Below are 144,179 nucleotides of genomic sequence, written 5' to 3'. Positions count from 1 at the left end.
AGAGAAGGGGAGAGGGAGAAGGAAGGAAGGAAGGAAGGAAGGAAGGAAGGAAGGAAGGAAGGAAGGAAGGAAGGAAGGAAGGAAGGAAATACCTGAAATTTATAAAATGTTTAATGTGTCAAGTACCACCCAAAGTCCTTTAAGGCTCTATTTTAATTCTCTTTAACACTGAGGCTATGAAAGTAATCAAAGTGACAAAAATGACAGAACACCATTTGTGCCACATAGTTATATAAACTTGAATTATAGCCCCTTTTAGTATTTTCCAGCTTATATTGGTCAGCTTTCCTTTTCTATGACAAAATACCTGACATGATTGACTTAAGAAGATTTGGATGGTTCAATACAAACCTGATTGGACTCACTTCTTTGAGCCTGTTACAGCATAAAACAGGATAGTCGGAATGTTCAGTGGGGGAAGCCCAGACCCTAAGCATAGTATAAAAGAACAAGGGAAAGGGCCAGGATTACATTCCCTTCAATGACAAACATACAGTAACAAAAAAATCCTGCCCCTAGGTTTCTTAAAGATTAAAGATTTCAATGTCCAACAATGCCACAGACCAGGGACCAAAGTCTTGGGCCCATGAGCCTTTGGCAGCTATTTGCCCAAAGAATAGCTTAGCCTGAGTTCCTGATTATGGATGAAAGAGCACCTTAGTTTCCCACTGTCTTCCGGTTGCTTGGCAGTATAGTTTAGTGCATCAAGGGCTTGGTTATCTTGCTTACAAGGTTTTGTATCTTGGTTATTGCTTGTCATTAAGTTTTCTATAGTTTTGTTTTTTTCTCTGACAGTATCCTAAACTCTGAGCATCTGGGTGTTGGGTCTGTCAATTCCAGTTTCTAAGAATGTTTTTGTCTGTCAGGGATCTGGCAATAGGTGGCTAAAATGCAATTTGTAGCTATATTATACTGAACCAAAAATACATCTTCACCATGTCTGCCAAACAGACAAACTCAGAGTACCCAGAAATCAACTGACCCTAAACTGTGAGTCAAATGGAAATTGACTCAGTCAATTTTATCAACAGTTTCAAAATGTACTACTGGGGGGAAATGTAGGTCTTGGCTATTTACAAGAGAAGGCCAAACACATGCAGAAATCTATGAATCATCATATTGACACATCCTGGAGACTCCCTTGTGAATTTGAAAGCTGGACTTATATGTTATCCAGCATTAACAGACATGAGAAATGGAGAAATACCTTATGAAGGAGAAACTAGGTATTGGGCAGGCAAGTCATTTTCACCTGCTGAGATGGGATTCCTTAAGGGGAGCCATTATAGAAATTGTAAATACACTGCCATAGGAAACATAGGAATGTATGTGTGATCAGAAGCCACCTCGGCACAAACATGGCAGGAAAAGGAAGAAGAAATGAGGAATGTGTGTATCATTGAATCGTTGTAGGAGTGGCCAGAATTCCTGAAGATTAGATATTTGGTAGAACAGAACATTGAAATTTGCTTCTGATGCCAGGCACTAGAGCTCATGCCTGTAATCCTAGCTGATCAGAAGGCTGAGATCTGAGGATCCTGGTCCAAAGCCAGGGCAGATGGATATAGCTGAGAGCGTCTTATGTCTAAATAGCCAGCAAAACACAGGAAGTGATGGTGTGGCTCAGGCAGAAAAGCCATGCAACAGTGCTAGGTTCTGTGTTTGTTCCCTGTACTAGCACAGAAATGACATTTGCACCTGGTTTCAAATCCATAAAATCTCCACATCAATAGCTTCTTGCCATTCCAAGTGCACAAAATTTTCAAAGAGGCCTTGAGGTGAGGAAAGACACAGTGGAGACAAAGTGCTAGAGAGAAAAAAGGAGGGAAGGAATTAGGAACAAGGCCTTAAAGAATTGAAGATGTTTAGTCTTTGGAGAGATGGACATACTGCTTTCCATAGTGGTGGTTGAATGAATTTACACCCCCACCAACAGTGTAGTAGTGATCCCTCTTGGCCACATCCCCGCCAGCATCTGTTGTCATTAGACTTGACCATGGTCATTCAAACTGGAGTGAAGTGGAATCTGAGTTGTTTTGATTTGCTTTTACAGCCAGAGATGTGGAGCATTTCTTCATGTGTCTATAGGCCATTCTTTTTTCCTCTTCAGAGAAGACTCTCTAAGTCTTTAGCCCACCTTTTAATGGGTTGGTTGTTTCTTTGAAGATTTGTTTTGGAGCAATTCAAATTTTTTAGTTGATATATTTTAGATCTGAGGCCTTTGTCTGTTGTATGGCTAGTGAAGATCGTCTCCCACACTGTGGGCTTTCTATTTAACTTGCTAGCTATGTCCTTTGCCATACAGAAGCTCTGCAGTTTAATGCAGTCCCATTTGTCCAAACTGTCTTTAATTTGTTGTGTTTCTGGGTCTTTATTAAGAAATTTATAACCTGTTCCAAGGAGACCTAGTGTATGTCCTATTCCTTCTTGTAAAGTTTTCAGGGTATCTGCTTTTACCTCAAGGTCTTTGATCCATTTGGAAATGAACCTGGTACAGGGTTTTATAAAAGGATCCAACTTTAGTTTTCTGCAGATGCTTCACCAATTGTGCCAGCAGCACTTGTTGAAGAGGCTGTCTTTCTTCTATTTTTTTGGCTCCCTTATCAAAGACGAGGCGGCCATAGGTCTGTGGGTTAATTTTTGGGTCTTCAGTTTATTCCATTGGTCCTCAGGCCTGTTACTAGAACTCCCCTATGACCCAGCAATTCCATTCCTTGGCATTTACCCAATTGTCCAGAAACAAGGACATACTAAAGCCACTAGCACAACGATGTTCATTGAAGCACTATTTACCATAGCAAAGATATGGAATCAACCCAGATGTCCCTTAGTTGATGAGTGGATCAACAAGATGTGTTACTTCTACACAACAGAATTCTATGCTGCCATCAGAAAGAATGATATCACCCCATTTGTAAGGAAATGGAAAGACTTAGAAAAAATCATATTAAGTGAAGTAAGCCAGACCCAAAGGAACATAGGTTCAATGGTTTCCCTCATTTGTAATAATTAGTATACACCAAGGACTCTCCTAGCAGAGGGTTACAATAATGCAAAACCTAGATACATAAGGCCATATAGGGTGAGACTAAATGAAAGGACCTCTAGGATATGAAAACAAGAGCTTTATCTCATATGATTGTTGTTCTTAATGTACTATGTTATTTCTCTTCTTTTTTGCCCTATGGTTAATCTCACATTGTTACTATATCTGACTTTGTTACCTGGTATATTGTATATATGCTTATTTGTTTATTTGAAATAGGAAGGAGGAGTGGGGAAAACAAGATGATTGAGAGGGGGGAAGGAAATGGGGACAAAACCATGAGAAGGGGTTTCAATGTGTGAGAAATAATACACCTACTACCTGGCAAATGTAACTGTAGCCCCTCTATACATTACCCCAAAAATAAAAATTTTTTTAAAAATTTTAAAAAGAAAAAGAATTGGAGATGAGGCAATGAGGATGCAGACTGTGTGTGTGTGTGTCCAAGCATACTCTAGTAAAGGTGCTTAAAGTCCGGGCACTGTCTCTGAGCTTTTTTAAATCAAGACTGGCACTTTCCCATTTAAGCCATTCCATCTTTTTACTGGTTCATCAGAGGTAAGAGTCTCAGACTTTCCTGCCTAGGCTGGCTTCAAACCATAATCCTTAAATCTCAGCCTCCTGAATAGCTAGGATTACAAGCATGAGTCACCCATAGCTAGCAACTCAGCCTTTTAAGATCAAATATTCAGCACAAGAGGCCCCCCGAATCTGATGTTATGAACCCTCATTCTCCTCCATTGTGACAGAGTTGGCAGATAATAGCAAAAGTGGAACCATATAGGTACCAGATCTAGCTCCTTAAAGAAACAACTTATGTGGAGGATTCCAGGATTTCTCAGATTGTCAAGGACACAGAAAGGTAGAGGGCCTACCCATCCACTTTTTTAATTTTTTTATTGTAATTAATAAAAGGGTTACATGATATTTGCCAGATAGAAAGTGCATTAATTCACGTACATTGATACCCTTCCACATGTCTTTTACCCATCCATTTTCATTGTGGTAAAAAGCAATATAATGGCGTGGACAGCCACTGATCTACTCTGTGACTTGCCTGCCAGCTTTCTTTGCAGAAGGTCCTCAAAGGAGGTCCAAAAGCAGGAAGGCGATCCACCCACTGTTCCTTTTTTTCCTTCAATGTGAGGGTCTGTCCATTCCGATTGCTGTAAAAATATGTTAAGGACTAGGTGGATAACAAGAGAAATTCCAGTGTCTGGTAAGGTTCTTCTTTCTTGTCTTAAAATGCACTTCTGTCATTTTGTCTTCATATGGTGGAAGAGAGTTTTCTCAGTCCACTTTTAAAAACACACGATTCCCTTTTAAGTAGACTCTATCCTTGTGACCGAATTGTCTCCCCAGAACCTCATCACTGTACCATGACCTTAGCCAAGGGCTAAAGAGTAAGGTTTCAACAAATGAATTTGGAATAAGCAGACACTTGCCATCATAACCCAGGCCCAAACATCCCAGGCTGATTGGGCAGAGCTCAGACTGAGGACAGCCCAAATGGGGTTCAGATCAATTACCAGTGCAACTGAGTTTAACTTAACTGAGTTTAACTCACAAATCCCCCAGCCCTCCAACTCCCTAAGGCTCTGACTCATCCATAGGGAATTTGCAAAAGAGCAAGGTTCAGAAGCAAGTGCAGAGGTTTTCTCACTGTTTATTAATATGCAGGCTAAGTGAGGAGTCACCTAGGAAAGTACCTTCAATCCACTACTGTTAGCCATGAAAGAACCAGGGTGAGAGATGGCCGGGCCTCAAAGTTGTTGATGAACCATCTTAGAAAGTCCAGAAGAACTAGTAAACTCCCCGAGTTCAAGCCCCAGTACTGGCAAAAATAAAATGCAGCATCTCTCTTCCCACCTACTCTGCTGCAAGAGTCATTTGAGGAATGCAGAGGGGTGGGTGAGCTGAAGGAAACAGCTGAACTCCTTTGGGTAGGAAGATAGGATTTTCTAAAGGCAGAAAGAGGCACATACATGAGTGTGAACGTCTGATAAAAAGACAGATTTTTCTAATAAGAAACTTAACTGTTCACTTCTCTCCAATTCTGCCACTCCCTAAAATACACCTTCAGTGAAAACTCACAGAAGCATAGGGAACAGGGCTTATGGGGATGTGGTGAGGAAGTTTCTGACTTAGTTGTAAAACCGCACAAGGAAGGTAGAGGCCTCTGTGCCAGCCATGTGCAGGTCAGGTGATGTAAGCAAATGGTTAGGTCCTAAAGGAAAACCACATTGTACACCTAATTCAGGCAGGTGAGACCTAGTAAGGGTCCACTTGTATTGAACAGAAATCTACCTGCATTAAAAACTGGGAAGGGGCCTGGAGTTTGGCCTAGTGGTAGAGTGCTTGCCTAACATGCTCGAGGATCCAGGCTCAGTTCCTTGGCATCACCTACATAGAAAAAAGCCAGAAATGGTGCTGTGGCTCAAATGGTAGAGCTCTAGATTTGAGAAAACCCAAGGACAGTGCCCAGGCCCTGAGTTCAAGGCCCAGGACTGGCAAAAAAAAATTTTTTTTAAACCAGGAAGATAACATAGTACCTTAAGGACAACAAGCATTCATTATATGGCATATGTTTCTATATCCTAGAGATCCTTTCATTTAGCATCATCCTATATGGCCTTGAAAGGGTATCAATGTATGTGAATTAATGCACCTTCTATCTGGCAAATATCATGTAACCCTTTTATTAATTACAATAAAAAATATCAAAAAAAAAAAAACAGGAAGACTCAGTAGTGATTTACCAATTACTGTATAACTACTATGCCTAAAATTTAACAACTTAAAATGGCCTTTACTATTACTTTTCATAAGGGGAGAGGTCTTTGGACAAGGTTTGGCTGGTCATTTCTTAGGTACCACCGGGGAGACTTTCTGGGATCACACAGCTGGTTGACTGGCTCTGGGTCTGACTCTGGGTCCAGTTCGACTGGTTCAAATGTCTACACTCAGTTGCCTGTGGCTGGGGCCTGGAAAGCTGGGTGCAGCTGGGCCCCTCTACTCACCCATCATCTCAGAACCTCTCCTTGGGATCATCCAGCAAGACAGACTGTACCTGGTGGCCCAGGCTCCTAGAGCCTGTTCCAAAAGCAATCAGCAGGTACTGCAGCCCCCTAGTGGCTATGTTCAGTACTGACACAACATCCCTTTACAGAGCCATCAGCAGATCAGGCCAGATTGGGGGAAGGTAGACCAACTCTCAATGAGGGCATCTTCAGAAGCAAATAATCTTAGAACAGTTACTTGTTTCCCAAAGGAAAGGATGACTTAATACATGGGTAGATGCTATTCTGGGCCTACCTGAATAGGCTGTTACTTTTTTTTTTTGGGGGGGGGGAGGTGGGAGGCAGGGAAGAGGGGATAAAAATGGGAATAAGAAGAATGTCATGGAACTGGATTTGTAGGCAGTTGTACCTACTCAAATGCAGTCGAATGTTACTCATAAAGCAATGACTTATCTCTAATCAGCAGGAGACAGGAGATGTTCCTATATTTACACAGCAGTGTGGATTCCAAGATGAATGCAGGTAATCTTCACTAGACAAATGCCTCCTGCTACCCCAGGCCCACAGACTCATTATGTTACATCTCAGCAGTGTGACCACACTCTGGGCACACTGCTGAGAGTCAGCATGAAAATAAGAGTCTTTTTGATGAGAAGTGGGTGGATAGAATGAGGGAAGAAACTCAGGAACACAATGCAGCCTCCATACTTCCATGATTTTCCAGCCTGTGATAAAAACAAAACTTTTTTCTTGATGGTCATTATTTTGTCTTTGTGCCAGGACTGGGATTTGAACTCAGGACCTGGGTACTATCCCTGAGCTTTAATCACTCAAGGCTAACCCTCTACTACTTGAACTACAGCTTCAATTTTGGCTTTTTTTTTTTTAAGATGGCTAATTGGAGGTAAGAATTTCACAGGCTTTCTTGAGCTGGCTCCTAATCTCAGCCTCCTGAGTAGCTAGAATTACAGGCATGAGCCACTAGTGTCTAGCTTGAACACTGTTGTCAGACAGTAATTCGTTTAACTCTGTAACACTAACTCTATGATGTGCCCCATTTCAGTACAGTTGATGGAAATGCAAACCAAATCAGCAAAAGCAAAGCCAAGAAATTACTGGATCAAACAAATGGACATTTTTAAAATGATACCTCAAAGAGAACAAGACACAGTGGTGCCGTGGCTCAAGTGTTGGAGTGCTAGCCTCAAGGAAGCCCAAGGACTGTGCCCAGGCCCTGAGTTCAAACCCTGGGACTGGCAAAAAAAATTATTTCCTCTCCATTTCAGTTGTTTATGTGAGCTCACCACTGTACGCTGCCTATCTTTTCCCATTGTCTATTACTTCGTTCTTTCCTGTGCAAAGCTTAGAGATTATTCTCCCAAAGGAAAAAGAATAATTCTCACTCCTAGTCCTCTATTTAAAATCTTACAGGGCTCAGCTCCATGACTGATGCCTATAATTCTGCTCTGAAGGTGGAGATGAAGAATACTGGAGTTCAATGGCAGCCTGAGCAAAAAGTTAGCAACATCTGATTTCAATAAATAAGTGTAATAGATCACATCTATAATTCCAGCTCGGTAGGAGGCATTGGTAACAGGAATGCAGAGCAAAGCCAGGCCAGCAAAATTTATAAGACCGTATCTGACAAATAATCCAAGATAAAAAGAAAAGGGTTGGGAATGTGGCTCAAATGATAGAGTGCAAGTGTGAGGCATGAGTTCAAATCTCAGTATAGAAGGGTAGGGTAATTCTGTCTTCTTCTATCTCATGTGCACTTCTAGACACAGCAGAGTGGTAAGAACTAGCCTGGCCTGGCTGTGTCCTAGGCTCACACAGGACTATTATAACTCCCAGGCTAAACAAGAGGGATTTCCCCAGTACTGTTAAAGGGCCCAGTAAACAGCAGAGGATGGCAGGCTCTGACAGGAAGATGACAGTTGAAATTTGGCAGGAATCGGTAATGAGCCTTGTATGACAGGGGTGGCTACAATGAACAGGTTGCACTTTGGAGCCAGTGTTTCAAAGGCCTACATACACTAAACTTGATCATTTCCAGTTAGCTGTGAAAATTCATACTGAGTGGTAATTCTTCATTTATGACTAAAGGTTAAGAGTATTTTTGTTACTTATTTGCAACCTAAAAGTTGCCTCAAAAATTTCTAGCTTCATTTTATTTTCTCATCTTCTTTCATACTTCATGTGAACTTTCAAACACTTTTCAAACTAAGAACTGCTAAACAAAATAGATGGCCTCAGCTGTCACAAATGGATCATAACAAAGTAATGAGGTCACCGGTGTGGTAACACAGGCCTGATTACAACTTTTCCTGGGGCTACCCAGCAAATGGGAGGCTGAGACCAGGGGAGCCACAAGTTCGAGGACAGCTTAGGCTATGGAAAAGCATCTTCTTATTTATGACAGACATATAGACAGATAAAAGCTCTTTAAAATCAAGAGCCCAACCCTAAGATGCCCGAGTTCAAAAATCTTGGCCATTCTTGTTGGGGTAAGGTGGCAATGACAGTTGCTGGTGGGGTTGTGGAGATAAAGGAACCCTACTACACTGCTGGTGGGATTGTAAACTAGTTCAGCCACTCTGGAAAGCAGTGTAGAGGTTTCTTAAAGACCTGAAAATTGACCTTCCCTATGATCCCGCCATACCACTTCTGGGCATCTACCCTGAACATCATAACCCAGGATATTACAAGGACACCTGCTCAGCTATGTTCATCTCTGCACTATTCACAATAGCCAGGCGATGGAAACAATCCAGATGCCCTACTGCAGATGAGTGGATACAGAAATTGTGGCATATATATATATACAATGGAATTCTACATAGCCAACAGACAAGATAAAATAATGTCATTTGCAGGGAAGTGGATGAATCTAGAGCGAATCATGTTGAGTGAGACAAGTCAAGACCTAAGGAACAAAAGGTGCATGGTGTCGGGGTCCTTTGTCCCCAGTCCCTCCTGAGGAAGGATGGGGAAAAGCACACCTCAACCAGTCCAAGCCGCAAGAGGAGAGGGCCCACTGTCCTCCCGCACTCAGCCTTGCTTCTCCGGAGCACGAACAGAGACGCCACGCAGCTTCATCAAGGCAGGAATCTCCCTCTCTCTAAAACTCCCCTCCTTATATTGGGTGCGGGAGCCTCTCAGCACAACAGGTGGGCAGGATAAAGGTCTACTTGTTTACCCCTAGTACAGGTCTCAGCAGAAAGTTATTAAACATGGTGTTACTCGGCCCCCAAAATCTCCCCCGTTTTCATCTTAAAAAAGACAAAACTTAGGATATGTGTGGCTACCACCATATTAGATCGGCTGTGCCTGTCTTAGGTGTCTCCAAGCTCATTAGTCTTCTTACTCGTCATGGGATCACCAAGTCCTTTTTACTTGGCTAGGTTGATAGGTACTTGGCTCCTGTCTTAGGTTGATAGGCTAATAGCTGGGACTTTCCTGTCTTTGACTACCAGCCGTCTAAGCAAATCAGACCTGAGGGGATGCATCTATTTCCATGGGAGCAGATGCCCGTCTCATTTTCTGCGTTGACTTACAATTATAGTGCATAACAAATCCAAACTGATCAATCCCAAAATAGTGTCAAGATAATCACCCAAAGCATTCTCTGTAGGAACCACAGTGGCAAGGACAATACTCGCAGCAGTAAGGGCAGGAAAACACCAAAGTCTCTTTTACTGATGAGCGGGAAAGCATTCTCCTCCGCCTATACAGGCACTAGTATATACTGAGTGGCTCTGACTACAAGAGAAAATAGGGAAACATTCACACAAGCCATAGGGAATAGCAGGGCAATGAAAGAATTAGAGGAGTCTTCCAATCCCCCCCTTTTTGTTTTAAACTACTGTCCAAAAATGACTCTGGTCCCTTCATTTTAAGGGGGTTATGGGCGAAGATCCATTTTCTGTAACTTCTTCAAGCTGACTCAGGGGCGTCATCTCTATATTTCATCAGGGACTTTAAAAAGCTTTAGCCTGTTTTCAACTATTCTGAACCCAAACACAGGCTTTCTAAATCTCAAGTCTGCGCTTTTCACCTGTTCTTAAACTGTTTACTCCCGTACTGACTTAGATTTAGATTTAACATTCACACACACATTCGCGGTTGTTCCAGTCTGAACCCATTTGGTTCTATTCTAAAATCTCTTGAAAAATAGAAATTAGGCCTCGCCCTACTGCCTGGCCAGACACTCCCTCGAGGTTCCTCCCTTCGGGGGACATTGCCTCGCCCTCCGCGAGGCTCCTCCCAAAGTGACCCGCGCTTCTGAGGTGATCTGGGAAAGATTAAAATCCCTTTCACACACACACACATTCACTGGTTTAGTCTTTGAGGAGTTTTCTTTCTCTTTCTCCCTGTGTCTTTCTCTTTGTCTTTTTTCTCTTTCCCTGTGAGCAATTTCAGCCTGTATTTTTCCTTCAGGTTTCCCTGGCCTTTCAGTCCCTTTTTCCTTTCACGTTTCTCTGGTTTTTCAGTCTGAGTTTTTCTTCTTTGACTTTTGCAGGTAGTTGCTTCCCTTTCTCCTGTTTATCACCTTTTTTTCTTTCTCTTTCTCCCTCTCTTTCTCCTTGTCTTCCTGTCTTTTTCCCTGTGAGCGACTTTAGCCTGCATTTTCCCTCCAGGTTTCCCTGGTTGTTCAGTCTTTTTGTGCCTTTCAGGTTTTCTCTGGTTTTTCAGTTCTCACTTGGCTCAACTCACAGTCATGCCCCTTCATGCCCCATTTCGTGCCCCACGTTGGGCGCAAATATGTCGGGGTCCTTCATCCCCAGTCCCTCTTGAGGAGGGATGGGAAAAGCACACCCCAACCAGTCCAAGCCGCGAGAGGAGAGGGCCCACTGTCCTCCCGCACTCAGCCTTGCTTCTCCAGAGCACGAACAGAGACGCCACGCAGCTTCATCGAGGCAGGAATCTCCCTCTCTCTCTCTCTCTCTAAAACTCCCCTCCTTATATTGGGTGCGGGAGCCTCTCAGCACAACAGGTGGGCAGGATAGAGGTCCACTTGTTTACCCCTACTGCAGGTCTCAGCAGAAAGTTATTAAACATGGCGTTACTCGGCCCCCAACACATGGTATCCTTAATATGTGGCTATTAGATCCAAACAGTACAAGAGCAAGGACTCAATATTTGCATAGCCAATGCTATGGACATGGTATTGGAAATATAAACATAACTACATAGATATTAAAATCTATGATTCTATAGACATAATGTTTTATTTCATAAATTAATATGTATCTATGATATACAAACCCTTAGTCTAATTTTGATTATGTTCTAAAAACTAAGTGCCAGTGATTGTATATAGAGATTCCCCTCTTGAACACTTGTTTGTTAAACATGTCATTTGAAATATGATGTAAAAATCGATGTTAATAAATTCTTTAATAATAAAAAGTGGGGAAGGAAGAAGGTAGCAAGAAAAAAAAAATCTCGAGAGCCCTTCACAGTAAAGTGGCCTTTAGAATTCCTGCCAAATTCACGGTCATGGGCTCTGCTCCCATCATCCCTGAAGAGCTGGTAAGTAGATATGCTGGGTTGGTATTCTTTTTTTTGTTAGTCGTGAGGCTACAAACTGTCCCTGAGCTCTTCAGCTTAAGGTTACTGCCCTACTCCAGGGCCTGGGTGTTGTCCCTGAGCTCTTCAGCTCAAGGCTACCTCCCTATCCTTAAGCTACAGCCCCACTTCCAGTTTTCTAGTGGTTAATAGGAGATAAGAGTCTCTTGGTCTTTAGTGCCTGGGCTGGCTTTGAACCATGATCCTCAGATTTAGGATTTGAGGATCCTAGATCCTCCTAGATCCTAAGATCAGATCTAGGATTACAGACGTGAGCCACTGCGCCCAGCTCTGCTGGGCTGGTGTTCTTATAGGCAAATGGACCTGAATGAACAGCTGATGCCCACAATGGCTCAAGATGGTCAAGAAAGATAGTCTTTAAACACCTCTAGCAAAAGGACTTCTTCCATAAATACTGAATCAACATACTTTATTCCTTCCACTAAGTACAACGCAAACCCCTACATACATAAATACATGCATATTTATGAAGACAGCAATGACTCTGAAAGGTAGAGTGAAGGCAAAAAGACAGCTGAGTCGCTTTGATCCCAAGAAACAATACAACAGTGATTTCTCTTAGGTTTTCTTTGGGTCTCATATACCCAGTCTAAATGTTTCAGAAGACATCAACTGGAAAATACCAATAAGAACAAACAAGAAAATCCATAATGTATGTACAATATTACACACAATATGGACCATTATACATCCATAAAGACGAATGAAATCATGCCACTTTCAGAAAATGAATGGAATTTGAAAGCCATTATATTGAGTGAGACAAGACAAACTGAAAAAAAACAAGAAAGAAATTGGATGCTTTCACTCACAGGTAGACACTAGCTATACATATTTATGAATATGTTGACATATATATAAGCCCATGTACACTGAGTATACAGATAAACATAGAACACAAGTCTACCTAAGGAACTTTAGGAGGAGAAGGGGAAGGAAAGAGAAAAGTTTGAAGGTGAATAACTTTGATATACATTGTGAGTATAAATGAAAAAGAATGAAGGCTGTTGATGGATAAGGAGATGAGAGAATAGGAGAAGAAAACCCAGTACTTTTCTGGGAGTGAGTACTAGTGGGAGGTGTTGAGCTATCAAGAGTAAATGAGAGTATAGAGTCAAAGATTTTGAAAATAAAGCCTGACAAAATTCATTTGGGAAGGGGAAAAGGGGACAAAGAGTCAGAGTAGGTGAGAGTGATCAGAATACATTGTAAACATTTGTGGAAATATCACAATAAAATCATCTCCTGTATAATATATCCTTTCAAGAGAGAAGAGAGAGAGAGAGAGAGAGAGAGAGAGAGAGAGAGAGAGAGAGAGAGAGAGAATAACTAATATATCCTTTCAAGAGAGAGAAAGAGAGAGAACAAGAAAAAGCTTCTCCCTAGCAGAATACCAGGAAAGGGACAACCTAAGCAGACAGAGGTATTTAAGTAATAATCATTCTTCTCCATTCAGGCACCATAGAATAAACTGTTCTCTTACTCTGCCCCAGTAAACAAACTCCAAATAGGGATGCTCAGCTGCTACCTCACCAGGATGCATGGAGGCACCCAGAGATGGTGTCTCTGCTGGGGGTGACAGGACACTCTTTCAGATTCAGTGGAAGTACCTGGGATACCTGGGCTTCTGTCCCTAACTCTGAGGAACAAGGTGTATGGAATGCCTTCCACTCCCTGGTGGTTTCAGAGCGTTCACTGCTGCCTGCAATGTGGCCATGATGGGGCCAGCAACAATGAGGCACCACCACTTACTACACATTCTTAAAAAAGCACAGCTGGAGGTAGCATGGATGGGGTATATTAAAAGGCATGCTATAGTCGATTTTTTAGGGGCACTGAAAACACTTTGTGGTATATTACAATAGCAGATAGATGTCATGATATGTCCAACCCCATAAAACATATTCACCAAGGGACTGGGGGTTTGGCCTAGAGGTAGAGTGCTTGTCTAGCATGCACAAAGACCGGAGTTCGATTCCACATACAGAGAAAAAAGCTGGAAATGGTGCTGGGGCTCAAGTGGTAGAACTCTAGCCTTGAGAAAGTCCAAGGAGAGTGCTCAGGCCCTGAGCTCAAGCCCAGGATTGGCAAAAAAAAATCACCAAGCATAAGCACTAACCTAGCATCACAGGAAGACTGTGCCAAAGCAGGTGCATGCGTTATTAAATATGTGCCACTCTCTAGGGATGCTGCTAATGGGAAGAAACTGTGCTTATGAGGACAGAGAATGTGTGTAGAACCTCTGTGCCTTCCTCTCAATGGTGCTGTTGATCTAAATCTATTAAAAATTCAGTCTTAAAAAATGGATAGTTACTCAGGAGGCCGACATCTGAGAATCACCATTCAAAGCCAGCCTAGGCAGGCTTATAAGACTCTTGTCTCCAATTGACCAACAAAAATCAGTAGAGCATCAGCCTTGAGCAAAAAAGCTAAGGGACAGCACCTAGGCCCTGAGTTCAAGCCCCAGTACTGGCAAACATGTACTGTGTGTGTGTGTGTGTGTGTGTGTGTGTGTGTGTGTGTGTGTGTGTGTGTGTGGTGTGTCTGTATGTTTATACATAGACGTATATATTGTATATATACAGATATATGGCTAGAATATAGCTCATGTAAACTTGGCTTGAAAGTTAATACAGTATGGTGTAGTTACTTTGTGGAAATTATCTTACCAGTAGCAATTAAAATTAAAAACAATATATCTGCACAGACTAACATATATTGAATCATTTGGACTGAGAGGTTCTATTTTCAGTAGAAAAATTTCTTGGAAGGTTTTTCCGGTGATTTCCGACGGGCTATTAAAGTTTCCCTCACTTTCCTTAAATTACCTCCTGTTTACTACTTAGAAAAGCCAAAGGAGAATGCTGGGAGTGATATGAACGGGGCTTTCTAAGCTTTATGCCATGCACTGTGTAAACAGTGAACCATGAGGAGCGTGGACAAAACCCACTTCCTCTGCTCTTCTGCACAAGTTAATTCTTGAGCTACAACTGAGTGCAAATGTTGATTCTCATCCCTCCTTACAAAGGAGAAATGTAATTTAATCAGAAATGGTGGGACAAAGGATGAACAAATACAGCAGTAATACTCACTAGACACTAGGTTGAAAATGAACTATTCAACTTGGGAGAGAAGGAGGTTGTGAGGGGGAAAAATAATTTCTGGTGATTTCTGGTTTACTTTGTGAGGTTACAGGTGATAGGCCATGCTTTCCTCACTGCTGGGGGTGGGGCTGTGTTTTATAGGTGGAGCGCATAGTGGAACAGCTTGAGTATCACAACTGTGTTGAGAAGAACAAATGCATCAACTGGTCCTCAGGATAGAATACATGTGTCCTGAAAGAGTTGTGGCAGATTTTTTGAAGTATTCATTTTATGAGATGGGAAGGGTTGTATGTGTTTTGCCAGTCACGTCTTTACAAAATTGAAGATGCCTCACAGAGCCCTCTCAGAGTTAGTGATGTGGATTGAAGGTAAATCAGAAGCACTTTTCTTTTCAGAAAGGTTCTGTAGGGCATGAAAGAAATCAGAATGACATCACCCCATTCGAAAGGAAATGGAATGACTTGGAAAAAATCATATTAAGTGAAGTAAGCCAGAACCAAAGAAACAGACTCTATAGTCTCCTCATTTGTAATAATTAGTAGATGTTGAGGATAGTCCTAGAAAAGGATCACAATAATTCAACAGCTATATACATATGACCATAAAAGATGATGCTAAGTAAAATGAACTCCAAGATATGCAAATGAGGTTTTTCTTAGTTGTTGTTCTTTTTAATGTACTGGGTGAAATCATTTCATTTTTCTTTCCTTTTTTTTTCTTTCGTTTTTCCCCTGCTGTCACTGTATTTTATTTTTGGTATCCCCTGTCTTGTATGTATGTTTATCTGAATTGGGACAGAGAAAGGGAATAATAAAATGGTGGCAGCAAACAAATACAACAGAGACACTCACGGGACAATATGTTGAAAATTAACTTTACAACTTTGGGGAAGAGTGGAAGGAAGGGAGTGGGAGTGGGAGAAAAATGAGGAGGGTAACAATGTTTGACAAGAAATGAACCCATTACCTTATGTATGTAACTGTAACCCCTTTGTACATCACCTTGACAATAAAGTTAAATTTTAAAAAAAGAAATCAAACTGAAAAAGCAATACAATATTTGGAAAATGCTTGATTTTGTATTTGTACCAGGAGATTAGACAGGGATTTTGCATAGGGCACACAAACAGAAGGACATCATAGCACACAAGCAATGAGGACAGAACTGACATTTCCTTTCTGGCAAGCCATTTCTGGAAGCCAGAACTGTATTTTCACGCAGTTGTAACTCAGTAATTTTTCTTCTTCATTTTTTTTTTCATTTTTCTTTGCCTTGTCAGTACTGGGGGCTTGAACTTGGAGCCTGGGCACTGCCTCTGAGCTTCTTTTGTTTAAGGCGAGCACTCTACCACTTGAGCCACAGTGCTCTTCCGGGCTTTTCTGTTTATGTGATACTGAGGATGGAATCTAGAGCTTCATGCATGCTAGGCAAGCTCTCTGCCACTAAGCCACATTCCTGGCTCAGTAATTTTTTTAATTATATCTAATTTTTCTGTAAAAGAGCCAAGCTCTGACCTACTTCTGCTTTTGTAGAAGTGGATTCAGATAGAATAGATATGTTAGTAAACTTACTTTAGTAAATAAGCAGCCTGAAATCACCTGCAAAGCACTTTCCTGTTTCTTTGTTCACTTGCTGTGTCCTAAAAGCAGATCATTAGTCATTTAATGGCACAGCTATACTGCTAATTGCTCCATTCACTAAACGCCAATCCTCTGCGAGGTGATGACACTTAGAACTTCCCAAGTGTCACGCTTCATCCTATCACAATCTGACACAGCATGACCATTTTAAAGAAGAGAAAACCGGGGCTCAGAATAATTTAGTCAGGCCAAGTTACAAACTTGGCTCTGAAACACTTCTACAAATAACAAGACAAACATCTTGTAAATGATTAGAAAAGTAAAATCATGATGATGGTTTTTTTAAGAAGTCGGTCTCCCAGGTGGGTATAGAAGCTGAACCTCCAGTTTTCTTTTACAGATCTTATGTTAGCTTTTCAGATTAGTGACAGACTACCTGAGAAAAAAACTTTGAGAGAAGTTTAATGTGACTCATGATCTCACAGTCTAAAATTAGTTATTGCCAGTGCTCTAAGTGGGCCTGAGGTGAAGCAGAATATTATGATGCCAAGAAAATAGAGCAGAGGAAGCTGCTCACCTTGTAGCAGCCAGAAAGCAGAGAGAAAAAGGACCAGGAACAAGTAACACCCTTTGAAGAAACATATGTACAGGGACCCACTCCCTCCAACCAGGCCTTTCCTCAACCTCATCATCCAATCATCCGGCTGGAGCAAGACTTTCAAGGATGAGCAAAAGAAGCCAGGCACAAAGAAATGCATACTGCATGGGCCCAATCGTAGGAAATTCAAGAGAAGACAAACCCATCTCTACTGCTGTGAGTCAGAACAGTGTACCCCAATGCAGTTGTGAGATGAGTGATTAAAAGGGTGTATTAAAAGAGGTTTCCCCAATGTGGGTATTTTCCTTATTCAGTATGGGTCATTCAGCTTTAAAAGATTTGAGGTAGATGCATGAACTGTGCTGTACTATCTAATGCAGGAATATATTGAATAAGACAAATCTAAAATATCCATAACAAAGCAAATAGAAGTTATCAGGCTGTTTAAACATTTTAAAGCATAACATAATAGAATTTAAAATAGATAGTCAAAAATGGCCTAATAGGGAAAAGGGAGCAGAGGAATAGACTGAGATCTAGACCCAATAACGGGGTACCAGGCAGACTCAGGGCAGGTACATCTCTTCTCTGAGGGTGTCTTTTCTCAGCAGCACTCTGCCTCACCTGTCCTGTAGTTGTTACCACCAGAACTTGGCCCACACCCACCTCTACTGGTATCCTGCCTACTCCATTCCTTCTTTGACTCTAAAACAGGATTGGAATATGTTATAGAACACCAGTTGCTGTGTGTGTGTGTGTGTGTGTGTGTGTGTGTGTGTGTGTGTGTGTGTGCGCGTATGAATGCACGCATGCATGTGCGCACACACACACACACACACACACACACACACACACATGCATGGGCCAGTACTGGGGCTTGAACTTGGGGCCTGGGCACTGTGGAACTTTCTGTTCAAGGATGGTCTATCATTTGAGCCACACCTCCATTTTTTGGCTTTTTGCTGGTTAACTGAAGGTAAGAGTCTCCCAGCCACCTGCAGTGGCTTTGAATCACAGTTCTCAGATTATCAGCCTCCTGAGAAGCCAGGCTTACAGATGTGAGCCACTGATGCCTGGTGTATTGCTATTTTCTTAAGTAAGGATTGTTATCCTGAATAAAACTCAATCGCATTGTGAGAAACAGGGTAGAAGATGTTCATATCAGTTCCGAATTAGCCATCTGCAGAAGATTTTTAGCTCTTTCCCAGCTTTCCTGCTTTTCTGAGGTGGGAAACAGGTGGTGGGCGGTGAATGAGCTGACAGACACATCTCCAGCCACCATACCCACAGTGCCCAGAGTGAGGTCTAGGCGGGCACTGGCTGTGACGCACAGTTTTCCACAGTCTGGAGCTTGGATCCTGACTCAGTGGGGTGTCACTGAAATGTGTGTCACTACCATAAGTGATGGTCCAATTCTAAGGCAACAGAAGAACATTCCTACAGAGGCAAGGAGGGGTATTGAGCTGAATGGGAGCCAGCCTAAGTGTATTTCCATTCAAGAGCAGCTCGAGAGCAGATGCTGTGAGCAGAGCTGGAGAGTTTTAGCCAGAGCACATTTTCTGACATCTACTTGTGTATGGAGCCTCTGACCTCACCACCCAGATCCTCTCAGGGCTCCAAGAGAGATGGAATTTTGGAGATCACTGAGACAAAGACAGCAATCAGAAAGAAATAAGCAAAGCTTAAAACTAGCCAGCATTATTCAAACTAAAAGTAGACAACATTTCAAAAGTCTTTGTTTGAATCAAAAGATCAAGGAGAGCGGGGAGTTTGGCCTAGTGGTAGAGTGCTTGCCTAGCATGCATGAAGACCTGGGTTCGATTCCTTGGTACCACATACATTTTTTTTTAAAGCTGAAAGTAATGCTGAGGCTTCAATGGTAAAGCTTGAGAAAGTCCAAGGACAGTGCTCAGGCCCTGAGCTCAAAGCCAGGACTGGCAAAAAAAAAAAAAAAATCAAGGACTTTGGGGTGGGGGTGCAGCGAAATTAACAGAAGTACATGAACTGAAAGGAAGGAAGAAAAGAAAGAAGACAAATCAAACACAGCAAGGAGCCTTTCAAGTGTGATTTTCTAGGCCTGACTATGGGTTCTATTACTGATGTGTCCTTAAACACTGCCAAAAAGTAAAAACAAACAATTTTAATGTTCCTAAACATCCTTTAAAGGATATTTGAATAAGCAGCTAGTATCTTAGCAGACACGAGCACCTCAGCTTCCCCACTTTTCCTCCCCTTTGGCCAGTCCTGGGGTTTGAGCTCAGGACCTATACACTATTCCTGAGCTTCTTTTTGCTCAAGTCTAGTGTGCTACCACTTAAGCCACAGTGCCACTTCTGGCTTTTTCTGAGGAATCAAACGCAGGGCTTCATGCATGCTAGGCAAACACTCTACCACTAGGCCACATTCTCAGTTGGAGCTCAGCTTTTAATATGACTAAAAGTGGTATCTCATCATGGTCAGAGTTGGCAAGTGGTTGTCTGATGCAGTCCACACACTCAGAAAGGTGGTGTCCACAATCCTCTGGCAAAGAGCAATAGCCAAGAACCTACTGCCTTCAAGCTGCTCCTGACTCCTGGTTTTTCCTTTCTTTCTTTCTTTCTTTCTTTCTTTCTTTCTTTCTTTCTTTTCTTTCTTTCTTTCTTTCTTTCTTTCTTTCTTTCTTTCTTTCTTTCTTTCTTTCTTTCTTTCATTTTTTGTCAATCCTGGCCCTTGAACTCACAGCCTGGGCACTCTCCTTGAGCTTTCTCAAGGAGAAATGGTAGAGCTTTACCATTTCAGCCACAGCACTAGTCCTGGCTTTTTCTGTGCATGCGTTATGGAGGAATCTAACCCAGGGCTTTGTAAATGCTAAGCAAGCACTTCACCACTAGACCAAGCTTCTGGCTGACTCCCTGTTTTTTAAATAAAGTTTTATCAGAACACAGTCTTACTAAGTCATTGTCTATAATTTATTGTATTATTTCAATGGCAATCACGTGGCCCATGAAATCTGTGGCCTTTAGCGTTTTATAGGAAAATAAAAACTGACCCCTGCTTGTGAAGATTTAATTTCCTCTCCCCTTTACTTCTCTATTTCTATTTTTTTTCCATTTAAATCTCTTTAATAATACATCAGAAACCTCCACCTCCATTTTTCTTTTATTCTTCCCAGTAGATTGCTCACAAAAGTCTGACATGTAAACAAGTCTTCTTAATTATTTCTTAGCCACAGACCTGAACCTATTTATGAGATTGGTCAATTCACTTTTTGGAAAAAGTAACAGAATTGAATTTCTAGGGGCTGGAAGTTTGGCCTAGTGGTAGAGTGCTTGCCTAGCAAACATGAAGCCCTGGGTTCAATTCCTCGGTGCCACATACAGAGAAAAAAACAGAACTGGTGCTGTGGCTCACATGGTAGAGCCCAAGGACAGTGCTCTTGGTTCTGAGTCCCAGCCCCAGGACTGAGAAAAAGAAAAGAAAAAGAAAAAGAAAGAATTGAATTTCTAGAGACTTGAAGGCAAAGAATGCTGTTTGCATCACTAATCTCCAGATATGCAGAACACTGTCAAAAGATATATTAAGCTTTCATGGCTATCTAACAGTTTTCACATTGTTAGTATCTAGTTAGGAGCTGATTGTGATCCAGGACTTTTAGAGTCATTTGTAATTGATCCTCCTGTGCAAAGACTGCAGTAGAAGGTTATAAGTATGATTGTTCAAGCATTCCCTTATCTTCCTTTGTTTGCTTCCATTCTCAGGTATGCTTTTCCATATCATATTCAGAAGTTAGAATCATCAAATTCTGACTGTATATGCTTCAATTACAATAAAACTGAAGAGATATATGGTATATAGTCTCAATGGAATTTACTCACCTGTTAGAAAGACTAACACTGTACTATTTGTAAAGAAATGGAACACCTTGGGAAAAATTTTACACTAAATGAAGTAAGCCAGACCCAGAGAAACAAAGATGGCATCGTTTCCCTCATTTGTGATGGCTAGAATATGCCTATACATCGGTAAGTAAACACACTGGGTGGTAAGCCAGTTGCTAGAAATGAATCAACTGAAGTATAAATAGACTCTATGGAGAGTTCAAATAGTGTAATTCTTTAGAAAGACTAAGTCAAAGTTAAACAAAATATGTACCAGGAAACAGGTACTTGCAAGAGGAGGTTGACGCCAAAGAGAGCAGTTAGACGAAAGAAGGGGGAATGAGATGAGGATACACTCAATAATTCATTATATCTGCTACAAAATTAAGAAAAACAAGGGAAAGGATGAGTCAAGGAGGGTGAAATTTTGGAAGGAAGTGACATAAATCAAGATGAACTGTATATATAAACTGCTTTGTTAAGTGGCAAAAATAATTTAATACATAGTCTACAAAATTAAGAAAAGGAAGGGAAGGGTTGGTTTGGGAGTAGTGGATGTGAATGTTAAAAGGTGAGAAGTACTGTGTTCATAAACTGCTTTGTTGGATGGTAACTCCTCTGTACCAAAAAGGAAAACTATTAAAGCATAAATGTAATACCAGTGAAGAAAGGAGACATATACCTTGTGCATGAAAGAGTATGTATGTTCTAGGTAAGCCTAACAAAATATGCAAATATATGTTGGAAAAATAAAAGGAATTCTTTGAGTAACCTAGTCAAAAAAGTTGCAGCAAGACACGGGTGGCTCACATCCGGAATCCTAGATACTCCACAGGCAGAGAACTGGGGATCACAGGAAAGTCCTGTGAGACTCTTATCTCCAATGAATCTCAAGGAATTAAAAAAAGAAGTGGCACAGTATCTCAAATAGTAGAGCACTATCCTGGAGCAAAAAAGGCTCAAGGACAGCACCCAGACTGAGTTTGAGCCCCAAGGCCAGCACACACACACACACACACACACACACACACACACACACACACACACACACACACACCAGTAGTTTCAAACACCTAAAAACTTGAGAGGCTATTATTGAAAGTATACTTCTCCAGATCCATATCCAAACTAGTGAATCATTAGTTCAATAATTAAGTTTCCTCAAGGAAAGAAAATGTGACACCAGGATTTAAAACTGACCAAACATTATTCCAGTTTGAGAAGTTATTTGCATTTACTAGCACTCAGGGAATATGAATCCCTAACTCATTTTTGAAGAGTATCTATTAGCCAATCTTAAGGTGCTAGGCAAAACAGACAGTGGTGAGCTTTGGTCTCATCACGCTACAGACGAAGATTGAAATGATCGTGAACATTGTGACCACAGCAAAGGGTTCAACGTGATAAGCTCTGAACATTTTTAGAAATGATACAGTGAACCCAACTAGAAGAGAAAATAGAAAGTATGGTAATTATGGTAATGTACAATTTCCCCTTACTTTATAGATGCTACATAAAACTGGAAAAGCTCAGTCATAAAGGAATACATATATTTAAGGATCAAAAAGATTGTCATAACACATTCTAACATGCTAAATTTATATAAGACTTTCTTTGGGGGTGGGTGGGGAGAGGAGGTGAGAGAGGATCTGGGATTTGAACAGGGCCTTTTGGCCCTCTACCTCTGAGCCATGCCTCCAGTCTGTTTTTTGCTGCTGTTTGTGTTTTCGATGAAGGCTAGCAGACTTCCCTGTTACTTTCCCACTGTGATCCTTCTGCTCTCAGTTTCCAAAGTAGCAACGATGGTAAGATTACAAGTATGAGCCACTGACACTAAGCTTCCTACATATATTCTGGTAAGATATTTTCTACAAGCATGATCAAGACTTTGACTTTTCTTACGGCAAGTGATGTAAGAAAAGCTCCTAATCTTTGTGAAGAAAGATTGCTGAAATGCAAAGAAACAATGAAAGAAGTGGCAGAGACTCTCCAACTGCTACATGAAAATATTTCTTGTGGGATTCAGAACTAAATGACTAGTGACTAAGACAGTGGCTTCCAAAAAGTACCTGCTACATTGTTATGCCTTAACAGTTTAAATATAAATGAAAAAAATCTCCAATAGAAAAACTGAACTTCATTTCTTTTACAGGAAATAAGGTAACTGGTATTTCAGAAGAGGGAAAGGTATCAGAGCTCTCAATATAAAGAATCCTGTTAACTATAAAAAAATACTGACAAAATGTTGGTTGCACTGCAAATTAGTATACTGTTTCAGAGAGCTATTTGGTGATCTTTGAGGTTTTGCTCCTGGAATGCTAATATCTTGTCTGCTGAAAGGAGACCAATGTAAAAATGAATCATAATTTATTTGTCAGTAGAATTCCATTGCCAAACTATATTTATCAGTTCTACCCATACCACATATATTTTTTCATATATTTTTATTGTAATTAATAGAACGGTTACATGATATTTGCCAGATAGATGGTGCATTAATTCACATACATTGATACCCTTTCACATGTCTTGGTCCCCATTTCCCTCCCCCTCACACCCACCCCTTTTCTTGTTTTCCCTCCTTCTCTATCCAATTTCAAATAACCAAGTACAAATATATCTGATATATCAGGTAACAAAGTGAGATACTGTAACAATATGGGATAACCAAGGGACAGCAAAAGAGATGAGAGATAACATAGTACATTAAGGACAACAATTACTCATTATATGGCTTTTGTTTCTATATCCTAGAGGTCCTTTCATTTAGCATCATGCTGTATAGCTTTATGTATCTAGGTTTTGCTCTATTGCAAATCTCTGCTAGGAGAGCCCAAGGTTTCTACTGATTATGACAAATGAGGGAGACTGTTGGGCCTATGTTCCTTTGAGTCTGGCCTACTTAATATGATTTTTTCCAATTCTTTCCATTTCCTAACAAATGGGACGATGTCATTCTTTCTGACAGCAGCATAGAATTCCATTGTGTACAAATACCACATCTTGTTGATCCACTCATCAACAGAGGGACATCTGGGTAGGTTCCATATCTTTGCTATGGTAAATAGTGCTGCAATGAACATCGTTGTGCTAGTGGATTTAGTATGTCCTTGTTTCTGGACAATTGGGTAAATGCCTAGTAGTGGAATTGCTGGGTCATAGGGGAGCTCTATGTTTAGTCTTTTGAGGCACTGCCACACTGCTTTCCATAGTGGTTGAACGAGTTTGCACACCCAGCAACAGTGTAGTAGTGATCCCTCCTGGCCACATCCCCTCCAGCATCTGTTGTTATTAGTTTTCTTGATCCTGGCCATTCTGACTGGAGTGAGGTAGAATCTTAGAGTTGTTTTGATTTGCATTTCTTTTATGACCAGAGATGTTGAGCATTTCTTCATGTGTCTTAGGCCATTTTTGTTTCTTCAGAGAAGACTCTCTTTAAGTCTTTGGCCCATCTTTTAATGGGATGGTTGTTACTTTGGAGATTAGTTTTGGATTGATTCAATTTTTTGAGCTGTTGATATATTTTAGATATGAGGCCTTTGTCCGTTGTGTGGTTGGTGAAGATCTTCTCCCACTCTGTAGGCTTCCTAATTAGTTTACTAGCTATGTCCTTTGCCATACAAAAGCTCTGCAGTTTAATGCATTTCCACTTATCCAGCCTTTCTCTGATTTGTTGTGATTCTTGGTCCTTATTAACAAAGTTTCAACCTGTGCCAAGGAGGCCTAGTGTATCTCCTATTCCTTCTTGAAAAGTTTTCAGTGTGTCAGCTTTTACCTCCAGGTCTTTGATCCATTTGGAGTTAATTCTAGTACAGGGTGACAAAGAAGGATCCAACTTTAGTTTTCTGCAGGTGCTTAACCAGGTCTGCCAGCACAACTTGTTGAAGAGGCTGTCTTTCTTCCATTCTATTTTTTTGGCTCCCTTGTCAAAGATTAGGTGGCCATAGGTCTGTGGTTTAATATCTGGGTCTTCAGTTCTATTCCATTGGTCCTCAGGCCTGTTCCTGTGCCAGTACCAAGCTGTTTTGATAATTATAGCTCTGTAATAGAGTCTAAAGTTTGGTATTGAAATTCCTCCTGAGCTGTTCTTTCTGCTAAGAAGTGTTTTTGCTATACAGGGTCTTTTATTATTCCATATGAAATTTTGGATTGCCTGTTCTATTTCTTTAAAAAATGACATTGGGATATTGATGGGTATTGCATTGAATTTGTAGATAGCCCTTAGCAAGATTGTCATTTTCACAACATTGATTCTTCCAATCCAGGAGCACGGGAGGTTTTTCCATTTCCTCAGTTCTGCTTTAATTTCCTTTTTCAGGGTGATATATATATATATATATCACATACAAATCACATACACACATACAATTACACATGTGCAAACTCACATATGCAAGGAAAATATCTGGAAGGATATGAAGTATGGTGAGTGGGTTTGGAAGAGAATACTAAATGGTTTCAATTTATACAATATATTCTTTCAGTTGAAAGACATAATGGCTAGGCACAGAGGCTGATAACTTTCATTCCAGCTACTTGACAGAGATTGAAAGGATCATTGTCCAGGATGGCCTTTAATAAGTGAGACTCCAAGCTCAAAGAATAAGATGTATTTGGTAGCACATATCTGTTATTCCAGCTGTGCAGGATATATACCTAGGATTGCAGTTTGAGCTAACCCAGATAAAAAGTTGGTATCTATTGAAAAATGAGCAAGTGGCTCAAGTAGTAGATGACTGACCTTAATAAGCACACAAGGCTCTCAGTTCAGAACCATTAAACAAAATTTAAAGGACCAAGAGGTAACATCAATATTATTTTTAATTTCATTTTGTTTAGATTCACTAGACAAATAGTATCGGGCTAAGGATGGACCTTGAAGAAAAAGACCAATTTGTAATCTAGAAATGCTTCTCCTATAAAACTTCAAATGCAGCCTTGTGCACTTTTTAGCCATCCAGCCTAAGGACTCACCACACCCTAGGACCTAAGTGTCAGGGGCCTCACAGGAGGATGCTAGGACATGCCACAGTGCTATGGTCTTGCCACAAGACGTCATAACCACAACGTGAGCAGGAATGAAGACTTGGACTGACCCCCTAACTATGGCAGGGTGCGAAGGAACAAGGGCATTTCCGTGGTGGAAGGACAGGAAAGGCCTCAACAGAGATACTGGTTGCCAGCCAAAAGCAATGGCAGGAGCCAGGAGTTTGGCCTACTGGTTGAGTGCTTGCCTAGCATGCACAAAGACCTGGGTTTGATTCCTGGGTACCACATATATAGAAAAAAGCCAGAAGTGGTGCTGTGGCTCAAGTGGTAGAGTAGTCTCCTTGAGAAAGCCCAAGAACAATGCTCAGGCCCTGAGTTCAAGCCCCAGGACTGGCAAAAAAAAAACAGCAATGGCAACAACAGACTAAGCTACTTCAACTCTCCACATGAAATCTTAAGCAAATTTGACCTTTTCCATCCCAGACTCTTCTATCTCTTTATTAGTTTTAAACAGTTGGAACTAGTAATAAACTTCAGCAGGAGAATACTGATTTAATGACAGGTAGGCACTCACATCTTCTTGTTTTACAGTACTGAGGGTTTGGACTTAAGACCTCATACTTGCTTGGCAGGTACGCTACCACTTGAGACATACCTCCAAGAAATATATTTTGCTTTTCAAATAGGGTCTCATTTTCTCACCCAGGGCTGACCCCAGACCAAGGTCCTCATCCATATATCACATAGCTGGGATGACAGGCCTGAACTACCACGTCTAAAGTATCTGTTGAGATAGGATCCTGATAACTTACCCCCTGGAATAACTTACTTTGGACTTCACCAGTCCAAAGCTTTGATTCCCCCAAGTCTTTGCCCTTTGAATATCTTGGATTTTAAACATGAGCCCTACATCAGATGCATGAAATGACTGATTTTTTAAAAATCATTTTTACTCCAAATTTGTGGAGGTATAATTTTGACCTGAAGGCCCAATAATGAAGGCTCAGGCCCCGACATGGCTCTATTGGCAGGTGGTGGCACCTACAAGACATGAACCCTAGTTAGAGGAAGTTATGTCACTGGTGGTGATATTACCACCAGAATATTAGAATATTGTGGCTGCTTTCTGTCTCCTTGCTTCCTGGTCACCATGAGGTGAATAGGCCTTCCTATCCCCATACAGGACCGCTCTACCATATGCCCAAAGCATTAGGGGCAGGCAGCTATGGACATCTGAAACAATGGGCCAAAAACAGCATGAGTATTTGTTCATAGTAATGGCATGTAGGTAACCTCAAGGATTTTGGAAGAATACAGAAATACAGTTTGCCACCGAACCTTATCCTAGACATCACACTTGAACAGATTTGATGGGAAAATAAAAGAGTTATTTTATCTCTGCATATAGTGGGTGGCCTTAGGAGAAACTAAATTGAAGTAATGTTCTGATCCACTTCAGTGGTTTCTACGACCCCATCCATGATATTTATAAAACACCCCAAGGCACTTAACTTCATGAGTCATCCGTATGCAATAGACAGAAAACAGCAGTAACTTGTATCTGAAAAGTAGCCTTATTGAAGGTGAGAACTTGTTTTACTGGTGTCTGCCTGAAGAGGAAGGTGCTTCCTAGAGCTATTGGCCACCCTGGAAAACACAGAAGGAAGGGGAGCAGGCCACCCATTTTATCTTGTTAGCATCCAACACTTCCTTTATCCCACATGACCACTTCACCACAAGTTCATAAATAGAACAGATCAGGTCAAGACCAGGGACATAATTAGGCCAGATTGCTAAAAGATGCCACTTTCATTGACAGAAGAAAAGAAGTTAAAAATCTATCCTCTGAATACTGAGCTCTTGTTATTTTCCTTTTAGGTGTATGACTTTCTTCCCACAGATTACGTTTCTCCCAGCGCTAGACTGGCAAAAACAGGCCCAGAGGATTCTTCTTGCTTTGGAAGCCCTGCAGTCACCACTATTCTGGGCTCTACAACAGTAAGTGAAGAGCAGAGTAGGGATCAGAGGGGTTCAACAGGCTCAGGCAGAGCTCTGATCAGACCAAGAGAATTCCCACAACTCACATGGTCCCAACTGGTTTATGCCAAGCCCTAATCAGGAATAAGAAGTTTACCTCAAAAATCTTATCAACAAGTACCAGAGACACCAAACAATTGATGCCAGAAGAGAATCCAGAATCCTAACTAAATATTTTTCTGTAAGATTCAATCAATCAGCACCTTCAAACCAGCCCAGGCAGAAACATTCCGTAAGATTCTTATCACCAATTAGCCACCACAAAACTGGAAGTGGTGCTGTGGTTCAGTGACAGAGCACTTGCCTTGAGCAAAAGAGCTTAGGAATGGCACCCAGGCACTGAGTTCAACCTCCACAGCCAAATAGGAGAGTAATTCTTTGGGAAGAGAAAAAAAATAAGCATTCCTCCAACAGATCTGTGCTGTTCTTATGAGAAAGGTTGTTGTATGGCCCTATAATGAGGCTGTAAGTGATAATGTATTCATTTTTTCCAAACCTAGGTCACACTTGGTAATAAATTAGATGTTTCAGGAAATACACTTCAAGTTTCAGGTCACTGAATGACTGGAGTGTTATTTAGCTCCAGAGAGGAAACCCACCAATAGCCTCACTTTGCCCAAAACAAAGTAGATGCTATTAAAGATCTTCAAGTATGTCTCAGGATCCAGGGCCAACATAGCTAGTTACAAACACAACAAAAGGGCTGGGAGTTTGGCCTAGTGGTAGAGTGCCTGCCTAGCATGCACAAAGACCCGGGTTCCTTCGATTCCTCGGTACCACATACATAGAAAAAAAAAAAGCCAGAAGTAGTGCTGTGGCTCAAGTGGTAGAACTCTAGCCTTGAGAAAGTCCAAGGACAGTGCTCAGACCCTGAGCTCAAGGCCCAGGACTGGCAAAAAAGAAAAAAACCACAACAAAAGAGAGACGAGGTGAGCGGTACCTTCAACTAGTAAGAGCACAAAGCCAACATTTACTAGTCAGGGCAGAAATCATTATTTAGGAGGCAAGTCTGTTCCAGAGAATCTTATTGAAGATGGTCCCATCTGACTGCCCCACCTTGTCCCCACAGGATTGACAGGTGACCCAGACTAACCAAAGTGTTCCAATCTTCTGAGTACCATGACTGCTTCAGAGCTGGTTATGTGACCTGCTTAGTAACCCAAAAAGCTGGAAGTGAAGCTGTGGCTCAAATGGTAGGGTGCTAGCCTTAAGCAAATACGGACCGGGAATTTGGCCTAGTGGTAGAGTGCTTGCCTTGCATACACCAAGACCCTAGTTCAATTCCTTGGTACCACGTACATAGAAAAAAGCCCCAAGCGGTGCTGAGGCTCAGGTGGTAGAGCTCTAGCCTTGAGAAAGTCCAAGGACAGTGCTCAGACCCTGAGCCGAAGCCCAGAACTGGCAAAAAAAAAAAAAAAAAAAGAATGAAAGATTCTCGAGACAAGGTATCCAAAACAGACTTGGCTTCTTTACCCCGTCAGTGGAAGCAAGGCTGAACTAACTTCTAGAAATATCGTGGACTATTTGGCGCCTCTTCCCTATGTGTTGGCTCCATCAGAGTAGTTTTGTACAAGTCAGTCAATCAGCCATAGTCTGAAATCACTTTACAAATATCAATGTTTTTACAACTGGGTTTTATATTGTCTTCACATGTTTCTATAATCATTTTAGTGATAAGATTTGTCTCAGTGAAGCATGTCTTGATTCCAAGAGATCAAGGAGAAGTTGATTATAAAGGATTTTACTTTTTCAATAAATTTGCAGTATACTGATGGAGGTTGAATGGCTGCATTTATCAAATAATAACAGAATCGATTTCACTGAATGTAAACTCATAGTTCAAGAAATATACTTTAAAAAATAAAGAAACCTTGATCTATACCCAGTGAAATTCACATTATCCACAGAGCTATAACTAACGTTTTTAGCATCCAAGTTGTTGGTAATTTGTTAGAGCAAGACATAACTTTAAACTACCTAGAGTGGCTGATGTCTCCAGCATGTGTACCTCCTATCCTGCCTCCCTCTCTAGCTACTGATTCACATAGTCAGCTCCTTTCCTACCACTTCTATTAGGTGGCTGTGGCAAAGCCTGCTAATTGCCCTCTCACATTTATTCTCCCTTTCCAACTCAAAGAAATTCATCTCCTACGGCTGGACACATAGCCAGGTAAAAAGAAGATCACATTTCTGAACCCTTCCCTTCCCTGTGGTAGCTAGAATCCAAGTTCTCGAAATTAAAACAAGCACCAATATCATATGTAAAACTGGAAGAAAGAGGAAAGTTTGCCTTTTCCTCTTTCTTGGTAGCTGGCACACCCACCAGACAGCTGGAACTCAAGAATCTGTGTTGTATCCTAAAGTTTTAATGTAAAGAGAGCAAAGGAGCAAAACAGAAAATACTTAAGTATGGGTTAGCCAGGGACTGGGCCACAGACATCATTTATGTACAAAGGAAAGTCTTGTTTGTTCATTATGCTCTTATTCTAAGATTTGCCCCCCCCCAACATGTAACTATTCTCCATCCCACTGGGACAAGAAATTTACAATACCCATAACAACAGTTATTTTGTCCCTGAAACCTAATCCTCCATTTCTATAAATGCTACTATTCTCTGCCTTCTTGATCAGTAGAACTTAGGCACTGTTCCTCAAGTCTTGCCTTTAACACCTTGTACCTAATAGGCCAGTGCCCTAGAGCTGCTTCTTCTAACTGCATCCCTCGCCTTTATTGGAGGTTTACTGGCTTTCAGCCAAATTTCCTACTTCTGTAGTTGCCTCTCCCACCACTCTTCCCCAAAGCAACACAAGAGTCTTACTCTTGCTTTCTTCTCTCAAATCCTGAGGCTTCTATTCGTTCCATTTGAAACAGAATCCAAGCCATTTATCCATGTTGCTCAGCAACCTCTGAAACTTCACTAATTCTTTTTCCTTACCTGGCCCAATTAAGCAGTCTTCAATGAACCCCAGTAAACCCCCGCCCTTCCATAGCTGAGTCCAGCCGTAGGGCCCACCATTTACTGATACCCAATCCTGCAACTTTGCTAGAAGTGTTTATCACATCACAGTCTTTTGGGTGGTTCCTTTAGGGTCTGTTATGTAGAGAATATGCAAATAGAGACAATTTGAGTTATTCCTTTCTCATTAATGGAGTACAAAAGTAGAGCAAGGCAGGCATGGGTAACTTACACCTGTCATCTTAGCTGTTCAGGAAGCTGAGATCTGAGAACACAGTTTGAAAGTCCACCAGGTTCTTATCTCCAATTAATCACTATTACAAAATCTGGAAGTGGAGCTGTGACTCGAGTTGTATAGTTCTAGCTTTGAGCAAAGAGCTCAGGGAAAGTGCCCAGGCACTGAGTTCCAGCCCCAGGATTTGCACAAAAGAAAAAAAGAGCAAGGGAGAAGATGGGAAGTATGTTTGTGTGTTTCTTATTTGTATCCTTGTATTTCTTTTTAAATTGTTTTACTGTAAACATGATGATGGACAGAGGAGTTACAGTTACATGTGAGGTAATGAGTACATTTCTTTGTGAACACTGTCATCTCCTCCCTTGTTTTCTGCCCATATTTTCCCACCAGGCTCCCTTCCACCAGGCTGTATAGCTCATATGTATATCCAACATAGTGATAGTCTAGTGACTACTGTATTGGTTTACCCCATGTCCCGCCATTTCTGTGCTTCCCTTCTCCCTCCTCAACTCAGACAAACATATTACAAGACAAAACAGCAACAACGTGGTAAAAATACAAAAAAGAAAAGAGAACTGAAAACAGCACAAATTAAAAAAACACCTCATTTCCATTTCTTGGATTGCATTTCAGCAGCATCATTTCATATGACCGTATGTACATAGCTACTGAGAACTTGTGATCCTATCCATTTTATTTCTCTCTCTTGCCTTATTACTCTGCCTAAAAGTTCAAATGATATGTTCAATAAGAGTACAACCAACTAGCTTTTTATTGAATGAAATAAATAAAGACGAATTGCCAACCTTATCACTCAGTTATCTAATAAATATTAAGTATCTACTCTTGGAAATTTTAAAAGAAAAAGAAAAATCTGAGCTCATTTTAAACAGTTGCTTCTTTTGATATAAAGTAGTGGCAATTCAAGGCACTCTATATTCTAGTTATCAATAGTCATGAGGTCTGGCTTATTGCAAACCCACAGAGAACTGGAGAATGAGAAGAAGTAATGAGTTAAATATCTTTCAAGAAATCCTCTTGGGAATGTTGGAGTTTTTCCTTTCAGATAAGATCCAGCTAGTAGACATCTCATATATATTCTTTTTCTATATGTGGCAGAACTGGGGTTCGAGTGGCAGGGCCTTGGCACTGTCCCTTAGCTTTTTTGTTTAAAATTGGTGTTCTACCACTTGAGCCATAACTATATTTTGCCAGTTAATTGGAGATTTATTTGTCCATGCTAGCTTCAAACCATGCTTCTCAGATCCCAGCCTCCTGATTAGCTAGGGTTATAGGTATGAATCACTGACCCCTGGCTGTCATTTCAAATATTTTTTTCTTTTTTATTGTTATTATAAAGGTCATATACAGAGCAGTTACAGTTACATAAATCAGGTGATGAGTACATGTCTTTTGGGCCAGTTTCACCCCTTCCCTTGTTCTCTCCCAGTTTTTTTTTCTTCTCATCCCCACCCAAAGTTGTATAGTTCATTTTTGACATAGTATCTAGTGAGTAACAGAGCTGCATTTGTTCACAGCTCCTCCTTCCCTTTCTGTGTTCCTCCTTATCCTCCCAAAGACAGACAAGACAAAAAGGAAAGAAACCCAAAACAAAGGAAAAAAATCTTGGTTCCATTTCACGAAGTTCATTTTGATAATTATTATTTTATTTTATACAATCAGATGCACATAGCAAAAATATAGACACGTTGGAGGAGGGATTATATCTCCTGAAAACAAGGTGAAGAAACCAGACCTAAGACAAGGGTATACTTCATGCTTCCATTTCATGGAAGGCCACAAAATGGTTTATTGGCATTTCCCGAGTGATGAAAATGATGATTTGGGTGATGGTTACATGAGTGTGAATATTTGCCAAAACTCTCAGAACCACATACTTAAGATGAATGCAAGATATAACTCGATTTAAACAAACAAAATGAAATTGACCTATAGCAAGTGCACTAGAAGAGAGGGAATAAGAGAGATAAATATAAATGAATGTCTTTACCATTGGATTTCTCACAGCTCTTAATATGCTAATGTGCACTGTGTATTTCTCAGAGAAGGCTAGAAGATGTGACATGCTCCCAATTTATTTATTTGTGGAAATTTTCCCCTTTACATATATTAACATCTATAATGTACTAATGTTGCAGAATCCTAATAACTTTGTCACAGGAGAAAATTTTATGCAAGGGCCACAAATACTACAGCAGCCATTTTCTAAAAGAGTCAACAGCTCATGTGAAACCAATCACTTTCTGGAAAACTGTCCAGAATAAATGAGTTGTAAAAACATACCCATGCATAAATTGTCCAGTTAAGTAACAGAGGGGTGCTGCCCTAAATAATTGAGTTTGACTTGGAACGGTTAAATTAAACTCCTCTGGCAATAATTAGGTGACATTTATCAGTTGAACAAATCCAAGTTAATACCAAAGATGCCATCATGAACATATATGTATTTACACACACACACACACACACACACACACACAAATATATGTATTCATATAGGCAACACTTACTTTCTATTCTCTACAAGACATCCAGGGGTGATATTTAAGACATTAAACCCAAGCAAAAGAAGGTAAGTGTTAAGAGTCTGAGTTCCCCAGGAAGCCAAAATACAACTTGTGTGTAGGAGGATTTGCTAGGGAGAGCTCACAGATAAACACCTGTGAGGGAGCAAAGGAAGCTGGGCTTGGCTGGGCATAGGGCAGGAGAGGGGGGAAGTTAGTATGTGACTGATTCAGTCACAAACAAGGAGCCTCTTTGCAGATTCTGTACGGAACTCTAGGACCAGGGAGGCCACTGAGGACCATCCAGCTTTGAGGCCCAGAGCTAGACTATTCTATCCTCCTAAAAGGCTAGGATGCCCCAGGGGAAGAACATAGCCCTGAGCCAGGAGATCTCTGACTGAGGGAAAGTCCATTGAAAAAAGCCTTTGGCTATCTTTGCCCTCTAGCAAGGAAAGACCTGCAGGGGGCGCTGGAGAGCACATGAATGTCCATACAGACCCCAGTCTTGTTTCTCTTTTCTTTTGTTGCGCTTTGGTCAACCTCATATTGTTACTGTATCTGACTTTGTTACCTGGTATATTGTATATTCGTTTATTTGTTTATTTGAAATAGGGAAGTGAAGGGGGGAAAACAAGATGATTGGGGGTGGTGAAGGGAGGCAAACAGGGACAAAATCATGAGAAGGGGTATCAATGTATGAGAAGTAATGGACCTGGTGAATGTAACTGTAACCCCTCTACACATTACCCTAAAATAAAAATTTTAAATTTTTTTTAAAAAAAGCTTATAGAGCACTTTGAGTCATCAACTAAAAACATAAACTGTAAAGGAATGTCTCAGCTCTAAGGAACCATTCCTACCCAGGCTGACTGTGGCCTTCTCAGGGAAGCTCTGCTTAAGAATCAGTAGTAGCTTTAGCCGGATGTCAGCAGGTCAGTGACTCACGTTTGTTGAGATCTGAGGATCATAGTTTAAAGCCTGCCTGGACAGGAAAATCTTTGAGACTCTTATCTCCAATTAACACCACCTCCACTAAAAAAAAAAAAAAAAAAAAAAAAAAAAAAGCTAGAAATAGAAATAGAGCTGAGGTCCTTTTTACTCAAGACTAGCCCTCTTCCACTTTGAACCACAGCTCTACTTCTGGTTTTCTGGTGATTAATTGGAGATAAGGCTCATGAATTTTCCTGGACTGGCTTCAAACTGCAATCATCGGTTCTGAGCCCCCTGAGTAGCTAGGATGACAAGCATGAGCCACCAGTGGTCAGCTCTAATTCTCTTTTAAAATTATGCTAAGAGTTCAATGAGGACATATAACCTGAGCTGGTATTAGGGGTGTAGGAAAGAGCCAGATGCCAGTGGCTCATGCCTTTCACCCTAGCTATTTAGAAGGCTGAGAGTTGGAGGACTGTGGTTCTAAGCCAGCCCAGAAAGCAAAGTCTGTGAGAGTCTTATCACCAATTAACCAGCAAAAAGACAGAAGTGGAGCAGCACATTCAGTGGTGTAGCTTCAGGCTGGAGCAAAAAAGCTAAAGGACAGAGCCCCAGCCTGAGGTTGTCTCAGTATCAACACAAAAATGAAAATAAAGGTATACAGATCAATAAAATTCACTAGGCAATAGAGAGGACAGACATGTGAACTAACCGGTCCTTACAAATCAACTTAGATGCAATCGTGAACAAGCAGACTTAGCTCTTACCTTCATGGAGCTTATACAGTACATGAAGACTATGAAGATGAGAGCATACAAAAATATGCTACAGTGTATGTGTGTTCAGTGAACAAAAAGGACAAAAGCAATCATCATAACAGTATGTGTAGTCGGGTATGGTAGCTCACTCCTCTAAGGCGAGATCTTCAGAGGGTGAAGCAGAAAAAATAAAACAAATTAGAGTTCACAGTGAGTTCAAAGCCAGCATAGGCTGCATAACAAAATCCTATCTCAAAGAAAAAGAAAATCTTAATAATAATAGCACCTAATATTTATTGTGTGTTTAGGGATATGTATAAACTTACTTAGCTTTCAAAATGATCTGCTGGGGGGGGACAGATAGATTATTAACAGTCCATATTTACAGATGAGGAAATCAAAACACAGAGTTAAGTTGCTTCATTAAAGCCATATGGACACATGGCTGGCCCGGGATACTCAGAGGAGACAACTTCAGAATTGAGCCTGGAGAACTGACTTAGGAATGTTCTAGATGCACACATAAAGCATTCCAGGAAGTGCAGCTACAAATAGACACCAATAGATACAAGCATACAATGTTTAGGGTGCAGGTGGGCTGGTAGAGTCAAATAAATGTAGGGGCACTAGGGGATGAACAGACTAAGAAAGCAGCCATACACCCCGGCAGGGAGAGACTGGAGGAATGCTAACAAGGAGGAGATGCTAATTTGGTTATCCCTAAGTGTTCCTAAGAATAAAAGAGCTAACAGGATCTGAGCATCCCCAGAAGACAGCAGTGGACTACATGAACTATGGCTTTCACCCACATTATTTCACTGGAGCTTTTACTCCATGAGAATGAGGGCAGTATTAGTCTTACCCTGCTTTACAAGGGAGAATGCTGAGTTTTAAGGGGAGCTGCCAAATTGTCTGGGGTCCTGTGGCTTACAACTGATAGGGTTGGGGATTCAAAACTAAGGAGCTGTGACACTTAAGCCTTCTCTCTGTTCTCCTTGGTGTGTTTGATGCAGAGAGACAGTGGGTGGGGATGTGTGAACGAGTGAGTAGGGAGAGGGAGGCAAAAGAATACAGAGCCCCAGAGGCAGCCCAAACCAAGTGTCAACACCAAGCATGCAGCCACCGAGGGTGGAGCAGAGGAGATCTGAGACAGACGCATGCAGTGGAGAGCACCAGAAAGTAAGCAAGACCGGGCAGAGAGAAGGAAGGAAGGGCCACAGACCAGAAGCAGGACAATTGGTGGAGATAAGCTCCCAGGAAATCGCCCTAGAGAAGACCATATTAAAGGTCACCTGGACTCCAACAGGATATTTAAGCCTTCAACTTAGAGAGCTCATGGCTGGGAAAGTACATATGCAGCCTCAAATGTGCTGAAGGACTGAGAGTTGCTGCAATGCTTAGAGAACACATTCAGGGGGAGATGGTAATAGGAAGAAACCCAGAGAATATTTTCTTTACGGCAAAAATAAGGAGATCCACATCCACCTGAAATCCTCAGAAACCTGCTTAGTAAAGGGCTTCTTGTCCACAAGGTATATTTCCCTAACTCATTCTCCACCACAAGGGAACTTCTGAATAATTTCTGGATGCTGAAGAAGTGTGAGCTGCTGTATTTAAATGCGGTGTGTGTATGTACATGTATATATGTTTGCATAAGTATATATACTATATTTGCCATATATACAGTGTATACACACTATGTTTATAATAAATACTATATACACCATCATCATATGCCATATGTACACATGGATGTATAGATAAGTCCACCATTTATGCACGCACATCCCATATAAATTCTTAAGCATAACAATGGAATAGTCATATACACCATAGTCTTTTACACCATATATCCATGTATATCCATACTTACTACATCTACAAACTTGAAAGTGCAACAATGGTATATAGTAAATATATATACGTACAGTATATATGACATATATATATATATATACTCACCAATGCAACAATGGTGTATATGGGTAAATATATTTCCCTGAATAAAAGCATAGTTAGCTTATCACCTACTGCCACCGATTTCACTGGCCACTCTGAACCTTCGTGGCCTGTGGCAGGAATTCCACATGGACACACCACCCAACCCACCTCTGGCTTCGGATGGAAGCCGCTGGAAGCTGTGCGCTTTCCACTGTGAGGAAGAAGCATTTGCTAGCTTTATGTATTGAGGTTCTCACTTCATCCTTCCCTTTCTCCCTACACAATCATCACAGTACACCTTCCCTGCCTTTTTAGACATGTGTGTAAAAGGCCTTTGCTTCAATTTCCCTATTCACAGCAAAGGGGAAACTTCCCAATGTTAACATATGGCCAAAAAAAAAAAAAAGCCTTTTCAGCCCGCCCTGGCTGTTGCTACCTCGCAGTTGATGACACAGAACCACAGGAAGTAAGTAAACGCAAGCCAGCTGACATTCCCTTAGAAATTCAGAGCCCCTGGGTGCACACAGCGTTTCCTACTTTCCCGTGCGGTCGGTCGTCTCTCCTGTGCGACTTTGACAGGAGCTCGTGAGTGATTTCTCAATGTGTGTCTGCCTGGGCGAGGACAGCTGCACAGAGAGAGGGAGGACCCGAGCACAGCGGTGACAGAGGAAGCCTGAGCCAGCGCTGATCTCCCAGCCCTGCAACTGGCTCCACTCTCGCATGCGGTTCTGGAAGTCAGCAGAACCGAAATCAAATTGCTCTCCTATTATGCTACAAGCTCCAGGAGAAAAGATTCTGCACTGGTTTAATTATTCCACGAGCTGGAGCGAGTCACAGAGCAAGACCCAGTGTGTCTTCCGTGTGAACCCCAGGGAGCAACGTAAGTTCTCTCGCTGCTGTATTTGATTACTGTGTCATTGTCTCTGGTGTTGGCAAGCATGTGGGACCAAGATGTGATCATTTCTGTGAGAATTTTGTGGGGGAGGGGAGTTGTCGGCTAAGCCTCAGGACTTTCTGCTTCTTTCTTCTCTTTTCCCTTTCGTTAATGAAGCAACCGAAGAAAAGCTGAAATTCCTAACAACGGCAGCAATTCAGACCAAGACTGAGTAGAGGAGCCCGAGTGCGTTCAGTGATGATGAGATTAGCCCTGGATGTGTTTGTAACTGACTTTCTGAATGTAGACAACACACATGCCTGCTGTTTCCGATCCCACGCTATGACAGCCCCGCGGTGCCTAAGCTAAGGTGATCAGTACATCCAACCAGAAAGAGACAACAGGAGTCCAAGTACTTCACAAAACTTTTCTTCTTTAGCCAGGAGCACATTGGTCTCCCAGAATGCTCAAAGATCTGCAGTCTCTATATTAAAAGTTCATTCCTCCTTTTTTATTTTTTGCCTTTGTTTGGGGTGAAAAACAATACATCCCCCCCCAACAGTGGACTTTTACTGAAATTGTGAAGGAGGAACTCGAAAGCACTAAAGATAGTGCTCTAAGTACTGCTGTAATCCTGAGAGCCAAGGGACACACAGGAATTCCAGCTTCACTATGACAGAGAGCCAAGGCCAGAGAGATGAATGGTGAGCTAAAGCTCTAACCTGTTCAGCATTCACATTTCCATCTGCTACAAGTTCTGGCTTAGCCATGGATATTCTTTGTGAAGAAAATACTTCTCTGAGCTCAACTCCGAACTCTTTCATACAATTAAACGATGAGCCAAGGCTTTACACTCACGGTTTTAACTCTGGAGAAGCCAACACTTCGGATATGTTTAACTGGACAACAGATTATGAAAATCAAACCAACCTTTCGTGCGAAGGGTACCTCCCACCGTCGTGTTTCTCCATCTTTCACCTCCAGGAAAAGAACTGGTCTGCTTTATTGACAACAGTAGTGATTATTCTGACCATTGCTGGAAACATACTTGTCATCATGGCAGTATCCCTGGAGAAGAAGCTGCAGAATGCCACCAACTATTTCCTGATGTCACTTGCCATTGCTGATATGCTGCTCGGCTTCCTTGTCATGCCTGTATCCATGCTAACTATCCTGTATGGTGAGTGGCATCTGACTCCCGGCTGTGCCCATAATAGTCCCTAAGCATATGCATGACATTAGCTGATAAGAAGGGGCTGAAGTGGGGGCGGGGGGAGGGAGGCCAGGGAGCAGTGGGCATTAAATTTTGTTTACAGACAAAGGTCTGACTTTAACTCTTAAACTTAAAACAAAATCCAGACAACCAATTATCTGTGGATCCTTAGACCATTTCATGCTTCATAAAATCCCTTCTGGTTAGGGGTGGTGTAAAAGTTTCATGGTTTAAAATATCATGATTCCAAGTATCCCAGTCTAGGCACCCAAGAAATAACTTACCCAGCATTCAGATTTCACTTGGCATTTGTTGTTGCTGTTGTTTTATATCCCTGCCTGACATTCCAGCTTCAGGACTGAACAGTTTTCTCTTTGTTACATAGTTTTCAGCACTTCTAATGGGATGGTACAAACCTTCCCAAATTACCTGGGAACATTTGCAGAGAGAACAGTAGCAGTGAAGTGGGTTTCATGTTCAAATATTCACAGTCTCCAGTAGAATCAATGAATTACTCCATTTTTAATTGGTCTCTCACCCGCCTCCCCCACCTCAAGGGAAGCTAACTTAGAAATGTCCATGTGAGTGATACCCTCAGCTCCTTTTAAAAAATGCAAATGCACTTGACTCCTCCAGAAATGGCAGGGAAGAAAGTGTGGGAAAACAAATAGGTAGAGATTAATCTTGCTTTCTTCACCACTGAGTTTGATACAATCAGCTGTCTTCAGCAACCCAGCAAACCCTGGGAAGTCTTCATAGGGGAGCAGAATATGACATTCCTTCCACATGATGAGCCAGACAGGCAGATTTCCCTTTAAAAAGACAGTTAAGGAGAGGATATTGAGGTTGCTGACTCAGGCAATCAAGGAGTCACCTAAGAGCTTAGAGTCAGGTAATAGAGCTGCCTTTTAAAGGGGATTTTTCTGGCCAAGATTTTTGGCCTAGCCCAGAGGAGATTGTTGAAGGAAAAGCAGACACCAGTTTGTTCAGGGTTGCTAAGGGCTTGCTGCAAGGCCAGCCCTGTTTGACTATTCAACTGCCACTGCAGAATTATCCCATTAATTTAGCCTGCCATTTCCCAGGCACTGGAGAGGAGTTCTCCCTTCCTAAGACATCCCCCCCCCCCCCACACACCACCAGCCCTGTCCTTGGAGACACAAGTCAGTGGAGGGGGGGAGGGATGGCTGCAGGAACCCAAGGCTGCAGGAGGGGCAGGAAGTGCAGCAGGTCTCCCTGCCACCCATGCGGGGTTCAAGGCTGCCCTCTGGTGGCCATCTGTCAGAGCGCAGCTGGTGCCACCCAGAGTCCATCAGCATTCTGCTGGAACCCCATATCCTCCCAGCCTCCAATAGCACAAGCTACTTGTAACAGGACCTGCTCCACCCCACCTCATCCTCACTATGGAAATCAGAACGAGGCCTGAAGCTGCCTCCTTCCAGGGGAAGAAGAAAAAGGAAAGCCAACGTTTTAGCTCCAGCTATTTAATGCAGGTGGAAGTCTCTGCCTTATGCTTTGTACTGCATGCTTGCCTTGTCCAGCTGGGTGGAGAGTTTGCCCAGCTTTGTAATCTGAAGCCATCATAAAGAAAAAGTCATTTTTCACATCTACATTTCTAATTAAATCTTTCAATCAAAACCAATGTTTTCTGCATCCTTCAAGTATGCCATAAAGTATACTTGAAAAAGAAAAATAAAAGAAAAAGTCATTTTTATAAGGCTTCATTCTAAAGCTAGGCGCTGGTGGCTCATGCTTGGAATCCTAAGTTACTCAGGAGGCTGAGATCTGAGGGTGGAAGCCATCCCCGGCAGAAAAGTCCCCAGGAGGCTCTTATCTCCAGTTAACCACCCCAAATCAGGGTTGTGATTCAAAATAGTAGTGCATTAGCCTTGAGCACAAAAGGTCAGGGACAGCACCTAAGCCCTGAGTTCAAGCCTCATGACTGATGAATGAATGAATGCTTCTGAGCAGATCTAATTACACTGCTTCTACTTCATCTGTTTGCAAAAACAGTTTATCTGACTAAGTGTCTCCCAGACACACAAATAGAAACAGTGTGCTGCTTCTGTCCAGAAAGCATCTTCTAGCTTTCTAATTTGTTCAGTGCTGCTTTAGAAATCCTAGGTGTTTGGGATTCACCTCTGCCCATTCTCCAGAGAACGAGGTCCAGATGGTGGTCAAAGCTCTGTGGTAGACTCTGCTGTGTTTCCAGCACTGCCCTATGTAGCCTTCTCCAAGTGTAATCCCCAGGACAGAGACATCACCGGAAGTTAGCTACCAATGCAGATTCCCAGGCCCAGGGACAAACTTACTGGGTCAGAGGCCCCAAATTGGTAGGCCTAGCTATCCTTGTTTCAAGAAACCACCTGAGTCAGCTGTACCCTGAGGTTTGAGAACTACTGTCTAGAAACAAAGCTCTGAGACAGCAGGCTTTTCTTCACTAGCACCTTCAGTTTCTCTCACAAACCCCAAATTTAACACCCAAAGCATTCTTAGGTGATCAGTTTCTGTTTTTACAAATAAAGTCATTCTTTCCACTCTGGATTTTTAATCCCTTACTCATTTACATTCAGTCCTCTAGTTGTCATTTTTGTGTGAAACTAGACACTTGTAAGCCTGAGGTGTAATCCTAGCTACTCAGGAGGCCAAGATCTAGAAGATCACAGTTCAAGGCCAGTCTGGACAGAAAATTCTAAGAGACTCTTCAAAATAACCAGCAAAAACAAGGCTGGAAGTGGGGCCGAGGTGGTCAAGTTCCAGCGTGAGCAAGCAAGCTGAGCTAATTAATATGCAGCCCTGAGTTCAAACTTTAATACCATCAAAAATAAATAAAATAACAAGATAGGGTTAATGATAGAGGTCTAAAAATCTAGACAATTTTATGTGAAATGGCAGTCCAGTAGAAGAGGGACCCCAAGAAAGGAGCTTTCTGACAGTCATGGTTTTGGGGCCCAGGAACTCACACTCTTTCTTGGCTTTTTCACTCTTGAACCACATCGTCACCTCTGACATTTTGTTGGCTAACTGGAAATTAAAAGGTTCTCAGTTTGGTCTACCTAGGCTGGCTGAGAACCACGATCCTCAGATCTCAGCCTCCTGAGTAGCTGTGATTACAGACAGGAGCCAACAACCCCTGGCTCTTAAGTCAAAAAGGATCTTTTGGAAAAAGAGAAAGTTTTGCTAGGTCTAGATGGAGGAGAGAGAACTAAAGGGTACAACAAACAAGCAACCTGAGTTTACTCACTAACTGGTATCATGCCACATTCCAGAAACGTTCAAACCTGGCCTGCATCAGCCATGCCTTCCCACGGGCTCCTTCAAATGCTGACCTGTGCCTGCGCCCAGGACAGAATTCTGATGTCTCCAGAGGCCCAAGGCTGCTGGGTGATGCCCTGTTTCTGCCTTGTAGGGTACAGATGGCCTCTGCCCAGCAAACTCTGCGCGGTGTGGATTTACCTGGATGTGCTCTTCTCCACTGCCTCCATCATGCACCTCTGCGCCATCTCCTTGGACCGCTACGTGGCTATCCAGAACCCCATCCACCACAGCCGCTTCAACTCCAGAACCAAGGCCTTCCTGAAAATCATCGCTGTGTGGACCATATCCGTAGGTAAGAAGGAACCCCTGTCAGTCCCACTGAACATGGCAGCTCATACTTTCTTGGGAGACTTGTGTTTTGCGACACTGAAAATGGACATTCTGAATCAATTCTCCTGGCTGTGATTGTTGTGGTTGTTGTTTTGGGGCCTACACTGGGGCTTGAGTTCAAGGTCTGCACACTGTGCCGGTGCATTTGCACTTAAGTAAGGCTGGTGCTTTGCCACTTGAACCAAAGATCTATTTCTGGGAGAAGAGGAAGTCGCTGGTTAATTGAATATAAGAGTCTCATGGACTTTCCTTCCTGACTAGCTTTGAACCAAGATCCTCATTTCTCAGCCTCCTGAGTAGTTAGGATTACAGATGTGAGCCACCAGTCCCCTAGTTCAATCTACTCTTTTATGTGTGGCAAGATATACCTCCAGCCCAGAAATAAGTAAATTGGCTTTAGAAAAGGAAGATCTTGTTTTGGCAGAATCTGACAACATGCATTTGTATTGTTTTTGCACAAGTGCAAATAAACATACCAGTAAGAGCCAAAATGAGAAAGAACTGTGATTTCTCTCATTTCCCAAGTTTGCTACTCCAAATTCTGAATCTCTCAGAAACCTTTCGTTTTGTACTGGACTGGCCTTGTAGCTAATACATGGATACAGATACTCGTAAAAGAGAACATAATGCCTCCAGGATCTAGTGAAAAGTGATCAAGTACAGAAGATGAGAATGGAGAAAAGAGTAGAACTTGCATTGTGGTAGTCATTTAAGTCTGTCTGGGGTTCTGAGGTTTCTGATGTCATAGTACCAACCCCAAAGAATTTTGATAATCTTTTCCTAGGATAATTATACATACTCACTTCTTGCCCATAATGGTCTATGGCACAGTCAGGAAAACTCAGGTAAAGGAAGTGAAAAGGGAGCCACATCCACTGTGTTTGGTGGTACAGCAGGCTTGATTTGTCAACAGCATCTCTAAGACCTGTTGTCAAGTTTCAACACTTTCCACTGTGTGGAAACAATGTGTTCACTGAGGCCAAGGGTACAATATCTTTTTCCAGAAAAAGACGGTGGGCTGTGATGGCCGGCTAAAGTTCAGGCCCATGGGTGAGGCCATTCACAGTTTTGTTATAATGATAGCATTCAATAATAGCAAACACAACCAGTAAGGTGATACATTCTTGCTATTCCAGCTAAGTAAGAGGCATAAGTGAAAGAATCATGGTCTGAGGCCAGCTCTGGAGGACATTAAAATAAATGTAAGATTCCTTAGGAAAAATAGCTAAAGCAAGAAGGTCTGGAGGGCCTGGCCTGCCTAGCAAGCATGAGGATCTGAGTTCAAATCTAGGACCACCACATAATAAAATAGCAAGCATAACATGACATTGTACCTTTAATCCGCACTCCTGCTAACCACAGGAACTATCATGCAATCGGCATGATACGTATCTCCAGCTTTCAGGTGAGGAAACCAGGATGCAAAAAGAAGTCATGTTGGACGCAGCTGGTTAGGCATAGAGGGAGGATGTGCTTTGTCACTGAGGAGGGCAGACACCACACGTTACACACACACACACACACACACACACACACACACACACACACACATACACACACACTTTCTAGGGTTTTGAAGTCTTAACTTTTCCACTGTGAACCTCATTGTCATTTGAGGTGGACAGAGCAGAAGATCCTATTATATTTACTTGCTAAATGAAGGAGTCTGGGGACAGAGGTTTTGTGACTTGCTGGATCATGCTTCTCTCTACCATTTATCCAGGCTACACTGCTAAGCTTGAAGCACTAAGCCCTGCTCTTTCTGCCTAGTGAAATCACTTTCCTTATGAAAAAAAAAATATATATATATTGCTCTAAGAAAATGCTGGGTCATTCTGGGCCATGCAATCTATGGCTCATTCTGCTATGAACATGAGATTAAAAAAAAACAATTCTCCATCTCAGCTGCACATAAACTCCCTGGAGAGTCATCTGATTTAACTGGTCCAAGGGAGAAACAAGTGATTCTAAGGGACATCCAGGACCATTCTGATGATCAATCTTCAGAGAGGGAAATACAATAAGTCAAAGAGAGTGGAGTACAATGTAAATGAAACAAGAAGCTATTGGTAAAGTCACTCCCACGTTCGCTTCTGTAAACTGTTCCACTGGTGAGAGAAATGAAACCTGGGAGGGACAATCACGTTTTACCCTGGGCCATACCAACTCCCTTTCTTTAAGCTTGGTCACAGAGCTGACAGTGTCTGAAGGCTCACTACAGGCCCAGCATGGTCCAGATCACTGGAGAGCAAACCCACTGCAGAGTGCTAAATCCCACAAGAGTCAAGTCAGGCCAGTCTGACTCCAAAGCTCGTGCTGGATCTACTTACCCAATAAGGCTAGCTTCGCCTCTGCCTCTGACTGGCTATCACCTCCAGAAAAGCAGACAGGTCAGAATTATAGGGTGTGCTGACCAAAGGTTATCATTCATCCATGTGGGGGAGGGAGGGGGAATCGTATCTGCTATGTCCTTGGCACTTCCTAAGTTTTCCTTTTCAAAAGCCAAGCTGATGAATGAGGGATGTGGTCAGAGGCCTGCCCTCATTGTGCAGCATGGCTATGGGTGGCTCAGTGGGAAGCAGGTGGGAAATGGAAAGGGAAAATAAAAGGGAAAAATAACCAAGTCAGTTCTACCAAGGAGCCTGAATAAGTTCAGTCCTAAATTCTTCTTCTAGTGTTTCTGTTTCTGTTGTTTTTTGTTTGGAGGATTTTGTCTTTTAGTTGGTTGGTTCTGTGTGTGTTTTAAATTTAGATCTTTAGTCTACATGAACTTTTTTCAGTCTTATTGAAGGATAATTGGGGAAATAAAATGGCTTGATTTTAAGCTGTATCATGTGATGATCTGATACACTTAAATTTGATATACTTTTTCATATTACCCTCACTGCTCATGGTAAATGTCTCCCTTGACTCTGATTCTGTACATTGTTGGATTCTAAAAAGTGAAATGATACAAAAGGTATTTTTCTCTGGCTTAGCATTACCTCCTCCACTTATCCATATTACCACAAAACACGGGTTTTCTTCTTTAGGTCTGTATCATATGGAACTTACATTTATAGATTTGCAGATACTGATACTTGAACTTAGATCCTTACGCTCTCACTTGGCTTTTCTTGCACACTATTACTTGAGTGATACCACCAGCCCAGCCTTTTGTTAGTTAATGATAGATCAAGTTTCCTGGACTTTTCTGTGTGTGTGTTCCTCCCCTCTGTCCTGGTGGTTTTAATTCAGGGCCTAAGTACTATCCCTGAGTTCTATTTTGCTCAATGATATTGCTCTACCACTTGAGCCATAGCTCCACTTCCAGCTTTTGGTTAAAGAGTCTCACAGACTTTTCTGCCTACCTTCAAATTATGATCCTCATATCTCAGACTCTTGAGAAGCTAGGATTACAGACATGAGCCACCCATGCTTTACATTTAACTTGTTTTCCATTAATAATAAAAGCTTTTCTAAACACCTTTTGATATTTTCCATTTCCCCTTTCAATTGACTCTGAATAACAAACAACTTGCACTGGCATTATATTCCGACAAATATTTCTTTTTATGGTATTTTCTATTTTATTGTAATTAATAGATAGAAGGTGCATTAATTCACATACATTGATACCCTTTCTCATTTCTTGGTCCCCATTTCCCTCCCCCACACCCCCACCCCTCATCTTGTTTTCCCCCCATCCCTATCCAATTTCAAATAACCAAATACAAATATATCCAATATATCAGGTAACAAAGTGAGATACTGTAACAATATAAGATAACCAAGGGACAGCAAAAGAGATGAGAGATAACATAGTACATTAAGGACAACAATCACTCATGTGGCTTTTGTTTCTATATCCTAGAGGTCCTTTCATTTAGCGTGATACTATATGGCCTTATGTATCTAGGTTTTGCTCTATTGCAAATCTCTGCTAGGAGAGCCCAAGGTTTCTACTGATTATGACAAATGAGGGAGACTGTTGGGCCTATGTTCCTTTGAGTCTGGCTTACTTCACTTAATATGATTTTTTCTAAGTCTTTCCATTTCCTAACAAATGGGGCAATGTCATTCTTTCTGACAGCAGCATAGAATTCCATTGTGTACAAATACCACATCTTGTTGATCCACTCATCAACTGAGGGACATCTGGGTTGGTTCCATATCTTTGCTATGGTAAATAGTGGTGCAATGAACATCGTTCTGCTAGTGGATTTAGTTTGTCCTTGTTTCTGGACAATTGGGTAAATGCCTAGTAGTGGAATTGCTGGGTCATAGGGGAGCTCTATGTTTAGTCTTTTGAGGAACTGCCATACTGCTTTCCATAGTGGTTGAACGAGTTTGCACTCCCACCAACAGTGTAGTTGTGATCCCTCCTGGCTGCATCCCCTCCAGCATCTGTTGTTATTCGTTTTCCTGATCCTAGCCATTTTAACTGGAGTGAGGTGGAATCTTAGAGTTCTTTTATGGCCAGAGATCCGACAAATATTTTTATTGGTTATTTTTTTACAAGGTTTCTTCTAGCTTCATTAAATGAACTTGAGAATTTCCATTTTCCTCCATAAATACATAAGGAGGAACTCTATTCCTGAAAAGTTATGCAGAACTTAAGTTCTAAAGTTTAAGATCCTGACCTATATCCTAGGTTATTAGCCTTCAAACATTAAGTCAACTTTTACACTAATTTACTATTGTGTATCTAATGATGCTTCTTGAACTAAATATTAACTTTTTCTAATATGTATGTATTCATATCAAATTTCTTTCATTCTTTTTTCTGGATTATATTATTCCATCTTATTTTTCCAAATTTCATATTTAAAATATATTGCCTGTGAGTAGCTTTTGCCAGGTGCCGGCGGCTCTCGCCTGTAATCCTAGCTACTCAGGAGGCTGAGATCTAAAGAGTACAGTTCAAAGCCAGCCCAGGCACAAAAGTCCGTGAGACTGTTATCTCCAATTAACGACCAGAAAACTAGAAGTGGCACTGTGGCTCACGTGGTTAAGCGCTAGCATTGAGCTGAAAAGCTCAGTGACAGCACCCAGGCCTAGAGTTCAAGCTCCATGACTAACCAAAAAAAAAAGTTTTGCTTTGTTTTAACGTAGTGAGTCTCTGTCATGTGGCAGGGAAGAGGAGATCCAAACTCAGGGTCTACCACTTGCTGGGTGAATACTCTGCCACCCTGCCACTTGAGCCCAGCTACCGGCCCTTTATGCTTTAGAGTTTTGTTGGGTTTTGTTTTGTTTTCTAGTATGTCCTCTTACCTGTGCTCCCTGCACACTGAAATTACAGGTGTGGGCCAGCAGGCTAAGCTGTTGAGATGAGATCTTGCTGACCTATTGCCTAGTCTGGCCTCAAATCCCTACCTTCCTAATCTGTCCTACAAACAGCTGCTCTTGGAGGCATGAACCACTCTTGGACTAGTTATTTCATATTGAGTGTCTCTCAAATAGATGTGAGTTTAATTTTATTCTTTTACAATTTGCTGTCTTGTTTTCCGATTTCCTCCATTCTTAACTTCTTTTGGACTAATCAAGAATTGTCAATACATCATCCCTTTGATTCATCTGATAGTCATCCATTCTTTTACCTTCCGTGGTGATGGCAATATAACTAAGTCAGTTCCTTCAACACATCTGGGAAGCAGAAATGCCAGAACATTCCGACTGCAGTGGCCCCCTCCTTGTTGCTTTGGTGCAACCATTTCTATTTTCTAAAGGGATACTTGTAAAACGCATAAGGCCTCATCATGGTGGTTTCCTTTACATTTATTTCCCCACATATTGTCTCCTGATACTGCGAATGCTTCATGTGCATGCTTCTAGGCAGTGGTACATTTCTTATTCCTGAAGAACTTCCATTGGACTATCATGAGGATTGCTATAAACATCTTTATTTTGCCTTTCTCTTTTGCAATATATTTGCTTAGTGCAGAATTTGGTGGTCCTGTTTTTCCCCCCACAGCACCTGCTAGATAGCATTCAAACATTTCTACGACCTCTTACTTTACTTAAATAACTGAGAGAACTCAGCTCTAAGCTAACTGTACCACAGAGACTACAAACCTCTTGTCATCCCTCGCTATGTGACAACTGCCTTGTTTCATAGCAATCTCATGTAAAGTACGTCAGTGTGTGGCTCTTGGAGGAATTCCTTGGCGGATTCCGCCTGCCCCTGCCTCGCTTGCCCTCATGTTCCAGTCTCCACTTCATGTATCGTAATGGCTCGGACCACTTCCTACATTTCTACCTTTTCTTCCTCTCTTCTTGCTTTAGTCCAGATGCTTTTGCTGACTTTTAATATTCTTATCCCCCACTTCCGAGCTACAGCTGGACCGATTGGGTGTATTCTCAATTTCAGTAACTCTGTTTTCAGTACTAGATTTTTTTCCACACTTAGGGAATTTCAATGTTCTGGAAAAATTCTCTTTATTTTCATTGTTTCCTTAAATATTAGTATCATAGGGATCTAGATATCTGAATTCCTGGTGAAGTTCCATTTTCTGGGAGATACTTTTTTCTCTCCTCTTAATTTTGTCAGTGAGCATGCCTAGAATTTTAACACTAAACCTTGTGTGAAAAAAAAAAGAATATAGACTAGAATGGACTACCATGTGCTTTGCTGGTGTTATCTTTCCTCAAGGAGGAATCCATTCACTCTGACTCAGTCACTACAGGTCCCCTTAAGCTAAGTAGAGGCAGAGCTTACTTGAAGCAGAGATGAGAGAACGCTTTATTTCTACTTAATCCCTATACCTACCTGGTATTCCTTCATGGTCGCAGATGTGTTCTCCACTATAAGATTTCGGAACTGAATTTTTTATAGCCCAGCCTAGAGCATGATGTATACTCTCCAGCTACCCAGTCCCTCAGTGTCCCCAATATATTGAGATATCATGAGGAGGAAGGCAGCTCCCACCATCTCTGAATGCCTTTGCTCTTCCCTGCACTGAAGAACCAGAACCAGCCCACCTCACACCCTGGTTGTCTTGGTCCCTGAAAATCCCCAACCCCTCGAAGGTTGATTCTATTCTGTTTAACACTAATAAGACCAAGCACTGATGTTTCCTTTCATTCTTTCCATTGTATCTCTTCTCATTCCTTCACTGGTAATATATTTTATATATCTCTGTTCCTTTTGCCTGATGTGAGTTTTTATATATAGCATAATAAATAAATGGGTTATTTTGTTTATTTTATTGTTAGCATAAAAGTAATGTGCAGAAGAATTACAGTTACATGTCAGGTGAAGAGACATTTCTTTTTGGAGGGTGTCACCCTATCCCTAGCACTCTCCCAATTTTCCCCTCCTGTCCCCACACACAAGTAGTATAGTTCATTTTCCACAATGTCTAGTGAGTACCACTGCTGCATTCATTCATCCTCTATCCCTCCATTCCTGTGCACCTCCCTACCTTCCCAAAGACAGATGAATGAACAAACAAGACCAAAAGAACACAACAAACAAAGACAAAACAGCTCCTGTTTCCATTTCCTAGAGTTCATTTTGATAAATATGATTTTATATGATCAGCTACACCTAAGCATCATGCCTTTCTGTTCCTCTCCTTATGAATGTCCTCCTTTACTCTCACTGTGGGTGAATGCCTAGAGACCTGCATAATTTATCATTTCCTGGTGTATTTTAACTCTAGCTTCCAAATAGGAAAGAAAACATGTGCCACTCCTCTCTCTGAGCTTGGTTTACTTTACTTAACATGGTTTGTTCTAGGTCTATCCACTTCCTGGTAAATGACATACTGCTCCTTCTAATGGCTGGCATTCCACCAGCTATACATGACACGTTTTTTGTATCCACTCATTTATTATAGGGCATCTGGTCTGTTTCCATATGTGGGATTGTGATTAATGTAGCAATGACCATGGATGTGCAAGTGTCTCTTTATGGTATCCTGGCATGTGATGTTCTGGGTAGTTGCCCAGGAGTGATATGGCTAGGCTATAGGTCATTTTTGGAGGAATCTCCAGACTCCTGTCCAGAGTATGCCAATTTACATTCCCACCAACAGGAAGATGAGTTCATTGGAAACAACAAATGGTTAGCTTGTGGGTTTTAGTTCAATCTGCTGCTCTGTGTCCTTTGGATGTTGGGAGTTGAGCCCATTTATGTTTGACGTTCTTGTAGAGAAATAAGTCATGTTTCCTGCCATTTTGTTATTTTCCTATAGTTTGCTTCTTTCCTGTATTAACTCAGCTAGTCTTCTAGTGATTTTCCTTGACTATGATTGTTCAGATCGTATGTTTCCCTTTAGTGTTCAGGAATTCCTTTAGTTTTTGTCGTGAAAGGTTTTAATTTTGCCATCGATTATAAATATTAGTTTCACTGGGTATACCAGTTTGTGTTGACACTTGTTGTCATTCACAGCTTGAATTATACCACAGGCTCTCCTTGCATTCAGAGTTCATGTGGAGAAATCTGCAGTAATTCTAATCTTCCTTGAGTTGCGATAAAGTTTCCTTATTGAAATAGATGTGTTTTATTTAACAAAAGTCTGGCAGTCTCCCTTGTATATTGAGCCACGCACACTTACTATAACAGTCCATGTGATTTGTTTTGGTTCTTCCCTTTCGTCTGACACTCATCTCTGTGGGTCTCGTCTCCTCCCACAACACACCCATTTCCTTATTACTGCCATGCCACTTCACACAGAGTTCAAGTTCCCACTGAACTTTTCCATTTTTCCTTGATTGAAATATTATCCCAAATAATTACAACTCTACTATTTCTATTAGCATACCTAAATAATAATCTCACTAAATTAAAATCTCTTATCCACCCTGAATCACAGTTCGCAGGGTTTTGTGATTGTTAAACAACAAGGGAGAGCATCTTTTAAAGCACATCAAAACAATGAAGAAACTCTAAGGAAAATTTTAACAAGAGCCAATTTGATGAAAACTAATCTATATGGTGTGGCTAAATATAAGAAATCACAAAAGAAAAATGTTGTAATGAATATGGATCAAAGACCAAGAATTGGTATGTTTTAAGATACAAAAATATTGGAAGGGGGAATAAAGGCAGTCATGTCTGAAATCTTAGCTACTCAGTTAAGAGGTGCAGACAGGAGGACTGCAATACAAGGCCAACCCCAGCCTACCCCCCACAAAAAAATATAAGAGGCCGGGAGTTTGGCCTAGTGGTTAAAGTGCTTGCCTAGCATGCATGAAGACCCGGGTTCGATTCCTCGGTACCACATACATAGAAAAAAGCCGGAAGTGGTGCTGAGGCTCAAGTGGTGGAGCTCTAGCCTTGAGAAAGTCCAAGGACAGTGCTCAGGCCCTGAGCTCAAGCCCAGGACTGGCAAAAAAAAAAAAAAAAAAAAATATATATATATATATATATATATATATATATATATATGAGAAACCCCATTACAACCAACAAGCCAGGCATGGTGTTTCATATTTGTAATTTCAGCTATGTGGTAGCCATAGGTTGGAAGATCTTAATCCAAGACCAGCCAATGGGGGAAAACAAAGACCCTATCCAAAAGAATGAAGCAGAAAAGGGCAGAGGGACTGGCTCAAGTAGTAGAGTACCTGCTAATGAGAGCAAAGCCCTGAGTTTAAACCCTAGTACCAGTAAAATAAAAGAGAGAGAGAGAGAGAAAGGGAGGGAGAGAGAGAGAGAGAGAGAGAGAGAGAGAGAGAGAGAGAGAGAGAGAGAGAGAGAGAGAGAGAGAGAGAGAAACAATGCAATAACACTAGGAAAAGAAAACAGATAATGAATAGGTGATTCACAGAATTGTAATTGGAAATGGACACAAGGCTCATGACAAAATGCTCAGCCTCTTTACCAGCATAATAACAGAATTTAAATAACAGTGTAGTATAGTGTACCATCTTTCATCTGTCAGACTGAGAGAAAAAGGTTGTCAAAAGGTGTGGACACAATAGGGACCTCCCCTCCAGCCTACTTCTACAAGTGTGAATTGTTTGCTCCTGGAAAATCCAGTAGTAGCTATTGGAATTTGACCTCATAATCCCACTTAAGATCATCTTTCCTTTAGAGAAACATATATATATGTATATATTCAATGTCTGAAATGAGGAGAAACTGAAAGCATAGATTATGGTTGGATATATTCACTTTGTTGAAGTTGCATAGAGATTTGGAACTCAAGAATCATTGAGTTGGGGCTGGTAGTGGGAGCTTACATTTATAATCCCAGCTACTCAGGAAACAAATCTGGAGGAACCACATGGAAAGCCAGCCCAGGAAGAAGTCTGAGAGACACGCACAACACATTCACAACTCAGAAGATATCCTGACCTCCAGGATTTACTAGAATCTAACAAAAATACTCAGATTTCCTCATATTGACTGCTGCTTTTCCTCCAGTTATGACTAACATGGCGACCGTCACTGTATGAGGCTTTTTTCTATTTGTGAAAACGTAAGCACAATTTGAAATCCATTGGGCTTTCTAGCTGTGCGCATCTGCACAAGGGGAAGGATGGTGAAAACATGAGGCCTTAGATACAGAACAAATCCTGGGAAACTGTGAACTTCACAAACAGAATTCCTATGAGGAGAAGGAACCAAGACTTGACAAGGATCTGTGAGATAAGGAGCTTTTTCCCCACGAGCACTACTTGGCTAATGTCACATGCAGGCACAGGATGCTGAGACTACCTTGTTTACAGGCTGTCTTTAGGGAAGGTATGTATTAAATATGAAAAGGAAATAGGACTGTTTTTGCCCTATCCCATGCTAAAAAGCAAGGGAAGATCCCATTTCAAATGCTTTTTCCCCAGAAAGTTTTTCAGTTCAGAAATAATATTTGCTGCTTCTGGAGTAATTTGGTTCCAAGTTCTTTTTCCCCCTCAAGGCTAAGCTTGACTAGGCATTGTCTGCACTGTCACTTTTGTAATGGAGGAAAAGGCCCACGATGTCCCTTTTACTTTCTGAGCCTTCATCCTTGCAATCCATGACAACATGCTCAGAATCTTAAAAATGAAAGCCCAGGTGCCCAAATGCCCAGATCCAACCTCTTCCTTTAGTCTCAGTCCAACAACTCCCTTCCCACCCTACAGGTAACTTACAGGAGCTTTGAGGGACAGTGAAAATACATCTGACTATAATTTTAATTCATATTTATTTACAAGCAAATTTATATTTTGGCTTCTACAGTTGGGTATCCTTGATTTTTTTATTAAAGAATTCATTAACATTGATTTTTACATCATATTTCAAATGACATGTTTAACAAACGAGTGTTCAAGAAGGGAGTCTCTATATACAATCACTGGCACTTAGTTTTAGAACATAATCAAAATTAGACTAAGGGTTTGTATATCATAGATACAGATTAATTTATGTAATAAAACATTATGCCTATAGAGTCATGGGTTTTTATGTCTATGTAGTTGTGTTTATATTTCCAATACCATGTCCATAGCATTGGCTATGCAAATATTGAGTCCTCGCTCTTGTACTGGTTGGATCTAACAGGTATCCATGATTTTTACTGCAGCATTTAGCGATATAAAGAGGGATGGGTTCGAGAAGTCCTAAACCAGACTACCTTATTTTTGAACCCTGGTCCTATCCACTAAAAGCTCTGTGATTTTGTACAACTCTGGGCCCCGAGTTCTTGGCAATAAAATAGACATAATAACAGGACCTATAATATGAGGTTATTTTAAGGCTTAAGTTGTAAATAGAATATTTGTCATACCGTGAGTGTTATGTAAGACTGAGATCATTAGAACTCTTTGTCTATGAGCTTTTTTTTATTCTAACTGGTAAAATTTGGAGATTTACTCTCAGTACAATTTATGTGCATATTCTCAATTTTGTCTTTCACATCTCATGCTGTTCTTTCCACATGGATTGCTTTTTACATAATTTCATTTATAAATGTTTTTTTTCCCTTTTATGTCATCTGATCTGAGTGATTTTTTAATGGCATTCCCACAGCTGAGTTACATATGTCTCTCATATTATTTGTATTATTGTAGTTTGTACCCTGAACTTGCTGAATCACTTAAAATTCAACCTATGATTTCATTTTCTTTTTTTCTTCTGATTCTTATGCAGGTATCTGTTGCTTAGACTCAGGGCCTGCACACTCCTACTCAGCTTACTTGTATGGTTGTTGCTAAGCCATGGCTTTTGCTGGTTAATGGGAAATAGAAGTCTCAAAGACTTTTCTGTCCAGGATAGCTTTCAATCTTGATCTTCTAGACCTCAGCTTCCTGAATTGTTAGGAATGCAGATATCAGACACCAGCATCCCGCTTTCATTTATCTTTCCGTACATGGCCACACATTGTCCTCACTGCATTTATTTTATATACTATTCTGTCATCTACTGTTCCCATATGTATTTGAGCATCTTTCTACATTTTGTTTTTCCTTTATTGATCAAACTGTTCTCATTGTGATTCACTTCTAGTCACCAAGAAATTGTAGTCCTATTGTCACAGCTCCAGTTCTTCATTTTCCTTTGTATCAACCTTGTCCTAATCACTTACATTTATTATTTATGTGCTTCAGAAATCACCTTCTACCAAGTTTCAGAAAAAAACTATTTTTATTTAGAGTTGTATACAACTTTGTGGGGGATGCAACCTAATTTTATTATACACACATATATTTATATGTTTATATTTTTATTGTAAAGGTGATGAACAGTTATAAAAGGTAATGAATAGTACATTTCTTTTTAAACACCATTACCCCCTCCCTCATTTTCTCCCCTTTACCACTCCCTGCTTCCCTCCCCCAAAAGTTGTAAAGTTAATTTCCACCATAATGTCTAGTGAGTATCATTGTTGCATTATTTCATCCTCTGTCCTGCCGTTATTGTGGTTCACTTTCCTTCCATGGGTCAGATAAGCTTACATAAAAAACAATTGTCACAGAAAACTAAAATAAAAAGAAAGCATAGAAATAACTTCATGCAGGACATAATAAGAACCTTGTGTTTCCAATTCATGGAATTAATTTTGATATACCTCATTATATATGCTCCTACACACTTAGCAGTTAGGCTATTGTGATTCCATGCTAATATTGTAGACATATTCTACTTATTACAAATGAGGGAAAATATGCAACCTATATTTCTTGGGCCTGGTTTGCTTTGCTTAACATAATTTCTTCCAGGTCTTTCCATTTCCTTATGAATGGGGCAGTGTCATTCTTTCTGATAGAAGCATAGCATTCTATTGGGTTTATATACCACATTTTCTTGATCAGTTCATCCATTGAGGGGCATCTGGGTTGATTTAATATCTTAGCTATAGTAAATAATGCTGCAATGACTGTAGTTGTGTTAGCTTTAGTGTGATCTTGTTTGTGTTCATTTGGGTAAATGCCTAGGAATGGGATTGCTGGGTGATAGGGGAGCTCTCTGTTTAGTCTTTTGAGGAAAATCCATACTAGTTTTCCAGACTAATTAAACAAGTTTACACCCCCACCAACAGAGAAGTAGCCCTTTGGCTCTGCCATCATCTGTTGTTAACTTTCTTGATTATGGTCATCTTACCGGGGTAAGGTAGAATGTTAATATTTTTAAATTTGCATTTCTTTTATGGCCAGTGATACCAAGCATTTCTTCATGTATCTATTGGCCATTATTACTTCCTCCTCATAAAAGTCTCTCCTAAAGTCTTTAGCTCACTTGTTAATGGGATGGCTGGTTGTTAGAGGATTTGTTTGGGGGAGATTTAATTTTTTCAGCTCTAAGTATATTTTCTTGTCTATTGTATGGCCAGTGAAGATTTTCTCCCATTATATGGGCTTTCTGTTTATCTTGCTAGTATGTCCTTTTGTATGCAGCTTTATAGAATCAATTTTCTAGGCTTCTGGCTGCTATACTGCCATACGAACATGTGCTTTTGTTTAATTATGTATTTTTTCCAAATTTGAATTCCATGTGGGATAAATTGGGCTTGTAGCAAACAATAAAACTACATAAACTCTTAGGTTGATAAAAATCTACAGTTCATGTTAAAGAGCAATAATGGTATATCTTATATATAGGATATATATATGTAGGTACATATTTATAGTATATACATATATATGCATAGATCAATATATGTAGGTTATATATATCATATTTAATGCATATACATAAGCATATTGTATGTATGTACTATGTACATTATTTTTACTCTATATACAGTATGTATTATATATAGAGACAATATGGAGAAAGAAAATACATGTACAGTATATACATTATATAATATATAGTAATACTATATAGTACATAATACATAGTATATAGTATAATATATCATTAAAGATACTATACAATTATGATATTTTATGTAGTATATTTCTATAGTATAATCATATAGCATAATATACATAATGAATCTTATATTATGTCATACAATATATGCTTAACATCTTATACTATATACATATACACTATATATATTATTTTTCCTAACATATTATTTGGAAAATATATATCTTAAAAATAAAATAAAATGACTGCTCTGGCCCTAAACCAGATGGTGTTCTTATGTGCCTTTATGTCTTCCCTTACCATCTCAGGATTTACCTGGTGTGAAATGGTATCCATGCCTGTAAGCCAAGGTATTCAGGATGCAGAGGCAGAAAAATCAGGAGCTTGAGGCCAGCACAGACAGTTAATGAGACCTTATCTCAAAAATAAAAGGACTGGAGTGTGACTTAGGTGAGAAAGCCTTTTCTAGCAAGCCTGAGGCTGAGTTCAACTCCATTAGGGATTCTTGCTTCTGTGCCTCCTGGGTTTCAGCCCAATTCCCTCATGACAATGAATCAGACTAGGAAATTGATGACAGAAACTCTCCAAGTGGCCAGGACAGGCATCACCATTCTGCTCTAGGTCTCCAGAGAGCACATGGCATGTTCCTATCATCTTTCAAGATACAGGGGAAACTTGAGAAGAATCAGCCTCATTCTTTTTTCTGAATTTCTTATTTTATTTTCTCTCCTGGAGTAAAGAAGTGGATTGTCTTTCTGGTTGTTCTTGACCCTGCCACCTTATGTATATGATATTCCCTCGAGGATCCCCGGAGCAAGAAGCCTCACAGCCACACTGAGAGAGTAGACATCCAGTGTGGCATGGCCAACCTTCTGTCACTGCTCTGAAACAGAAGACTCGGCAGGCTCATTCTAGCTTTTGTCCCTTGTATGCAGTGACTTTTCCTGTGTGCTCAGGTCCTGGGTATAGGAAGTTATAAGAACATCTTGCCTGACCAATTCTTCTTATCTTAGAAACATAGTATGGCAAAAAGGCATCCCAAAGATAGTGTGCTTCTGAAGGACATGTCCTAGGCTGTCCTTTAGGACACATTCATGAGGATGAAGCCATTTAATGCCTGGGTAAGTTTGGAGCCTGCCAGCATGGCAGCTGCCCTCTCTGCAGGGTGGCTGCTAGCAGCCACAATGGCACAATGTGCGCATGAGAACTGAGTACCATACACCCTCCATGGCCACTGGAAACTGGGGAGAACATGTGAGCCAGGATCAGGTAATATGAGAACATCGTTTAGTCAGGCACTGGCAGCTCGTACCTATGACCCTTGCTACTCAGGAGGCTGAGCCCTGAGAATCTTGATTTTCAAAAGCCAGTCCATGAGACTCTTCTCACCAAGTAACCAGGGAAAAAAAAACAGAAGTGGAAGTATGATTCTAATGGTAGTGTCCCAGCCTTGAGTCAAGGCCCCGAGATCAAGTCCCAGTTTCAACATCAAAATTAACAAATTAAATTAAATATTGAAAAATAATGTCAGTTTCCCTTTTCCAGTTCGTTGGGTTAGCCTGGCTTATGGACTGTGAATTCTGCTGTCCCTTCATTCATCAATCTTATTCAGAGCAGAGAGACAGGGACAGTAGTTTTTAGAAGTAGAAGAAAGCCATCTACCTGCTCCTCTTCCTTGCCCAGCACCTGCCCTCAGGCTGCAACAGAATGTGTAACCCTACTGGTTCCATTTTTTCCAGATCTGACTCTCTACGTTAGGTCATCTGATCTGTCAGTTTTCATGCTGCAACCTTGTGCTCTGCTCCTGTGTCAGCCTAAGGAATTCCAGCTGTGCACCACTCTGCTGAGCAGCCTTCATTGTGGCACTCACTGTAGAATGGCTGCACTATGGACCAGCTGGCACCATATCCCCGTGACTTCCAGCCTTACCTGCCCTGTATCATCACTACCAAGTCTTTGATTTGCCCCTTGTATACTTTTCTCAAATCTATACTTGGTTCATTTCCTTTTAGTTTAGTTCTGTGTGAGACAGTGTCTCACTATGTATCTCATACTGGCTTTGAACTCATGATCCTCCTACGTTAGCTTTCCAAATGTTGGATTCTAGGTGTGCACCACCACATTCAACTTCCAGTCTTTTTATTCATATTGCATTCTTCTTTGCAAATGCAGATGTTCACTCTCTGGCTAGATGTCCTGCTCTCTTCCAAAGAAGAAGCCATCATGCACAGCCCTGATGCCCTGTCTATTTCTACTTCCCCATATTCTTCCACACTTCCCCTCTACCTCCTGACATACTCAAAACAATCAGCTCCTCTCCATCGAGCTTTCCAACCTAAGCTCATGTCGCTCAAGACTCTACTAGTGATTTTTCGACTTTGCCTCCTCTTATTTGTGCTTCAAAGTGTCATTTCCACCTTACTGGTCTTCTCAAGGTCACCAAAAGACCTTTTTTTTTTTTTTAACCAAAAGACTTTTTATGGTAACAACATGCTCAATCCTACAACTCGGCATATACCCCTCCAAAACAACTAAGTCAGATGCCAAAGAGACATCTACACTAAATGTCCACCTGAATTCCCAGTAGTCAGGAAATGGAAGCCGCCTAAGTTTCTGCCAGCTGATGCATGGATAAAGGCAATTTACCACACATCAACCATGGAATACTAGTCACCCAAACCAGAAGGATCCAGTCCTGAAATTTGAAACAATTTGTACGGAAATGGCCCCAAAAGACAAGTACTGCCCAATCTACCATGTGGAATTTTTTAAGGAGTTGATCTGATACAAATTGGAGGATAGGTGAGGAGAGGGGGAGGAGAGGAAAGGCTCATCAATGGGTAATGAGTTAGAATTAGGTGGGAGCAAGAAGTCCCAGTGTGTTAGTACACAGCAGAGTGGCTGCAGTCATCTACAAGATGATGGATGTTTTCACTGGGAAGAAATAATAGGTTTATGAAGATAGATCAGTTTAACCTGATATAAATATTACATAATTGAAATGTTACTTGACTCCCCATAAATATGCACAGTTATATCTTTCTGGATCCGTTAAGAAGAAACTTAATTTTTTTTTAAATCAATACTTTCTCCCCTACATTCATGGATTGCTTCCAGTGGTGGTGGAGCTTAAACCTTCAAGATGGTATTTCCTATTCTTTCAGCTTCAGGAGTATCGTCTTGGTGAGTTACAAATCTGTTAATGAGTCAGAAAAGGCAATGCCGTCAAGTTACAGGCAGATACCTTCTCAATGTGAAATCAAGCGTGAACGAGCTCGGGCTGCAGAGACCACAAAGAGGTGACCCTTAGCCCTTCCTGACACTCCAGCCCAGCTCAGGACACTATGGTCACCTGAGTCCTGCTGCCCTACTTCCATACAGGGCCTAAGGAGAAGACAAACACCACCAAAGCAAATGGCCCTGCAATCTCAACCCTTCCGAGATGCCCCGGGTTCTCCCACTCTGATCTGCTTTAACTCTATGTGCATGTCAAGCAGTTCTGCAGAAAGCCCTGCTGGCATTTGCTGCAGTCTATTCATGTGTGTGTGTCTCCCTGCTTTCAAAGGGTATCTCCTTAAACCAAGACCTACCTGCTGCTGCTTTCCCATGGATATTTGAAATACCAGTGAAAGGACACTTTTATCTTATGGTGAAGGTTATCATTAGTCCTGATTTTCTGTTTTTAATATTACATGGGATCTTAGGGGATAGTGTAGCCAGGCTTAGATACTATGTTGAGATAAACACACACACACACACACACACACACACACACACACGCACGCTCGGGGCAGGGCAGAGGGGAGGGATGAAGTACACCTTGATTTCTAGCACCTGGTCCTCTTTTATGAATTTCTTAGTTCTGTCAGTAAGTCAGTCTTCTAATGTCTCCTTCCACAGTTCTTCTCACTCCCTGATCCTCTCTGTATCTTTCCTGGGCTCATTCTTTCCATTTTTTTCTCCCTAAAATAGTGGTACTATCCTCTGGAGACCCACTTACCTTCTCGCTTCCAACTCTCCTGGCTTTTCCTGAATCCTCTCCACTCCAATGGATTCAATCACAAGCTGACCTGATACCTTGGCCATTAGCGCCCTCCCCCCGCCTGACTCCTGCCTGGAGCTTCCTGCTTGACACCTTTGGCTGGAAGTCCGTCAGGAACCTCTCTAATCAAGTCAGAAGCTGTACTTCCCGTCTGTCCATTCCTCTTCTACAAAATCTCTCAAAATATAGCACAAGTTCCCACTCCACCACCAGACAGACATCCAGCATGCCCCTCCTCATCCCATGTAGACGCACTGGCCTAGACTTTGCGTTTTTACTTCCTTCTTGTGTCCTCTTCATTCAGTCTCACAGGTCCTGGCTCACAGCCGTCTTGTTTCATTTTCTATCTCGCCACTGAAATCAACCCATGAAATTGAGGTTTCATGAGACAGCTTTCAGGCTTGAAACAGGATTGCTTCTCTGTGACCAGTAGAGTACAGATCCTTAAATGAATACCCATAAACATGGGCCTGCAGGCATCTCAGTCACATCTCCTCAGGATTTGCCTCAACTTCCACCCTTTCTAGCTCTAATGCATTGCCTTTATTTCAAGTCATTTCTCTCTTCTGTCTTCACTGTGTGTGTATGTGTGTGTGTATGTTTACTTGGGCTTGAACACAAGGCTTCACAATCTTGCTTGGCTTTTTCACTCATGGTTGGCTCTCTACTACTTCAGCCACACATCTAGTTTTTCATCTTCACATTTTAATCTTCTGTTGGAAATACCTCTCAGTTCTTTGCCTAGCAAATACCTCATTTCTTTGTGTCACTCCCTCCCCTAGAGAGCTTCTTGTCTCTAAGAAGTGTTTCCTTTGTTGTGTCCCTCCCTAACCTTTCCATCCATCTTTTCACATATGCAGTTTGGCTAACAATCTATTTATTCCTGCACTAGGTCACTAGTTTCCATAGAGCAAGGAATGGAAAGCAAAATAAAAACATTATGTAGCTTGCTCTCAAACTATGTAACAGAAAAATGCCAATCCAGGCATGGGTAAAAAATTTAACTTTTGGAATCTCCCACTAAAGATACCTTTAAAATAAGTCTTGTTCCCTTATGTTGTTATTTTTAAAAAAATGTTTTTAAACTACTTTGCCATATTTGAGATAAGACATTTATTAAAAGTGTTTCTAGGGCTGGTATGTAGCTCAGCAACAAAGCGCTTGCCTAGTAAGTGCAATGTGCTGGGTTCTATCCCCAGTACCACAAAGAAAAGGCAAAACAAAAAATGTTTCTACTCAGTATCAACCATGTTGTAACTATTCTATATGCTAGATCATGGGGGTTGTAAGAGGAAGAGTTGTGTGTTGAGAGTTGCTGTTCTCACAACAGCTGGTGAGACTTAGGTTGAGAGTGTAAGATTTCTTTAGAAAGCATTTGAGAATCAACCTTTCTGAAATTGAGTTCTCACATATCAGAATCCAGGGTACCATCTCAGAAAAGTTTCTTTAAGTTGGTTACTTAGAAATTCAAGGGCTGGGAGCTGGGAGTTTGGCCTAGTGATGGAGTGCTTGCCTATAGCATGTCTGAACACCAGGGTTTGATTCCTTGGTACCACATACACAGAAAAAACAGGAAGTGGTGCTATAGCTCAAGTGGTAGAGCTCTAGCCTTGAGAAAAATCCAAGGGCAGTGCTCAGGCCCTGAGTCCAAGCCCTATGACTAAGGGAAGGAAAGAAGAAAGAAATTCAGGAGCTAGGATGTAGCTCAGTAGCAAAGTACTTGCCTAGCAAGTGCAACAGCCTTGGCTCAATCCCCAGTGTCATAAAAGGAAAAGAAAAAAACAATACTTAAGAGAAACACTTATGAGAAGTAGTGCAGTGTTTCTTATTCCCATCTCATGGGTCTTTCAGACAGGACCTCACAGTACTGACAGCTGTGCTGACTAATGGAATGAATACATTCCAAGGCCAAGGATCAACTTTGCAGGTTTAGCTTCTTATTCTTTTCTTTTTTTCCAGGGATAGTCACACTCTAGGAACTTGACTTTACATGTATCCAATTCCAATAAACGCAATTGTTTTTGATGCCCGTATTGGAGCTTGAACTCAGGACATGGATATTGTCCTTTCTTTGGCTTTTGTACTCAAAGTTGGCACTCTATTCCTTGAGCCACACTTCCATTTACAGCATTTAAAAAAAATATTGGAAAGGGGATGTACAAAGAGTTACAGTTTTTTTCACACTTCCACATCCAGCTTTTTGCTGGTTAAATGCAGATAAAGATGTCATGAACCTTACTGCCTATACTGGCTTTGAACCACAAATCCTCAGATCTCAATTTCCTGAGTGGCTAAGATTGTACAGATGAAGTCAGCAGAACCTGACAACTTATCTACTTTCAATGTAGGTAATACCCATTTTTCAAATCCATTCCTTTGCTAGAAGGAGGATAGGTCCTCAGAGGGCTTATTAAATAGCCACCAGGGCCAGAGGCATGGCCAGAATGTGGATAAACAAAGACCAACTGCATGCAAAACATCTCAAATGCCATGTTCTCATGAACTTTTTCACAATAATTATGAAGAGTTTACACTCTTAACAGTCACTTGGAACACAAGGCAGTATTTGCCATTGTAACAAAAATGTAGAGAACTTCTGTAGGGCTGAGGACCAGGTAAGGTTATATGAAAAGAGAGAAGCTGGAGTTGGACGTCAAAAGACAGGCAGCATTTCAACAGTAGAAGCAAGTGTGGTCTAGAATTTCCCAAGAAAAAGGAGTAATCTGAGAGAAATGCTGTAGGGAAAGTCACAAGTCACAAGTTTACTCACATGTACCTTCAAGGAAACTTTTATAACTCAAATCCTTATGACTGTCCCCTTTTACTGTCTGAGTGTTTGTGAGTCAATACATAAGGCCAATAGTTGCCTAGAATACAAACTGGAGGAATGCTGGAAAGTTCCTAGCCATCAGACTCATCTTTTCCAACATTTCTTCTCATCAGCGTAGTTTTCTGACATGCTAATTTCACAGTTCCAAGATTAGCGCTGGCTCACACTAGTCATAGAGATAGAGATATGTCTGATGACTTTTAAAAAGAGGCACTTTGAGATCTTGGGTGAACAGGGAAATGTGTTTTTAATCGGAAACATTTTCATTTCTGGAAAAGCACTTCTAGGAAGATTCTGGCAGATAAACCATCTTCCCATTTTTTGAAAAATAAGCCTTTGTCTTCATTTTATAAAGTGGTCATTTTCTGACCTCTTATATTCTAGGTTCCTGGTTATGAGTTCATCATAACTTTTGTTTTTACCATAAAGAATTGAGAAAAGTGAGATATACTGCCACTTAAAAATCCTCCAATTATTCAATCTATCTTCCTCATTAAGTATCAATATTTGGTTTCAGGGAACATTGCAGAACTTTTTTGTCCAAGTTAGATTAAAATGTGCCCATATTAAAGGAAAAAAAAAACAAAATGTACTCCAAGAAATGGAAGCAAGAGGGTTTTTTTTAATTGTACTGTTTGAAGTCTTTTTTTTCTTCTTCCATTCTTTTCTTTAATTCCCTTCTGTCACAGTTTTTGATTTATGCTCATTGTCTTGTATATAAGTTTATCTGATTTGGGGAGGGGAAGGGGAAGAACAGAAACAGTGAGACACCATGCTAAACCCACCAGCACAACCATGTTCACTGCAGGATTATTTACCATAGCTAAGATATGAAACCAACCCAGATGCCCCTCAGTAGATAAATGGATCAAGAAGATGTGGTATTTGTACACAATGGAATTCTATGCTGCTGTCAGAAAGAATGACATCACCCCATTTGTAAGGAAATAGAAAGACTTGGAAAAACTCATATTAAGTGAAGTAAGCCAGACCCAAAGGAACATAGTCTCCATGGTTTCCCTCATTTGTCATAATTAGTATGCATCTAGACTAATTTTCCCAGCAGAGGAGCAAATAGCTCAAAAGCTGTGTGCATATGGCCCTAAAGGATGAGCCTAAGCCAAATGAACTCCCGGATAGGGAAACAAGAGATTTGTCCTTGTGGTTGTTGTTTTAAAGGTACTGTGTGATTTCTTTCTTTATTCTTTTTTCTTCTCTTTCTATTTTTTTCCCTTATGGTTTATCCTCTGTTGCTGCTGTGTCTGACTTTAGTATCTGTTGTATTGTATACACATTTATTTGTTTATTTGAACCAGGCAAGGGAAGGAGGAAAACAAGATGATGAGACTAAGGAAAAGGGATGAACCTGTGTAATAGTGACAGCCACAAAACAATATATTGGAAATGAGTTTTACAACATGGGAGGGGGTAGGAGGAAGGAAAGTAGGAAAAAAAGATGGGTGGGGCTAACAATGTTCAGGAAGTATACTCACCACCTTACAAATGTAACTGTAACCCCTCTATACAGCACCCTGATAAGAAAATTTAAATTAAAAAAAAGAAACAGTGAGACAAAAGATGAATCAATTCAGCAGTGAAACAACTATACACTATGTTGGAAATGAACTATACAACTTGGGGGTGGAGGCAGGAAACTGGGAAGGGAAAGACTGGGAGAAAATGAGGGAAGGGGTGACATTTTATAAAAGGAAATGCACTCACCTGACTTATGTAGCTGTAAATCATTTGTACATCATCTTTACAATACAATTTAAAAAAAAAGTAAGGGTAATAATCACCAATTCTAGCCATTCTCTTTCTGAAAAAAAAAAAAAAAAGCCTGGAGCCAGGAGTTTGGCCTAGTGGCAGGGTAGAGTGCTTGCCTAGCATGAGCAAAGACCCAGGTTTGATTCCTCAGTACCACATGCTCATTAAAGGTTTCTTTTATGCATCTCAATTCCTAATCCACATTCCCACAACAGTCCATCTAGCCATTCTGTTCAAGCGCCATCGTGCTGGGATGGATACTAAGCCAGTGTGCCTTGGATACTGGCTAGGTAACACAAGCCTACCCTCCCTCACTTGACTTAACAGATGTGCTTCCTGCACACCCACGAAGATAACCTTTGTTGACGGGTTTCTCTCAAAGTGTTAGAGCTAACTAGGAAAATACTGAAACATGTATTCATAAATGCCCAATTATTAACAATACTGCATTGAGTTGGTTGAATAACAGAATAAGAAGGGAAGGAAAGAGGGACAAAGAAATAAAAGGAAGAAGAAGAGATGTTCCCTGAAAGGTTTTGTGGTATTCACCTAATAAGGGGTGTGTGGGGTATGTGTGTGTGTGTGTGTGTGTGCACGTGCACATGCATGTATGCATGAGCATGCATGTACACATGACTATGAGCGCATTCCCACCTATGCATGCACATATACCAGTATAGAGGTTAAAATCAGGGCCTCATGCTCTCACTTAACTTTTTAATTCAGTAGCTGGAGATCTACCACTTGAGCCACATCTCCAGTTCCAGCTTTTCGCTGGTTAATTGGAGGTAAGAGTCTCACTGACATTTCTCCCCAAGGTTGGCTCTGAACCTCAATCTTCAGACCTCAGCTTCCTTAGTACCAAGGGCCACCAGCATACAGCTAAGCAAGGCATTTTTTTTTGTGAGTCATGGAGCTTGAACTTGGCCTGGGTGTTGTCCCTGAGCTCTTCAGCTCAAGGCTACCGCCCTACCCTTTAGCCAAGCCCCACTTCCCATTTTCTAGAGGTTAATTAGAGGTAAGAGTCGCAGGTCCTTTTGTGCCAAGGCTGGCTTTGAACCTTGATCCTCAGATCTCAGCCCCCTGAGTAGCTAGGATTCCAGGCATGAGCCACCGTGCCCAGCCAGCATTCTTTTAAAGCAGGATATCTGCCTATGCTTGGCTGAGCACATACAGAGCATTCCTTGGAAAAGTACAACAAATGAAGAGTTTGGGTGAACATTTCTATAGTAGCTTTTCTAGTATTTTCACAGATTTAATGTCTGTTTCCATGGAGACAGTTTTGGCAAAACTGATTATAGACAGAAGCCAAGAATGAGAAACATATACCCCGAGAATTTCACGTTCCAACTGCCAGGCAAAAGCTGGCACTCTTGTTGTACTTTGTGTCTTTTCAATAACTCCATACTTTAAACTCTGCAGGAGAGCACCTTACTTCATTTTATTAATAAGCTTTCAATTTTGACTGTTTACATTTCTCATAAAAGTGAAAGCAATTATAGGAACAATGTTAATAGGGAATTTATTTTCCTTGGGTAATGAAGGAACTTTTAGATTCAGGTTAGGCCTCAAAACTTAACTTTTTCCATTGTCAGCTTTGCAGACTTGTTGGCTTGCTTATTTTGAAGTCTTTTGGCAAGTTTGTATGAATCTTATAATAAGAATATTTAAGAAAAAATTGAATGAGCCAACCATGGTAACACATGCCTATAATCTCATCCTTTAGGAGACTCTAGTGGCAGAAGAATCATGCTCTGACACTATCTTGAGCTCAATGAGACTTTGTCTAATAAAAGATAAAACTCCATATGCATATGCACACACACTCATATCCCACCCTGCCCCCCCCATGAGAGTCCCAAGAAGAGAAATGTTACTGAACACTAACAGTGAATTATTACTGAGCATCTACAGTAACCATTCTCAGACAAGTCTGAATGGAGAATAGAGGCCAAAATATTAGCCCTAACTGAAGACCCTCTCTGTGTTAGATAAGAACCTACTTTGTTTCTAGAAATGATGGCTTTTCTAGGAGGCAACAACAAAAGTGCTCAAGAATTACAGGGAAACAAAAATCTTTCTGAGTCTATATCCAGGGAATCTGGTTAACTAGAAGCAAACAGGAACCCCAGGACTCACAAGGCTCTGAGAAACACAGTCTACACTCTCAGCCCAGTTGAGTGAGCTCTGAACAGCTCACTAGGAATTGACAGCACATAGGGTTGCTATAGAATTGCAGGCATTTGAACCTCCCACATGTGTTTCTTTTGTAAGCTTCCATTGGCTATGGGCAGAGTGGTCAGATAAACTACACAACAGAGTGTACTCAATTTTTTTTCTTTTTTATTGTATTTTATTGTCGGGATAATGTATAGAGGGGTTACAGTTACATTTGTCAGGTAGTAGATGCATCACTTCTCACACATTGATACCCCTTCTCATGGTTTTGTCCCCATTTCCCCCCCCCACCCCCTTCCAATCATCTTGTTTTCCCCCCTTCCCTTCCCTATTTCAAAGAAACAAATAAACGTATAAGCAATATAGCAGGCAATTTTAAGCGATCTGAAGCTCAGGAGGGCTGTCCCTCAAGTTCTTCACTAGCAGGACAGGAACTTACTAATGCTAGATATTACTAAGCCAGTCCTGACTCTGATAAGCAGGTACATTAGTCTTGATGGTTTGGCATTTTCTTTCCTGCAACTTTTGATTTAAATTCTGTATTCAGAAGTAGTTTCTATGTCAACTAGGGGCAAAGCCAAAAAGGTACCATGTCATGTCTCAAAGGACACAGTGAGATTTGAAAGACATTACTGTCCCTAAATAACATGTTATCAAAAAGCAGAAAAGTGAATGGTACAACTAAAGTGATTTCCCTGGTGCTGTTTGGAAATGGTTTAGAAAATTGTAAGTCTTAGATGGGATTTGCCTGGAATTAAATTACATTTTGATGCTCCTTCTTCGAACTATAAATCCATTTTTCTGCAGTTAGGTTCAACACCTAAAAATTGTCAGCAAGCCTCTGAACAAATATGCTTTTTATTCTGCTAGCAAAGAATTCCAGGTCTCCATAAGACCTGTAGAGCCGTGCGCAAAGCTAGTTGGGTGTCAAAGTGCTAGTTGGCCTAACCAAATCCTTCCTGTTACCTGCACTTCTTGTCTCTGAATGCCGACCTAGAAAGTTTACTACCTGAAGAATTTGCTAGCAGTTCATAGGGATTTTTTCTTTTTTGGAAAAAGTTGGTTCTTGGTCAAATAAACTAAATCATTGACCCTAATGAAAGAGTGAACAAAATAGTCTATTTTCAGGATGGTTTGCTTGTTTTTGTTTTCTTTTCTTTGTATGCACAGCTGACAAGTGATTAGTGAATAACCCAGTCAGTGGCTCCGAAGCCTGAACCAACAGCCAACCAGGAAGGTCTGTAGGCAGAGAGGATTCTTCTCAACCCAGCCTCTTGCTTGGAGAAGAATTGAATAGATTTATTCTGTCAGTCACAGAGCAGGCAAGGCTGTAGGATTGATCTCTGCTAGGGTTTCTTTGGGAGTAGAGGGAAAACTGACCCAATAGTGTATTGGCTTAGAACAGATTTTCTCAAAGATGAAATAATATGTAAATCAAATTGCATTTTCTCGTCCATGTTAAGGTTCTATGGTATATACCAAAGTCCAGTAATTGAAAACAATAAAGAATTTTACAGTTTGAGAAGGGGTGATGGGTTTGGTTCATTTGGTTTAGTATACATTAATAGCAACAATCTATTTGAAAGCTCTGCCTTTTACACCATATCCATCTGGGCACATGTTTATAAAATGCAGTAATGCAGAGTTTGACAGTGGATGAAATATTATACTGGCAAAGCACAAAGACCCAACAGACCTGAGCTACTGTCTGGATCCTGTCAGCATTCTATCTACTTCAATTGTTATTTTTGTTTTTTTAAAAAGATGAACTTGGACTGCCAAAGCCTTAGCAATAAGTGAAAATATTTGGTGAGATTTCAAGAAATTCCTATCAAATGTCTGTAACTTACAATTTGTTCAAACCATTGGCTTTTCCTCAGTGCTACTTCTGTCACTTCTTTAAGCCTTTAGACAAAGCAGTACGCAGACTAAAATCATATATAATTATAAGACAAAGGGAATTTATCCTGAAACCCTAAATTATTAATTTGTACATTAGGTAATTGCTAAAGAGATACCAAGTTATTGATATTACTGATTTATTTGTTTAACCTTTCCAATTTATGTTTCTTCTCTTCAAAAGAATGACTATAACGGCAAAAAGTATTTAATCCTAAAATTGCTATTTCCATGTTTATATTTTTGTCTCCCATATGCAAGGCATCATATAAATGTTGCAATAATGTTGAGTTTTAAAAAAGTTGCAATAATGTGTGCTGGTCTATGCTCTTAATCCTTTTCCATCAGCTTGTATTGTTGACATATTTCTGCTTGCTACCTGGGCTCTATGACGATTTTAATGCCTGCAAGTTATTCTCTGACACTGTTAGACCATAATCTATGAGCTATTCTTCCATTCTGTTTCTACTTTGACCATAAAAATGAAACAAAGTAATTCATTCATAATACTAGCTTGGCCTTGGTTTCTTTTTCTCTACCTCAAATTTCTATATACCCTTTCTATTTGTTTGCTTGCAATCACTTCACAAATATTAACTTAGGCCTCACCAATATCTTCACGTTTCCTATCACCACAAATAATGTTTTATTTGACCCGTGTAAAATTTTTAAAAATCACAAATGATGGTATTTACATTTAAAACTTCTTGGGATAAACTATAGAACCCAAAATTTGCCATTCTTACCTAGAAGCATGCCATTGTAGCTAGAAACACTACTCACATTCATTCACCATCATGATTTCCACAGCCTTCTCATCTCCCCCAACAAATTTGGGAGACATTAATCAATAATCTCTTTCTTTCAACTCAGAACTCCAATTAGAGTAGTCTCCTATCTTCTTTCTGTCCATTAGTTTGTACATTCATATAAATGGAAGATTACATGTCTTTTGCATTTCTGGTTGTTGCTTGTATATCATTTTCAATGATACTCTCTCTATATATATTTAAATATATATATAAATATATATAGAGAGAATATATACATATACACATATATATGTATTATAATCTATAAGCATACGTATATTTATGTATTACATATCAAGAATAATCTACATTAATATATATCAGAACTTCAATTGCTCTCATGGCTGAATGAGATATATATATGGCATATTTTGTGTATTAATTCATCAGCTGCTGCATAAGTTGTTTCCAACTCTTGACTATTATGAAGAGTGTTGCAATGGACATTGGTATATAAGTAACTTTGAGTCCCTCTTTTCAGTTCTTTGAGGCCTCAATCTAGAAGTGACATTTCTGGGTCATCTGGTAAATCTCAGGTTTAGTTTTTTGAAAAATCACCAGACTGTTGTTTTTTTTTTTTTTACAACAATCGCATTATTTTATATTACCTCCAGCAATTTACAAGTGTTTTCATTTCTTCCTATCCTGAGCTGCCTTCATTATTATCCACTGTTTTTAGTCTAATCATTGTAGCACTCTGAGGTGGTTGGTGTTGCATTTTGCTGGTAGGTAATCACAGTAAGCACTATTTCATGTGCTCTTGAGTCATTTGCATACCAGCTTTGAAGATATGTCTATCCAAATCCTTCACACACATTTTAATTAGGTTCTTTTATCTTTTTGTTGTTGAATTTTTAAGGTTCCTTATATATATTGGACACTAAATCATTATCAGATATGTGATTTTTGAAACTATTTTCCCTCATTCTCCATGTTGTCTTTCTACTTTCTTGACAATATTCTTTGATGTACAAAGTTTTCAGTTATAAAGAAGTTTGACTTTTTTTCTTTTGCTTGCGTTTTGGTGTTGTATTGGCTTCAATCACTTTATAGTCCTTTAATCTTCTTTCCCTGTTTGCTTTCTTCTCATTCTTTAAAGCAATTTTGTCAAATATATCCAGTCATTCTTGAAGTGCATATTATTAAATAGTATACTATTAGGTAGTATGTGTGGGAATTAAAAAGTAACCATTTTCAAAGTTTGGGGATTTTTTTTTACAATTTCTTTAAAATATTTTACATTGAATTTTTCTGCACTGTAACAACATTAGTAAATAACTTGTAGCCCATTTTTTAAGCAATGGCAGGATTTCCATAGCTTGTGGGTGTAGACATTGCGTATGACACAGTTTTGAATGCTTTAAACATGAGCACCTTCGCCTGGGAAATACAGCTGAAGGAAACACCAAGAACTTAGTTAAACATTCCAAACTTCCAATATACTCCTCATGAGTAGATTTTTTTTTCTCAGTGAGCTAGGGCCATTAATTACCTACTCTTAGGCTGCTGTTTCTTGATATTGAAGGAAATTGAAATTAGCAGTGCTACTTGGGGGAAAGGTAAAGTTGTATGCAATTCTTTGCATTAGAGGTTGCTTTTGGTGCCCAAACCCATAATCTTCAGATAGACTCTGCTGTTCTCATCTCTGCTCTTACCCATCAAGATCACATACAAATGTTACATCTCAGTTCCCAGCAATCTGAGCTCTGCTTGGAAGCTCACTTCTAGATTACATTTGCAGCCTTCAGTAATTCCATCCAGCCTGACTGTCTGACCCAGCTCTGGCAGCTTTATACATCCACAAATGCTGAGCTTTCAGGTTATTCAAATAGTCTGCATTTCCTAAAGTCTGACCTTTCTAGGGAAAAGATAGTTCCATAACTTTAGAAAGATAAAAGGGGAAAATAATGTTTGAAATTGAAAGCACTACTTCCAATAAGGGCCTGATAATGCACAAAATTACCTAGATTTCCAATTTGCTTACAGAAACCCATTACTTAAAAACTGACTATCTCTTCATAGCAGTACTGGGACAATTGACCAACCATCATTTCTATTTTCTCCTTATAATCTGCATGGTTTATACTCTAGTGAGAACAAAGAATAAATTTAGATTACTTGTGCTTATCAGGTGTATTGCCCTACTTAAGCTTCTTTAAGTAGTATCCTTGGAAAGCTTCTAACTCAGACACCAGGACTGAAGGGAGGGTTTTGAATTATATTTTGTTGATCTTGGATTATATTGGGCCAGGCATTCACCCCAGTAGTCTGTGTTTCTACCTTTCACCCTGGTTGTCTGAGTCCCTTTTCCCACAAGTACAACTAATAGCCGATCATATCAGAGGAAAGGAACTGAGCTAAATGAAGCCACATCTTATAGGGAGAGAAATGAGTAAACAAGACCTCTGCTGAAGATGGAAATATTGTATCTGTCTCCCAAAATTGTTCAAACCTCCTTGAGAAAGATTCTGGAGGAAAATCACCTTAGGAGGCCTATGAAGAGAAAAAAATGGTTCTGAATAGTTCCTTCTAGACACATACCCGAAATGCACTGGGTGAATGGCAGGAGATGTCATCCAAACTCAAGCTGAAAGTTGTCCCTTTCTTGAGACTTTGGTCATTTAACAAGGTGTTAGAGTTGACTGGCATTTTCAAGAAGGCCAGCAAGCAACAGCTTTTAGATGTGAAGCATGTGGCAACTAGCACACAGAAGGCATTTCAGGGCAAGTGAGGGTTACCAATCAGGTCTAATTTTGAAGTTTCTCTCTCCTGTTTCTGGACCAACTTGCCTTGCCTCAACGCTTTTTCCACACAAGTACATACCCCAAGTACATACCTTCAGGCCTTTGTTCAGAGGTGCCTATTTTAATCCCCCTACAGAAATTATATTCTCTCCCAGTTATTCTACCAAGTTTTATTTTCTCTGTTATATCTTCTAATATGTTGCATGATTCATATACTGTGTTTACTTTCCCTGCCACTGGAAAGGTAAGTTCCATGAGGATGAGATTTTTTGAATCTAATTCACTGGCAAATCCCTAATCTCTACCAATAATTCACTCATATCTAGTGCGTAACATTTGTTAAATGAAGGAGCTAAGGCTAAACAAGATCAAGTATCTGATCATGCTTGAAAAACCAATGATGAGACAAGACTAGAAGTCAGAGGCAAACCTTCTGACTTACAGTGGATTGCTTCTCTTCTGTGTAACTTTTGTTTCATAACTCTGACGTAGTACCTGCCCCCGGGGCTAAGATAATGTCACAACCCCCTCCCCTAGGGAAGGTATGGATTCATTTTTCTCCCAGGGCTGCAGTCCTGACATGAGCTCTGACATAGACACAGTCAAAGAAGGAAGAAACTGTGAGGCCAAGCTCAGGATGCAGGATAGGTAACTTTATAGGCTAAGAATATCAGTATGCAATTGTTCTGATCTAACCATATCTGTGTGAGCCTGCCTCCTGGGTTAATAACACAGATTCACTGCTGCACACCCTAAAAATGGGGAACTGTCAGAAGTCTAATCTCTGTAAGTCAGCACTGCCAGTAGTAATAGACACTTTATATAGAATTTTAATCTACAAAGCAATTTGTAAAACTCTCACAAATGAATCCTCTTAGGATTCCCAGGATGTGGGCAAGATAAAGAGAGCAGAACTTGAAAATAATGAAATGTGGAAGAAAGACTGCAAGAAAGTCTCACGAGGAAAGAAAGCTTGCCTCCTCCCATGTGACTAATGTTCCCATCACTGAAATGGTTAGACTCAAAAAAGAGAACAGACAAAGAGATGGCTCAACGCCCGCACAGGTTATTGAGGAGACAACGTGCAAAGGGGAGCCTCCAGACCAAGATAGAGATTCACCTCTCACTTACGGCCTAGCACTCTCATAGTGAATTGGGAACTGCTGAGATTGTCTGGAAGTACCCAATGGTGAGACATAGAGAATGGGCAAAATGGGTTGCAGCTAAAGAGAGGGAGAAAGCCAGGCAATGACTATTCATAGCCTTTTCAAAACTAACGTCTGCTGCCCGTCAAATGAGTTATAGCTCGTCAAGTGGAGGTAGTTAAGATGTGAATGGTCATAAATCAAGGCATTAGTTCTAGAACTCAAAATAAGGACATCTGGTTATTCAGACCTAGCACTGACAACTTTTTAAGAGTCTTTCAACTTCTGTCCCATCCTCCAACCAGTGATAAATGCTGACTACATCCACACATGACACCTAACCTCAACTGCCCCCTTCACAGCATAAGAATTATTAACATTTTGTCTAAGTAAATGGCCCAATAATTTTTGTCCTTTGCATCACACAATTCTGTCCAATGCAACAGACACTTTCTACATATATTGCTATTTAGTTTTAAGATACTTAAAAAATATAATTAAAATAGTCTTTCATCATATTGGCTATCATTTTAATGGTTAATGGATACACGTGGCTGATAGCTAAGAGACCGGATAGGCCAACATCCAGACATCTCTATTCCTGGCTCGGGGGATGAAGGACTGGCTTGGGTCTGATCTCAGGCTGGTAGAGTTGAGTTGTTAGTGCCCTAGTCTGTTGTTAGAAGTCTGTTTCTTCTGACACAACATAGGTGACCTCTGACCTTGAATCCTGGCAGCTGAGCTTCTCTTTCTTCCCTACCACTCCACGGTCTCTTTTTCTCAGCTGGCTGACAGTTCCTGGCCACACCAGGCTTACAGTCATCCACCCTGCTGTTCCCTCACTCTCAGAAAACACAAAATCAATCCTCTCTATCCAAATTCAAGTTCCAGTGCACCATATTGGAGACAATGCCAGGAGAAGATAGGGAAGGTGGTAGAATAGGAAACATTTTAGCAGAATTCCAGGAGATTTGGAAGCAAGAGAATATTGTTTAATACAGAGGGTTAACCCCTAGGCACTAAAACTAAATATTAACATCTAGTGGGGGCATCTTTAAAGAACATATGAAATTCACTCAGGGAGGTCATGGAGGTGAGTTTTTTTAACAATATAATCATGATCCACTCTAAAAAAAATCCTTCCACAGAGATAGTCAAGAAAACAAACAGCTTTATTACTGAGTACACATTAAACCAATATGATACATACAGGTAATCAGCTAGGAGATTCTTGCCAAGTCAGAAATTGAAAAAAAAAATCCATCTCCACTTTTTATAGAGGCAGGCAGATGCATCCAAGGCCATACATATTCTAGAGATAACTAGTCAGTGCTCAAGTAAAAAGAGTTGACAATGTGTCACACACAGTCCAGCTTCATTTTCATGGTAATTGGGGGACCATCTGTGCTAACTAATTGGCTTCATACACAAAGAAAAAAACAAATTTCTCACATTCTAATGACAAGAGGTAGTTTTGCAACTTGGAGAAAGGCATCTCTTGGAAGAAGGGCTCCCACTCTCCACGGAAACTGAGCAAGGGTTTCCTTTGATGACTACATTTCAAATAGATGGTTCCTTAAATCCTTGGAAGAGAGACTCTAAGATTGTAAGGCCTACAAGGGACCTTTGGAAAGATTTATGTATCAAAGGGGAAAGTGACAATTAACTATGACAAGTTTACAAAAGAAAATGCTCCCAGAGGGGGAAAAAAAGCTCCTCTCTGCTTTTATTACTCTTTAACATATAAAAGTTGAATTGAGTGATATAGGCATATCTTGTAGAATTCTGAGAATGGAAAATGAGATCTGGCATATGCCAGACCAGTAGAAATTATAGCTTAGTTTTATATTACCATAAAGTACCTGGGCAGTATTCATTTACAAGTGTTTGCTATTAAGCTGTCTTGAAGTTCAAAACAATAAAGAAAGACAATTTGGCTAGCCTGGCAAAGTTAGCTGTTGCCTCCCCACACCCAATTTTGGGGCTTGAACTAGGACCTGGGCACTGTCCCTGAGCTCTTTTGCTCAAGGTTAGTGCTCTACTATTTTGAGCTCTACCCATTTTGATTGGTTAATTGGAAATAAGAGTCTCACAGGAACTGTTCTGACTGGGCTGGCTTCAAACCATGATCCTCAGAGCTTAGCCTCCTGAGTATCTACAATGAGAGGATGAGTAACCAGCGGTAGCTCTTATCATGCTTTTTAAGGGGGATAAGTCAATCTCTTACTTTTTAGTTATATTTACCCTTAAAAATCTTCATAAAAAATACATTAAGTCAAAATTTTGTGGAACTACTTATAATGTCACTAATTGTTGATAAACTAAATCTGAATCAAAGGTTTTTAAATTGAAGATGATGTAATAGATGTTTTTCACTTTCAAATGCACATAATTATTAGTAGCAAAGCAATTGTCAATGGGTGGAGATCCTTGAGGTATCTTCTGTGAGGATTAAATTGAAACATTTTTTGAATTAATAATCTAAGTCAGTTATTTGCAAATGACTAGAGATTGGCTGAAAATAGTCTAAACATTTTAATATTTCCCTCCAATATCTTGGTTAATTTTATATGTTGGACAAATGCCATTTTACAGAGGAAATAGTTTTTTTTCATATTCTGGAATAGTGGCAATCAAATACAGTTATGTTATGTGAAGCAAACAACAAACTTAATTTGTCATGATCTATTGCCTTGTCATTTACTCCATTTAGAATGTCTTTAAAATGTTCCTTATGGGGCCAGGAGTTTGGCCTAGTGGTAGAGTGCTTACCTAGCATGCACAAAGACCCAAGTTCGATTCCTCAGTACCACATACATAGAAAAAGCCAGAAGTGGTGCTGAGGCTCAAGTGGTAGAGCTCTAGCCTTGGGAAAGTCCAAGGACAGGGCTCAGGCCCTGAGCTCAAGCCCAGGACTGGCAAAAAAAAAAATGCTCCTGCTGACTTCTATTGTGAAGATTTTAGGAAAAGGCCATCATTTTAGGAAAAGTCCCTGACACTGGATTTAAAACATTGATTTCAACCCTTGATAAAAATTCTAATTTACAAAAATTAAGAATTACACCATCACTCACTTTAAGGACCAATTTGGCTTATGGGCTATATAATCTATGCATGTTTCATTCTCCCACAAAATACCTTAAATACATTAATCAGTAGTCAGAACAGCTCCAAGAATTTTAATACTCACTAAAAATGTACAATTCGCCCAATAAATCAGTGGGTGAATATTTATATGTTTGAACATAGTGGTTAATTCATTATTTCAAGTATACAGCGAGCTTCAGAGATGTGAACTATAGGAATGAAGCTCTTTGAATAACTTTGAAATGTCTCCCACAATTCTTACGATGATTCTGAAAGTCTCTGAGTATAAATGCTAATTTAAATAAGACCCCTCTGCTGTCTTTTTTCCTTCCTCTTTCCTTTAAGGTCATTATAGACTAGACTTTTCCCCAGTCAGTCAGTGCTGAGATTTCATTTCCTACTTTCAGTCATCTCTTCAGTTCATCTGAGTAAGATGTAGTATACTTGACCACTGGAGCTCTGTATTACCAGATAGAAGACACTTCAAAATTAACTGACTCAACGTAAGTTATAGGTTGTCTCATAAACAGTTCATTTAATGGAAGCCACTAAATTATTATTCCCAATTGTGAGAGCTGGGAGAGAATGATGAAAGTTGAATTTTATTCATAAATGGACATGTTGAGTTGAAACTCCTTTGTACATTAAATAAATAAAACATTTCTAAGAATTCCTTGCCTAGTTAGAAAGTCCATCACTGGGCAGGGTGTGAGGGTATGAATGTTCCCAAAGCCATTATTTCATATTCATATTCACCAAAGTGAATTATCTGACTCCATTTTCAGCAAAAAGTTTAATAATTCATTCATGTTGTTAAACTTGGTAGTAAAGTGCCATGAATATATCAGAGAACATTTATTTGCATAGAATAGGATGAGTAGGAATTTATCTTGCACCATGGTTACCTTTGTGCTTTTGGACAGTGATGCATACTAAAGAGGCCTTTCCTAAAATGCTATATAGGAAAATATTTTGAGCAAAGGAAGGGGTGACATCATCCAAAAAGAAATGTACGTAATCACCTGACTTACATAACTGTAACCCCTCAATACATCACTTTAAAATAACAATAAACATTTATAAAAATTTAAAATGTTCAAGGGACCTTGAATCTATTTCCCTTAATGTGTGCCATGCTTAAAAATAATTGGTTCAAAACTACTAGTACATTTGCTGTATACTATGCACTGATTAGAGAAGTACTTTAATAGAAGATATTTTCACCTGTTTATATCAACTGTCAAAGAGCTTACTCATGCCTGATTCTATATTTTGTATACTTGGACAAAGATCATTCTGAAGTCTACAGCTAATTTCATATGCAGATAATTAGCAGGATTCTAGACCATTCACCTAGAAAGACAGCAGCAAAACAGATGTGTCTTATAAACCAAAGTCATCCTTGTATACGTTCAGTGTTTTTCTTTACCTTAAGCTTTCCTGCAATATAAGGATATAGAAAGAAACACTTAACCTAGCTTTGACTGGGGATAACAACCATCCACAAAGTTTTGACAATAAAGATCAGTTAAGCCAAACAAAGACTTTCTGAACTATAAGATCATTAAACACCCGCTCTTCCAAATTCTGAGTGCTATTCCCCAACCCACCCACCTCCTTCCACATGCTTATTTCTCAAAAATAATCTAACCTCTACATAATTTGTTCCCTACAGGACTTCCATTTAGGCTAATGTTCCTACTGATAAGAGCTAATGGGTTGCAAGCTATTACCTCTTCCAAAAATGTGTGTAATTTAAGGAGAAAAAGTGGAGAGATCAAGATGCCTTGACAGATGCCTTCAAAGAAATCAGTCTATGATAAGACATTTACAAGAATGTGAGGGCAATGATCTTAGCTACAGCAGGTCTTTCTGGTGTTTCCCACACTATCACAGAACTGGCCCGCTCACCCACATCATCACTCTACTATACATTTACCCAAGCTTCCAAATTTATAGAACTGCTTATAACACACAGATTTCAACTTTTCTCCTGACTTCCTCTTTTGAAACCAGGTTGTCTTCTACTTATGATTCTAGTTTCCCACCAGCTCTCAGGAAACAAGCAGGACCTTTTAAAAAGATACAGTCTTGGTTTTCCCACTTAGCTTCCCATACTTGCCTACAACAAGAACACCCAGAGAGTCCAATTGAAAGTAAGATGTACATCTGAATATGCATTTCATTTGTAGAAACTGCCTGGGAGTCATTTATTTTTCATCAAGCTCCCTGAGCTTTTCATTAATTCTCTTCCTCACCTTCTCCCTGTGGTCACCCTGCCTGAGTGAATAGCTCCCTTTTACTCCAATCTCAAGCTCTCTCTGCAATGTGAAACCATTAGCAAATATTAGCAACCCAGCAGCCTTCATTATTTCCATAATAATCTGTCAAGGTCAGCCTCTGACGGCTATTCATGACCACTTTGTTGATAAATAGGGGCAACTGCAGTAATGACTCACTTTAAGCAAATAAAATATATTCTGATTAAGATTCCTTTCTACCCAGTAGGAATCCAATTAAGCCAGCCTTGAAGGAAGAACTCATTGAGGATCTCTCCACTTCAGCATATATTGCAGAAATCATAGGCCGAGAGTGTGGCCTAGAGTGCTTACCTAGCATGCATGAAGCCCCGGGTTCAATTGCTTGGTATCACATACACAGAAAAAGCCGGAAGTGGTGCTGTGGCTCAAGTGGTAGAGTGCTAGCCTTGAAAAAGCTCGAAGACAGTACCCAGGCCCTATCCACTTCAGCATATATTGCAGAAATAAACACAGTTAAGGTTTGACTTCTCCATTCACTAAAGGCCTTACCATTCTTTGGAAGCAATAAAACATGATATTTCACCTAAAAATGCAAAATGGAAGGAAAGGGATTGCTTTACAATCCTCCCTTGCTGTATAGCCCTCTCTAACTTCTGATCCTAACACAGTCCCACACAAACAGCCCCACCCATCCATTCACTTGCCATCCCTGACGCAATCCTTTTGCTTTCATAGGAGCACAATTTGCTCATTAGCATTAGAATCTTATATTAATCTAATTATTATGAAAGTTTCCATGCATTATGTAGTAAGATAAAGTATCATTCTGGCTTTGAAAGTCTAGCAAGGCATAGAAGTCTAGGTAGGAATGACAGCAAAACTATCTATGAACATGCACAACAGACAACAACTAATTTAAAGAAATAAGGTCCTTTCACCAGAGCTAGGGTCTGCGGGCTCATATGTTAGACTTTTAGTTGTGGATTATGGAAATTCCTAAGGACTTCCAGAAGAAGGTAGAGATAAGGACAGGTAATAAGAGGTTGGAAAAGGGGTAAGAGGGGAGCTGTACTTCCAGAGCCCTGAGCAGTGGCTACTAGAAATGAGTACCAAAGTTGTTCAAATGCTAATAGCTAGAATGGCCACAGAAATGACACCAGCTGAAAAGAGTTTCGGAAACAGTACTCTTGATTCCTCTCCAAGTAATGACCAGTATTTATTGAGTGGTAATTATGAATCAGACATAATGCTGCTGTTGGTAGTGGCCAGATACAGAAGTTGGCCCGACTCTCACCCTCAAGATGAAGTGGGAGATAAAGACAGCAAATACATACACAGACAAACACAATCTGTAGAGAACAAGGGATATGGAGGAACAGGACATAATGGGATGATAGTAATAATGGAACCTATTTTGAGAAGGTATTCAGAGAAGGCATTTGCATCTCCACCAGCACTTGATGAAAACTCAGACATATTATAGCATCTTGAGGATTGGAACAAATTGTTAAAAAAGTTTCTGTGACAGAGAAGTATCTATTGTTCTAGTAGAGGAAAAAAAGCCCTGCAAATACAAAACAGAGTAATACCTTGTCAATTCTCAGCGTGTTGTGTATTAATGTCTTTTTAAAAAAAAGAAAGTAGTTTTGCAAACAGAAAATTCATCCCTGAGCCATAATACTGATGAACAGAAAGAAGTGACATCACTATGAATTCCTTACTTCATAAAAAAAGCAACTATTAGTGCTATTTCTTGAGGGAACATAAGTTCTAATATTTCAGAGCTATGTGGGTGTGTTGGTCCTGGAACTTAAACTTAGTATGTCCCCTAGATTTTTTGCTCAAGACTTGTGTTCTATCCCTTGAACCATAGCTCCACTTCTGCCTTTTGTGTAGTTAACTAGAGATAGAAGCCTCACCAACTTTCCTACCATGGCTGGCTTCAAACTGTTCTTTTCAACCCCCTGGTTAGCTAGAATTACCCATGTGAGTTACCAGTGCCTGGCCTGATTTCTTATACCTCTATCTGGCCATCTCCTAGCAGGATTGCCCATCTGATTTAAGAATCCACCATTAGCCAAATACTATTTTTGCTATTTTCCTCTCTCTTGCTGCTCATACTTAACCACATGTGTCAATTTGCCTTGAGTTTGTTCCTTTCTCTCCATCTCCTCTGCTTCAGCCTCAGTCTGGGATGTGATCCTTTGATAAAGAAAAATAGTCCAATTGTCTCAGCTCAACTGGTCTGACTTAGTCACGTTTCCAGGTTATACTCAGCCTCATTTCTAACACAAAGACTATATCCCTCTCCTGCTGAAAACTCTTTGGTTAGTTCTTTCACAGTTCTGCATAGACAAACTGTGACATGCAAGGTGGATCCAAAATTAATCCCAGCCTTCTGCTTCCACCTCTCTATACCACCCACAGGCTCCCTCTGCCTTTTTATCACCCAACCATTCTTCATCCTACAAGGTTCACCTCTGCACTCCCTTCTTCCTGCATTTCCCCTTCCTAAGAGCTGCCTCAGTGAGGAAGGGGCTTACCCTGGTGGAATCTCCAGCACGTCCCTTCACTACATTCTAGCACATATCCTTTTACCGAGTAGATTTCACTGTGACATACGTCAACACTCCAAACGACTATGTACAAAGTAGTCATTCCCTTCCTTCCTAAATTTACTTCTTTCTCTCTCTGAGTTCTAAGCTCGAAGCCTCTAATCTTCAGTCTTTCCCTTGAAGCCACACTCAATTAATCATGAAGGTCTACCAATCCTATCCCCTAATATTTCAGGAGCCCTCCATTTCCTTCTGCTTCTTCTCAGCCTCCCTCACTCCCCACCCAAACCACGTCACTGCTATTGCCTGTCTCTTCGTACCACCTGTTTACTGCATCATCCTCTGCTGGTCTAGTGCTTTCCTAATCCACCCTTCATATGGCCAGGTCATTTATTACATCATTGCTGTTCTCCACTTAAAACCATTTAATAGCCGCCCCTTGCCCTCAGGACAAAGTTAAAACCTCTTCAGTGACTTGCAAGGCCCTTTGGATATGGCTCAAACATGCCCCTCTGGTTCATCACTCTCTTGAGCATTCTTACCTCATATTGAGTTACTTTTACTTCTTAGAATATGCCATGCCTTCTTGCCTCTGGGGCTTTTATCCAATTTGTGCGGATAAACTCTTTATATTCTTGAGAGCTTCTGCTATTATTTCTAAGCAAAGGTTTCCTGACCACTTCCCCAATCCAAGGCATGTGATCTCTCACTACCTGATGGTGAGTGATCAGAAAGCTTCCATGTCTCTGAATTCATATACTCAAATCTACTTGGCAGTACAGTGGTATTGGGGAGGGGGGGGATTTTGAGACATGATTAAATCATGAGGTACTAATGCCTTCAATGGAACTGTAAACTCCACAGTGAAAAAGAAAGTTGCTATTTTGGACAAAGTATATATTCAACACTTCACTTCATATCTAACACTTAAAAGATATTTAGTAAATATGTATGCCATAAACCAGCTATAGAAACTATCTTTCTGGGAAAAATGTTTTGGAACATAATCTTGTTATAAGCAAGTCAGAAAATTATTTTTAATTGTATTTTATTGTCAGGGTCATGTATAGAAGGGTTACAGTTACCTTCTTCAGGTAGTGGGTACATTACTTCTCGAACATTAATACCCCTTCTTATGATTTTGTCCCCCTTTCCCTCCCCTGAGAAAATTATTTTTAACTGTCCTCACTTGATTGTAGCTTGACAAAGTAGTTTGGGGTCACAACATTAGTCCTGGACAGACTGAGACAGGAGGACCACAAAACATCAGTACTAGCTTGGGTTACTGCGTAAGACCCTGTCTCAAAAGTCAAAGTAGGCTGTACATGTTTTAAAAGGCATTGTTTTTTAACTTTCAGATATCCTTCATTTAGTAGTTCAAAGCCACTCTGAATCTGACTTGTACTAAGATTTCACAATAAAGTCTTATTTTGAAGAAAAAAATAGCTATCTTAGAGAACCTAATGGCCACCCAGCCTCAGTATTTCTAACTAAGTACAGAGCAGTCTACTGGAGATTGATGGACTGATCCTTACTTTCATAAACTTTAAAATGTAGCCATTGTCCATAACCATATATGAGACCTCTATCCCAGGATAGCCAAACCTCAGAGCCATTTAAAAGTCTTTGTCCATTCAAAACATTTTTATCTTCTATTTATTGAATTTCATGACTTTATAGTACTCATAGTAAGTAATGTTCTCTTACAATATTTTTTCCTACATACCTTTGTTAGGAAATAAATAAAAGTGGAGTTTCACTGGAAAGACAGAGCATTCTACCTACGTATTATTGCATTTGCTTCAAATCTTTTGAATTGTCCATGAGCTTGATTATAAATCTATGAGGTACTGATGTTTTGCTTTCTAGTTTCATGAAATAGTACACAGAGAGCTTAAGTTGGATACTCTTAGAAACGGGGTGAATATTATTGCAGGGAATCCAGAATAGCTGAATCTTGGTCTCCATCCACTGCTATAAATCATTCAGTCTTTTAAGATAAATGCATATATAAGCAAAGACAAAATGGGGTAATGAATGGCTTTGTTTTACCTGCATTGTTCAAAACCACATAGTCTCTAATTTCATCTTTTTTTTTTGGTCGGCCATAGGACTTGAACTCTAGGCCTGGATGCTATCCCTGAACAATTCAGCTCAAGGCTAGTGCTCTACCACATTGAGCCACAGCACCAATTCCTAATTTTACCATTCTTGATGCTAAGAAACATGACAACTGGGAAAACTTAATGCAAGATGATAAAATCTCCAATCCCCAAGGGTATTTCAGACCTTTGGGCATTCTTACTCCGGGAGCATCTACCTCTAGATCTCATGCATTCACATGAAACAGTAAATATAAGTTACATATTGAATCATTAGAGCTGGTCTGTCCATTGTATGTGACAATATATATTTAAGTTGAATAATTAACTCTAAGATTGAACTTCTTAAAAATGTGTTCCAACATGTCTTTTTCCCAGCTCTAAAAGTTTTCATTGGATCTTCAGTGCACCAAATATTCTGACTTGTCCATGGACCATCCTCTTCTAGGAGGGAAAGCTTTAGGGCTCTGAGGGAATGAAGAGAGCAATCCAAAAGCAAAAGGCAAAGAAAAATAGTGTCCAGCATTGTTTCTCATTGGGCATCCTTTCCCCCACCCCACCCTTATTCCCACTCTAAACAAGAAGGAAATGCCAAATTGAAAGCAGTATCCTCCACACACTCACCTGCCCCAAATAGATTTGTATGTCACACTGACTTCTACCAGCGAGAAGATACAGTACGTTACATGGATGAAACTTCCCTTTCTGAAGGTCAGGATGATTCAATTTTGGGTTTTGTATGTCAGCCTAAGAATTCAATGAGTGCCCTAGAATTTGACCAGGTTTTGTGTTGTTTTTTTTTTTTCTCCTGGAAAGCAGAGGGAGAAAATGTTGGTAAATTGTTTTCCTATGGCTGTGGTAGCAGAGTATCCCAAATCACTGGCTTCAAAATAACAAGTTTCTTTTGCTCACTCTGGAGGCCAAAAGACTGGGACCAAGTTATCAGAAGAAACAGTTTAACACTCTTCTCTTAAGAGAAGGCTTGGTATTGGCACGATATCACTTAGTCTCTGCTTCCAACTTCAACAAGTATTATCCCTGTGTGCATGTCTGTCTGCCTCTTCTAGTGGGTGTGTGTGTGTGTGTGTGTGTGTGTGTGTGCGCGCGCGTGTGTGGCAGTGCTCAAGGCAAGCGCTCAACCGCTTGAGCCACAGTGCCACTTCTAGCTTTCTTAAGTAGTTTATTGATGATAAGTGACACAGAATATCCTGCCCAGGCTGGCTTCGACCACAATCCTCAGATCTCAGCCTCCTGAGTAGCTAGGATTACAGGTATGAACCATCCGCGCCCTGCTTATCTCTGAGTTTTTTGCTCAAGGATAGTGCTCTACCACTTGACCCACAGTGCCACTTCCCCCTTTTCTATGGTTAATTGGAGACTCGCTTCCACACACAATCCTCAGATCTCAGCCTCCTGAGTAGCTAGGATTACAGGCTTGAGCCACCAGTGCCCAGTTCCTGCCTCTCTTCACTCCTAATCCCCCCTTCTATCAGGTCGCCTGTTATGCTAGATTAGTGCCGTCCTAGTGACTTGACCTTAACTTACCAGATGGTTGACTATATTACCACTGTGCCTAGGAGCCTCTGTTGGCTTTTGTAATGAGTCATAATGACCTTAAAACTCATGGGCAAATTTTAGCCTAAAAAACGAACCAAAATCAGATAAGGCCAGACCTAGAATAATATTATTTTATACCAAAATGGGACCCAAAGTCACTATTAGAAGACTTAACTGTACAAATCCATGCTGATAGCTAAAACACATCCAGGCCTAAAATGAACCAAGTTATATCAGCTCTGTTAGGGGACCGTCCTGAAGCCCAACAGGAAAGAAGCCCAATCAAGTAAGTGCTAACAAAGTCTAATAAACAGTCCTAACAGAGGGCCGAGTACCATGGTGTAACTCCGAGACATCTGAGCTCGGGCTTTGCCACGCTGCCTATTAAATGCTTCTTTTATTCTTACATAGCTGACCCTGTTGTCAACACCAGTTAAAGTTTGTCACTACCGTGAGTGTTTTTCCATTTCATTTTATTTAATCCTCTCAACAGCTATGAAGGAATGAAGCTTGTTCGGTTAGCTAATCACATGTACACTTGGCACCACTTGCCTTCCTCCCCTGTTCCTCTGCCACTTGGTAACTTTCCAAAGCAAAACATTCTGGGTGCTAAGGACCAAGACCCCACTCCCCTAGATTAGTCAGATAGTTTTCTTTGTTTGTCTTTCAGGATTACAATTAAAGTGACACTCCCAGTCCTGTTCAGAAGGCTCAGCAGTAATGGCATTACAAACTGCCTCTAGCAAACTCGACAGACATAAGAAGGATTAGAGAATCTTAGAGCTCACATAAAAATGAAGGAATCTTTAGGGGATCCGATGATCATTAAGTCTGCACGTGAAAATGTGAAAGAGATCTATGACCCAGCGAGGAGGAGGGCTAGGAGCCATGGAGTAGATGGTGCCTACGTGTAGCTGTTCCTACTGTCCTGGACAGAGACCTGGTGCTCCTGGCCATGCAGAGACAGCAGTGTGGCTCCAGCCTCAGAGGGGCTTGAGGAGGGGGCCAGGGATGCAGATCTCAACTTCAGCAGCTCACCAGACTCATTTGGGGGAGTTTTAAAGTATCCCCAGGGCCTCAGCCTCTCCTGGGACTCAAAATTGTCCAAATCTTTGTGTAATTCCATGTAGGTGTCAGTATTCTTCTTAGATACCAGGTGCTTTCAGTGAGTAGCCAGGAATCAGCAAGAACGTTCTAGGGAATGAAGCAATCAGATGGCATCTGAGCTCTCTCCTACTCCCAGCCTGAGGATTAAGGACCTTGGAGCTAGCAGCTGATCATGGAGCTATCCATACATTCGTGCTAGAGGACTTCTGGCCTGAAGCCCACCCTCCTCCCTTTTCATAGTTTATTGAAGAGCTATACATCTGTGTTCATCAGAGAGATTGGTTTATATATTATTCTCTTTTTTTGTTAGATCCCTATTTGGTTTAGGGGTGAGAATGAATGAATATGCCTTCATAAAATGAGCTTGGAATTGATACTTTTTTTATTTCATGGATAAATAGGAGAATACTGGTATTAGTTTAACTTTAAAATTCTTACAGAATTCAGCAAAAAAATCATCAAGACTTGAGCTTTTCCTTTCTGGAAGACTTCTGATTACTTCCTTAGCAGCACTGCTCATTATGGGCCTGTTTAAATGGTTTACATCTTCTTGGTTGAGCTTAGAAAGTTTGTATGTCCCTAGAAATATATCCATTTCTACTAGAGTAGGTTTTGTAAGTAGTCCTGCGTGATCTTTTGGATTTCTTGGATGTTTATTGTAATGTTTCCTTTGGCATCTCTGATTTTGTTGATCTGGGTCTCTTCTTTTCTTTGCCAATTTAGCCAGTCATATGTCAATTTTATGGATAAGTAGATAGCAAGAATACATACCTCAATGAAGATGTGTGATTAAAAATAAGTTTTGTTAATATTATAAAATGCTTCTATATTTTCAAAAAACTACCAACCAGAGGAAATAAAACCATAAAGCCCTGTAGCTATGATTTTACTAGAAAGCACGTGCAGGTACACACACACACACACACACACACACACACACACACACACACAACTAGACATAGCCACTGTACATCCAAATCTAACAATACAAAATATCTGTATGCTACAGGATTGAGAGTATACTCTTCACCTGAACATAAATCTTTGCCTTCATTTTCCATGGTCTCTACCCCATCTCTTCACTATCTCTGATAATACCTATAGGTTAAACTAGAAACAAAACCTTCAACACCAGCAACCATCAATTAACTGCAATTCATGAAAGAAAATAAACATCATAAAAAATAGGGAAGGAACTTATATCATTTTTAAAACAATGTTGCTCTGGCCAAAGGAACAAAAGGCGCATGGTATCCTTAATATGTGAATATTAGATCAAACAGTACAAGAGTGATGACTCAGTATTTGGGTACCCAAGGTTATGGGCATGATCTTGGAAATAAAAACATAACTACATAGACATAAAAATATATGATGAGATATATATTCTATAGACATAATGTTTTATTACATATGTTAATATGTTAATGTATCTGTGACATACAAACCCTTAGCTTAATTTTAATTATGTTCTAAAATCTATGTGCCGGTGATTGTTTACAGAGATTCCCTTCTTGAATTCTTATTTGTTAAACATGACATTTGAAATATGTTGTAAAAAAATGGTTGCTCTGGGAGTTGTCCCTGGAAGACTTGCAATTAAAAAAAATTGCTCTTCATCATTAATTTGTTGAAAACTAGGTCTCCTACCACATTAATCACTCCTATAAGGAGCCTTCACCTGAATAGCATCCCAGTGACTCTGAATGTGAAATTTATAGTTCCTGTGAAGATGAAGGAAATCTGGACTCATTAAAAAAAAAAAAAAAAGGCTGCACAAGACCCAACATCAGTTTCAGGCTCCAGAGCTGGTGGTGATTCAGTACCTAAGAGCCAAACCTAAGCACCATGGCTTTCTGAGGGCATTCTTCTGAAATGAAGGAGTTTGACCCTAAGCCTGGGACTAAACTGTGCAGAAAAGAGGCTATAGATTAGAAAAGAGCTGAGACTATGCATGAAACCAAACTGAGGATTGCTCAAAATTCTCACTCCACCATTGCAGCATGACCTTCATTAAGTTACTTGACCTCTGTGGGCCTTAGTTTTCTCATGGGCAGGGAGAGGCAGATGAAAACAGTACCTCAGGCCAAGAGAAGGAGCATGTGAGCTAATTTATATGAAGCTCATAGAACAATCCCAGCACACTGTACACTGCACATGAATTCTCACTGTGAATATAATTTTTATGATTTTATTACTAACACTAACTCCACATAGTCCTCCCTGATGCAAGATGAATCTTCAAATATTAAAAATCAAAGAGCCATTATAAACTAGGACTTGCGAGAAAGCATAATGCCAATTAAATATTATTTTCCCTCGTCTTCTATAAAGCCCAGATTTGTCAGAATTAATTATTTTCTCCTCTTTAATATGCGTTGCTTATGTTCCCAAAGACCTCTGCATTTATTTGTCCATTTATCTTTAGTTAGTGCTTACTATTTTAGTTAGTGCTTAATGCACCAGGACCTATCTGAGGCAAAGGTCTTTCCTTTTATGAAGTACACATGCATGGAGACAAACCACCAACCAGCAAATAAAAACACAGAATGAATTTGTATAGTAGCAAATGCTAATGGGGAAAGAAATGAGCAATACACTGCGGATTTCCTACCACACAAAGGCTGACTTAAGTTAAATGGTCACTCAGGAAGAACCCCTGGGAGAAAGGGCACTTCTATGGCTACAGAATAACAAGACAGCCCTAGGGGAATATCAATAGAGAGAGTGTCTAGAGATGAAAGCAAATCCCAAATCCCTAATCAGATAAGCAGCCTGTGGGACTGAAGAGCCAGGAAGTGGCCCATGCAACTCAAGTATAGTACAAGTGATAATGACCAGAGACCAGGAAGGAAAAGAAGGCCAACCATGTCAAGGAAGCCCTTAACCAGGACATTTGAGTGTTATTTCAAGTATAGTGCAGCAGGGTGCAAGGAATCTACACTGGGGAAGTATGGACAGGAAAGCCAGGTACCAGTGGCGATTTTGATTCAAAGCCAGCCCAGGCAGGAAAGTCTGTGAGACTCTTATTTCCACCTAACCATCAAAAAACTGGAAATATACCTGTGGCTCGAAGTTTTGTTGCTTTGAGCAACAAAAAGCCCAGGGAAAGGACTCAGGCCTTGAGTTCAATCATCAGGATTGCCCTCCACCCAATAAATCCAAAAACAGTGAGGAAAATCAGATATGAGTCCTACTGACTTAGAGTACCAAGACAAGAGAGTAGGAATAAAGGTAGATTTGTGCTGAACTCAGGGCCTTATCTGCTGTCGTTTAGCTGTTTTCACTCAAGACTGGTCTTCTAGTACTTGAGCCACAGCTCCATTTCTGTATAACAGAGTCTCTTAGATTTTTTCTGATCAGGCTGACTTTAAACTAGGATCCTCAGATCTCAGCCTCCTAAATATCTAGGATTGTAGGTGTGAGCCACCGGTTCCTGGCAATGACATTTTTTTTCTCAGGGAAAATGTTGGAAAGGACAACTCCTAGGATGAGATATGATGCTATCTCTTGGGATAAGGAGAATCAGGGAGGAACAAGCCAGACTTCTGCTGTGACTTTGTAAGGTTAAGATACTCATTAGATACATATTCAAGTTGAGGGGCCAAGCAGGCAGCTGGATGCTGAAGCTGTTTATTGCTTATTATGATAAATGCACTGCTGCACATTTGTTTTCTGCTTTCCATTTTCCATTTCTAATCCCTACTGTCCATGTTTAATTGATAGGAGATCACCCATAATCTTCAGATGCATCTCAAAACTCTTTACAAGTAAACACTCTTAATCCTTAAAACACAATGGTATTAATTTTAAAATAAAAGCAAATGAAAAGCTAATCAATAAATATTGTAATTTCAAGAGACATTTTTAATTCCTTCTAATAGGCCTATATGCGCAGACCAATATAACACAATGCCAGTCCTTAAAAAATATGAGTTAGCTGAGTGAGGTGGTTCATGCCTGTAATCCTAGCTACTCAGGAGGCTGAGATCTGAGGATCACAGTTCAAAGCCAGTCTGGAAGGCACTACAGTCTGTGAGACTCTTACCTCCAATTAACCACCAGAAAATGGGAAGTGGTGCTGTGGCTTCAGGGGTAGGGTAGTAGCCTTGAGCTGAAGAGCTCAGGGACAGCGCCCAAGCCTAGAGTTCAAGCCCCACAACACTCACTCTCTCTCTCTCTCTCTCTCTCTCTCTCTCTCTCTCTCTCTCTCTCTCTCTCTCTCTCTCTCTCTCTCACACACACACACACACACACACACACACACAGTACAGGGGGAAAATTGGACTTGGTTTTCAGGGTTTTTTTCATTCATATAACTACAGAACTTATAGCAAAGCACAGAATATACTGGAAACTCTTGTCTTTTTCCACAAAATGAGAACAATTCCTATCTCATCAGTTCCTCGTGGAGATGGAATTCGCCAACATCTATGAAGACCTAAATAGTGACTGACCTATTATGGGTGCCTATAAATGTGTATTTCCTTCCACTTTTTAACTATTGCTATAAAAGCTTTGAGTAGCTCTTCTTTAATCAATAAACTATAAACTGAAGCTACTTGACAATCACAAAGCTCTTCAAAAACAAAAATCTCAGCTGGACACAGTGAGTCATACCTGGAGTCCCAGATCTGTAAGAGGCCAAAGTCAAGAAAAGTATGGTTGGAGAACCAGCCCAGACATTCAATAAAAAGTTCAATATGGTAGAATATGTGAGCAACATAAATAGGAGGATCATAATCCAGGATAACCTAGCATAAATGCAAGAGAGCATTTGAAAAAAATCAATCCAAAATTACTGGGGAATCATTCAAGTAATAGACTGGCTGCTTAGCAAATGTAAGACACTGAACTCCAAAACATAGCATCTACATCATATCCTCTTGATAACATCCAGACAAACATGTCCATCAAAGGTGCCTTTTAATCTGAAGTCAGAGCATCTTTCTGCAAACATGATTCTACTTGGATTGAGAAACACAAGGAATTTACTAGTAAAAATAAGACAGAAAGCTCTCTCCAATGTTGGGGGAATAAATCCCCCAAGTCCCTGAGATAACATTGCAGTATATATAAAACTTTGTAGAAAGTGTAGTAAATTCAATCTTATCAAACAGTGATTTTCATATTGCTGACAAACAGGGTTTGAGAAAAATCAAAAGTCAAAAGTGCTTTCCCCCTGGCTCCCCTGAACTGGGTAGACAGTTTGAGGTCTGAGCCAACCACACTGTTAAATGTAACAAGGCAGGACTCTAAAGAAGCTTCTAGAATTCTGAGAGCTCCAAGAGAGAATTTCCAAGAGGAGAGGGAGACAGAAGTTTCGCTCAGGTTGGAAAAAGGAGTTTCTAGTTGGAGAGTTTCTGGATCTCTGAATAGTGCATGAAGAAAGATACCATCAGGTCGAGATTTCACTCATCTGTGTAATGACAGTATTTTCTGTCACTGTGCCTCTGAGACCAAACTGAGAAAATTAAAAAAAAACAAACCTGGTAATCTCAGGATTTAAGGACCAAATAAAAGGTTAGCCAAGCCTGTGGCAGAAAGAGTGCCCACCTATCACTATCAGGATAGATACACAATGCCAAAAGCAAGATCAAGGTGAGATGCCTATCACAAATAATGGGAATCTAAAAGGACCTAACAGGAACACTTTAAAGCTCCAAACCTGCCAACCTAGTAATATAATGAAAAAAAAAATCTGTCTAGCCTACAGATACATTTTGTTTTGCACAATGTGTAATTGAACCTGATTGTACTCAAACCAAGTACCTCTTTTCTAAGTCATATTACAAATTTTTTCGCTGACCTATAGTTATCAGTATGTAATTCATATTTCCAGAGTTACTTAGCTTTTTAATATTAATTACTTGAGCATACAGAGATCACAGGAAAAAAAGAGGAGCAGGGAAGTGAATAGGAACAGACCAAAATTTCCAGTAGTGTCATCTTTGGGAGAAGTATTCCCCTGTCTCAATCATTAAACTGTTTGTCAAGTGAGAGAGGGTAGCAACTGCTCCAGTTGAAGAACTATAGCTCTTTTAACTAGCCTTTCAATACGTAAGGAAATGCTCAAGAACTCAGTTCTCAGAATTTGAATTCTCTTTCTGTGAGTTAGCTCACTGATTTGAAGCCTATATCAGCTCCCTGGCAAAATGATGCCTTGGAAGAAAGCAAAATAAACAGGACAAGCAAGACATTCCTTATTAGCAACCCTAGCCCAGTTTCAAGGGCAGCATCACCACAGAAGCAACATTTCTGTAAGGACTTCAGCTCAGTGATAAGTAAAGCGGCAAATGTTCTCATGTGCCCAGCACATCTGCCATGCAACTTTCTTCCTAGAGCTGTAGCCTGGAGCCCAGCCACCTTGTTAATTCTTTTAAGAACTCAATAGCATTGGTTAAGCTTGTTTCCTGATAAATCAGCCCCTGTCCATTTCTCAGCTTAAACCCAAAGAATCTTGACAGGTAAAGCAAGCAACATAGACCCATTTTGGAGAGCCTTTCATTGCAACTACCTTGGAGGAGTGTCACTCACACTAATTCCCAAACCTTCTAAACCCTATGAAAAAATGTCTAGTATTCATCTTGTCAAGCTGTTCACCAAGGAAGAGCATGGTGGAAATCTCTTTCATTCTTTCTCTATGAACCCCCAAGTGTACTTGTAATGACACTTTCCCCCCATTACTCTGCACACTTGGCAGTTGACTTCATTGTGTCCATTCCCCCCATTATTGGCCATGTCTATTATCACCCATGCTGGGAGGCCTTCTTGTACTACAAAGCCCCAAGTGAACAGATGCTATATTAATGGAGACTTAGTCATAGAAAAGACAAGCCATCCACACATTTCCAAACTAAGCCATATGGACAATAGCAAACTGGGCTTCATCTCTGTTAGATCCAAATAAGAATAGTCAGGTGTTTCAGCAACAGCAGGGAACTGAAGCATTGAAGAAGGCTACATAATATTTTTCTTTGCCAGATGTTAGCTCATCCTATAATCACAACTGATTGCAAAACAATAATCCTTTAAATGGGGATATTATTAAATAATCTACATTTTATGGGAGAAAAAAACTGAGGGATGAAATGAATGACTTGGAGTCATAAGGGATGCAGCCTGGCAATGATGGCTCACACCTGTGATCCTAGCTAATCAGGAAGCTGAGATCCTCAGCATTCAAGGCCAGCTCACAACCAAAATAAGTAAGTAAATAAATAACTAAATAATGTCCATAAGACGCTTATCTCTAATTAATGAACAAAAGGCTAGAAGTATAACTGTGGTTCCAGTAGAACAATAGCCTTGAGTGAAAAAGTGCAGGGACAGTACCCAGGGCACCTACCAGGAATCCAATCTTAGTATAACCTATATACATGTCTACACCTGTATACATGTAGCTGTGCAGTAGTGAAATATATGGATGAATATGGGTGTATATATAATGAGTTTATCACTATATCTTGATAACTATTTTTTTTTGCCAGCCCTGGGCTTGGGCTCAGGTCCTGAGCACTGTTCTTGGACTTTCTCAAGGCTAGCACTCTACCACTTGAGCCTCAGCATCACTTCCGGCTTTTTGCTATACATGTGGTACCGAGGAATGGAACCCGGGTCTTCGTGCATGCTAAGCAAGCACTCTACCACTAGGTCAAACTCCCAGCCCATTATTTTAATTTTTAAATTTCTAATGCAGTGGATATTCATAAACCCATATAAACAAAACCTTTTTGGAGCCCTCAATAAGTTTTTTAGTAGTATGGGGGTATGAACTATCCAAGCAAGGGTTTCACCACTTGAACTATAACCCCAGTCCATTCCTCAATGTGTAAAGTAGTCCATGACCAAATATTTCTACCTTATATTAACATTTATTCACTTTCCTCTAAATAAGACTTAAAAGTCAACAGAATAATTTGGCCCCATTATGTCATTGTTTTCTCATTAAAACATTGCATGCAAATTAAGGTAGTCTCACTCTTTTTTTATCATGTCCACCTAATATATTGCATATTTAAAATTAAGCAACATAAGGTCACCCAGCTGGTGATGAACAGTCAAAAGACAAATATGCATCTTGTGTTTCTAAATTCTCTTCCCGTTATACCTTGCTCTAGTTTCCTAATACTTGTTTAACTTATCCAAAAAAGCACTTTGAGAAAAATAATAGGCCTGGGTCCAAGTTGTGAGTCAGAACAAACTCCCTGGAGGCACTGTTTCATAGTCACCTTTTCCCTTGGGCTCACAGATGTTCAGGTACACACATTCTGTATCATATCAACGTCCCTTTTCCTTCCTTTTGACTTCTGTGACTAACAGCCTTATTACTGTGTTTTTCAAATAAAAAAGGAAGGGAAGCATTATGAAATTATTCAGTCACTTCAAGATGTGCCTATACAATATATTACAATTATCAACCCTCTTTTTTTATTTTTCCTCCCTTCTAATGAACATTTAGTAAAACAAAACAAAATGACCAGGAGTTTGGCCTAGTGGTAGAGTGCTTGCCTAGCATGCATGAAGTCCCAGGTTCGATTCCTCGGTACCACATCCATAGAAAAAGCTGGAAGTGGTGCTATGGCACAAGTGGTAGAGCTTCAGCCTTGAGGAAAGCCCAAAGACTGTGCTCAAGCCCTGAGTTCAAGTCTCAGAACTGACAAAAATTAATTAAAGATAAATTAATTTAAATAAAAAAAACACTGATAGGAGCAGAACTGCATTCTATGAAGCATTACTGCAATACGTAAGAGAAAAGATAATTCTGCCACGGTCAAAGTATGGTCTCCAGAATATGCATGACATTTCAAACAAAAAAAAAAGAATCTAAGGTATTAAAACATAGACCAGCACAATATCAACGATTCAGGAATATAGAGTAGAGCTGTTGTTATTATATTGAGAAATCATTTTAGAAAGGCTTCACATGAGGGAGGTACCATGAGATACACTTCCAGAGAAATGCAGAGGGTGGTTTGGGATTACAATTTCCATCTGTGCCTCCCATATCACCCCCAAATAATCATACAGTCAAAGTGAGGAGTGTGATTTTGACACCACTAAACAGACTGCTTCACTCCTAGATTCCCAGCCAGCTGTCACCCCTCTATATGTAGGTACTGCCTTATAGAAAATCTTGGAGGCCTCACTGGTTTGCAAAGCATTTCAGAGACACTATTTGCACATAGGGCCATGTGAGGAATGTTTTTATAATTTTGTAAAATGTCAGTATAGAATGAATACATCTATATGAAATTATCTTGACTCATCTCAATTTATGATCACAGTTATTTAGAGTCAATCAAAGAAGGAACACATAACTTCTTAGGCGACTAGCCTGCCTACCTAGCCTTCATTTTCATGTAGCTCTGCCTGGAGAACAGACTCGAGATTATAAGGAATTTATCACATTTTGAGAGTGCCACTGCTGGAAGTAAGTGAGTCCCACTCATAACCCTATCTATCCCTCTTTCCCGCAGTTTAAGGATTATCCTGAAGGATTTATGCACATTGCTTGCTTTTTCTCAAACTGTTAGTAAATCCCTTTTGAAATCCTGAAAAAAAAATCAGTATGTGTTAAAATGTGAAGAAAAGTAATTGAAACCCGTGATCCAAATTTTCATCTTTGTCACAAAAGCCCTGACCCTTTGTCACAAAAGCCTCTGTACCCTGACCCACTACTGTTCTGGAAGCTCCTAGAGATTTCTGGTGTCTATATCACCAAGGAACCAGAATGTTCCTGTTCCTTAATAAACAACCTTGTCCCAAACATTTCATCGGTCCTAAGATAGAAATGCATAAAAGAGTAGGACTGAGAATTGAGCCCAGGTTTCACTGTTGGTACTTCAGAGCTGAGGTCCTTTATCTAGCAGCATGGTAAGAAACTAGAGGTACAAACTTTATAATTAAAGAGTAAACAGAGCTGTTCTAAAAGAAAGCCATTAACTGTGGGTGAGAATGTAAACTAGTACAAGCCACTCTGGAAGGTGACTTGGAGATTCCTCAAAAAACTAAACAAGCCGGGCAAGGTGGCTACTCAGGAGACTGAGATCTGAGGATCGACGTTCAAAGCCACAAAAAGGTCCTGAGACCCCCAGCACAAAAGGTCCTGAGACTCTTATCTCCAATTAACCTCTAGAAAACAAGAAGTGGGGCTTGGCTCAAGGGTAGGGTGGTAGCCTTGAGCTGAATTGCTCAGGGACAGCATCCAGGCCCAGAGTTCAAACCCCATGACCCCCCCGCCCACCACCACACACACACACAAAAGCTAAACATAGAGCCAGGAGTGTGGCCTAGTGGTAGAGTGCTTGCCTAGCATGCATGAAACCCTGGGTTTAATTTGTCAGTAGCACAAAACAGAAAAAAAAAAAAAAACAGAAGTGTGCTGTGGCTCAAGTGCCTCAAGCACTAGCCTTGACAAAAGCCCAAGGACAATGCTCAGGTCCTGAGTTCAAGGACTTGGCCCAGGACTGGCAAAAAAACAAAAAACAACAACAACAAAAATCTAAACATAGAGTTTCCCTATGGGAAGTGGGGCTGTGGCTCGAAGTGGTAGAACACTAGCCTTGAGAAAAATTCAGAGACAGGGACTGGGAGTTTGGCCTAGTGGTAGAGTGCTTGCCTAGCATGCACTGAGACCTGGATTCAATTCCATGGTACCACATACATAGAAAAATGCTGGAAGTGGTACTGCGGCTCAAGTGCTAGAGCCCTGGACTTGAGAAAAGTCCAAGGACAGTGCTCAGGCCCTGAGTTCAAGCCCCATGACTGGCCAAACACAAATATTCAGAGACAATGCCCAGGCCCTGAGTTCAAGCCCCATGACCAACAACAACAAACAGAAAGAATTTCCCTAAGACTCAGCCTTACCACCCTTAGGCATCTACCTAGAACATCATAGATTAGGGCATGGTAGACACTTGAAGCACATCCGTGTTTATAGCTCACTATTCCCAATTTATAGAAACAGCTCAGATGCTCTATAATAGATGACTAGATCAAAACAATATGGCACCTATACATAAAGAATTTTACTTGTCCCTTAGAAAGACTAAAATGCCTTTTACAAGGAACTTAGAAAAATCTTGTCAAGTGAGGTAAGCCAAGCTTAGAAAAATAAACAGCACATGTTGTCTCTCATATGTAGAAACTAGATCTAAGATACAAATAGACATGATATCCTATACAGGACTCTAGGCATTCACACACAGTCAGACCTAAAGGAGGATACCCTTAGGATAGGAACCCAAAGGCATAATTCCTCTGAACATATAAAATACTATTTATTAGGAATGGAAGCATGGGAGATTTGTTGTTGTTGTTGTTGTTGTTATGTATTTTGCTTTCTTTTTAGGGGGACAAAGAGATACACTGAAAGGGAATGGGAAGGGTGAACAAATGCAGTCATGATTTTCACTATGCACTAAGTGGAAAATGAGCTGTGTAACTTGTTGGCTGGGATGGGAGAGGGCAACTAGGAAAAAGCAAACGAAGGGTGACCTTGTGCAAAAAAGAAATATACTCATTACCTGACTTTTCAAATGCTAACCCCTCTATACAATACCGTATTAATAACAATGAAATTATATTTTAAAAAAAGCATCAACCAAAGCTGTAGTATGCTTAGGGCATCAGTGTTACCCATTCATTTTGTTGTCTGAGTTGTCACGCAAAGAAATCAAAATATGCACGGAGGATCCAACACCAACAGTGAATTTTGATTGCTCTTTTACACTTTTCAGAAAAAAAAATACATTAAATAAAATTGACTCACATCCTCCAAGCTCCTGCCTGTTCGCTCCTAATGGAAAATGCTTTGTATATATAAAAAAAATCTCCAGTCAGAGAAAATATCAGGTCTCTAAATCGGCCATTATTGTACAAAGCAGCCAGAGCATTCTTGCCCCAGAGATGGCGTGACCATATTCTTGGATATCCGCCAATGTCTTCACCTCTCTTGCTAGGAGCCTGTTTCTCCTCACAAAGCCTATCTGAGTGTTCAGTTCTCTGACATAACTTTTTTCCTTCTTTATAGATTGTTGCTTTAACCTGTGGCCAGTATTTTTTTTAACAGGCCCTTGCGGACCACTTCCTAAAAGCAGAACACTGGAAATGAATGGCATATGATAGCATTCAGTTTATATATTTTTTAAGAGTAAACAAGAATGGGCCATTTAAAAATGTATGGTCTCGGGGCCGGGAGTTTGGCTTACTGGTAGAGTGCTTGCCTAGCATGCACGAAGACCCGGGTTCGACTCCTTGGTACTACATACATAGGAAAAAAAGCCAGAAGTGGTGCTGTGGCTCAAGTGTTGGAGCTCTAGCCTGGAGGAAAGCCCAAAGGCAATGCTCAGGCCCTGAGTTCAAGGCCCAGGACTGGCAAAAAAAATGTATGGTCTCCATTCTCCTCATCCAGATTCATCTTCTCACCTACTCTTTTAGACTTGCTGACTATTCTAGGCATCTAAGAGGGGAAATCTCTGGTTTGGTGTGCTTAGTTCTACTCTGCTCCCTTTCCCTTCTCCAACTGCAGACATTGAGACACTCGGGAGTGAGGGGGGTATATGTGTTCTCCCAACCAAAGGCAGGGTTCTGAGTTTCAAGTGACTGGAGAATTTGACATTTCAAATAATACCACATTCTGAGTCATTGAAAACTGCTATTTATTAAAATGGTCAGTTCACAAATGAATTGGGTAAATGGCTTTTAAGGTAGTAATTAGGAAAATGAACACCCCAAATTGTAATAACAAAATTATCCACCTTTTTTAAACAGCTGATATTTTGTTTATATGTATCGTGACTAACAGTAATGGCTATAATTCATCACATTAGGAAAGTAATCAACAGTTCTAGCTATACCAAATTAAAATTGATTGAGACCCTATGTGGCCCTGGCAGAGCAAATAATTACATCATTATTACATAGCCAATAGCCAAAACTCATTTTTGATTCTCTCAGTTTGTGAAAAGTGTAATATATACCACCTAATAAAAACAGATTAAAACAAAATAAAGTTGATGTATGAGCCTCAGTTTTGCAGAGGAAGTCACTCCTACATTTTTCTGCTAATGGTAGAATATTGCCTCAAACTGGGTACTGATGTGGGTGCAGTGTACGTTTGCTCCACTGTATCCTCACCACGTCCTTGTTGATGCCAACCTCATATTGTAGATGAATAAATGAGTATCATAGGCATGAAGTAACCAATCCAGGACAACAGAACCCTAACCAAGACTCAAATCCAGTACTGTTCCAAATGGATGTCCAGTATATCCTTTTCTCAGTGAGCAAGCACTTTATCTAACAAGACTTTGTGGATGCAGATAGAAAACATTGCTTGCACATGTATGTTTAGGCACTGGAAGAAACTAAAACCCAACTTAGAAATCACAGTCTAGATTTTGATATCAGAGTTTTCTGAAGGCAAAGAGATGCTGAGAGGTGTGTATGTACCGTCTCCGAGGATATTCTCCTTGGAGCCACAGCCAATTCTTGGCCCACAAAATGTTCCTAACATTCAGCCAGGGACAGAAAAGAAAGAAGGAAATGAAGACTCATTAGGCTTGGTAATGTCCTCAATAGGAGCCCTGATGTCATTTATCTTCACCTTCCAGGAAAACTGAGGTGACTTCGCATAGACAAATGACAAATGCCATCATTTAAGCCTGCGAAGGTAATGACAAATGTCACGCAGAAAGATTCTTGTCAAACAATATGCTCATTAAAGTTCCCTCCTGCTATCATGGCCAGCATGAGGTGACATGAAGGTTAGGACAGTCTCGTGTATGGTTGGATGGAGCCGAACTCTCTTCTGATTGTACAGAAGTTACATTACACACATTCCAAATAAAGGACAAGTGTAAAGCAGTGGCCCCTGACTCTAGAATGATCTAGTATGCTTACCTGGCCTGGGACCGTGTGTTGGACTCTATACTATACCCAGAAGCAGGACCAGAACACTGAGTTACACAGCTCAGCAGAGCTAAGATACAGGAAATATGAAAATTCTTTCTTCAAAAGTGTCCCTGGCGTGTATTTTTTTTTTGTAAAAGAAGCAACCTTGAACTTCATTATTATATAGTGGATTATTATTTTCTTCTCCCTTCCCATTACCCTGGTTCTACCTTTATGGCAGAGAAAATAAGCCATTTCATGATTGCTTTGGTCTGATCCAACCTCCCTGACACTGCTGAGCTTCAGAAAGGAGACCAAAAAATGCACAAAATGGCCATTTAAATAGGAGACAGTCACCATGAAAACATGAGCTCACCTTTCATCTCTTCTGGCCCTCTTCTGCCTCCTGTATCTCAGGCCGCTTTAGAGACAGAGAAACTAACTGTAAAATTACAATTCCCATTTTTGTCATATTCTTTCTACTCTTAGATTTTTCAATAAAAGTCTGAGCTGAGTTTGGCGTATAGATCATGCCTGTAATTCTAGCTACTCAGGAGCTTGAGATCTGAGGATTGCAGTATAAATCTAGCCCAGTGAGGAAAATCCATGAGAGTCTTTTCTCCAATTAACTACCAAAAATCCAGAAGTAGAGTTGTGGCTCAAGTGGTAGAGAACTATTTTTGAGTAAAATAATCTCAGAGACAATGTCCAGACCTTGAGATCAAGGTCTGGTACTCGAATATACGTACAAGTCACAGCTACTTTGCCTTTTGCAATCCATCCTTAGGAACTCTCTGATAATAAAAGTATATAATGGCTTATACTGGACAATTAGAAACTTGAACACTGACTTTATTTAATGCTATTAAGGAAATATCAGATTTCTATTTAGGAGTGAGTCTGTGTGATAATATTAGATTTTCTTAAATATGAATATCTTCTAGATTTCCACAATGAAATATTTACAGACTGAGTAATAGGATGTCTGAGATTTGGTTCCAAATAACACAGGAGGGGTAGGAGCAGGGGCGTGAGCTTTATAGTCAGAAAAATAATCAAAGCACTTTGTAGGATTAAATAGGGCGGTACAGTACACAAGAGGCTATGTTAGGCTATGAAATACCTGAGATTAAATAGGGCGGTACAGTACACAAGAGGCTGTGTTAGACTACCAAATACCTGAGAGGAACAGTTTATAAGAGGAAAGGTTTATTCTGGTTCATGTTTCGGGGGATTCAATTCAGGGATGCTTGTTTCCTTGTATACAGCCTAGGCCAATGGTGGAAGTATATGATGAGGTCGAGTTATTCACCTCATGGCAGCCAGGAAACAGAAAGACATTCTGTAGACATGTAGACATTTGTGTAGACATTCCATTGTCCTACTTCTTCCAGCAAGATCCTATCTCCTAAAGTGTCCAAAACCACCAAAGTAGAGCTACTGGTTAGGGATCTAATCTTTGACATAGGAGCCCCTGAGAAGGGTAGTTCAGGTTCAAGCCATAATAAGCATACCCCTATAAAAGACATAACTCTACACCTAGCTATCCAGGAAGCTGAGTTCTGATGATCTTGGTTCCAAGTCAGATTAGGTAAGAAAGCCCATGAGACTCTTAACTCCAATTAACCACCAGAAAACCAGAAGTGGCACTGTGGCTCAAAGTGTTAGAGCACTAGCCTTGAGCAGAAAGAACTCAGGGAAAATACCCAGGTCCTCAGTTCAACCCCACAACTGACAAAAAAATAATAGCAAAGGTAAGTACAAAGGATTATGAATTCTCACCAAATGCTTCTGTGACACTGTTAAAAGATTGATGTACAATCTTTGCACAACCAACCTTATGCCACAATGATTTTTTTCTTGTCATATACTTTGTATGCATTTGCCTTAATAATCCTGTTTACATTTTCTTCCCAGGAGTATCCATGCCAATACCAGTCTTTGGTCTTCAAGATGATTCCAAGGTCTTTAAAGAAGGGAGTTGCCTACTTGCAGATGATAACTTTGTCCTGATCGGCTCTTTCGTGGCATTTTTCATCCCCTTAACTATCATGGTGATCACCTACTTTCTAACTATCAAGTCACTCCAGAAAGAAGCTACGCTGTGTGTGAGTGATCCTGGCACACGGGCCAAATTAACTTCTTTCAGCTTCCTCCCCCAGAGTTCTCTGTCTTCAGAAAAGCTCTTCCAGAGGTCAATCCACAGGGAACCAGGATCCTATGCAGGCAGGAGGACTATGCAGTCCATCAGCAATGAGCAGAAAGCATGCAAGGTGCTGGGTATTGTCTTCTTTCTGTTTGTGGTGATGTGGTGCCCGTTCTTCATCACAAACATCATGGCAGTCATCTGCAAAGAGTCTTGTAACGAGGATGTCATCGGAGCCTTGCTTAATGTGTTCGTGTGGATTGGGTACCTCTCCTCAGCCGTCAACCCACTGGTCTACACCTTGTTCAATAAGACTTACAGGTCGGCCTTCTCGCGGTACATACAATGTCAGTACAAAGAAAACAAAAAACCACTGCAGTTAATCTTAGTGAACACTCTACCCACCTTGGCCTACAAGTCCAGTCAACTCCAAGGGGGACCCAAAAAGAATTCCAAGACAGATGCCATGACAACAGATGAGGACTGCTGTATGACCACTCTGGGAAAAGCCCACGTGGATGATCCTTGTACAGACAATGTCGACACGGTGAATGAAAAGGTTAGCTGTGTGTGAAGGTCTGGTTGCCATGGAAACTGAAGAGGGCACTCTGAACAAGTTCTCACCCATCTGAAGGAGAGGTGGGAGAAAAATAGGGAGACTGGAAAAAAATTAGGCCACTCTGGTGGAACTGATAATAATATCTCTATGCCTCATTCAACTCTGTCTTTGAGAAGCAAGGTTCAGTGCCACGAAGTGTGCCCTCCAAAAATGTCTGACAGCACTTGAGCTGTGGGCTTTATGATAGTTTTAACACTGTAAATGATGTCTTTGACATAATTAGCTTCTACTGTGCTATTATAATGAGGTCTTACATAAATCTAACTTAACTTCTAATATCAAATGGACACCTTGCTGCTACATTGTTGATTGACAGCATGGGATTGACTTGGTAACCTACTGCTGTAATTTTACAAAAGAGCTATAAATAGTGAAAAATGTGTGGAGTAGACTGGCTTCTTAAACCAAGAAAAATTCTCTTTATAATTCACCATGACACGTATTTTGAAAGGAAAAAATACACTCACACTAGTATTATGAAATCTGTATTGCTACGATAAACACAATACTTAACATTTAGCACTCCTGCTTTTTGATAGTATGCCATCCTGAATCCATCACAAGATTGGTGGCATTTGCTGCATCTCAAGCTAATTCTTCTCAGAAGTGAAAAATATTTTAAATGCTATTTAATAACAATTGCTGCTTTCTCCTCTACGCCTCCTGCTTTACTCTGCATTTCCAATGTGGTCTTGTTTCATATTTGTTCTTCTGTAGAAACTATCAAGAAGATAATTCAACATTACCAAATACATTGCTAGATAGCATCTCTGAAACTGTAAGCTGGAGGTTATATGGCCACTCACTATGGAAGGACTGCCTCATACTTGCATATCTTTGAGCAGGACACAATATGTTTACCTGTGCCAAGGTTGAAGAATAAACTCAGGATTCTGTAGTAGAGTCTTAGGACATCTCTGTTAAAAAAGGGGGGGGAGTTGATGCTTTCAGATCAATTAATTTATATTATTTATTAAAACTGGTCCTCTTGGTCTACAATTATCTGTTCCATGCATACTTATGGGTGGAGGCATTTTCTAGGTACTAGGGATAGAAAATAAATAAAAACAAGATTCTTGCATTTGTAGAACATGACTAAACTCAAATGGTCATTGTCAAAAAATATAAACAGGCTATTTGGAGAATCAATTCAATTCATCTCCTTACATGGTTCAGAAGCAGGTTTGCTTCAATTCTGATAGCAATTTTCTTACTAAATTTTTTTACCGACCACCAATCAAAGAAGGGGGAACTATCATTTGGGATCAAATACTATAATTAATACAGAAATATATGCCTCAATCTGGACCTGTGACTACCAAAGTTTTAGTGAAATGTTTGACCAACTCTCTAAAAACAATCCTTTGAGTATTACTGACATTAAATCACCCAATGAAAAGGCAAGTAAAGAGTGAAAATGATTACTAATAGTTATTCCACCTTGATACTTCAGTTCTGAAGCTTAAATTGTACACTGTTGTTTGAATAGATATTAGATACATGTTTACAATGATGAGGCATTTCCATTGAATATGAAGATTTTTTGCCCTAAGCCTTTGGAATAAAGTTGCAGCTTTGAAAATTAAAGAATGCAGAAAGATTATATAACTTGGAAATTCATTAGCATTCTCCTAATTATGTTCTTATGCATATATTGAAAAACAGGATTCACCATTTCCAAGCTAGAAGTTATCATATGTCATGCCATTTGAACTGAACTCTTGCTTAACCACTGTAATCAACTAAATGATGAAAATATAAATTTTAAAGTCTCTGCTGTAATGTATTTGCCTTAGGTTTAAAACTCTGCACATGCCATTATGTATTAAAGATTAGACTCTACCCAGTGTACTTAGTCTTGATCAGAATGAACTTTAACTACTGCCTGACAGATGTCTCTTATGACACATATATTACATGTGTATATGTGTTTTTTCTCTCTGTATCTATTCAAGTGTATATAAGATAAACATATATCTGTATATATATACAGATATGTCCCCATGCACTTTATTCAATATTTATATATTTATAAAGAGGAAAAGTAAGTCAATGAAAACACTCAGTATATATACTCATGTGTGCATGTTTGTATCATGTCAACTTAAATGTGAATTCATGTCTGTCCTACTATTCCTATGACCTCCCAATGCTAATAAAGGAGGCTAATGTGTAAAGAGGTATACTCTTTAAATAAACTGGAAGCTGCTCTAATTGTGTGAAAGCACATTAACACAATTCTATGAGCATGGTGAAAACAATAGTCCATATATATATATATATATATACGTATTATATATGTTTATATATGGAAATAAATGGTAACTTAGGACTTTAAATGTTTAGGCTAGAGACTTCTTGATTACTCTGGCTTTTTAAGTATACTCCTCACCCCAGTGAAACAGTCTGCAAATGACTTATGGGCCTAGGATGGAAGAATTAATTCTAAGTCAATATTATTAAGACTGAGTAACAAACCTTACTCTGCTTGAAGTGGAATGATAGATTTTTTTTTCAGCACAGAAAAGGAATTAAATGCCATCATTGAGGAAAACTCAGTTTAAAGCCTATGTACAAATTCTTCTTGGCCACAGCACCATCTCATGGTCATATTTTAAAATGCTACTCTAGCCAAATTGAACTAAGTTACCATACTGCTTTTTAGCAAAGGGTGCTTCTCCCATTCATGCATCAAGGAAGTATATTTATAAAGTGTTAAATTATTTCTGTGCCATATGTAACAAATACAGTGAAGATTATTTTATGTACTGATTTCGATGGATTCTAAAAACATTTCAAGAATGAATAATTCATTGTAAATAAAGTATACTCCAAAATGATCAACTTTGTATGGGTCCCTTGATGTGTCTACCAAAAGGAATTGCTCCAGACTTTCCAGATCATAAGGCTGGGGGATTTTAGGAACATTCTGATATTTCGAAAATAAAGGACCCAGTGTCTCTGGAATTAGCTAGGACCCTCCAGATACAATTAGCTCTCTGGTCATAATTGAATTCCCAGTAATCTAGAGAAGTCAAATACTTCATGACTGATCTCTATGTCTGGTTGTACACAACTCAGAAAAATGAAGAGCCACTGAATTTCTAAGACATGTACACCAGTGTACAGATGCAAAGGTCATAGTATAGTACACAGTCCTACCTACAACCAAAAGACACATAGCACCATTAAATAAAGGAGAAATGTGTCCTGATTCACCGTTTCATCTGTTAAGATAGGCCCACTGATTGAAATAAAGATGGCAGACACTCTGTGTATTGAGTGCATTACTAAACGCCGGCATTAAGCTGATGGCTTTGCTCTTTTTTTCTTTCTTCTTAAAGTACTCTATGCAACAATCCTGTAAGGCAAACCCAGTCTCCATTTACTTCAAAGATGAAGAAGCAGAGCAATTAGTAACATCTGTAAACGCTCACGGCTGGCAAGGAAAGGGTCAGGTTCAAGTCAGAATCACCTCACTTCGGCACATGTATTCTTTTCCCAGGCTCATCTGGTACAGGAGAAAGAGCACCTTGCAGAATCTAAGCACACAGGTTCCCATGTCAGCTCCTATTCAACAGTCATGAGTTTTTGTCATGGAAACCATAACCCTTATTACATTGTCTCTAGAATGGAGGTCCTAGGAGCTGGGCTGGGGAACCAACATGGAAACATGGAACAGCTCATCACCATGGCTGCGCTCATCGACCTGTGACATGCTGAGTGAATGTTCTCAATGTCTGGTTATTATCAGAGGAAAAGAATGCCAAGTCCTCCATTACCTACTAGTTACCAGGCCATATTCCAGTGGAAACTGTTAAATCAGCTACTTGGGAGGCAGAAATCAGGAGAATTGTGGTTCTTAGCCAACTCAGCTAAACAACGATACCATCTCAACAAACAGATTACGGGCAGTGCCAGCCATGTGGGAGGCATAGATAGGAAGGTTATGGCCCAATGCTAACCAGAGTATAAACACAAGACTACCTAAAAAAAATAATTGAAATAAAAAGAGCTAGAAGTATGGTGGAGCATTTACCTAGCAAGCACAAGTCCTGAGTTCAACACAGCAGTCTTGGCCCTACCTATCCTCTGTATTTTCCTGTGAGCGATACACGATGGTAAGTCTTCAGATTTCTGCTCTTGCCTGTCCTTGAGCACATCCCAACTTCTTTTCTTTCAAGTGTGGAACAAAGGACGTAGAGCTTTCAGCAGAAGCCTCTTCAGAGTATTGGCTTTTCTGAATTCTGTAGAGTTCAATCAAGTCTTTGATGAACTGAGGGACATCTTCATGTGCAAAGAACATTCTGGAACTCACAACCCATGATATCTTAAATTTTCTAGATGAATCTCAACTAACTAACTTTTATACGAGGAGTCATGATATCAAACAGATTATTAATGATCTAATGAGAGTTTTTGAAGAATGAGAAGAAGAGCCAGATAGTAAAATCTCTTCTTCATGCCTGGTATTTTTCTCACTGTTGGCCCTTCCCTTTACATGGTGCCACTGTGAGATAGTGAGCTTTGTCAAGCAGATTTAGAATTCACAGTGCAGAAAGTCTCTTTTTCAAAAGCTAGATTTTCATTGTTGTTGTTGTTGAAAATGAGCCAAGGTCATCTAAGTTGTTATTTACAATTAAGATTATGAGTTATTAAGGTGATGTTTATTCTATCTTCTACAGAACAGCACAATACGTACTGCCTGTCCCAATTTTCTTCCTGATATGAGAAGTAATGTATAGCATTATTCAGATCATCTTGTCTTAGTTGAAGTGGCCCAAAGAGCAGAGCCAAGATCTGGGTACAAATTATTGATGAAGGAAGGGTATGTGATACCAGGATGCAAATAGAATTAGAATTAGGCAAAGCCCACCTAAATGTGTGGTACCAAAGGTGTTGTCTGTGGAACCAAAAGGCATTTAAGTTGGGCTCAACAACCATGCTTCCATCTTCCACTCATCCTTTCAAGGCGTAAGTGAATGTCCCTGCACAGAGGATGTGGGAAGTAAGGAGCTATGGATTTGAAAGTCCCTTTCAAACACTGGGTGAGATACTGTGTAGGAATGAAGACAGTCCTTTTTTATTTTGTTCTGTTTTATTTTGTTCCAGTCCTTCACCTGATACTGCTTATTTTGTTCAGTCCCCCAACTTTGTCACAAACTTGCCTAATAGGTATATTGTTTAATAAACCCACCCGAGAAAGAGACTGCATATGGCAAGAAGCCCCTTGAGGCAAGGCCATCATCCTGATGGCTTTGGTCACTTTAGCCACCGGGGGAAAAGCAGTTGTATGGACCAAGCATGAAGGTGTTAGGAATGTACAATTTAGAAACACATGAGAAACATGAAGATTAGCATACTAAACATTACTGTTTTTAAAGGCTCCACTATAAAGTTCTGTAGACCTAGGTATTTTCTCCATTCAGTATCTAAAGAACACTATATAAGAGTAAGAAATCAGCTAGGTGCACGTAGCTCATGCTTATAATCTCAGGAGGCTGAGGTCCGAGGATTGTGGTTGGAATCCAGCCAGGCAGTAAAGTCCGTGAGATTTTCTTATCTCCAGTTAACTACCAAAAAAGCTATAGTGGAGCTGTGACTCAAGTGGTAGAGCACTAGCCTTAAGCAAGCTCACCTAGGCCCTGAGTTCAAGCCCCAGGATCAGGAAAAAAAATTCAGCTAACATACACAAGCAAATCAAGAAAAAATTTAAAGACTAAGTAAAATCAAAAGAAAAAAAACTATGATTAAAAAAATCAAAGCTATTGTTCAGCATGTACACATTTAATAGTAGGTTTCTCTGATGCTCTGAAATTGGATGCTGAGCTTTTTCCTGAATTAGAAGGAAAATGGGCAATGTTAGCTCTTCATGAGTGATATGATTCTGAAAAAATTAAGACAACTAAACATGTTCAAGATTAAAGAGCAGGAAGGGTGAGTTGCCTGGAAATGCCATGCTTTAGTCAGCCTTCAAATATAATCACCAGAGAATCTGACTGTGATTAATTTTCTCCTAAACTTCTCTGTGGTAGGTTGGGAAAGTAATGACACACTGGCATTTGGGCCTGGCCCTGCCACTTAACAGTCCCGTCCAAGTCCAAAAGTCATTAATACCAATCCAAACAATTACATTTTGCCATACTTGAAATTAAAATCACGATCATGATGCAAATACCAAGTAATTTCAACTTACATTAAACAGAATAAAAAATACATTTAAGTTAGGGGTAGAGTTACATAAGACTCTCTTATGACATTTTTTGTAATTACTTCAAAAGATATATGTCTTCCTTGGGTATGCTTTTTTTTTTGCCAGTCCTGGGCTTTAGCTCAGAGCCTGAGCACTGTCCGTGGACTTTCCCAAGGCTAGAGCTCTACCACTTGAGCCTCAGCACCACTTCCGGCTTTTTTCTATGTATGTGGTACCAAGGAATCGAACCGGGTCTTTGTGCATGCTAGGCAAGCACTCTACCACTAAGCCAAACTCCCGGCCCCTAATTTTTATATTTAAGTACATTTTATGTTGTTAATGGCCAAAAGTGGTCCTATTTGATCCCAAAAATCTGGACAAGGGAAGGCTTGTCATTACTAAAAGATAACAATAATAATAATAATAATAATAAGAAGAAGAAGAAGAAGAAGAAGAAGAAGAAGAAGAAGAAGAAGAAGAAATGAGCAGTTCTTTGATCTTTTTGTTGAAAAATGAGATTAAGTCTCGAACCCCACATTCTACTTCTCTCACTATAGGAAGTAGATGAGACAAAGAAACACAAGTGAAAGATACTGATATTTATTAGACAGCTATGTTGTTCTAAGAATCTTTACATAGTGCCTACTAGCACTAGCTAAACCATGATTAAAACTCATGTCCAGGGCCAGGAGTTTGGTCTAGTGGTAGAGTGCTTGACCAGGGTTCCATTCCTCAGTACCACATCTATAGAAAAAGCCAGAAGTGGTCCTGTGGCTCAAGGGATAGAGCTCTAGCCTTGAGAAAGTTCAAGAACAGTGCTCAGGCCTTGAGTTCAAGCCTCAGGGATGGCAAAAAAAAGATGGCATTTAGTAGAAAGGGTAGTAGGCACTGAAAGCATGATGATGAAGGAAATATTTAGCCTCTCTCTCTCTCTCTCTCTCTCTCTCTCTCTCTCTCTCTCTCTCTCTCTCTCTCTCTCTCTCTCTCTCTCTCTCTCTCTCTCTCTCTCTGCTTCTCTCTTCACCCTGTCACTCATTCTCCTCCTACAAGTTGCTTCTTACTTATAACCTGCACTCCTGGAGCCCCCCAACTTCTCTGTGCTTGTAGATTCCTGTCTTGACAGTTGGCACTGCCAAATGATTGCCGCACTTACTTATTCTGACTTCTGGGGGAAAGCTGCTTAGATGGAGCAGGTACTCCACACCTAGAGAATTCTCACAACACCAACAGCTTCTGTGAAACCAGGGTCTTCTGATTTACTATTCTAGTCACCCATATTCCCATTTCTGCTATTTTTCTTTCTAATATAACTATTTCCAATTTCCTGTCCAAAACCTAGTCTGAAAAACAGTACCTTCACAGTAGGTGATACTTTAAAGAATATTACCAAGAAGCAAGTCAGCCAATTTTCTCTTATGGTGCAATTTGCAAAATAGCCATCACTGAAAACCACAAAAATATGAAGCCCTATGAAAACCCTGAATGGCAGATAAATCAAACGCAATGCTTCTTTTTCCAACACTTGCCCTGAGAATTGTGATTTGATGACCCTCAGCAGGCAATCACAGTGTCCCATGATTACAATCTAAAGGGAATTGGACAGTCGAAGGAAGAAAAGCCTTCTTAAACTTCAATAGCAGAGAAACTCACTTAAAAGCTAAATTAGACACATTTAATGTCATTGGGTTGGCATAAATCTCTGACCATTTGAGTCATTGATAATGTGGCCTCATTCCTATGGGCAGATGTGCACAGGATGGTTCTTTTTTTTTCTTTCTTTCTTTTTTTTATTGTAATTAGTAAAAGGGTTACATGATATTTGCCAGATAGAAGGTGCATTAATTCACATACATTGATACCCTTTCACATGTCTTGGTACCCATTTCCCTCCCCCCCACACCCCCCACCCGTCTTGGTTTTCCCCCCTTCCCTATCAAATTTCAAATACACAGGATGGTTCTTGAGCTCAGGGTCTGAGCACTGTCCTTGGACTTTCTCAAGGCTAGAGCTCTAACACTTGAGCCTCAGCACCACTTCCAGCTTTTTCTATATATGTGGTACCAAGGAATCGAACCCGGGTCTTCGTGCATGCTAGGCAAGCACTTTAACCACTAGGCCAAACTCCCGGCCCCAGGATAGTTCTTATATCCACATTCTTGATTTTATTTGTGGGGCAGAGCACAGAAGACCAGAACTCTAGAATAAACAAGAGACTATTAGATAATAATTTTTAAGATAATAAAGTATTTGGGCCTATAGTACAGGATTAAGTGATTCTGTGCTCTTTAGATTCACAAGAAAGCAATGTTCCACTAGAGCTTGGGAAATTAATTTTTCAGGACTATCACCATAACTCAAAATTCACTGGAAGTACATTATGTAGAGATTGCATTTTAAATCTAGTGGTAAATGATTTAGAAAGGCAGTTGAGAGGATTGGTGGGCTTAGGAGCTATGTAGAATTTACTTCAACTTCTGCCTCTATTCTGTACTAGCTGTGCGAGATCACTTAACCTCAGGGAGTTTCATGTGCTAAGAGAAGGTCCTGTTATTTTGTGCGGTGGAAGCTTTCAGCACCCTATCTCTGCTGCTGATTGTGCCTGGGTCTAGAAGTCCTAGGAGTTTGTCTGCTGTTGGCACACCCAGTTCAAACCACTGCTGATAATAAAAACCACAAGCAATCAATGACACTAGTCCAGAAAGGCCTAATATTGCAACACAAGAAATACATTCTACACAGGAAGGAAATCTCTCAGGCCTGAATAATTATATCCACCTGTCTATTATACCGCAAACCTTTTCAATGCCAGCTCTGATCTGCAAGAATAATGCCTGAGATGGGTATTTCAGAGCCTCTGAAATAATTTCCCCAAACCGTTATGCTTGTCCTCTGAACACCCAGAAGGCATTTTTATATTCATGAGCTTACAGACTCCTCTAAATTTTCATTTCAAGTACACATCAGTGCACCCTTGCATATGCGAAGTTGAAAAAAATATATTCAGTACCATCAAAGCCTCTATGAGCAAAGAGAAGCCCGATATCCCGAGGAAAGAAATTCATAGAGGCACATATGTCCCAATTAGTTGTACTTCTACACCAATGTGAAAAAAACCAATACTGGATTCATCCTACAGCACAGCATTATTTATTTCTATTGCAGGAGGGGCAGCATGTCCTTCTCTTTCTAAGCACACTTTTTTTTTGCAATCAGTAAATTTAAATCCAAAAATGGCACAATGATTGACAATTGTGCAACTACTAATCTCAATTGCTTCTGCATCTCCATCCTCTGAGCTAACAATGAATTTAATTGTTCCATTCTTGATTGTATTTCCTCTTACAATCCTGTATATTATATTTGATTGTTCCAAGGCACATTTTTGTGTCCCTGCCAGCTCTCTTTATCTCAGTTAACATACATCTCTGACAAAGCTCATGTTAAAAGTACATGCATGCCACTTAAGTGAATGTAAATGGGTTCTTAGTTGTGAGTTTTATCTGGGATTTGTTAAAAGGTTTGAAAATAGCATCAGAATATAATCTACAGCTGTTGTAAAAGATGCAAATGCATAACAGCTCATATTCAAATGGAGGGATCCTTTTAATAATGATGTAGATGCGTTTATGTCCTACCAGCTGTTTGGTTTGTCATTCTGTCCTTCCGTTCTGGACTTCTTAGAGAGAATTCTATTGCTTGTTTCTTTAAGCTGATTCCACTCTCCTCTTTTCCTTTCTCTTCTTTCCTCTCTCTCTTCCTTAGTTTCTGTCTAAAATCTTCAGCCCAGGAAAAAATTTCAAAATATCCCTATCACTCCACACAAACCATCAACACCTCTCACCTGCATGACTACAACAGACCTTTTCTGGTCTTCCTGGTTTTCCACACAGAAAATCTACTCACAACGCAATAGCTGGAGACAACTTCTTAAAATTACTCTTCTAGCTGGGAGGCTGATGGATGTCTCACACCTATAACTATAGATACTAAAGAGGCTGAGATCTGGAAGAATCAAGATTTGAAGCCAGCAGGGGCATAAACATCTTCAAGATTCCACCTTCAAAACAATCACAGGAGTATGGCCTAGTGGTAGAGTGCTTGCCTAGCTTGTTGGATTCCTCGGTACCACATACACAGAAAAAGCCAGATGCTGTGGCTCAAATGGAAGAGCTGTAGCTTTGAGAAAGGTCAAGGACAGTGCTTAGGCCCTGAGTTCAATCCCCAGGAATGTCAAAAAATACAAAAAAGCTGTCCTGGAGATATGGCTCAAGTGGTAGAGTTCCATCCACAAGCAAGTCACCCAAGTAAGTAAAAGGTCCTATGTGCAAATCCCAGTAATAGCAAATGCATGCACTAATGAAGTGATGATTCTATCTTCTACTTAGAAGCCTTCAATGACTTTTCTTTTATGTTTTTTTTTTCTTTTTTGGTGTCATACTGGAACCTAAACTCAGGGCCTATCTAGGTCTGTCCTTTAGCTTTTTCTCTCAAACCTATCACGCTATCACATGAGCCACAGCTCCCCTTGCAGCTCTTTGGTGGTTAGTTGGAGATGAATCTCACATGTTTTCTTCCCCAGACTGGCTTTGGACTGTGATCCTCAAATCTCAGCCTCCAGAGTAGCTAGGATTGCAGACAGGAAACACTGGCACCTGGCACCTCCTATAGCTTTTATGTAAGAATTTTCAAAAGAATTTCTGTATAATCTGTCTCAGCCGCCATCTCTGAACTTTTCTCCTTCAGTGTTTCTGCGTCTGTTCAGCATATTTGGCTGCTCGCTCATCCAAACTATGCCAGATGGGTGTCCAGGTGTCCGCACCAGACTCCGCAGAAAAAGATGTAGCTTCTCCATCTGACATCTTGACTTTAGCCTATAAAGTTCTTTGATGGGGAGGGATGTCTGATCTCCAGAACTGCAAGATAATAAATGTGTGTTGACACACTAAATTGCTGTAATTTGTTGCATCACCACTAGAAAACTAATACACGGGGAAGCTCTAGTTCTACACACAGATAAGGAGAAGTGCTTCCATCCTTGAATTTTCATGAAGTAACTAGTAAATTATGGCTTATTTATTTCTTTATTTTTGTGAGTGTATAATATCTGGAAGTCTGGTCTATTCAATAGACATAAAATATAGGAAAAACAGATACCTAAACAGAGAAAGAGTGGAGTGAGGAAAAAATGTGTTGTTTTATGAACCCAAACAATACTGAAAAATACCCCCATAGCCCAGACACTAAACCTATGGCCATTGTGTGGTATGAAGGAAACTTCATTGAGTCATTCAATGTTTGAATATTTATCTATGGTTATAACTGGTCAGCCAACCAGAAATAGTTAGATCATCTCATAGCATCTACTCAGTATTAAGTTCAATGCCACAACAAAAAAATGGGGGCGGTCAGAACAGTTCACAGTTCTGTGAGATCATGCTAACAAACTAAAACTAAAAGTGAAAAAATAAGGGACAGTGGAATTTCCATTGAATTCTAAGAGGAAGTCGGTATGGACCAGACTCAGAACTGTGCTTAGCACAAGCTAGAAGAAGAACTGGAAAGTTTGGGATAAGAGGAGAGGAGAGATGGGACATCTTAAGCTAACTAATAAACTAATCAATAAATGGGAAAAGGAGAAATTAAGGATAGCAAATGAGAAATACTCAACATCCCTGGCCATAAATAAAATAAAAATTGAAGCCACTCTGAGATTTCATCTCAACCCAGTTAAACTGGCCAACATCAAGAAATCAAACAACAAATGCTGGTGGGGACGTGGAGGGGAAAAGAGCCCTATCACACTGTTGGTAGAAATGTAAACTAGCACAACCACTCTGGACATTGGCTTGGAGCTTCCTCAAAAAACTAACTATAGAACTTGCCTGGGACTGAGCCATACTATTCTTGGGCACCTCTCAGCTCACTAGAAGTCAGGATATGGTAAACACACTTACACTTGCAACAATATTCATTGCTGCATTATTTGTGCAATAGCCAAGTTATGGAAGCAGCCTAAATGCCTTACAACAGATAAGCAGATCAATAAAATTTGGTACTTAACATAAAATGGGATTTTACTCGTCCCTTATAAAGAATAATAATAAATACTATGTCATTTTCAAGGAAACAAATGGACCTGGAACAAATCATGCTACGTCAGATAAACCAAGCGCAAAGAAACAAACAGCACGTTTTCTCTCAGATGTGGAAGCTAGTTCTAAAACATAACTATGATAATTGATACAGACTCTAGGTATTCACACATAAACTGAAGAAAAATACCATTAGGGAAAGAACTCTAAGGCACAAATTCTCTGAGTATTTTAAGATACTATTTATCAAAATAAATTCAGGCAATTGCAGCATGAGTTTGGCTGTTGTTGGTAGTAGTGATATTGGTTTCTGCTTCTGAGGTATTTTGCGGGGTGGGAGAGGGGAAGAGAACTGCAAAAAAGAAGGGAGGAAGGATAAACAAATGCAATCATGTTATTCAGTATACACTGTGTAACTTGTGGGAAGTAATGAGAGGGGAGACGGGGAAAGCAAAGAAAGGAATGGCATTATAAAAAAAAAGTACTCATTACGTGACTTAAGAAATGGTATCTCTTTTTTTTTGTACCCCCTCTTTTCAACATCTTAATAAATAGCAATCAAATTATATTAAAAGTGAAGAGATAATGAAGAAAGGTTTAAAGAATAAAGAACTTAGCAATAGATCTTCTCAAAAATAGCAACTCATATTAACTATATATACATCTTGGAGGTTGACAATATTTATTTCCTGGGTCAGTAATTTATTTTCTTCTGAAATAATATAGAGCTGGAATACTGAGAATAGCTGCTTTAAATCAAAGGCAAATGTAACAGGTATGATAAAATCCACATTTTAACCTAAAATAGAAAAGCAAAATGGACAGAAAGTTCCATGGTTTACATTATCACCCACTCAAAGCCATCTTTCCATTTAGCCACAGAATGTGATTTAGCTATAAAGGGGCAGAGCTTTTAAATAAATGCTGATGTTCCAGAAATGAAATGAATATGATTATGATATGAATATGGTTAAGAATCTTAATTTTAACTCTAACTTCCATTACCCCATATCCATATCCTATAAATATATATAGACCTCTTTTTAGATTTTGTGTATCATTTCAGTATTCACTATATACCCCCAAAACTACTATTATCTTTACTTTTGTATTCAAAAAGTAGTATAGTGCGCACATTGATCTACAGATCAATCTGTTTTTGTACCCAGAAAATACTTTTATTTTTATGTAAACCTGCATAGAAATCTATTTTGTGATGTACTACTGTCTAATAAAATAGGCTTTTATTAGATTATGTGTTTTCATTGTCCTGTTATTACAAAAAATACAGCATAATGAATATATAATACTTCATAGTTTGAGTCAGTATTGGGGCAAATCTTAATGTGTTTGTAATGTGGATAAATATCAGTATAAGAAAAATTCCATTAGTACTGTTTCAAAGTATTAATACATTTGTACTTTGATAAAGATCATATACATATCACTGTGTTTTCAAATTTTTGTTTCACTTTGGGCTCCCATCAACAGTGGGTGAAAGAATTTACTTGCCTAAGGCAAGTCTGATAGTGTGCTATAAACTTTACACATTTTGCCTTGAGGTGGAAAAAGGTTTCTGTTATCTTCAACATATTGAACTCATCAAAGAAGTAACTTCATCAAAGTATCCATTAGGGAGTTATAACTAAAGTGCTACAGATTTCCATGTGAGTTATCAGTTCTTACTGAGAATTTGTGCTTTAGTTTACGCATTACAAAAAGTAAAATAGCCCACTGTTGAGTATTTCCTGATGAAAGTTGCTCTGGAAAAGAGTAGGTACACTGGTGCTGCATAAAGTGGCACCAATGTCCTAGGTCATACTTTAGTCATTTTTACAGGAGAGTTATAAAGAATGGTAAGTTTCAGCTTAGCAATTCACTTCTAACTATCTGTCTTCAGCATATTGTTAAGGGAATGAGCAGAGGCTTACTTACAAGGACACACACTATAGAATTCTTTATAATAGTAAAAATTTTAAACAACCTATGAACTAAATCACATGAAAGTGATAAAATACTAAATGGGAAACTGTTAAATAGAGATTGTAGATAGAAAGGAGAATGAAGGAATAGCTTATTTCTTAGGTTGTAGAAAATGGATAAATTAGCAGAGCTTTATGAGGAAGGATATTCAATAGATTTATCAAAATTCTAAATATGCATGTCCTATGGCGCAACAATTCTATTTCCAAAATATATATCCTGCAGGAATACTTGCTGTGTGCACAAAGGTGTGTGTGTGTGTGTGTGTGTGTGTGTGTGTGTGTGTGTGCGCGTGTGCTCATAGCTTTGTAATGAACAGAATCCTTAAGTGGCCTAAATATTCACAGAAATCATAAAAAATATTTTAAAATTCTTGTATACTTCTGTCAAGTTCCCCCTTGCAGTTTGGGTAATATGGATGTTGTGATGCAAGAAATAATGTACACAGCTTTGTACACAATGTTTCAAGGGTAAGTTAGGAAAGGTCATGAAACTTGTGTATCATTCTCCTACCGTACTCTCCTTTAGATGTCAACCATATGTACAAATGTACAGTCATATGTACAAATTTGCTTGAAACTTCTGTTAGGAAGCTTAGTCCACATAAGTGAATGCTGTAGCAATACCTAGGATGCAACTTATCCAGACTCTTGGGTCTCACCATCTGTTAGTCACAGCTGAGGCCTCAGACATCTTGAATTAGAGATATGTCATCTTCATTGTGCCCTGTTCAATTCCCACCCCACAGAGTGAACAAAACAAGATAGTATTTCATATGACCAATTTGGGACTCATTCTTCCTATGTCATTAGTAACTAGAATAATAGAACATTGAAGTAAAATATGAATCATGTAAGAATTACATAATATATAACTGTTGTACAATCTTTAAATACATGGGCTTTAGAATAATAACATACATAGCATGGCTTTAAAGTGTGAGAGAATTTAAAAAACTATTTATGAACTTTCTTGAATGTAATTTTCTGATACACTTCAAGATCAGTTAAATAATCCAAAACAATTGGTCTAATACTTCATCTTGTAATTAAAAAAATATTAATCCTTAATTAAAAATTTTTAAATGTCTATACAAATCCAAGAATTTCTATTTGTAAAGATCACTAGAAAATCTCTAGGAAATAAAAGAGAAATTACATACTCAATAGTAACGTAACAAGACTAGCATGATAATTATAGCTAAGTAGGTAAGTTGGTACAAACATATGAAATGTAGATTAGATTACTGTTTACAAAAATATAAAATATCCAAATTTAATCAAAAAGGTATTTAAGATTTTAAGGGATCATGTTATAAAGTAAAAAAGCCTTCAGTGCTGCTTCCAAAATATTATTAGGCACAAATAAGGTTTGTAGTCCAGTTTTCAAACTGTAAGGGAACTAAGCTATCCCATAAATTAATATTTTTCTAAATAGTAGGACTATTGGTTACTTAATCTTTTGCCCTATTTTACAGTTCAACATTCCAAATATTAGCAGTAACATAGTAGTGTTACATAATGATATGATTAAAAGCTTATTTAACTTTGAAAAGGCATTTGTCATGAAAGTAGAGAAATTTCATTTTTACCGTAGGACAGTGAAAAACAGGTGTAGGAGGGCCAGGAGCGATTTGATGATGTTGAGATTTTTCCAGAAAGACCGGATGCCCTGGTGCTGTAGCATCAGGAGCACCTGAGCAGGGCGGCAGGGGTTCAGTTCATTTTGGCCTTATGGGCCTGGGACACAGAGAGATATTCAAAGGTAATGCTCTAGGTGGCAGCTCACCATATGTATGTCAGTTTCTACACAGATCATATCACCTACTGATAAACAAATCCGGCTACATAATTTTCAGGGCCAGGAACAAAATGAAAATGTAAGGCCCTTGTTCAAAAGTCTCCTGAGAAAAGGGGAAATCCTGTACTGGGATCCCTTTACAAAATGCCAGGCGGCAAGCTCCCGCGATCAATGTAAACTCAGTCTTTTACAACCCACCAAATAACCCTGTAGCCCTTTTGTAACCATGTTTATTTTTCCCAAAAGACAAAGTACATTTCAACATCAATTTGGTTTTACCAAGTAAGCCCAGAGTCAAGGGAGATTTTTGTCAATCATTAAACAAAACTCTCACAGTTCAGTTTGAGGGAAGAGGGGAGAAAACTGGACTTCTTCTAGGTTCCAACCCCTGGAGATTCCAAATAACTCCAAATAATCTGGGGCTTGAGATTCGCCTTGGTTTCTACAGAGCCATTAAGAGTAATCCAGGAGCTCTTTCCACCACTGCAGTGGAGCAGCATCAGGTTTGAGCAGAGGGCCCTGACCTATTGGAGGAAAGAAACTGGGGAGCCGAGCAAACTGAGCCACTGGGCAGGAGGAAGGGCCACCCGGCAGGAGAAAGAGGGCGGGCCCATGGGGGCGGGGCCACAGGATTGGAACAGAGGAAGGGGCGTGCCCAGAGGGGGCGGGCACACAGTGCTGGAGCCGAGGGCGGGGCCACAGGCCGGGAAGGGGCGGGGCCATAAGAAAGGGGCTGGTCCCATAAGGAAGGGGCCACTGGGCTGGAGCGCAGTAAGGGGCGGACCCCCGAGGGGGCGTGGTCACAGGGCTGGAGCCGGAGGGGCGGGCCCAGAGGGGGCGGGCCAAGGCCAGGCTCTCGGCGGCTAAGTTGAAGCCCCGCCCTTCCCTTCAGCCTGCATTCCGGGTCTAGCCGCTACTGCCACTCAAGGTAAGACGGGAATCTGGAGGAAGCCAGCCTGTCCTCCGCCGCCCCTCGCCCCAGGTGCTAGACCAGCAGCGGCGACGCAGGGCCTGGTCGGGCCAGACGCCGAGCCTGAGGCGCGGATGTGGGCAGGCCGGAGCGTGGACGCGACGGCCCGGCCCGCGTCCTTGGGCTGGACTGGGTCCCGCGCGACGTCGCGCCCCGACTCTAATCCGATTATTTCCTCCCCGTAGCTCCAGGTAGCTCCCCGCTCCGTGTGGCCCGGGGAGGCTCTGGGCCTGGCGCGGTCCCCCGGCGCAGAGACTTCCGGCGCTGAGGCGCGCGGGCGCGGAGCGCTGGGCCCGGCGTGACCCCGCGTGACCCCGATCTCAGGGGTCGGCGCCGCCCTGCACTTGATTAGTGGCTTGAGACTCTCCACCTCGGTGCTGCAGATGGAGAATTACAGCACAGGAGGTTTGAGGTGCACTGTCACCCACAGCAGTAGTCCTGAGTTTTGGACACTCACTGTGCATCAGAGCGAGGCGGGTTTTTTGTTTGTTTCCTCTCCTTGGCCACATCTTCAGAATCAAAATCTACAACTTTTCAACTGTTCCAGTTCACCCCGTCTTAGGCGGTAATTCATACCAAGATAGCTTTCTCAGGAGACTGGGTAGGCAGGCCGCTGGGTGCCTCCCGAGCCTAGACAAAATCTCTGCTGTCTCTGGAATGAAAGGGCATTGGGGCAAGCAGGGACAACCGCCCTCCACACCCCAAAAAAAAACTGGTATTGAAAAAATAATCACCATGACGGTGACACTACTGAACTGCACGGAATGAGTATGTATGTACTCATTACCTGACTTAGGTAACTGTGACTCCTCAGCACATCATCTTTACAAGGAAAAAAAGTGAAAATAGTCACCATGACTAGTTTTCTTAGTTCATATCATTGTTTTTGCTTGATTGAACGTTTTTTTTCTTGATTTTTTAATTGAAGGTATTTTGTAAACAGATAAAGTATCTTAGTCATAATCCTCCAGCCAAAAGTACTGCTTTAGAATTTCAGTTAGCGAGCAGAATAGACTACTTGTGCTTTGTTAGAATAGATGAATAATGAAATGTAGAAACTTTTTTTTTTTTTTTTGCCAGTCCTGGGCTTCAGCTAGGGGATGAGCACTTGGGCTTTCTCAAGGCCAGAGCTCTACCACTTGAGTCACAGCATCAGTTCTGGCTTTTTTCTATGTATATGGGAGTGAGGAATCGAACCTGGGTCTTCGTGCATGCTAGGCAAGCACTCTACCACTAGGCCAAACTCTGAGCCCCATAGAAACATTTTTTTAATAAGCTAAATTTTTTTTTAACATTTTGACCTTGTATGTTTGTAAGAAGTTTGGAAAATTACTGAGCCCAGTAACTCATGACTGATCCTGGCCTGCTCAGCAGGTGAGATCATGTGTATCTTGAACTAGTTCAGTCAAAAAATTAAGGAGATTCCCTTCTCAAAGAAAAAAAAAGAAGGTCCAGAGAGCGAGAGAGAAAGCTGAATTTGGTGTCTAAACTTCCTGAAGAAGTTAAAGATAGGATAAAATTGAAACTATTCTCATTTACAATTTTTTAGACATTTCCAAAGGTTAGGTTTTTCTTTCAAAGGCTATTGCTACATGTCTACAGATAAAGCACATATTAGTGTATTTCTGAAGCTTTTCATTTCCTATGTAGGACTCAGTACTTTGTATTTTCTTTGAGTGCTTCTAGGGTTGAGAAGGAAATCTTTCCTTGAGAGCAAGTTCCACTTCCTGTTTGTTTAATAGGTACTTAGGATAAAAGTGGTTTTTCACACTTGCAAGGTTAAGATTGTGTAATCAAATTAGAATGTGTGCTGGACAAAAAAAGTTAATTGTCAAACTTCATAATTTTCTAATGACAAGTTATTTTAATTCACTACTAACACTCTTCTCCATACTTGTTTTGTTAATCTCTTTATTATCTTTAAGAAGTTGTACAAAAGAGTTGCCATTCCACTCGTGCCTTTCATCAGTGCCCCCTTCCCGACCCACCTCTTCCTTCACTTTTCTTGAATTTTGTAGAATATATATTGAATTTTTGACTACAGGTTGATCTAAAATTTGTATAGCGTCTTACTTGTGAATATATTAATATTGGTATACCAAAATAATGATTTTTTTTAGTTGTAGATAATGAATGAAATTGTAGATATGCAATTTAGTTTCTTAATGTTATTTTTTTATGGAAAAAAGAAGTCCCAGCAGAAAATGACTGTATGGCCAGATAATCCAAAACCAGTTTTCTTTCAAGGTTTTCAGAAATTAAAATTTCAGAAATTAATGAGATTAATCTTCACTAATAGGAGAAGAATGGCATTAAAACAGATTTCCAGCAGCAAGTGCTTTGGAGGATTGCAAAAAGTGTTCGAACATGACAGGTAACTATAAAGATGCAGCTGATTTAGATATTCAGTTTATTTGTTTTGCATTTTTAACCTTTACATGATAGCATAGTATTTTGCTATTAATACCTCTGTCTTTCTGAGTGTGTGATAATTTCACAAACTTAATTGGACTGTATGAAGTAAAGAAGTATTAAAAAAAATCTTCAGCTTTAACTGCTTTTCTAATACTTTGTGAAAATGCTTGTGGCACCTCTGGGAAATTCTGAGAATGTCTTCCTTCCCTACAGATCTTTAAAATGAAAAAGATACCTGGCTTTGATAAAGGTGGCAGCTCAAACTTCATGTAGTTCTCTCTGCTATCTCCTCAAACCTGAAAAATATGACATTTAAAAAATGCATTGGGCAAGAGTTTGGCCTAGTGGTAAGAGTGCTTGCCTAACATGCATGAAGACCTAGGTTCTATTCCTTGGTACCACGTATATAGAAAAAAAAAGCTGGAAATGGTGCTGTGGCTCCAGTGGTAGAGCTCTAGCCGTGAGAAAGCCCAAGGACAGTGCTCAGTCCCTGAGTTCAAGGCCCAGCAGACTGGCAAGAAAAACAAAATGCATTAAGCAAGGCCAGGAGTTTGGCCTGGTGGTAGAGTGCTTCCCTAGCATTCACAAAGGCCTGGGTTTGATTTCTTGCTACCACATACATAGAAAAAAGCTGGAAGTGGTACTGTGGCTCAAATGGTTGAGCTCTAGCTCAGGCCCTGAGTTCAAGCCCCACAACTGGCAAAAAAAAAAAAAATGCAGTTAGCATACGTGTGTATGCACACACAGAAGAATCAGGAAACAGGAGCTAAAGACAGGATTTTAGAAGCAAGAATACAGATGGATGGGCACTACCAATTTAGCACAGCCTTGAAAGCCAAGTTTTGAGCAGGAAGAGAAAGCTGAGAAGTGATGTATTTTATAAAGCCTTAGGAACCGGTGACATCAGGCACATAGGAAAGAAGATAAAAATGCAGCTCAGGAAAGGTGATTGAACATTTATGTTAAAAAAGCTCAGACATCCCAGATTGTCCCAGCATTCTGTGCAGTCAAGCTTCTATCTCCTCAACTCTGGCCAGAGACTGAAGGTTTAATTCTTTAGAGAAGGTAAACATTCTATACTGGGGTATATAAGGGACAACTGGTGGGAGGTATAATGCAAATATGTTAAGTAAAAATGGGCATACTGAATTTTATCCACTAGCCTCAAAAATTTAGAGTTTGGCTTAGGTCCTTTTACAAGAGCTTTTTGGGGGGGAATTTAGCTATACCCAAAAGACCAGGTTTTAAGAGATGCAAATTTGCCAGTAAAATGGTTTGTCCAAGCATGACTGGCACTGAAGCAGTAATTAATACTCCTGGCTTACATTCTTTCAATCTGTTCCTTAGTTTTCATGCTTAAGTAGGAGTAGAAAACTGAAGATCTCTTACATGGATGTCTGGATCTATGTAAGGCTATTAATTCAAAAGACATACAGCAGGAAAAAGATTGGGTGGACTTCAAATGTACTAGTACTTCATGTCAAAGGCATAGAGAAGATATTAAGCACTGACATCAGAAGAAATAATAAAATCCAAGAATGAGACAGGCATAAATTTTACTTTAGATAGTAGAAATGGGAAGCCCAAAAGACCTGAGACTCTTACCTCTAAATAAACTCTAGAAAATGGGAAGTGGGGCTTGGCTCAAGGGTAGGGCAGCAACCTTGAGCTGAAAGCTCAGGGACAACGCCCAAGCTCACGGTTAGGGCAGAATCCTTAAGCAGTTGAGCTCAGGGACAATGCCCAGGGCCTAGTTCAAGCCTCTTGAACCACCAAAAAAAAAAAAAAAAAAGATAAGATTAGGAGACTAGCCCAAGAAGTCAAATATTAGGAGTCTTGAAAAGTAAAACAGAAACAGATATGGCTATAATTCTAGCCTTCTTAAAGATGAAAGGTTTAAGTTGCCAGTTTGAAAAGTGGTAGATCACATGGGATGAAAATATTCCAGCATTAAGTATTGGGGCATTGGAAACAGAAAATTCCCAAACATGGGTGGTGGTGGTGGTGGATTGGGGGGTGTTGATTAAGACCTTTCAGTGATTTAGATTAGCTGACAGGGATTCTGGGAAAAAAAAGAGCAGCTGTGCCTCCAGAATTCGGCAGGATGGCTTCTATACCTTGTCACACAAAAAGTATTCCTGTTAAGTTGTGAAAGTAGGGTAGATACTTCTCTGCCTATATAAGTGTATTTCCCATGAAGCTCTTTTCTGAAAGTGCCTGACGCTTATCCTTTATCAAAACAAAGGGCTAAAGCCAGAAAGATCAGGAACAACAGGCTCAGATGTTTGTGGTTATGGTCAGGCAGCAACAGGTTAGAAAGTCTGGCAAACCCAGTAACCAGTAGATATATGGATTAATTACATATTAAAAATTCAATCCCATTGAGTTCTGATGGCTCATACCTATAATCCCAAACTACTCAGGAGGCAGAGCTGAAGGATCATGGTTTGAAGTTGGCTTGGACAGAGACGTCCAAGTAATTCCATCTCCAAAATAACCAGCAAAAAGGCCAGGCTAGAAACATGATTCAAGTGGAAAAGCATTACCTGAACAAGTGAGCTAAGCAAACTTGAGGCACTGATTTCAAAACTCGGTACCAGGCTGGGTGCTGATGGCTCATACCTGCAATCCTAGCTCTGAGGATTTTAGTTTGAAGCCAGCCTGGGAAGGAAAGTCTATAAAATTTGTCTTCAAGTGGTGGAGCATGAACCTTGAACAAAAAAAGCTCAGGAACAGTGTCCAGAGCCTGAATTCCAGTCCCACAACCAGAACAAAACACAACAAAACAGAAAACCAGTACTGCCACAGAGGAAAAAAAAATAGCTCTGCCAGCCACACTTGCAAGTGCTCAGTAGCTAGTTATATGTGATTGGAAGGATGCTGGTGGTAGTGATATGGAGCAGTTTTATTATTGTAGAAAGTTCTTTTTTTTAATATTTTTTATTGTATTTAATAAAAGGGTTACATGATATTTGCCAGATAGAAGGTGCATTAATTCACATACATTGATACCCTTCCACTATTGATTGAGATTTTTTTTTTATAAGAAAGTAAAATTGATACAGTTAACTATTTGAGAAGAAATTTGTGAAACTGGGTGAGGGGACTTTGGTGTAGAATTAGTTCTAGTACACAGTGGCCATACCAGATCTCTATCTGTGTGATTATACTCTTAGCATTTGGGCAGCAAATACCAAATAGCATGATAGGGACTCAAAAGTCTTTACCATACTACTGCTTCATATGCTTCAGACCTGATTTCTTTCACTATTTGAGATAGTTTTGTTTTTGTTTTTAAATTGTGGTAAGAATATTTAACATGAGATCTGCTCTCTTGACAATTTTTTTACTTAAACATTTTTTTATTGCTCTTAACAGGTTAAGTATACAAAAAAGATTTTCTTTTGTTATATTATTTTGTTTGATCTTGATCCTCCGGCTGCATCTTGTATCCTCCCAAGTGCTGGGATTAAAGGCATGCAGTTATCACACCCCACTCAAAAAAAGGTGTGACACCACCAACTTATATAATAATGGTTTTTCCAGCTGGTAATAAATAGCCTGGTATTGATCTAATATAGATCAATATGGTATGTTATGAGACATGTAAACTTTCCTAACAGTAAGTGAAGATATAAAAGCAACTTCCAGAAATTTTTCAGGACTTCTCATCAAGAATAAGAAAGGGGCCAGGTGTTAGGGGCTCACACATGTAATCCTAGGAGAATTACTAAGCCAGCCCCCGGACAAAAAATCCATGAGACTACTATTTCCAGTTAACCACCAGAAAACTGGAAATGGCGCTGTGGCTCAGGTAGTAGAGTGCTAGCCTTGAGCTGAAGAGCACCTAGGCCCAGAGTTCAAGCCCCATAACCTGCCAAAAGAGAGAGAGAGAGAGAGAGAGAGAGAGAGAGAGAGAGAGAGAGAGAGAGAGAGAGAGAGAGAGAGAGAGAGAGAGGAAAAAGAAAAGTAAATCAGATCTCTGCAGAGAATAGAAGGGAGCATACAGAAGACTTCTTGTTACATTGATGGGGTTGTGGGAGCCAAGCAACAAACAGTTTACTAACTTAAACGAAAGATTGAAAGAGAAAAGGGAAATAATGCTAGTGGCTCACCTCTAGATGTGCATGTAGCTTTCTTATACTGACCAATCAAAATTACGTATTGGAAGGATGGAGAAAGAGCAATGTAGGAAGGCGTGGAGAACAAAGGTAGAGTGAATTAACTAGCACCCTGCCTGATGTTTGTAGGTAATAACTAAAACTGAAAAAAAGAAAACTCAAGAGCAACAACAAAGGTATGCTATGTAGATACAGATATAGAGATAAATTCAAGAAGAATCAGCTAAAATGGGTAAGGGAATTTTCTCTAGATTATGATAAAAGTTATAGGGCCAGGAAAAAAAACTCACTCTTGATGAAGTATAGTGTCTTAAAGTATGATTTGTAGTTACTGCCGAAAGTTTATGCATGCCTGACTAATGAAGAGACTATGTGTTGACTTTTTTTTTTTTTTAAATTCGTTCCAGTACTGTGTCTTGAACTAAGCCTGGGCACTGTTGCTGTGTACTTTTTTACTCAAGACTAGTCCTCTACCACTTGAGGTGTATTCCAGTTCTGGATTTTTTGCTAGTTAATTGGAGTGAGGGCTCCTCCAGGCTTTCCTGTCCAGGGCTGGCTTTAAACAGCAGCCATCTTAAATCTCAGCCTCCTGAGGTAGCTGAAATTCCAGGCCTAAGCCACCATTGCCAGCTTGTATGACTTTTTTTAAATATGTTCACAAGAAGTCATTGTTACATAAATTACATTTTCCATGGGAAATTTCTATATTTTTCTCTAGTTATCTGTGGTGTTGACTTTGATAAACTATCAATGTTGAATGAGGAAATTAAGTATGTGGCTCCTTTCAGTGTTCATTAGCAAACATGGAATTTTAAGATGTCAGGAGTTCATTGTGATCAAAGCAAATTTATTATTTCATCTATCTCTTCAGAAATAGAAACAGTTTTTCTCAATGGATGTACTACATTAAACATTAAATTTATCTTTTAAATGTATTGTCCAAATTGCTATTTCATACAGAACATAGGTTTACAGTGGTCAGTAAGTATACTAAACTGCCATTATTATTTTTTTCCATATGTTTTTTTTTGTAATTAATAGAAGGGTTACATTATTATTTGCCAGATAGAAGATGCATTAATTCACATACATTGATACCCTTTCTCATGTCTTGGTCCCCATTTCCCTCCCCTCCACCTCCACCCCTCATCTTGTTTTCCCCCCTTCCCTATCCAATCTCAAATAACCAAATACAAATATATCCAATATATCAGATAACAAAGTGAGATACTGTAACAATATGGGATAACCAAGGGACAGCAAAGGAGATGAGAGACAACATAGTACATTAAGGACAACAATTACTCATTATATGGCTTTTGTTTCTATATCCTAGAGGTCCTTTCATTTAGCATCATGCTGTATGGCCTTATGTATCTAGGTTTTGCTCTATTGCAAATCTCTGGTAGGAGAGCCCAAGATTTCTACTGATAATGGCAAATGAGGGAGACTGTTGGGTCTATCTTCCTTTGAGTCTGGCCTACTTCACTTAATATGATTTTTTCTAATTCTTTCCATTTCCTAACAAATGGGACGATGTCATTCTTTCTGACAGCAGCATAGAATTCCATTGTGTACAAATACCACATCTTGTTGATCCACTCATCAACTGAGGGACATCTAGGTTGGTTCCATATCTTTGCTATGGTGAATAGTGCTGCAATGAACATTGTTGTGCTAGTGGGTTTAGTATGTCCTTGTTTCTGGGTGGTTGGGTAAATGCCTAGTAGTGGAATTGCTGGGTCATAGGGGAGTTCTATGTTTAGTCTTTGAGGAATCACCCTTCTGCTTTCCATAGTGGTTGAACGAGTTTGCACTCCCACCAACAGTGTAGTTGTGATCCCTCCTGGCCGCATCCCCTCCAGCATCTGTTGTTATTAGTTTTCTTGATCCTGGCCATTCTGACTGGAGTGAGGTGGAATCTTAGAGTTGTTTTGATTTGCATTTCTTTTATGACCAGAGATGTTGAGCATTCCTTCATGTGTCTTAGGCCATTTTTGTTTCTTCAGAGAAGACTCTCTTTAAGTCTTTGGCCCATCTTTTAATGGGATGGTTGTTACTTTGGAGATTAGTTTTGGAGTGATTCAATTTTTTGAGCTGTTGATATATTTTAGATATGAGGCCTTTGTCTGTTGTATGGTTAGTGAAGATCTTCTCCCACTCTGTAGGCTTCCTAATTAATTTACTAGCTATGTCCTTTGCCATACAAAAGCTCTGCAGTTTAATACAGTCCCACATATCCAGCCTTTCTCTGATTTGTTGTGATTTTTGGTCCTTATTAAGAAAGTTTCTACCTGTGCCAAGGAGGCCTAGTGTATCTCCTATTCCTTCTTGTAAAGTTTTCAGTGTGTCAGCTTTTACCTCCAGGTCTTTGATCCATTTGGAGTTAATTCTAGTGCAGGTGGCTCCCTTGTCAAAGATTTGGTGACCATAGGTATGTGGTTTAATATTTGGGTCCTCAGTTCTATTCCATTGGTCTTTAGGCCTGTTCTTGTGCCAGTACCAAGCTATTTTGATAATTATAGCTCTGTAATAGAGTCTAAAGTTTGGTATTGAAATTCCTCCTGTGCTGTTCTTTCTGTTAAGAAATGTTTTTGCTATACGGGGTCTTTTATTATTCCATATGAAATTTTGGATTGCCTCTTCTATTTCTTTAAAGAATGCCATTGGGATATTGATGGGTATTGCGTTGAATTTGTAGATAGCCCTTGGCAAGATTGTCATGTTGATTCTTCCAATCCAGGAGCCTGGGAGGTTTTTCCATTTCCTTAGTTCTGCTTTAATTTCCTTTTTCGGGGTTTTAAAGTTTTCATCCAAATGGTCCTTTAAATTCTTAGTTAAAATAATTCCTAGGTACTTTATTTTCTTTGAGGCTATTGCAAAAGGAATTGCTTTCCTGATTGTTTTCTCATTCCTCTCACTGTTGGCATAGAGGAAGGCAGTTGATTTTTGAGGGTTAATTTTATTCCCTGCTACCCTTCCAAAGTTTTGAATCAGCTCAAGGAGCTTGGGAGTGGAGTCTACAGGATTCTTTAAATACAGAATCATGTCATCTGCAAAGAGGGAAAGTTTTACTTCCTCTTTCCCTTTATGCTTGCTTCTTGCCTTATTGCACTGGCTAGGAATTTTAATACTATGTTAAAGAGGAGTGGAGAGAGTGGGCATCCTTGTCTAGTTCCTGATTTTAGAGGGAATGGCTTTAGCTTTTTGCCATTAAGTATAATACTAGCTGTGGGTTTGTCATACACAGCCTTTATTATACTGTAAACTGTCATTATTATTACTTTAAAGGACCAAGCATAGTCCTTAAATGTTTGTGCTGTTACTTATTTTGAACATTAAATCACATTTTTGGACCTGCACTGTATATCTTGCAATTCAAATAGTGTTTGTTTTGTTGTCTTGATTAATGGGGAGTATTAATATTTTGTTGTGTTGATTGTTCTTAAAATTATAGTGTTGAGCTGAAATGCAAAATGAAATTTGCTATCTATCTACCACCAAAGGCAGATACTGGAAAGTGCCCTGCACTCTATTGGCTGTCTGGTATGTATTATACCTTTGAATTTTACAAAGGAATGCCTTTATTTATTTATATATATATATTATTTATTTATTTATTTATTTATTTATTTATTTATTTATTTATTTATTTTGGTGGGTCATGGGGCTTGAACTCTGGGCCTGGCACTGTCCCTGAGCTCTTCATCTCAAGGTTACCACCCTTGAGCCACAGCCCCACTTCCAGTTTTCAAGTGATTAACTGGAGATAAGAGTCTCATGGTTTTTAGTGCCCGGGCTTGACTTTGAACTGTGATCCTCAGATCTCAGCCTCCTGAATAGCTAGGATTACAGGCATGAACCACCGCATCCAGCTGGAACTCCCTTTATTCTTAACTGGTTTCTCTCTCTCTCTCTTTCTTGTTCTCTCTCTCTCTCTCTTTCTCTCTCTCTCTCTTTACTGACATATACTTTCTGAGCCATTTATAAATGTTTTTAGTGTTCTCTCATGGTCGACTGGCATGATAACTTAGTATCTTAAGAATAATTTCAGAGCCGGGCGCAGTGATTCATGCCAATAATCCTAACTACTCAGGAGGCTGAGATCTGAGGATCACAGTTCAAAGCCAGCCTGGGCAATAAAGACCTTGAGACTCTTATTTCCAATTGACTACTAGAAAATGAGAAGTGGGGCTGTGACTCAAGGGATAGGGCAGTAGTCTTCAGCTGGAGAGCTCGGACAGCATCCAGGCCCAGAATTCAAGCCCCATGACCCACGCACACAAAAAAAGAATAATTTCAGACCTATGAAATTACGTTTATTTTACTTCTCAGTGAGACCAAGTAACTTAGCAGAGAACATAAAGTTCTAGGCTCAATAACAAGGACTTGGAAAAGGTATTAATTAATCTAAGTAAGTTTTATAGTTAATTCATACTGAATCATACTATCAGTATGGCTTGCTGTTGCTCTTAACCAGATATAGTAAAGTACTAAACGTTGGCCATTGGAAAGAGCTGCAGTGGTAAGTGGTGTTTGGCTCAAGCATGTTTTCCTATCTTGTCCTCACACCATTATAATTGTATGACATACCTGTGTGATGGTAGCCATGGTATTTGCTTGCTTGCTGTATGTTTTGAAGCAGAAAGTAAAACCTCATCCTAGTGTTATTTGAAATTGCCATTCTATAGTTTAAAAAAATTCTAGTTCCCCAATAGATCTCCTCCAATGAATTCCAGTAATAAAGGCTAGTAAGTGACTTTGAAAGAATAGTTCTTAGATTAATACTGTTGCACTTTTTTTTAAGAAAGAAAATTACATGGCTTACTCTAAATTACTTGTAAGGCAGAAGTAAATTTTTTATGTAATACTACGAAGTGAACTTTTAAGATTAAAACTTTGTAATCATTGTACAGCATGAGATTACAATATTTTTTTTTGTAGGTTTAACTTGCACAGAACAGAATTTTATAACAAAGTCTGGTTATCATCAGGCTGCTTCAGAACATGGCCTTATTGTCATCGCTCCTGACACCAGCCCTCGTAAGTGTTTTTGCTCAGAGATCCTTTATACAAATCTAAGTGGTGTAATGTACACTGTAGAATTCATCTCCAGAAGAAGTTTATTCAAAACACCGGAGAAAGACAGGACTTCATCCTTACTTTGTTCCTTACTTTGACAACTGATTTCTCTGTTTTTTTTTTTTTTTTTTGGCCAGTCCTAGGGCTTGAACTCAGGGTATGGGCACTGTCCTTTTGCTTTCTCAAGGCTAGTGGTCTACCATTAAGCCACAGCACCACTGCCAGCCTTTTCTATGTATGTGGTCCAGAAGAATTGATGCCAGGTCTTTGTGTATGGTAGGCAAGAATTGTAACACTAGGCCAAGCTCCTGGCCCGATTTCTCCCATTTTGAACTTGATTCTATCTCTAATCTTATTGGCTACACTCCTATTTCTTCTCTTATCGCACATGGCCCTTTCAAGGACAAAGGAACCGCAAAGTATAACCCAACCATTTTCCCTGAAGGTGAGGAGCCCAGTTGGTATTTGTGCCTGCAGACTTCATTTATAATTGTTATTAAAAATGATGAAAGTGAACTAAGCAACCCAAGGGCAACAAGGGGAGGGAAGAAATGGGAGAAAAGAGGGAACAGCTGAAACTGGGTAACTGGAAAGAAATGTACATAGCACCTGATCAGGAAGAAATAATTTTATCATTCATGTTCAAAGAGTTTAAACTTTTTTCCTATGTAAAACTTGAGGTCTTTGTACTTTTCGTTAATCATAAGCTTTGTAAACCAGAATGATAACCAAGATAAATGTGAATGTACAAATGATTATGTATGTAATTACTCAAGCTCAATAAAGAAAAAAACTCACACATTAAAAAATGAGAACTGATTTCTGAATATATGAAATCATGGATTCTTTCTCGATAGGTGGCTGCAATATTGAAGGAGAAGATGAGAGCTGGGACTTTGGCACTGGTGCAGGGTTTTATGTGAATGCCACTGAGGAACCTTGGAAAACTAATTATAGAATGTACTCTTATGTAACAGAAGAGGTAATTTTATTTTACTGTAATTATTAACTGATGACTGCTAAGAGTCCTCCCAGTCCTAAAGTATAATATTTGTAAACCTATTTATATACTCTTGCAAATTATTTTAGTAAAAATTTTAGTTTTCTAAAATTATATCTATATTTGCTATACTTAACATTATATATATATATATATATGTAAAGATTTTAATAATTATTAATCTGGTATACACTACCCATATTACCAAAGAAAACAATATATGAAACAGCCATTCATTTTCTGACAACTGGTTCATTCAAGTACATTTTATATTAATAAACCAAGGTTTAATTAGAAAGGGTAAGTAATAATGATATATAATTTATGCCTTTTATGAATTGAATGATTTTATTATGTTCATCATAACTCAGGCACAGTAATTAAAATGATAAACACCCATAATTCTTGGTAATTTGTTTTGACAAGTTCTGGGGATTCAACCCAGAGATTCACACATGCTAGAAAAGAGCATTACCACTGAGCTATAATCCCACCTCCACTCACTCACGGTTATTACCCCCTAGGCAACAATTCTGTTGTCAGCCCAGACTTCCAAAATTTTTATTTATTTTGATACAAATCTCCCTATGTATCTCATGCAGCCTTGAACTCATTTTCCTGCCTCAAACTCACCCCACACTTTTTTCTGTGACTTTCACCTAATTTTATTTTATTTTTTCCAGTCCTGGAGCTTGAACTCAGGGCCAAGGCGCTGTCCTTGGACACTTTCTGCGCAAGGCTAGAGGTCTGCCACTTGCGCCACAGCACCACTTCTGGCATTTTCTGTGTTTGTGGTACCAAGGAGCTTTGTGCATTCTACCACTAGGCTACTCTTCCAGGCCAAATTTCACCTAATTTAAAACTTATTTTACTTTAGTTGTTGTACAAAATAAATGTTCCTATTTTATTCTCATGTTAAGAGTTGTATAATTTTATATAACATGCTATACTTTTCATAGTTTGAGATATTTATGTTTTTGTATATAATTTTATTATAGTAAATACTATCTCTTACATATTTTTCCCCTAAAGACTTTTCCCTAAGAATAGATTGTAAGAAATGAAACTACCAAATTTTTTGATATCATTTTCCTAATTTTAAGAACCATGTATACATGTATATATGTATTTCTTTATATTTTTATTTTTTAAATTTTTTTGTCCCTGAACTTCTTTTGCTTATGGATAGTAATGCTCTACTACATAAGCCTCAACTCCACGTCTGTTTTTTTTGTTTGTTTTTGGGGTTTTTTTTGGTAATTTAGTGGACACAAGTGTCTTAAGTACTTTCCTGCCCTGGCTGGCTTTGAACTGTGATCATCAGAGCTCATCCTTCTGAGCAGTAGGAATTCAGGCATGAACCACCAGAGCCTGGCAAAAACTATAAATTTTTAATTGTGTATTAATAATCATTGTCTTCTGGAAGTGATTTTTTCTTTTAATCTTTGTCAGTTCAAGTCATAGTAAGGTTGATTTGGAAGTATTAATTATATAGTTATTTTATATAACTTTGAAAAGGTCTGAATTTATTTTGTCTGATACCTTTTCTCATACTGTTTTTTCTAGCTTCCTCAACTTATAAATTCCCATTTTCCAGTGGATCCCCAAAGGATGTCTATTTTTGGCCACTCCATGGGAGGCCATGGAGCTCTGATTTGTGCTCTGAAAAATCCTGGAAAATACAGAGTAAGATTACCTATGCTACTAGTGACAGATATTTCTCTTGAACAGTGTAATATTAGGAATTTTTAGTGGTTGAAATTATGATTTTTTGGAATCAAAACTAAATTTTCTAGGCTTGGAAATTTTGGGAAGTTGATGAAGGGCACTATATTTGATGATTTGATAAATACGATAAAACCAGGAGTGTAAGTATTCTATCAAGAGTCGTTTCTTGTGGGCTTACTGGAAGTACTATAAAATGTACTTTATCTTTTCCATTATTTTTTCAAACTGGGTTTGACTGTAATTTCCTCTCTCCAAGGAAGACTAACATCCTTGATTAATATTATGGCAATATCTATCATTTATCGGTATTTTCACCAGAAATAACTTGTAAAGTTGAATTTGATTTTCTCAGGTGGAAGACTCATGCTGAGTAGAAATTTAAGAAAGAATTCTTTGTTCCTCAGACCTTTAATGAAAATTGACAAACTGCTGGATTGAAAAATGTCACTCAGCTTCTTCCCCAGGCTTGAGTGCTTTATATTTTTACAGGCCTTTCATTTGAATGAGCCAAGTTTGAATAACCAGCACAGGACAAGTGGCATACTATACGGAGCAGTATATTAAAACATTTGAAAGGAAATGCACTTTGAACAATGATTACCTTAAGATTATGTCTATTTATAAACCGCAGGACTTTTCATTATCTTGAGATTTCTTTAGTCCATTTACTTTTCCTAGGAAAGGCTTCTTAATCATTTCAAGTGTACTACTGAGAAATCAGTTTTTGTCTGAGGTTGAAAAGCAAACTTAAAATTTTTTTCTTTATCATGCTAGTGGACATTGTTATAAGCATTGATAAGTATGTAGTATTGTATTCCTGCCGTATGAGCCCATCTTTGCATGACCATGTAGAGAACATAAAAGTGTATTAGCAATTCTGTCATACATAAAAACATTCCTCACTGCTTTTTTGTCACTAAAAGAAAATGTCTCAGTTTAGTAGCATGTTCACTGAGGTAGGCACAAACTATGTTATCTATACAGAATAATTTTTAGTGGATATAAGGAATGAAACTAAAACTCATTTGTACCTTAATTAAGTTGTTATGAAATGCTTTATGTTAAATGCCTATTACATTTATTAGCTCTCAATAGAATGTACAAAAGTTGCATTATGAAGAGGCCCACAGTTGAAGTCTGTTGGTCACAGAAATTTTCATGGCAATTTAGTTTTTAAGTGAGTTGCAAATACTAATTATATTTGATTTAGCAAAATATAACATTTTAAGTTTTCTTTTGTTTTTCTGAAGTCTGTTTCAGCTTTTGCTCCAATTTGCAACCCAGTGCTCAGTTCTTGGGGCAAAAAAGTCTTTGGCGGATATTTGGGAACTGATCAAAGTAAATGGAAGGTAGGTATTGGGTAACTATCAATACTCATTTTTAAATTTGCTAGCTTTAAAAAAGCTATATAATACCACAGATGTTATATTCCTAGTCCACTCAGATTAAGACTATAGAGCTGAGAATAGTTGAATAAGCTATTGAATTTTTATAACAAAAAGCAAAATTCTATACTACTCTCTTAACTTTATCTTAAAACTGCCACCTATAGTAGCGTGTGTGTGTGTGTGTGTGTGTGTGTGTGTGTGTGTGTGTAGAAGGAGGGAGGGAGAGAGATTGTGGAGAGAGTGTGTGTAGGTATGGTTGGAGAGAGAAGGAATCAATCCCCCTCCAAGGAACACATATTTACACATAAACAACCATAAACTCTAATTTTAGTTGTTTGAAATCATGGAAGATATTCTGAGGCTATCTGTGTTTTTCTGGTTAATTTATATTTTGATGTCTAAATTAATATTACTTTTAAATTATCAACTAAAATTCCATGCAGATATTATTACTAATTTAAAATCATTGTTCAATTTAATCAGCCTGACTGCCTAAATCAGTTTGATTTTCTTTTAGGATCTAGTATAGTATATCTCAATGAATATCTTTCTTGGCACTTTTAAATTTTAATGTTTTAATTTCAATGTTTTTGTTACAGGCTTACGATGCAACACATCTCGTGAAGTCCTACCCAGATTCTCAGCTAGACATACTCATTGATCAAGGAAAAGATGATGAGTTTCTTTCAAATGGACAACTACTTCCTGAAAACTTCATAGCTGCCTGTACAGAAAAGAAAGTCCCTGTTGTTTTTAGATTACAAGAGGTAAGTTCTAGGAAACTAGCTTGATCTAAACTATAAACAACAAAATCCTATACTGCTGTCAGCTATAATTTAGGATATAAAATTCTACCTCTAGTAGGATAGCTTTTAATTACACTAGGACACTTGAAGAATATGCCTGTGGACCAAGTGTGATGGAACTGGGAAAGCTCTTAGCAGTAAAAAATATGTAGTTTTCTCTTTGCACCAACAGTTAAAAACAAGTTTAAGGCTTGAAAGTGATACATTAATCTCCAACGTTAGTGGGCTTATGTGTCTCTGCAAGACCATTCCGCGCCATTCATTACGCTTCACTTCATGTACACATCCATGCCTCAGAAGCTGGGTATCATTTGTTCATATACACATGCATTTGTATTATCTGACGTTCATGCTAGCAGCTTGAGAGTTGTACTGGTATGTGGACAATCACCGTGTCATTTGGCTTACAAATGTTTCTTGACTTTTGACTATCCACTACTCACTTATGTGTACTATCATTTTAAGTAAAGAATTCTGCTTTTTAACTTTTAATAAGCTGTAGAACATGATAGAAACAAAATGTTTTATTTGGAAATAAAAAATGAACATTGAAAATTACTTAATATATTTAAAAACATTTTTGTTCATGTTTTAAAGTATCATGTCAAACACATTTACCTGTAATGTAATTATCCTGGTAAATATTCAAATCAGTCTATTGAATGAGCATTTTCATAGTTTTAACTTTGTCAAATGAGAGATAATTCCTTTCATGTGCATCTGTTTTACAGCTGAATGACAGGCTCAGAGAAATAACCTACTTGTCTTAGGGCTCTGTGACCTGCTGTATGTTGTAACCAGGATTGGAAAATCACAGATTTAATCCTGAAATCTGTCTAGCTGTCCCCAGACAGTGTGGCACTAAATGGGGCCTTGTGAATGGATGGAGTTAGAGGTAGTGCAAGGAGAATCTATAGCTTTTTATAAGATACCATGTTGTGTCTGTATATTAACTCTTAATAGAATATTTTTAGATTTATTTGAAAATTTATCATTACAATTACATTTTAGATTAGCCAACCTTGAGAAATCCAAATGCCCATTTGATTGTAAATGCAATAGAGTATTTAACTATATTTATTGTAGCTGTGATATTTTATTCCAAATGACCTTAACTTCTTGGCATTGGCTATGTTGGCTGCCTTGTCTGCTTCCTCTAAGGCTGTGCCAAGGAAATGTCTTGTTCCTGCAGACCAAGTTTCTGCCTGCCAACAAAGTCTGAAAATCTCTGGAGTTTAGTGTAACAACAGCTTAGAGATAAACACAGATGATATTGTTGGAGGGGGAAAAAGAATATATCAGCCTATTTATTTATAAAATGCTTATATCCCATGCCATGCAAAGAAAGTGGTTGCCTATTATGAGGAGTCAAGAGAGCAGTCAATTCTAAAAAAGTATTAAAATAGCCTATCACAATCTTGAACTTGGGCAAAATTTTTCATTTACCTTCTAGCAAGGTCAGAAGAATAAAACAACGTAATCTGAAGCAGATTTTGAAACGTACAGATGGCTGGACTTGTCTGAGTGGCCATTTTCAGATTTTCTAGTCAACTTCCATTTATGTAACTATTTCTTTGTGAAATAGGACCTATGAAACAATAACCTGAAAATAACCAGTAAGCAAGTAATCTGAAAAGGGAGAAGGAAAGCCATTCTGATCACTAAAGTAAGACTTGATGAGGGAGAAGAAAAGGAAAAGAAGAATGGAGGGTGAATAATTTCAAAATACATTCTAACTGTATGAAAAGGAAATCTCAGGAATACATGGGAGCTACATTGGGTTTCGACACTTGCATGTTGTTCAGGTGGGAAAGCTTGAACTTCTAAGTGGCTCATTCACATCACAGAATTTTAAAAAATCAGTGAGCTCGGCAATGATAGGAAACAAGCTATTGACACATGCAGCGATTTGGATATTTTCTAGGGAATTATAGTAAATACAGAAGGCCAGTGCCCAAAGGTTACATATTCTATGACAAACTTTGGGAAATGGAATATTGCCAAAGGTTGGGTTTGGTGGAAGAGGTGGGGTAGGATGGGGATGGGCCTGGTTATAATAGGGCAGCCCAGAGGGTCTTTGTTCAGTTTCTACACTGTGATGTTGGATGCAGAGACCTTCCCAGGTGCATTGTGTCTTTCATGATAACTTCCAGAATAAATTTAGATACATACCTTTTCTAATTCACTTTAAATGCAATGAGTCAATTTGGGGACAGACTCATGTATTGCTGGGGAAATGTGAATAATATATCAATATGAATATCCTGGTTATTCTATAGATTTACAAAATGCTACCATTGGGAAAAATTTGGATTTGTCTGTATAATTTCTCACAACTGCATAGGGGCCCATTAATCATCACAGGAAAAAATTCTATTCAAAAAAGGAAAAAATTATTACAGGAAGTGGTGCTGTGGTGGCAGGGTTAGAGTGGTAGCCTTGAGCTGAAGAGCTCAGAGACAGCAAACAGGCCCAGAGTTCAAGTCCCAGGACAGACAAAAATTACTACAACCATATGCATAATTTACTTGAAATAACTTAGTTCTCCTGTCACTTTTTAGCATGTTTAACATATGTAATTTGTTTATTCATTGTACATTGTCAAAAAATTGTTTGCTGGAGGAATTAATGGATGCAGATACTTATGGTTACTTAATACAGTTTTTCCTTATTTATTTTGGGGAGTCTAACTTGAAAAAAGAACAGAAAGCACTCAGTAACAGGACTCTAATACCTCTGTACAAAGTTCAAATCATAATCTGAAAAAGGAGACCCTACTAATTCTTAGTGATTGAAGTTACATAGTAAGAAAAAAATTTCAGTGACCTAGTATGTTGGAAACTTCCAGAAATACTTTTCCTTTCCTGGAAAGACTGGCTACTCTAATTCCCTAAGTCTTGGGACCCTTTTGAAGATTTAGAGACTATTTGGTGTCTTCCTCTGCCTCCTTGAAAAGAGAAAAAAAATATGGCATCTTAAGAGCTCCCAAAGCACAGTTATCTCAGTCATCTTTGTATGTTCCTGCTTAGCACTTGTCTAATAGACTCTGGTGTTTGTAGAATGAACAAGTGACTCCCCTGAACAGTTTTCTTTGTACTCTATAAAGATTTATCACTGGGATTCATGTCTAAGCTTTACTAATCAGGTCTGGAAAATAAGTTACGAAAACACTCCCTCTTAGATGGAATGCCCACTTAGCTTCCAGAGCACTGATTACTTTTGGAGAGTTGAATGAAGAGTAGAAGAATGAGTGTTTATTTTTATACTCCCAAGAGTCAGTTTTGTTACTGAAGATTTTCCATTTGACATTTGAGATAGAGGAGAAAAGTAAAGTCCCTTTCAAGTATCACTAAATATAGTCAGTTGTACAAACCGCTCTTACAAGTTTGGTATGTGAATACCAGATCAACTCATTAGTCAAAAGAACAGAATAAACCATACCATCAAGTGAGATTGAGAAGCACAACAGGAGCCTAGGCGGGGATGGTACAGTGAGGTCAAATTATGTGACCTCAGATAAATTTGCTTGTCTTTATGTTGATGTTAACAAAAAAAGAAAATCTTTCTTGGCCTGCTTCATGGCAGACATTTTCTTCTGTCTTTAAAAGGTAAATTTTACTTTAAGTACCACTGTGGATGTTAAAGACAATTGCTTTTAGAAATTAGATAAACAGACTTGCCTTGCTGTACGTTTTGAGAAATCAAAATGAGCATTTGCCTTACTCTGGAACTGCTTTGATAATAATAGATTTAACATGCGGATTCATCATCAGTGACATATTGTATATCCGTTATGTGTCTGAACCACACAAAACCAGTTAAATATGTGAAACTAAGGATGAAAATATAACGTACTTGGTCATATTACGGGTTTTGCATCACAAATAGTTTGAGACATCTGTTTCCCTGCATTTCTGCCCATTTTCTTCAATTCCTGTTTTGATCTGTAAAACTGGTGGTATTACTTGGTTCTGCATTTTACATGTTTTGTGTTCTAAAAATCATAGACCTGTTTAACTTAATAGTTAAATAATTGGGAAGAAGGTGGCTTGTTTTTAATTTCTTTATATAAGAAACTGATCATTCACTCTAAAATCAACCACATAGGGTGACTAATCAATGAGTAAAAAAACAAACAAAAACCCAAATAATTCCAGGACTCAGCCTTAATGTTGACAACCTTCCTGTTATATTTACTTCCATAGGAGGGGACAGATTGCTTCTAAGTTACTTAGATAACTTTCTAGTGAAACTTTATTATTAATGGTTGGCTGTTCCTGATTGATGTACAACTCTATACCTTCTGGAAGTAAGAAATGAAGAACATTTATGGATTCATCAAAGCAGTGAGGATTTGCCTCTTTGCCTGAAACCCTAGGGATACTGTTATTAGATATATTTTTATTTCTTACATACTTAGAGAAATTCCTGTTCCACCCATCAAAACACCATTCATTTACTTACTAGTTAAGTCGAAAACTTAAATTCATTCTAGACTTACTTCATTCAGCTTTTTTTCTGCCTTGTTTTTAATTGCCATAGTCTGTGACTGTCCCCCAACTTATTTTGTTCATAACACCCGTAGAAAGTTCATTCCACCTTGTTTCATATTTTCCTTTTCCTCTGAAGACTACTTACCTTTGTTGTAAGATGTATCGTAGTCACTGGAGAAAGGTTTTCATTGGCTAGGTAGGTGTAGATCTGTCTCAGCTACTTTACACCTTTCATTTTCTTTCTGTTTCTTGGTAGTTTTTAGAAGATTCACAGGATTTTACTCAATTTAGTAATGAGGTTTAATGCATAGTTCTTTTCTTCTCCAATGAATGGATGATATGTGGAGGAGGTGGGATTCTAAATGTGGTTTGTCATGGCTATGTTTGAGCACAACTTAATGATAAGGCTTTTAGGGCATTTTTCTGTTTTTTTTCTGCATCATTTATGTACACTTATTTTTTATTTAAAAAGTCACTGTTGCTACCAGTATGCTACCTTGTCTTGTGTTTTCAAGTTCTCTAAATCCAGATTCTGTTAATCCTTATCAATAGGACACCGTCTACTCTGCCCACACTAATCAGTGCATTAATTCTTCTCTTTGTATGTTGGCAACAGCATTTAGAAAGTAGGCTATGAAGAATGCTTGATTTTCTTTCACATGTAATTATTTTAAGACACAGTGGAAATGTTAAGGTGTAAGTACTAAAGCTTTGGTTTGATTAAACTTTGCTTATATGATAATATTCGGTTTATAGGCAAGTTAAATGTATCAATGAAAGATGATGGTAATGAGAAATGTATCTAATATTGAGGTTTCTGAGAGGAGAGATTTTGTCTGTTTCGTTTTTCAGGGCTATGATCATAGCTACTACTTCATTGCAACTTTTATCGCTGACCACATCAGACACCATGCAAAGTACCTGAATGCATGAAAAGCTCCACACAGGAGAATCTCTTCAGGAGTAAAGCTGTAACCAACAGAACTGCTAAGAACAAAAGGATTTCAAAATATTGGATTTTATAATTGTCAAGGAGCTTCCTTCTCCAGTCGAGTCACCTTCTGAATAAATATGGGAGACTACTTTCTGATTTTAAAAATTATGTGCCATTGTTCCCACAGGAGAGCTTTCCTGCAGCACAGCTTTTTCCTATCATTTTTCTATTAACCTTCATTCACAGAATATGAATAAAATCGCATTCAAATCACAAAATGCTAACTCTAAAACAAGATTCTAAATAATTGCTTGAACTCATGTTTTCAGACTTTAATAAAGCCTCTGAAGCAATGAGCTGGTCTCATTTTGTTTGTTGTTATCTGTAATGTCTACCAAATACGGATTTCTAGTATCTGATTTAATTGTCATCTATAGAGAAGGAGGAAGTCAGCTTAGAGAAGTTACATGAATGGCTCGTCATTATGGTCTGTGGGAAAGCTAAGATTAAAAGTTGGGGGTTTTTGTTTTGTTTTTTAAACTCCAGTGATTTTTCTTAATCTATCGAGCTGAATTCATAAACTGAGTTTGGGGATGTTGCGAAGCTGAAGGATTACATAACCAAGCAGTTTAAAAGTGCCTCAAAAAGGAGACTTACAAAATTTTGTTACTATGATTGTTTTCCTCTAATTGCATGAAGAAGTTTAACGGGACATAACCAAGAAAAGTGGTCTATCTGTAAATGCCAAATGAGGTCATGGAGGCAGGCAAGATCACAACAGAGGAAACACGCATGAGCACAAGTTACTGTCACAGGTAGAATTTCCTCTTTCCCAAAGAAGTCTCGGCCTCTCCTTAAGAACCTTCTCACGGATTGAGTAGGCCCCACCAGTTTTTCATTAACTTATTTAAGTCAGTTAATGCAGAACTTTATTTCTGCTAAATTTTCTTCATCATACTATCTACATTAGTTAGCGTGAGTAACTGGGGAGCACCCTCGCCAACCAGGCATGTACCAGTCAGTGATTTGCTTTTACCAGATTAATTAGTCCATCACTTTCTTGGGGGGCAGAGCGGGCAGGCCTGAATTCAGGTCCTCAAACTCTCCCTTGGCTTTTTCACTGGTGGCTGGGGCTTTACCATTTGAGCCACACCTCTACTTGCGGCTTTTTTCTGGTTAGTTGGAGAATGTGGTTTGGCTGGTTTTCAACTTCAGGCCAGCTTCCTACATAACTAGGATTATAAACTGAAGCCACCAGCACCCAGCTAATCACTAGCACAGCCTCCCAGTTCCAGGACATGGACA

At 39.6% G+C, this 144,179-nt stretch overlaps 2 protein-coding genes across 2 annotated transcripts; both read left to right on the top strand.

Moving 5' to 3' along the window:
• The first annotated feature begins 38,687 nt into the window (after positions 1-38,687).
• Positions 38,688-104,860, top strand: Htr2a (5-hydroxytryptamine receptor 2A). The gene is made up of 3 exons (XM_090342133.1): positions 38,688-39,223; positions 42,663-42,863; positions 103,022-104,860. The coding sequence occupies exons 1-3, from the start codon at positions 38,812-38,814 to the stop codon at positions 103,822-103,824; spliced, it is 1,416 nt and encodes a 471-aa protein (XP_090198259.1). The 5' UTR covers positions 38,688-38,811; the 3' UTR covers positions 103,825-104,860.
• A 15,900-nt stretch (positions 104,861-120,760) lies between these two features.
• Esd (esterase D) lies at positions 120,761-143,227 on the top strand. The gene is made up of 9 exons (XM_090342132.1): positions 120,761-120,865; positions 123,207-123,281; positions 130,901-130,989; positions 132,388-132,486; positions 133,383-133,507; positions 135,092-135,211; positions 136,504-136,602; positions 137,241-137,408; positions 142,793-143,227. Exons 2-9 carry the CDS (start codon positions 123,214-123,216, stop codon positions 142,871-142,873), a joined length of 849 nt encoding a protein of 282 aa, XP_090198258.1. The 5' UTR covers positions 120,761-120,865; positions 123,207-123,213; the 3' UTR covers positions 142,874-143,227.
• Positions 143,228-144,179: the final 952 nt, after the last annotated feature.

This window comes from Megascapheus bottae, chromosome 11 (assembly GCF_031878675.1).
Source record: "Megascapheus bottae isolate mThoBot1 chromosome 11, mThoBot2.hap1, whole genome shotgun sequence".
Classification (NCBI taxonomy): Eukaryota; Metazoa; Chordata; class Mammalia; order Rodentia; family Geomyidae; genus Megascapheus; species Megascapheus bottae.
This window is presented reverse-complemented; position numbering and strand designations above follow the sequence as displayed.

Coding starts and splice junctions, on each gene's coding strand:
- Esd (XM_090342132.1), top strand. CDS start 123,214: ATGGCATTAAAACAGATTTCCAGCAGCAAGTGCTTTGGAGGATTGCAA. Junction 132,487..133,382: donor CGCTCCTGACACCAGCCCTC/GTAAGTGTTTTT, acceptor CTTTCTCGATAG/GTGGCTGCAATATTGAAGGA. Junction 136,603..137,240: donor CTGATCAAAGTAAATGGAAG/GTAGGTATTGGG, acceptor TTTTTGTTACAG/GCTTACGATGCAACACATCT.
- Htr2a (XM_090342133.1), top strand. CDS start 38,812: ATGGATATTCTTTGTGAAGAAAATACTTCTCTGAGCTCAACTCCGAAC. Junction 39,224..42,662: donor CATGCTAACTATCCTGTATG/GTGAGTGGCATC, acceptor TCTGCCTTGTAG/GGTACAGATGGCCTCTGCCC. Junction 42,864..103,021: donor TGTGTGGACCATATCCGTAG/GTAAGAAGGAAC, acceptor TTTTCTTCCCAG/GAGTATCCATGCCAATACCA.